Source organism: Callorhinchus milii, unplaced genomic scaffold (assembly GCF_018977255.1).
Source record: "Callorhinchus milii isolate IMCB2004 unplaced genomic scaffold, IMCB_Cmil_1.0 Scaffold7, whole genome shotgun sequence".
Classification (NCBI taxonomy): domain Eukaryota; kingdom Metazoa; phylum Chordata; class Chondrichthyes; order Chimaeriformes; family Callorhinchidae; genus Callorhinchus; species Callorhinchus milii.
Genome location: NW_024704748.1, coordinates 1,293,684 through 1,416,183, shown reverse-complemented (window position 1 = coordinate 1,416,183; position 122,500 = coordinate 1,293,684). Strand labels below are relative to the sequence as shown.

Here is a 122,500-nt window from a genome sequence, read left to right as displayed (position 1 = left end):
CGGGGTCATCCAAGGGAAGGCAGGTGGGTAGAGGAATGAGGTGTGAGCGGGTCAGGGAGGTAGGGAGGTGCCAGGGCTTGAAGGGATACCCAAATATTCGTCCAATTCACTTTAAAAAGCTGAAATGAATTCAGCTTCAGACAGTGGTTTTGGTTGGGTGTTCCACATTATAATAAGCCTCTGTAAAAACATTCTAACCTCTCCCTTTAATTTAATTTTGGTGATCTTAAATCAGTGCCTTCTAGTTACTGACCCACCAGCCTTAGCCCTATTTCTCTTATCAAACACCTCTAATCAGGGCTGATCCCAACTCTCTCTGTTCCATTGAAAACTGCAAGTAAAGCCACATATTACTTGCTATCAGCCCAGGCAATCTCTCTCCTCCGTACCCTCTCAGTGGGCTTGCTATTCTTCTGCAGGCTTTGTGGAGTTCTGTAGATTATTGGTTAAGTATTTGCCTCTCAAGTGAGAGGACCCAGGTTCTATACCCTGGCAGGGCAAAACCTTAGGCGAATGCCTCTATTTATCTAGCAGCAAGTAGGAACTCGGTAATTATCCCTTCAAAAAACAATGACAATATGGTCACTCAATCCACGACTGTTTGTGGAACACTGCTGTGCGCAATTTCGCCCACAAAATGTACAGTCAATTCACTTTACAGTATAATCCGTGAAGCGCTTTAAGTTGTCTCGAGAACGTGATAAGGCATGGCTTTTTATTATTATTTTTTTCTCCACAAATATCCACAGTTGTGGTCTGACAACGCAAGCTGGAAACAATGAAAGAAATTGTATTGATGAGGACAAAATATCAGAGAAACCGGGAATGGGCAAACTTGATACAAAAAGACAAGAGTTCTCAACGCCTCCAAAAGAGACGAGGGGAGAGGGGGTGAGGAATAGGATAACAATAATTATTGCATTTGAGACGTCTCAAAGCACATCACAGAATATATTGTAAAGTGGATTGATGATGTATTTTTGGGGTGAACCATGGCAGCCAATTGCGCACAGTAGTGTCCTATAAACAGTCATGAATTAAGTAACCAAATTGTTTTGGGGGAGGGCTTATTACCCTGGAAAGCAATCTGCCAACCGACTAACAACTGAGTTCCTACTTACTGCTGGGTAAGCAGGAGTGTGGAGTAAGGAAACTTGCTAAACTTTCACCCTGTCCGCATTTCAAACCCAGGTCTTCCCGCTTGCGAGACGAGTCTGCTAATCACTACGCTACAGGATGGAGGGAGGTGTGGAGGGCGGTGCAGAGCAGTGTCAACCAAACAAAGGTACATTCTTAATAAAATCTGACATTCCTGATTCCTTCTGGTTCCAATGCTGATGGGAATACCACAAGTATAGACTTTGTTCAGGGAGGTGGGAATGAATGGGAACTACATTTTTCCCCTCGAGCCTTTATAATGTGTTGTTTATATCCAATTAATATTTTTTATGCATGGTAAAATTAATCAGGTAAATTAACTCGCCCAATTAGGGTAATTAACAGTGCCCTGTATAGCTTTGCTGACTGGCTACATTACAGCTGGAGCTGGTTATTCCATCCTTGGGTGAGTTCCGAATGTTTGAAGCTTAAACCGTTTGTTCAAATAAAACTCCTGACAACACACTTTGTCTCAGTGTGGATGGACAGTGTAGAGGGAGCTTTACTGTGTCTCTAACCCTGACCTGGGAGTGTGGAGTGTCCCCTGCAAGCTCTTTTCGAGGCTAACAAAGTGATATCTCCTTGTTGGTCTCCTCTCTACTGCTTCTCGAGCCAGAGTGGCCCCATTGCATTTCAGTGAACTGTATGAAGTACTCCAGGTGTAACTAGAGCTGGACGCAGTAGTCCAGGTGAGGGCTGACCAGAGTCTGGGTGTGATTTGACCAGAGGTGTGCATCGTACTCAGATGGGCAGGGCGGCTATGTGCCATCCATAGAAGCTTCTATGTTCAAAGGGTTAATGAGCCAGGGCTGTGGGTTACTTGATCTCCCTGTGGGACACGGGGTGAAGGTTGGGGACAAATTGGAGGGAGTGAAAATGTTAATCACCCCCTGTACAATGGACCTGAATACCCTCCACTACACCCCCTCCCCCCACCCACAGCAGGTCATAAGCTTTCATGTCTGAGTTGCTGCCTGTAAAACCTGCTGTGATGTGTCCTCAGCACTAATGAAATCAGGCTCCGACAGCGCGCACGCCCTTCCCCATGTCCTTGAAAAACACTTTGGAATTAAATGTGGCCTCGGTAAAAAGCTGATGGAAGGGGCTCCTCCTGAGCTCTGGCAGAAAGCTGGAGTCTTGTAGAGTTGGCGTTAGAGCACTCGCCTCGCAAGCGACAGGACCCAGGTTCCCGGTCAAGGCCAAACCTTAGGCAAGTTTCCTTACTCCACAAGCCTCTGCTTACCAGCAGTAAGTAGGAACTTGGTTGTTTGTCGATTGGCGGTTCGCTTTAACATAAGAACTTGTCGGCAAAAAAAGACTAAGGTCCATCTGGTTCGCCTTCCACCATTCCTGGCAGTCACTTGACATGTCATTTCCCAAACTATACACGGTATCCTGAGGTACTATTTTCAAGCAGAGCTCTATCTAATTTGTTCTGACATAAACAACATTTATGTCACCTGAGGGAGCCTGTTCCATAAGTTTACTACTCGCTTACTGAAGCAGTGTTTCCACAGATCCTTCCAAATTTATCCCTCTTCAATGCTGTGTCCTCTGGTTTTATTGTTCAGTACAAAATAAAACAGCTTATCACGGTCAACATTATCTACTCCCTTCAGAATCTTAAAGGACTTTACAGATAGCCCCTCGACCTTCTCTTCTCGAGTAACAGCTTTCAGCTTTTCGGGGGGTAATAATCCCTTAAAAAAAAATTTGGTCACTCAATCCACGACCGTTTATGGGACGCTGCTGTGCGCAATTGGCTGCCTCGTTTCGCCCACAAAATATACAGTCAATCCACTTTATATTCTGTGATGCGCTTTGAGTCGTCTCAATGACATGATAAGGCGCTGTATCAAATGCAAAGATTATTATTTATTTTATAGACATCCATGCCCAGCAGCTCAGAAGAGGACACGTGAACAGACGGGTTAGATTTAGCTCCTACTGAGGGAGTGTTCCATGGAGGTTAGCCAAATTTGCAGCTGCCGTTGAGAGCTGTTCATGGGCTGAGTGTGAGTCAGGGACCTGCTCCATTTCCACCTGACTTTTGTGTGAGTTGCTGGGTTTAGATTGTAGTAATTGGCCATTTTGGGTCGCTCAGTGTTGGCATTCCGAGACCGGGTATAGCATGATTCTATTCAAAGTATCGCTGCTTTGTCCAAAAGCAAACTCAGAAGACACCAAAACGATAATTTCCATTCCCCAAACTAGACCAGGTCAGACATTCATAGCTCCTTTGCGGGAAACCACCAATTTAATGATGCCTTGGTGGTGAATTAAGGGCAGTTCTGTAAGTCCACAAAACTGCTTTGAAACCTCTTTCATATGGTACCCTAACCCCCATTAGACCATTTCATATCGTACCCTAATCCCCATTAGATAATTTCATATGGTACCCTAATTTACGTCTTGTCCCATCCTTCCCCATCTTCAGATTGTGCCTGAACACCTTCCTCTTTGACCAACCAGTCAACTCCCATGTACAACACAATTACTTAATTGCGTTTAGTAGCCCAGTTTGGCATCGCAGAGAGTAGAGCAAAGGGCAGCCAGATTGATGGCTTGAGCTGGGTACTCGGGTTTACGAGCTGAGTCTGTCACTGATCCACACTGGAGCTGAGAAGACTCGGTTCGGGGAAGGGGGAAATCTTATTGCAGTATTCAAGGGCAGCAAAAACACCTCCAACACCAACACAGCCCGAGTCTGTTATAACACTATAACTGGTTATAGTGCGAGTCTGTTTATAGGATCCGTGGACCCATTACTGTACACTTCCACCGCCACCCATGACTGACCTTGAAGTGACATCAGCGGATTCCTGTCGACTTAAGATGAGAAATTAAACCAAGGTCTCATCTTTGCCTGCTTGTTTTGCGGGACGCTGCTGTGCGCAATTGGCTGCAGCGTTTCTCCCACAAAACATTCAGTATATTCTGTGAAGAACTTTGAGACATCACAACCACGTGATAAGGTATTATATCAAATACAAAGATTATTACTATTGTTATTCAGTTGAATGTTAAAGATCCGTGGCACTACTCGAAAAGAGAAGGGAGTTTCTCTCTCCCAATGTCCTGACCAACAATCCCCAAATACTGACTTCATTGATTTCATTCCATTTGTGGGACCTTGTGTGCGAATTGGCTGCTACACTGAAAGTCACCACAGGTCACGGTAATGAGTTGTGAAGTCCTTTCAGACATTTTGAGACGATAAAGGCACTATTGAATTGCAGGTTCTTTCTTCCCCCTATATGTATGGATGTTTTCTTCCCGTATCAACGTCTCTGCTTCAGTGAGAACCTGACACATGAATATTTAAGAGAAATTTAAAATGCGAGCAGCACTGCTCCGTTTATTCCTGTCGCTGAATATTTTACCCACTGACTCTTGCTCCTGGAGTGCAGGTGGCATTTGCTTGATCACCACCAGCTGTGACATGAACACTGTTATTCCATTGTAACGCTGCAATCTAATACATTCACTGAGTTGCAAGTAACAACAACCCTTCCATTTGATGAAGCCCCCATAATAAAAACGTCTCAAAGAGCTTCACAGAGTTACAAGAATCCAGTGCAGTGACTGTATTTGTTGGGGAAAATATCAGCCGTTTTGCACACGTCAAGATCCCACAAACAGTGGGGTAAAGCAACCAATTCCCCCAAATAAAATTGCTAACTCACTGCATGTCTGTTTGCAGGACATGTTGTGCAGTGTTTGCCAACAAAACACGCAGTCACTGCACTTTACAGTGAATCTGGTAAAGAGCTTTGACATGTACTCCTGATGTGAAAAGCGCTGTACCAAAATGCAAGGATTATTATTACTTTCATTACTATTATCCAGAGGATTGACAGCCAGACACCAGGGCAGTTTTCTTTTACAATACTGTTGGGGGATCTTAAACGTCCACCTAATCAGGCACAGACTCATCAAAAAAGGATGCGTCTCCCACAAAGCAGTGCTGTGCCCCAGGACACGAGGTCCGGTCGCTAATGTGGCCATGTGTAAAGTGCTTTGAATTATTCTCCCAATGTGAAACACACTTCCTATTTGTGATACTGTCTGTCTATTTATCTATCTATATAAACTAATTAAGACGAAATATCTCTGTGTGTGTGTCTGTGTGTGTTCGCCAAGAACGCAATAACCGATTGACGTAGAGACATGATTTATACCTCATTGGAAACGGCTTGAATGGGAGTGTCATGGACATATTTTTTTCGGCGAACTCCTATCATTGCTGAGCTATATTAAAAAAAGTCCCAAAATATGAAGTAAAAAAGCCCCAGAATATGAGGGGCTGTACCTGATGTATGGTATTCTGCAACAAAGCAGCGACAGAGGAAATCACACACCCTTCAAGAGAGATACATCGGGAGAGGGACAATGAGAGGGAAAGAGAGAAGAGAGAGGTGAAAAATAATTCAATGCTACATGAATATTGTCTAGCCTCAGGAGAGGATAAGAAGCTGGGATTATTCTCCTTGGAGCAGAGAAGAGGAAGACTTAATAGAAGTTTTCAAAATTATGAGGGTGAACAAGGAGAAACTATTCCCACTGGCGGGAGGGTCGGTAACCCGAGGACTCCGAGTTAAAATAGTTGTTAAAAGAAACAGAGGGGAGGTGAGGAGAAATGTTTTCACACAGCGAGTTGTTGGGATCTGGAATGCATTGCCTGAAAGGCTGGTGGAAGCCGATTCCATAACAACTTTTAAGAGAACTAGATAATTATTTTGGGAGGACAAGTTTGCAGGGCTGTGGGGAGAGCGCGGGGGAGTGGGATCGGATTGCATAGCTTTTTTCAAAGTGCTGGCATAGGCACGATGGGCCGAATGGCCTCCTTCTGTGCTGCATAATTCTATTATTTTATAATTATTAAAATGTACTCTCCCTGCCCCGAAAAATACGCTGGGTCCAACAATCTCTTCAGGTAACAACAACAAAAAGATTACATTTGTATAGCGCCTTTCACGTTAGGAGGATGTCCCAAGGCGCTGGACAGTGTACAGCATTTCAGACCCGAGCTGAGGTCGGGGGGGCAGGAGGAGAAGCCATTAGAGGCAACAAAGTGGAGATGGTGAGAGAGATAGGATTCGATCCAGGCAAGGGCATCCACAAAGATTAAGTAAAGAGAGGCGGTGTATGTTGGAGTGGTCAACAGTGTTGAAGGCGGCAGAGAGGTCGAGGAGGCAGAGGGAGCCCTGATCACAGATGTTCAGAATGTCATGAGTGACTGTGACCAGGGCTGTTTCCGTTCTGTGGGCAGCGTGGAAGCCGGATTGGAGGGGTTCAAAGAGGGAGTGGCGAGAAAGAAAGGAGCAGAGCTGGGACGCGATGACTCGTTCCAGGACCTTAGAGAGGAATGGGAGGTTAGAGATGGTGCGGTAGCTGGAGAGCAGACATGGGTCCAGGGAAGGTTTTTTCAGAACGGGGTGATGACGGCTGTTTTTTGGGGGAGTGGAAGTGAACCGGTGGACAGGGAGAGGTTGATGACGTCAGACAGGAGAAGGGCCAGAAGGTGGAGCTGGGAGAGGTAAGAGTGAGGAAAGAAAAGAATGTTTTTTGGGGGGAGGGAGTGGGGGGAGAGAGGAAAGTTACATGGGTGAGTGAGTCAGTTGGGAGGGAGGAGAGTGGGTTAAAGTGGAGCCTGTGGCCTGCTCAGACTGAGACTGACCGAGCACCAGGAGCTGAGAGAGATAGAGACAGAGATCTGAGCACAGCTCACACACCGCATATGTGTCTGTCCGTCAATAACGCAATAGCCGATTGACGTTATGTACCTAATTTATACCTCATCAATTTATACCTATCGGAAAGGTCTTGGATGGGCGAGTGTCATGGGCATTTTTTTGTGGGGGTGGAGGGGAATCTCCTATCATTGATGAGCTATGACCTAAACAAGCTCATGACACATGTATGGCAGATTTGCTTGAGGTGTACACACAGGGTTTATGGTTTGTGAGTAGGTATCACTGAAATCTGCATTCCATATTGGATGCTTTGATTGCAAGCATAGCTGCAATGAGTACAGCGAGTACTTATATATATACTTGCAATGGGTAAAGCTTGCAATGGGTTAATTTATTCGGTCTTCTCTCTTTCATCTGCCATTTTTATTTGTCCTTGAAAGGCTTGATCTTCGCTTCTTAGGCATCTTTATCCCTTATAGTTAAGAAGATGTGCTATTGAGCTCATTAGCATCCTTGTTCACATATTCCAAACACATCTCCTTTTGGGAGGATTCCTGTTGGGACGCCTCAATGGGAGGACTCCTGTGGATGACTCCTAATTGGTGTCGGTTAGACAGACAAACAGACAGACATTTTCTCCTTATCAGTATAGTTGTGTAGATCTCTCTAGAAGGGTGTGTGGATTCTGTCTCCGCTTTGCGGCAGAAAACCACGCATACCTTTTTCGGGGCTTAATTAAAGCAATATTTAATATATTTTTTAATATGGCTCATGCTTGACTGGAAAAGAGCTAATTTTGATGGGCTAAAGAGGGACCTGGAGTTGGTGGATTGGCAAGTAAGAATGGCAGGTAAAACGACTCATGAGCAATGGGAAATCTTCAAAGATACGATAGCTCAGGGTCTAAATAGATATATTCCCACAAAAGGGAAATGTGCGAGAACCAAGCCTGCTTGGATGACCAGGGATATTCTGTCTAGGATGAAAAAGAAGAAGATTGCGTACGACAATTGGCGGATGCGACACTGAGGATAGCAAAGCGCATTATAGAGAATGCAGAAGTGATCTTAAAAGAGCGATAAGACAGGCAAAAAGATCGCATGAGAAGAGGTTAGCGGGTAACATGCGGGTAACAGGGTGTGGCTGATGTACTAAACGAGTACTTTGCATCTGTCTTCACAACGGAAACGGATGCCCCAAATGCCACAGTATTGGATGAGAGGGTACAGGACATAGATCAGATTACTATAGACAGAGAGGAAGTTCTGAAAAGATTGACTGGGCTCAAAATTGATAAGTCCCCAGGACCAGATGGGTTTCACCCAAGGTTGCTGTGGGAGATACGGGTTCAAATAGCGGAGGCTTTGGCCATTATATTTCAATCGTCATTGGACACAGGAGTGGTGCCAAGAGACTGGAGAGTGGCTAATGTTACCCCTCTCTACAAAAAGGGGCAGAAAGACAAGCCCGGAAATTACAGGCCAGTCAGCCTAACTTCGGTAATAGGAAAGCTACTGGAGACCGTAATCCGGGACAAAATAAATCTCTACTTAGAGGAACACGAGGTAATTAGAGACCCCCAACATGGATTTGTTAAAGGCAAATCTTGCCTAACAAATCTAATAGAATTTTTTGAAGAGGTGACTGCGAGGGTTGATGAGGGAAATGCGGTGGACATTATTTACATGGATTTTAAAAAGGCTTTTGACACAGTACCGCATAAGAGGTTAATAAAAAAACTGGAGGCCCACGGTATTAAGGGGACAGTAGCCGTTTGGATTAGGAACTGGCTGAGTGACAGAATGCAGAGGGTGGTGGTTAATGGGTGTTTCTCGCAATGGAAGGAGGTGTGCAGCGGTGTCCCCCAGGGATCGGTATTGGGACCACTGCTCTTTCTAATATATATTAATGATCTGGACTTGGGCATAGGGAGCACTATTTCCAGGTTTGCAGATGATACAAAGTTAGGTAGGAAATAGTGACCAAGATTGTGACGGACTGCAGGCAGACATACACAGAATGGTGGAATGGGCTGACATGTGGCAGATGGATTTCAATGTAGATAAGTGTGAGGTGATACACTTAGGTAGGAAAAATGATAGGAGGCAATATAGGCTTGGTAGCTCAATCTTAAGGGGGTGAACGTACAGAGAGATCTGGGTGTTCAAGTAAGCGATTCATTGAAGGTGGCAGAGCAGGTAGATAGGGCAGTAAAAAGGGCATTTGGTGTACTGAGCTTCATTAGTAGGGCATAGAGTATAAGAGTAGGGAGGTTATGCTTAATCTGTACAAAACACTGGTTAGGCCTCAGCTGGAGTACTGCGTCCAGTTCTGGGCACCTTACCTCAGGAAGGATATTAAGGCACTGGAAAGGGTGCAGAGGAGATTCACGAGAATGATACCAGGAATGGGGAACCTTAGCTATGAGGACAGGCTGGAGAAGTTAGGACTTTTCCCATTAGAGCAGAGAAGGTTACGCGGGGACCTGATAGAGGTCTTCAAGATCATGAAAGGTTTCGACAGGCGAGATAGGGAAAAGCTGTTTCCGCTGGTAGGTGTGTCTGTGACCCGTGGTCACAGTCTTAAGATATCTACCAAAAGAAGCAGAGGGGAGGTTAGAAGAAATGTTTTCACTCAGCGAGTTGTTAGAATTTGGAATGATCTGCCCGAAAGGGCAGTGAAGTCCGATTCGATAACAGCTTTTAAGAGAGAACTGGATAGGTATCTGGAGAAGACGGGTTTGCAGGGTTATGGGGAGAAAGCTGGTGAGTGGGGTTAATAAAAGTCAGTTGCTCTGTCAAAGAGCCGCACAGACTCGATGGGCCGAATGGCCTCCTTCTGTGCCGTAACATTCTATGATTCTATGATTCTATCAACCTTAGGAGATCCCCCCCAAAATATACCCATGACACCTCCATGCAAGACCTTTGCGATGAGATAAATCATGTCTATAGGTCAATCGGTTATTGCGTTCTTGGAGGACTCTCAGAGGAGCTTTATTAGTCTTTATTAGTCTTTATTAGTATAGATAATTGCTTTTGAGGCTAGTTTTAGCCCTGCAAACTGCCCTGATGAACTCAGTAACTCGCACGGTTTTGAGAACTTTAACAGAAATGTCTCTGTTTGCTAGAGTGATGGGCTGAGAAAAAGATATTGAAGGCCCAGCAATGCAATATGGGCCCTGCACCGTGCATTAATACCCTTTATTATTAACCCTGACAATTTATGGAAATGTTTTTGAAAGTTAAAACAAAACATTTACTGATGCACTTTTCTGTAATTTCTTTCTCTCTAGGTGTCATCTTCGCTAAGTTGGCAGCAAGAACAACAGCAACAACTATAGCGCCCTTCATGCGGGGTAGCATCCTGGAGTGCTTCATGGTGGTGGAATCAAGTCAACGGGGGAAGGAGGGTGGTGGTGACCGTAAGCACGAACAAAAAGGAAGGTCTTTAGGCTGGATTTGAAGGTGGGGAAGGAGGAGGTCAAGGCAGAGGTTCACACCTCACCTGTGAGTCAGTGGGCTGTGGGTTCAAGTTCATAGTAAGACCAGTGGTGGCCAACCTGTGACCTGCAGGTCGGCAATGGCATCAATCAAGAAATATTCAATTTATTTTGTTTGACAACCATCAAGCTGCTTAATCAGGTGGACATTAAAGATCCCACAACACCACTGGAAAAGAGAAGTGAGTTTCCCTCTCCTGGTTTCCTGGCTAACAATTCCTTCCCCCCCCCACCCAGATAAAATTGGTCACTGACTCCATGGCTCTTTGTGGGACATTGCACAAATTTGGCTGTTGCTATTCGCCAACAAATATACAGTCAGTGCACTTTACAGTAAATACTGGGAAGCGTTTTGGGAGAAACTTTATGAAGACTCCGTATCAGACTCGAGGGTTATTTTTCCATTGAGAGGAAGGTCCCAGCCTCCCTGTCAGTAGCAGCGCTGAGAAACATAACCCTCTCTCTGGAGCTCAGGAAAGCCACCACGCAGTGCCACCAGGTGGGAACATAGGCATGCAGCCCTTTGTAAATAATAATAATAATCCTTGCATTTGATACAGCGCCTTATCAAGTCTTCGAGACAACAACAACAAGATTACATTTGTATAGCGCTTTTCATGTTTGGAGGACGTCCCCGTCTCAAAGCGCTTCACAGACTATGCTGTAAAATGAATTGACTGTATAGTTTGTGGGTGATAATAATTCCTGCATTTGATACAGCACCCATAACATTGAAAATGTCTTAAAGTGCTTCACAAAGTTTCTATAGAGTGAAGTGATTGAGTATTTTGTAGGTGAATGCCAACTGCGAGGCAATGTGGACTTCCTTGAATCCAAAGTCGAGGGGTTTTGCTCAGCTGCCTCTGCCCTTATGTCTACTTCTCCCTCCCCATCTCCCCCTCTCACACCAGCCCCTACCCATCCCTGCCTTCACATCTTCGTCTCCCACTCCTCTCTCGCCACCACCTTAACCGCATGAAACCGACCACCTGCTCCCTCGACCCCATCCCTACACCTCTCCTTACCTCCCAGCTCCACCTCCTTGCCCCTCTGCTCACTACCATCATAAACATCTTCATGTCCATTAGTATTGTTTCGCTCCTTCCTCTCCCGCCACTCCCTTCATGAACCCCTCGAATCAGGTTTCCGTGCCGCCCACAGCACAGAAACAGCCCTGGTCAAAGTGATAAATGACATTCTGTCCATCTGCGACCAGTGCTTCCTCTGCCTCCTCGTCCTCTTTGACCTCTCTGCTGCCTTCGACACTGTTGACTCCTCTATCCTCATCCACCACCTCTCCTCTCACCTCAACCTTCACGGCTCTGTCCTTGAATGGTACAGATCGATTTACCGCCTCCACTTCATCTCCACAAACGGCTTCTCCTCCAGCCCCCGCACAGTCTTGTGTGCGTTCCTCAGGGCTCTGTCCTTGGTCCCCTCCTCTTCAATATCTATATGCTCCCTCTTGGTGACATCATCCGCAGATATGGGGTCAATATCCACTTATATGCGGATGACACCCAACTTTACCTCTCTGCCCCCACCCTTGACTCCTGACAGAATGTCTGTCAGACATCAAGTCCTGGATGAGAACGAACTTTCTTCAGTTGAACGTCAACAAAACCGAGGCTCTCCTGATTGGCTTCCGTCAGCGTCTCCTCACCAGCGCTGACAGCATCACCATCCAAGGCTGCACACTCCACCTTACTAAGCCAGTCCGGAACTTTGGCATTGTGTTTGACCCTCAACTATATTTTCTACCCCAAATCCATGCCATGACCCGTTCTGCCTTCCCCCACCGCCGCAACATCGCCCGGCTCCGCCACTGTCTCACACTGAAGGCCCCCGAGACCCTCATACATTCATTCATAACATCCAGGCTTCACTATGCAAACTCCTTGCTTTACGGCCTCCCCAACTCCTCGCTCCATAGGCTGCAGATCATCCAGAACTCTGGAGCCCGTGTCCTCTCCCGTACCGGGCTCCGTGACCCCATCACCCTCATCCTCGCCCGACTCCACTGGCTTCCCATCACACAGAGGATACAGTTCAGGGTCCTGGTCCTCAACTTCAAAGGCTTCCATGGTCTTGCTCCCCCCTACCTCTGTGACCTCCTAACTCCTTACCATCCAGCTCGCTCCCTCCGCTCAGCGGGCTCCGGCCTGCTTCACGTCCCCCCCCGCCTCTCTCGCCCCACCATTGGTGGAGTGGCCTTCTACCGCTCTGCCCCCATCTTCTGAAACTCCATCCCGTAGTTCCTCCACTTTACCCCTCACGTGCCTCCTTCAATACCCAGCTCAAGACCCTCCTCTTCAACTTTCAAACACCCAGTTTCCCCCCACTGCTCTCCATGTCCCCTGATCCCGACCCCCAGCTCGGGTGCGAAAAATTGACTGTCCAGCGCCTTGGGATATCCTCCCAACGTGAAGGGCGCTATCCAAAAGTAATTTTGTTGTTGTTGTTGTTGTAAATGTAGTAGACAATTTATGCACAGCGATTTCCCACAACCAGAATTATTTGGGGAATTGTTGGCCAGGACACCAGGAGAAACAAAATCCCTCTGTTTTCAAATCAAAATATTATAATGCCATGGGATTTTTAATGTCCACCTGAAATGTCTCATCCAAAGAACAATCCTCTGGTGTGCACTGAATTGAATAATAATCCCTGCATGTGATTGTGTGTTCATTTTGATATCTCAAAGCGCTTCACAGAATATACTGTAAAGTGAATTGACTGTGTATTTTGTGGGTGAAACGTGTGCCCAGTAGTGACCCATGAATATCAGTGTTTGATAGGGAGACTGATGGAAAGAGACAGACATGGACATTGAGCGTGCACAGTGCGTGTGCATGAGTACGTGATTCAAATGTGAATGTGCGTGCGGGCACGAGTATGTGTGTTGGTGTTCTCTCTCAGGATTCCCAGCTCCCGTATACTACACCTTCCTACACACACTGTCAGCCCTAAACACAGGCTGCAGTGTGTTGCGTCCGTGATGCTGTTCTGCTATTTGTTTTCTAAAGGTTTTATCCGGTGCTGTCACAGTTAGCTATAAAACACCCAGAGCAAACAATCGTCATGCCAAGCAACAATTTGAAAGAGATGTTCTGTTCCCTTGTTAAACTGGGTAAATGGAGAACGGTGGGGTGTGTAGATCTCCCCCTCTGTGCCCTCTGACTGTACCTTGGCGCTCAGATTTTAAGCAGGTGCTTTGTGCGGTGTTCACTCTCTCTGCCATTAATAACTGGGTCAAAAGGTGTCTTCCCGAATGCTTAGTTAATGGTAGACTGTTTCCGTGTTGGGATGTACCTCACATTGTATACACACAGTCAGTGTAAAGGAAGAGCGCAGACCTGCAACACGATGTTTGCAACACTGACAAGAATTATTTTCTCAGAACATACACAAACACACAGAGAGACAGAGACACAGAGAGCGCGGGTGGGGGGGGGTCGGGGAGGGTGAACAGAGACACCGAGAGACAGAGAGACGTCTCAAAGCGCTTCACAGACAGAGTGATATTGGGTTGGGGGGTGGAGAGGGAGAAGAGAGGGCATATCGTATCGTGGGACGTCCTCCCGACGTGAAAGGCTATACAAATGTAATTTTGTTGTTGTTATAATTGGCCTCAGTGTCCCTGACCTACAGAAGGGGAGAAGAAAATAAAACAGTCAAGGCTGCTGCTCTATTTGCTATCCAGTTGTATAGGCTGCTGTGGACGGTGAGCGTGAGGACAGGACTGGGGGCTCAAGTCAGATAATCCCCACAGTTGAATACTCGACAGACATTCGCAGATTGGATTCAATGAAGGAAGGATTTGCATTGTTATAATTGCATTGTCGCGCTGTACCATCTCAAAGGCTCCACATTAAGAAGCCCACCCCGTGGGGCGAGAGGCTGGAGGATGTCTGTAACCCTCCTCCTCCCATCCCCATGTGTGAGTCAGCACTCGACAGAGGAGTATGAGGTGGTGAGAGAGATATGTTTTTTAGAAAATCAAAATAGTATATCAGGAATGTAGCTTTAAATTACAGGGCAACCTGATATGATAATTGGCACCTACTTCATTCAGACGTGCCCTTTACAATAGCAGTCTGTTCTTATGACTCCCTGGAGTGGTAGAACAGGAGATTAATGCATTATGATGTTAAATGAATATTAATAAACAAGCAGTGGCACACAGCCAGTTCCCGATACTCAGCCCAGCTGCCCAGGCGCCAGGGCATTAACCGGCACAAGTCAGGCTTCTTGTCAACGTATGGGTAAATGCGAGTCCGATTAGAGCCATCGGCTGTTAATCAGTGACAGCCCGAATTAGAAGCTCCTCTACACTGTCCGTCCACACTCCCAGGTCAGGGTTAGAGACACAGTAAAGCTCCTCTACACTGTGCGTCCACACTCCCAGGTCAGGGTTAGAGACACAGTAAAGCTCCTCTACACTGTCCGTCCACACTCCCGGGTCAGGGTTAGAGACACAGTAAAGCTCCTCTACACTGTCCGTCCACACTCCCGGGTCAGGGTTAGAGACACAGTAACGCTCCTCTACACTGTGTGTCCACACTCCCAGGTCAGGGTTAGAGACACAGTAAAGCTCCTCTACACTGTGTGTCCATCCACACTCCCAGGTCAGGGTTAGAGACACAGTAACGCTCCTCTACACTGGTGTCCACCTCCCAGGTTAGGGTTAGAGACACAGTAACGCTCCCTCCACTGTGTCCACACTCCCAGGTCAGGGTTAGAGACACAGTAACGCTCCCTCTACACTGTGCGTCCACACTCCCAGGTCAGGGTTAGAGACACAGTAACGCTCCTCTACACTGTGTGTCCACACTCCCAGGTCAGGGTTAGAGACACAGTAAAGCTCCTCTACACTGTGAGTCCACACTCCCAGGTCAGGGTTAGAGACACAGTAAAGCTCCTCTACACTGTGTGTCCACACTCCCAGGTCAGGGTTAGAGACACAGTAAAGCTCTACACTGTGCGTCCACACTCCCGGGTGAAGCTCATTTCAGTAACATTTTTTTATTGCCTCCTTCAGTTTTCTTAAAGGTTGTTTATTCCCTTAGTCCTGTGTCCCGCGGTGGGGTTCCATGTCTGCAGTTTGTCTGCAGTCATCGCAGCCCTGCCTGACCCTGTCATCGCCCACACATCGCCCACAGCTCGAGCACACGTGCCTTCTTCCACGTGTGGCACGTAATCTACATAGGGATCGGGATCCCTGGATGATTTCTCGCAATCTCCAAAGCTGCTAAGATTGCATGGGATTTTGTGACGCTCTCAAATTTGGTCTTAATTTTGAACCTGATTCTTTTTATCGCATCCTGTCTGCTCAGAAACATCGTGCATTAACTTCACCCTCACTCCCCTTCCACCTGGAGTCCTGTAGCGCAGTGGGACGTCCTCCCGACGTGAAAGGCGCTATAAAAATGTAATCTTTTTGTTGTTGCTGTTGTTGTTAAGAGCACTCATCTCGCAAGTGGAAGGACCAGAGTTCAACTCCCAGCAGAGTGAAACCTTAGGCAAGTTTCCTTGCCTCTGCTTACCCACCAGTAAGTAGGAACCCGGTTGTTAGTCGATTGATGGATCGCTTTTCCGGGGGTAATAATTCCTTCAAAATAAATGAAAATAATTCGGTCCCTCAACCCACGACTGTCTGTGATACACTGCTGTGCGCAATTGGCTTCTCCTGGCAATTTTGTTGTGTTCCGCCCACAAAATACACAGTCAGTTGACTTTGCAGTCTATTCTGTGAAGCGCTTTGAGGCGTCTCGAAGGTGTGATCAGGCGCTGTGTCAAATACAAGGATTATTATTCTTGTGCTGCAATAACAGCTGTGGAAAAAACTGTGGTCCTCTGCTGCCACCTGCTGTCTGTTGGCAAGAATAACAGCTTCCCCACCCTGGAAAAATAGACCCCAAAGCAAATGCTGGAGATACAGCTGTGTTTAATAATAATAGTAATAATAATAATCCTTGCAGTTGAAATAGCACTTTTCAATTCGAACTACTTAAGGCTTTCTCTCACATTCTCACGCTCACTTGTGGTATAAAGGATGTGCTCTCCTTTGAGGTTGCTCCCACCACGCCAAAGGAAGACGTCCATTGGGCAAGTGATTTGGACCACAGCTGCTGGAAGATGTTACTTGCAGTCCAGGTTCATGAATCCACATTCATATGTCCTGGGCTTGGAATCCACCTTGATTGGCTTCCGGAGACGTAAGCAGTTGCTGCTCAAGCTCCGTACCCCCAACTGATAGAACCATCGTGCAATGGGAAGGAATGGGTCTGAGCTGCGGGCGCTGCGACCGGGGATTCTTCCCACTCAGCTCCTGTTAAGCGCTCCGACCGGCTGCCTTGGGTGAACTGCAAGTTGTTGTTTTGCCTGTTACCCCTGCAAGCCAAAGCCCTAATGGATAGGGTGATTCCAACCGAGTAATAACAACATTAATAATCCTTGCATTTGATACAGTGCCTTATCACAAGCCATGTAGGTACTGTGAAGTGTTGCGACTGTGCGTTTTGTGGGCGAAATGTGACAGCCAATGTCCCACAAACAGCCATGGAGTGAGTGACCGATTTTTGTCTCGGGGATTGCTATCAAGGGAACGCCAGCCCATGTGAAGGGCGCGGCACAAATGCAAGTTGTTGTGGCCGTTGGCCAGGGCACTGGGGGGAGCGAAACCCCCTTCTCTTTCCAAATAGCGCCGCGGAACCTTTAAAGGTCCGCCCGAACAGGCGAACGGGCAGCAGCGGGAAAGCGTTCCGGACGGCGCTCCCCGTGGCAAAGCTGCGCGGCTGTAGCCGGTGAGCGGTGACCCCAACGCACACTCTGGGGACCCCCCCCCCCCCCCCGAGCCTTGGCTCTCGCCAACCTGCGCCTAACGCTCCAGGGAGAGCACGACATTCCGGACACGGGGAATTTTTCCGGGTGTCGGTGCCGCTGCCTCTCCGTCTGGTGTGAAGCCCGTTACGGCAATGGTGATGGGTTCAGTGCAGGTGAGCAGAGGATCACATGCCTCAGCTGGGGGGCACTCGGGGGGGGGGTTTCGAGAACGAGCTCCGGCTTTGGAGGAGGAACGGGTCGAGCACGTGATCCAAAGGGGCCGCCGTCCTCGCCGCATCGATGCGCTCGGCGCTGGATTGCGGCTGCCTGAGCTGAGCTGAGCTGAGCGGAGCGCCGCGGCCTGGACACGGGTGGGGACAGCGGGTGGTGCTGGTGTCCGGGGGCGGGGGGGAGCGGCGAGAGGTGCCGGGGTGTGGTGGGGGGGTCCTCAGGTGGGGGCGGCTATTTGCAACGTAAACTCGGAGAGAGCGAGCGAGAGGCGAGGGCGGAGCTCCGGGAGACGGGAGGGTGAATGGCGGTTGGCAGCCGTTAAGCGGCCGTCTCCTAGCAACGGGGACCCCAGGGACCACGTGACCCTCCACAGGACCCCCGGAGACCACGTGACTCCTCGCAGACCACCAGAGGCCACGTGACTCCTACAGATGCCCCTGAACTTTCCGTGACCCCACGGATAACCCCCCCCCAACTCTCTGTGACCCCACGGATAGCCCCCCCCAACTCTCTGTGACCCCACGGATACCCCCCCCCCAACTCTCTGTACCCCACGGATAGCCCCCCCCAACTCTCTGTGACCCCACGGTTAGCCCCCCCCCAACGCCCACATGCCTCTGTGACCCCACGGATAGCCCCCCCCCCAACTCTGTGACCCCACGGATAGCCCCCCCCCAACTCTGTGACCCCACGGATAGCCCCCCCCCCTGTACCCACGATAACTCTCTGTGACCCCCACGGATCCCCCCCTGAACTCTGTGACCCCCACGGATACCCCCCTGAACTCTCGTCACTCCCGTGCCGTGGCCTACACTTCCCAGAGGCTTAAGCGTTAAGGAGACGAGACCATGCAGCCTCTGCCCAGCCCCGCCGTGCCCTGCGAGTCTCCCGCTGTGGCGGAGAGCGTAGACAAGAGGGAGCCGGGGGCCATCACCGCAGCCACGGCCACCGTGACCGCCAGCCCCGGGCCCCCGGGCAACGGCAGCCCCGAGCTGGAGGTGCACCCTGCGGCGGAGACAGCGTGTGAACCCCGGCCCCAAACCTTCGACATGCTCAGCTTAGTGGTGGCTTCCAAGCGCCTGGAGTTCTTTGCTGAACCGCTGACCGATCTCTGGGAGATGGTGAAGTATTTAATCAGGTACGGAGCTGGCTCGTGTTGTATGTTTGCGGGTGGCTGTCGCTCACCACCACACATTCTCCCCCTTCCCCCACGCAACACCTCAACTTCTCAGTGCAGTCCTGTAGCTTAGTGGTTACAACACTCGCTTCGCAAGCGAGAGGACCCAGGTTGGATTCCCGGGCATTTTTTCTTACTCCACACTACTATCTTTTTGATCTATGTAAATAACCTGGACCAGGTATAGGGAGTACAGATCCGAACACCTCGCTGTGTGAAAATATTTCTCCTCACCTCCCCTCTGTTTCTTTTAACAACTATTTTAAATTGGTGTCTTTGTGTTACCGATCCACTGCCAGTGGGAATAGTTTCTCCTGTTCACCCTATCGAATCCCCTTATCATTTTGAAAACTTCTATTAAATCTCCTCTTAACCTTCTCTGCTCCAAGGAGAATAATCCCGGCTTCTCTACCTCTCCTGATAACTGAAGCCCCTCATTCCTGGTACCATTCTGGTCAATCTCCTTTGCTCCCTCTCCAATGCCTTGACATCCTTCCTAACGTGTGGGGCCCAGAACTGAACACTGTCTCTCGCTGAGGCCTAACCAGTGTTTTATATAGAAGTTCATTATAACTTCCTGACTTTTGTATTCTGTGCCCCTATCTATGAAGCCTTGTATCCCGTATTCTTTTTTAACAGCTTTATCTGCCTGTCCGGCCACCTTCAAAGATTTAATCATATGAATCCCCCGGTCCCTCTGTTCCTTCACCCCCTTTAAGATTGTAGCCTCTAATTTATATGTAATTGGGTGATGTGTAAAGTCAGCGCAGTGGGAGAGATGAGGTGCAGTGTTTAGATGCGGTGCATTTAAGTGCAGATCAGCAAGAGCCAAGGCTTAGAGACAGTAGAGCGTGTGTTGGGGTAACGAGCCACTGTACCACCTGCCACAGAGCAGCAAGTACTGGGAAACTACCCACTGATGTTGAGAATCCCGGCCTCCAGCACCTTTCCTGGTAACCGTTTCCAGGCCACTGGCTTTTCCAGATGAATTATCCAGGCACTCTTGGAAATGTCCTCAGAATTTATGGCTTGCTTGCGTGTGCTGGTATACACCAAGCAGTGATTCACTCTGTGTATCGAGGGAAGTGAGTGTCAGCTGAGAGCAGAATGAGGATGGATGAGGGTGATGTGTGAGGTTGGTACCTGTGTTTAAATTTCTCTACGTTAAACTTCATCTGCCACGTGTCTGCCCATTTCACCAGTCTGTCCTCTTGCAGTCTGCTATAATACTCCTCACTGTTTACTACTTTTCCTCGCTTAGTATCATCTGCAAACTTGGAAATTGTACTCCCTATATCCAAGTCCAAGTCATTATATAGATCAAAAACTGCAGTGGTCCCAACACTGACCCCTGAGGGACACCACTGTATACTTCCCTCCAGTCAGAAAAACAACCGTTCACCACCACTCTCTGCTCAGATCTTGGAAACTACACCTGGTGTGTCGGGTTATGTCTGTCAGCGTCGTCAGGTGAGGAGGAGCAGGAGACATGAAAAACATGGTTCCTGAAAGCGTTACGACAGTATCTAACAGCAAATGGGAAACACATTCTACAGAAGTGAAATCATTATAGAATCATAGAAGCTTATAGCGCAGAAGGAGGCCATTTGGTCCATTCTGCCTGTGCTCTGTGTTTGAAAGAGCTACCAACTAGTCCCACTCCCCCGCTCTTACACAATTTTTTCCTTTTCAATTCCTTTTTGAAAAGTAGTATCAAATCTGTTTCCACCGCCCTTTCGGGCAGTATATTCCAGACCATAACAACTCTCGGTTTAAAAAAAAATTCTCCTGTCTGCCCTCTGGTTCGTTTGCCAATTATCTTACAAATTAAATGATGTTGGGAAACAGGAGCAAGAGGTGGCCCTCAGGCCTGTTCTACCTGTTTAATAGAACTTGGCAAACAAAGATTTTACCCTCCTGCCCTTTTGCCACATCCTTTAATACCTCTAGTACTTCCAGCCAAGTAATAAAAATAATAATAATCCTTGCCTTTGCTATAGGGCCTTATCACATTGGTGAGATGTCTAAAAACACTGCACAGAATATACTGTAAAGTGGATTGATTGTGTATTTTGTGAGTGAAACTTGACAGCCAGTAGCCCACAAACATTCATGGATTGAGTGACCACATTTTTTTTTAAGGGAACAGTCTATTGCTCTTGTAAACGTTCCCTATTGATTCTATCCCTACAGTTTTCTGGCCAGAACATTCCACACCTTCACAACCCCTCGTGTGAGGAAATGCTTCCTGATGACCTCAGTTCTAACTGTCTTGTTTCGTATGTTAAGGCTATATTCCCATTCTAGCCCTAATCAGTCTCATACCATTGAAGTCTCGCTCTAAAGTTGACCCCATTCCCTTGTCACTGTACTGTGTTCTCCTGCTATTTTGCCAAATACTTTGACTTCCTTGTGTCATATTATTTCAATGGAGTGGATTCCTGTTGTGGTCCCTTTTGAATGCACCCGACAATAAGTGGAAACGGGAACGGAAATTTGCAGTAGTCATAGACATCTAAATAAAGAGGCTGACCAGTTCGTAGAAACATCCACATTTTGAAGGAACTGTCTACTTTTTCATACTCCCCACAGTTAGAAATCCATTGTGCTGTGTGGTATAGGCCTTAATAATAATAATAATCCTGTAAAATAATCCTTGCATTTGATATAACGCCTTAGCGCGAGACATTTCAAAGCGCTTCACGGAAGATACTGTTAGAATTGACTGTATATTTTGTGGGCGAAACGCAGTAGCCAATTGCACACAACAGTGCCCAACAAACACTCATGGATTGAGTGGCCAAATCATGATTGATCGACTCCAGTTTAAATCCCTGATCTGTATTGAATGATTCTTTCAGGATTGGAATATTCAGTACAGGATTGGGTAATGTTATAGATAATCCTGAGGAGGGGGAAGGTTTTTTTTATAGGCTGGACAGTGCAGTGAGGGGAGCGATGGCGGGTCAGAAATTGGATCAAACATGAGCGAAGGTTATGCACCATAGAACAGATGGGTCCCTAAACGAGTGGTGGCCAACCGTTATGGTCAGCCAACAAAATTAATTTCCTTGATTAAATATTTCTTGATTTATGCCATTAACCAATAAATAAAAAACCTGGAAAAGCATTGATTAATTGGGCATGGAGTTGTCTATTTGAAAAGAGAAGGGAGTTGTTCTCTCTCTCTCTCTCTCTCCCGATGTTCTGGCCAACAATCCCCCAAACAATTTGGTGACTCGCTCCATGGCTGTGTGTGGGACACTGCTGCTCACAAACGCGCTGCCGTTTTCACCCACACAGTCACTGCAATTCAAAGTAATTCCTTTAAGACAGACATCCTCTTGTCATGAAAGGCGCTATATTGAATGTAAGGGTTATTATTATTGTGATATTTTGCCTGATCCACACATTGGTATTGAGCACAACCAGTGATGTTTTGGGGGTTGCTAATTGGATAGATTTCAATTTCTTTTCCCCAGGAGCCTCTGTCACATATTATCTGTTCCATTGTGCATAACCTTAGTTTCACATTTGATCCAATTAATGTCCAACAGATAACCCCACTCCTCCCCGATTATTGTTTTCATTACTTTTTGTGTGGGTAAATTGGACTCCTGAGGTAACTTAAGTGAATACCTATCTGCTTTATGGTCATTGAGAGTACAATTTTGAGTCCTGGAATGCTATCAGCAATAGATTTCTCCTCCCTCGCGCTTTTCTGGTGGTATTTAAACTTTGCAGCAACCTCGACGTGTGTTTTTTATGGCGCTGTATAAATTTTAATGACCTATATTCTGCAATAAAGCTGGGAGATAATTAAGAGTTTGTGAAGCAGTTTGTAGATTGCAGTAAGATGTGCTGGGTAATTGTGCTTCCCTTTGTAGAAGCTCTATGTGATACACAGAATGTCAAGAAGTAAGTTTCTTCTCATCTCACTAATAGCACGAATACAACAACAAATTACATTTGTATAGCAGCTTTCACTTTAGAGGTGCTGGACATATCTAGACACCTTTAGAGGCGCTAGAGACATCTTAAGGCGCTGGACAGTCAAAGATTTGCACCCGAGTTGGGGTTTGGGATCAGGAGGGGTAGAGGGTGGAAGGGTGACTGAAGGCACGGTCAAAGAGGAGTGTCTTGAAACCCATCTCAAGGTTGTACCTGAAGACCTTCCTCTTCGATCGTCCTTCCTGCTACCCACTGCCCCCCCACCCCCTGGCTCGGTGACATTCACTGTCAAGCGCTCTGAGACACTATCTGCATGAGGGGCGCTATACAAATGCAACTTCTTGTTGTCTCTAATTTGAAGAATGAGGATGACTGTTAGATAATACTATTTTTTGGCAGTGAGTATGTAGTAAACAGTCATGGTTAAGAGGATGTGCCCTTGTTCTACAATACTCAATGATTGCATTGTTTTGCAGGTGGAAGTCACCAGTCTTCTCCTTGTCATGTTGCGTCACTCTCAATGTGCTCTTTCTTGCACTGAGTGAAGGTAAGAAGAATTTCACCCGAGTTGGGGGTTGGTACTCGTGATAATTTTCCTGTGAATTGTTTCTCCATCAAATATGATCGTTGGTTTAGGAATTGTGTATGTTATTGTATGTGAGTATCAGTGATCAGTTGCTGGCATGGTCGAGTGTGACTGACTGTATCTGATAACTCAATGTCTTCAATTACTCTGCTTCTTGTTCTATTTCATTAATATCCAGGATTTGAAAATCTCACCTTGGTTTAGTCAGTAACACTCTCCCTCTCTGAGCCAGAAGGTTGTAGCTTCAATCCACTGAGTTGGAACTGAATTAGTTCATTCTCCTTTGAGAATTTGTTCAGGGAGTTTGGCATTTGCAAAGCATTCACGACATTTAACAATAGCTGTTGTAAAGTACTTTGAGACATTTTGGCATTTAAGGTACTATAAAATGCAAGCTCTTACTTTCCACTGCCTTTCGGTTGAAGAAACATATCTAATGCCACTTTTAATGTGTAGGGGTTTTGGCAATCCTCTCATTTTCTCTGTCCAAACCAGTCAGGATTTATATTGAACTGTTTGAGACTGACTACTAATAATAATAATTAATAATAATTCTTGCATTTGATATAGTGCCTTATCAAGTCAATGAAATGGCTCGAAGCACTTCACAGAATATCCCTAAAAGTGAATTAACTATGTTTTGTGGGCAAAACACAGCAGCCAATTGTGCACAGCAGTGTCCCACAAACAGTTGTAGATTGAGTGAGCAATTTATTATTATTATTTTTTAAGGACCTGGAAAAGCGGGCCACCAATCGTCTAATTACCGGGTTCCGATTTACTGCTAGGTAAACAGAGATGTGTGGAGTAAGGAAACTTGCCTAAGGTTTCACCCTGCCTGAGAATTTAACCCAGGTCCTCTTGCTTGCAAGGTGAGCGCTCTAACTAATATGCTATGGAACTGCGTGCAACTGAAACCTCTTATCTGCTGAATGTCTCTTGCGAATGCTCCGGTTAGATACAGAGAAACCCCTCTGGTCGGGGAATCCAGAACAAGGGGGCATTATCTTAAAATTAGAGCTAGGCCATTTAAGAGTGAAATTAGGAGGCAGTTTTTCACCCAAAGTGTAGAGGAAATCTGGAACTCTCTGACCGCAAAAGACTTGTGAATCCATTCAAGTTTTCAAGACTAAGTAGATAGATATCTGTTAGGTCAGGTTATCAAGCAATATGAGGCAAGGGCAGGTAATTGGACTTGAGGTACAGATCAGCCATGATCTTATAAAATGGTGGAACAGGCTCGAGGGGCTGAACAGCCTACTCCTGTTTCTATGTTAGCTGAATGCTAGTTCTTTCTTTCTTCAGTTGGCAAAGTGTTTCACAGTTCTGTTTTCCTCTTTCATGTTTTGCAGCCGGTTGGTTTACTTTGTTGGCACTGGTTATCTCAGTGCCAGCAGCATTGGGTTACCTGCAGGACTGTTGCCGAGAGCAGCTGACAGAACAGGCTGTCATGAGGAGGCGAAATCACACTGTCCGGAGAGAGGATCTTCAGAAGGTCAAAATCACCAGACAAGAAGCTCTGGTAGAAATCAAAAGTTTGTAAGTTTTTGTAGTGCTGTGTTTCCTCTCCTGTTTTTCCAATTAACTTTTTTCCAATCCTCTGTGGTCCAGTTAATAATAATAATCCTTGCAATTGATATAGTGCTTTATCACATTGTCGAGACGTCTCAATCACTTCACAGGATACGCTGTAAAGTGAATTGACTTGTGTATTTTTTGAGCAAAACATGACAGCCAATTACGCACAGCAGTCATGGATTGAGTGACCAAATTATAATTTTTTTTGAAGAGATTAGTACCCCCGGGAAAACGATCCGCCAATCAACCTAATAACTAGGTTCCTATTTACTGCTGGGTATACTAAGGAGTGCGGAGTAAGAAACTTGCCTAAGGTTTCATTCTGCCTGGGAATCAAATCAGGTCCTCTCGCTTGTGAGGCAAGCGCTCTAACCACTGAGCTACAGGACTCCACAATTCCATCAGACACAAGCTGCTCTCCAGTACCTTTCCCAAGTGGCTATTATTTATGTGAGCGTGCTATTTGACTTGAGTGGGGGCAAGTGGGAAGAAATGTCCTTTTACTGGCTCCCTGGTTGAGATCAGCTAACTCAGCACAGACTGCGATTTGAACCTGTGACCTTCTGGTCTGGGTGGCTTAATGCTTCAGTGCCTTTACCATCTAGGAGTTGTTTAGTAATTATAATAAATAATCAGGCATGTGGATTGAGGAAACTTGCCCAAGGTTTCACTCTGCCGGGAATCAAACCCAGGTCTCTCGCTTGCGAGGCGAGTGCTTTAACCACTGATCTACAGGACTCCTGTAATAATAATTATGATTATTAATTTGGCGGGGGGGTCATGACTGGTCTACCCTTTCAAGTGCTGCCGACTGCTATCATCAGCAATGCCCTGGAGTACTGCAGACCCTCCTGGCTCAGGAACTGGACTGGAGACCGTCACCAAGGATGGCCTCGATTGTGAGATTCTGTTGCTAAACATGTCACCATGGAGCCAGTTCAGCTCCAAGGAGACCCGGTTTACCTCCCCGCAAGGAGAATAGCCACTACTTGGTCATTTGACATCCAACAAGCTGTCAAATTTGAGCCCTCACTAGGTGGATGTTAGGTACCAGGAACTCCCTGCGAGCTTCCTAAAGGCAACACAGCTCAGCATGAAATGCGAGAGAGTACTGCCATCATCTTGGACACACTTCCGTTCCCATTTAGCGATGGTGCCACCAGTTGAAAGTGTGGAACTAAAGCTTAAGGGAAAGAAAGACTCGCGTTTAGCATTTGATCATCTCTCTTAGCAGCCTTTCTGAGATGTCTCTTTCTGAGGCTATAGAACTGGAAACACTGGTTGATCAGCATTTGAAAGAGAAACATAAGTGATTGTTCTGGGTGTGACACATAAACAGATTGAAGTGCAGGAATAGCTGGTGACAATGTCTGTATTAATTATTGATGTTATTGGTCTGCTGTTGCCATGGCCTATGGGCCATTTTGCTGTTAATAATCCTTGTATCTGATATAGCACCTCATCGCGTCGTCAAGATATCTCAAAGCGCTTCACAGGATATATTGTGAAATGGTTTTGACTGTGTTTTGTGGGCGAAATGCGGCAGCCAGTTTGTGCACAGCGATGTGTCACAAATAGCCAGGGAGTGAGTGATCATTTATATAAAAAAATATTTGGATGATTGTTGGCCAGAACACTGGGAGAAACTCCCGTCTCTTTTTGAATAGTGCCACGGGTTCTTTAACAACAACGTCAGTGAATTCTGTGAAGCGCTTTGAGACGTCTTGAAGACGTGATAAGGCGCTATTTCAAATGCAAGGATTATTATTTACATATTTATTTATTCACGCAGGGTAGCGTCCCAGAGTGTAACATTAACCTGAAAAGGGAGGCGGGATTTTGGTTTAATGTCTAATTCGAAGAGGAATCCTGTGGGGGTCACTGTGCTGTTGCTATAGTCTGGAGGAAAGGCGGTCTGAAAACCATAAAGATACCCAAGGCATTAGCCTCGTTGCCTCAATAGCTATAGCTCTGCCACAAGAGGAAGTGGTGGCCGGCATGTTGTGGGTAAACAATGTGAGATTTTGTGATACGTAAGGGAAGTAGAATGCGAGACCTGTTGTGTATTTGTCAGCCTGGTTGACGCTTTTACAGAAAGTTAAGGCTGCATAAAACATATATTCCTCTTCCACCCAATATTCTCCCCTCAAGCTGACCATTGCAGTACATCTCACCCACAGTAAAGAGTTTATTCCCATGCTGCTCTATTGCTTATCTACTGATTTCATCTCCGAATAACTATTATTTACACTCAAATATACTGAGATAATGCTGTCCTGTGATGATCGGTGCAACAAACCTCCGTAACTCACTCAAGTGGCACTTGCAGTCTGCTGTTTGCCTACAAATATACAGTCAGTGCTTAACAGCAATTTCCCATGAAACACTTTCAGTATTGTGAAGTTACAGGCACTGTGTCAAATGTAAGGATCATTATTAACTGTAAGCAGCATAATAATAATAATAATCCTTGCATTTGATATAGCGCTTTTCACGTCGGGAGGACGTCCCAAAGTGCTTCACAGAACACACTGTAAAGTGAATTGACTGTATATTTGTGGGTGAACGCGGCAGCCAATTGCGCACAGCAATGTCCCACAAACAGTCGTAGATTGAAAATGACCAATTTATTATTGTTTTGGGTTTTTGGAGGGATTATTAGACTGTGGAGTAAGGAAACTTGCCCAAGGTTTCGCCCTCTGCCTGGAATTGAACTCAGGTCTCTCGCTTACAAAGCGAGTGCTCTAACCACTGAGATACAGGACTCCACTTCAATTGTGCAAAAAAGAAATAAATTAGATGTACAGTTTTTTTAAAAAAAAGATTGGATGCACATAGTGGCTTGCAAATTTTCATATTTTTCACAAAGCAACAGTAAAGACACAATTTCACAAAGTTGATATATATGCATTTACTATATTGTCTTGATTGTTACGACATCCATTGAAATAAATTTTTACTGATTACGGATTTTAAAAAAATTTACCGTAACACTTCTGCATAAAATCTTCTTTCAAAAGCGTCAATGCTTCTAAAATGATTTAAATTTTGATTCAAATACAATAAATTTCTTGCTCAAGATAGTGAAAATTAGAGCTTTGAGGGCAAGGAAGAAATCACTTCCAATGCAAAAGTGTGAACATTGTTTGCACATTTGGTAATTTGTGGAGGATTTTTTTTTAAGTTAAGCTTTGAGTCTGGGTTGAGATGCTCCCTTCATATGGAAAATTTAAAGACAGTAGACGGAGGACCCTTCATTGCAGGCAGGCAGGCAGTCTGGACCAGATGTGAACTCCACTCCTTGAGATAAGAGAACGGTGTTCCAACCCAAAGCTGCAGCAGTATCTCTTCATCCTTGCCTCCCTCCCTCGCTCCCTATTTTTCCCAGAATTGTCATCAGATCCCACTTGAAATTTCTTGAAATCCATTTTTTTAGTTGGAGTGTTGGCCAGGTTTCTGTCCAGTGGTGTTTTTCTAACTCTCTGTGCTTTCTTCTTGTGGCATTTCAACTGCTTATTTTGAACACATTCCATCGCCTTCGTTCCAACCTCCCACCTTTCGGAGTTGCTCACAATTCTTCTTCAACCCAGCATTGTCTTTTCTTGTCCAAACCAATGTTATGCAGGAGATAATGTGCCAAAGAAAATTGAACAATTTTTCTGTTTGTGTCTCTCCCTTTCCTTAAAGAATGCCACTAAGAGTAAGTGGGAGAGTCGTTCTGTCAAAGGAGATAAGCGTGCTGTGTTGTGACCGCTTCATCCAAATTTACAACTTTGTTATAATTTTCCTTATTTTTTNAAAAAAAACTAACTGGTTGAGATCTGGTGAAAGGCTGGTGGAAATCTATGCGATGTGCTATCTCCATTTTATTAATAATAATCCTTGCATTTGATATAGCACTTTTCCCGTCTTCTAGACGTCGCAAAGCATTTCACAGAATAGGCTATAATATTTGTGGGTGAAACACGGCAGGCAATTGTGCACAGCAGCGTCCCACAAACAGTCGTGGATTGAAGTGACCAATTTATTATTATTTTTATTTTCTTGAGGGATTATTATCAGGCGTGTGGAGTAAGGAAACTTGCCCAAGGTCTCACCCTGCTGGGAATTGAACCCAGGTCTCTCGCTTGCAAAGCAAGTGCTCTAACCACTGAGCTACAAGACTCCACTTTGAGAGGCTGATTGTGGGATCGCTACAATTTTGAATGAACTGCCCTTCAGAATGAGATGTTCAATCAAGGTCCCGTCTGCTGTTCGCTCTGATGTTGTTGGAAAAGAGAAAGAACATTTTTATGGCGTCCTGGTCAATAATCCTCCAGATTAGCCTGGACAGGGTTGGTAGCACTCTCACCTCTTGTTCAGAAGATTGTTTCAAGCTCTATGACATGCCTTGGAGCTTCTAGTCTAGACTCCCATTTCAGCACAATGCTACATTGTCAGAGGTGTTCACTGGGAGTCATCTCCACTCAGCTCCTGTTAAACCTGCAAGTCAAGCCCTGATGGTCCTAGCTGAACAAGCAATGGGAAAGCTTGCCACGGCAATATCAATGGCAAACTATGAGGTTTTAGCTGGTTAGACTCCAGCAGTTACCCCAACATGGGGTCCCAAAGCCTTGGTTCTTGTCAGCCTGTGCCTAATACTTTCTGGAATTAAGTAGGCAGTATGCGTCCCTCCAGTGAGAGAGTAAGCATTCCATTCTAACAATATATCTCTGGGATTTCCATTTGTAGGTGGGATGCAAGGAATTGTCAGCTTGGTTTGGATACTCCTCAGTATGGTGTTGAGTTTCCGCGTGGACCAGACACCGAGCTTGGGAGGAAAAAAAATCTTTCAGATGAAATCCAGTCTCTGACTGTTCAACTGCTGTTCCAAGACCTTTAAATCCCATTTCCCATTCAATTGCATTGCCCAACCATGAAGAAATACCTGCTTTTACTGCCTGATCAGATGAAGGTGTAAGATTCTGTGATTCTTTTTTAGTTAAGAAAACGGGAATTTCTTCTGGTGTCCCCAGCCAACAATCCTCCCAATTAACCGTCTGTGTGAGGGAACTTTGATGGTGGAAATGCCCTCCATCTGTGCCTAGAAAAACACAATGGCAATAATCACCTGTGAAGAGCTTTGAGAGATTTCAATGGGATCGGGAGCTATAAACATGCAAGTTCTTTCTCTCTCGTAGTCTATCAATGGAAGAGTGAAGGAACAGTGAAAAAAAGGTTTAGAACACTTCTTCCCCCACTGATTAACCTTTTGTACTGTTAGTGTAGAAGTTGGATGTTGCCTGGGGCAGGACATCACTTTCTTTTGTAACTATTTGATCTGGTTCCTCAGTTTTGTCAATGCATTCCGACCTTGAATAAATCAGCTTGAACCAAAGACACTGTAGCACACAACAGTGGGGTTTGATGAGGGTGAATTCCTGGCCAGGCCTGTACTGGTTCCTTGTGCCTCTGCCATACCCTCGACCACAAAAAGTACATCTCGATCAATCTGTTCCTATACTGTGCACGTTACCAGTCAGGAATGTGCTGATCAGATCTGTGTGTGCATTCTAGTCAAATCCACACAGAAACTATTGTGTAGAGGTTGCTCCACTGAAGGTCAGTTTGAACCTTTTAATTTCACAAATGAAACAATTACAAAAGGAAAAATATTCCATGTTGCACAATTATTTGTTCCATTGTCTCTTCTGTCTTATTCTTGCTACGTTTCTACAGGCAGCTGAGAACTGTTGCTGATTTTGCAGTAATGGTTACTCTAATAATAAAATAATAATATTACTTGCATTTGATATAGCGCTTTTCACGTCTCTAGACCTCTCAAAGCGCTTCACAGAATATGCTGTAAAGTGAATTGACCGTATATTTGTGGGCGAAACGCGGCAGCCAATTGCGTACAGCAGTGTCCCACAAACAGTCGTGGATTGAAAATGACCAATTTATTATTGTTTTTATTTTGGAGGGATTATTATTACAAGGATGTTAAGATGAGATGACAAAACCACCACGTTCAATGGTTTCCTCTTGGCTAAGCCATCGTTTCCAGGTCTCAGTGAGAGACAGACACAACAGAGGAAGTCAAAAAGTGAGCAAGGAGCACTGTAACTCATTGTGTGTCCAATCAATAACATTTTACCACCTCTCCCACCAACCCTATCCGATTAATATCTGTATAGACATAAACAGCAACGAGCAGACAACAAGAAACAACAACAAATAGTGAGGGGAATAGTGAGGGGAATTAACCAGCTAGACAGGGGCCGACTCTTCCCTCTAATAGAGGAGTTTCAACATATCTCTTTACCCAGGGGCCAGTTAACGACAGGTTGCCAGGCAGGGTAATTGTGTCCTGGATGCTGGATTCATATTAAAAAAGGAAGACAGTAGGGTTGGTAGTTTGGAAGATGAGATAGGATGGATAGAAGTGCCTTCTTCATCCAAACCAATCTTTTGATCTTGCCCAAAAGATGGGACACTCCTACAATTAGAACTGAGACTTTTCTAGATGTCCCAAGACTTTCCTCTTTGATCGTGCTTTCGGCCTCCCTCTCACCTCCCCTACCCCTCTTGCTCGGGTGCAAACCCTTAACTATGCGGCACCTTGGGACGTCCTTCTAATGTGAAAGGTAGATGTAATTTTGTTGTTGTTGAGACGGTTAGAAGTGAAATCAGAAAACATTTCTGAACACGAAATACTGCGAGGATATGGAATGCACTGCCTCAGTTGGCTGTACAGGCAGAGTCAATTGAGATGCTTGAAGGAGGGATAGCTAAAGACTTGGGAATAAAGGTGTTGCATTGAGGGATACTGTATGGAAAAGGTGGGAAAATGGATTAAAATTTCTGCAGAGATCTAATAACCTGGTGAAAATCCACTATATCAAATACAACGATTATTATTATTGTTGTTGCAGTCGCAGTCAATCTGAGTCTGTTTTTCACTTCTAAACAAGTGAGTGAAGGACATGAGCTATGCTGGTCAGAGGGCACTCAAGATCTGGCAACTGTGAAACCAATGAGTTCCCTAGAGCCTGGAGGGTTGTGGTATCTTCTGATCTCAGTACTATGAGAGTTTGCTCCACATCCCCTGAATTTTGCTCCCAGTGATTTTAAAAGCTTGGATTCCATCTGCCCTTAAAGGGCTGTATCCTGCGAGTTACTGACTAGGTGTGAGCTGTGTCTTAGCACAATAGTTTCACTCACACCAGCCTTTCACTTCTTCTCCCACAGTCTAATTCAGCTGGGCGAGATGCTGAACCGAACCTGCAACCGCTGTGAGGCTGCGTACCGTGTGCTCTACTGGGAAGATCACTCCATATCCTTCCTGTAAGTGAATGACTGTCAACAACACGTTTATAAAGCGCAGTTGTGCAAAATGAGCACCTCACAGCACTTGATAAAATGAGATGAATTTCGCCATGAAGTGAGTGTTTTTTTGGGGAGGTAAATGTGCCACCAGTGGAGGGGGGTGGGAGTCTCTTGGGTCCACGTGAATCATAAACCAAAGATTCAATTAACTTCAGGAGAGTTGGGAGTGAAATTGGGGATTGGGTGAGAAGGTCAGAAGTAGCCCACGTCAGTGTTTCACCATGAGATTTGAATTGAGTGATTCACAAAAGGATGGATTGTGGCCAGTCCTCTGGAACTCTGCTTGTACGCTGACCTTGGATCTCTGTGAACCAAGTGCCTCCTCGGAGTTCTAGACTGTGACACACCTGAGATTTTCTAATTACAAAACCTTTTGTAAACCTTGTAATTTAGAATCATACGAGTATTACAGCACAGAGGAGGCCATTCGGCCTATCATGCCTGAACCGACTGTTTGAAAGAGCTACCAACTAGTCCCACTCCCCCACTCTTATCCCAAACCCCTGTAAATGTTTCCTTTTTAAGGAATCCAATTCCCTTTTGAAACCTATTATCAAATCTATTTCCACCACCCTTTCACGCAGTGCATTCCACACCATAACACCTCTCTGGGTAAACAAATTCTTCTCATCTCCCCTCTGGTTCTTAGACCAGAATTAGTTTCAAAAACAAATTTCAAAGCGGAACAATGTACCTGGTCCAATTGGGGGTCCATGTAATCCCGACCACCTATAGTGGGCGCCGTTGCAGATTAACACTTTCTCACTGCGCGAGAAAGATGGTTGGTTCCATCAGCGCTTCAGTACACCAGCCGCTGGCACGCAGGAAGCCAAATGGATGACTTCTGGGTCACTGGGTCCCCATTGACAACACTTCCTGTGTGCTGCGAACAGATGCCTCAGAAGTCGGCTATTTGGGCTTCCTGCATGCCAGCCAACTTTTTGATGGAGTACATTTTGGGTGAACATTTTGGGGAGAGCTTTCAGCCACTCTGCCCCCAATCTCTGGAATTCCATCCCCCAGTCACTCCGCCTCGCCCCCTTCCTTAGCCTCCTTCAAGTCCCACCTCAAGACCCTACTCTTCAACCATGCCATTGGCCACCCTCCCCTCCCTCCTCCCCCCCCCAACCCTAGCTCGGGTCTGAAATGCTGTACTCTGTCCAGTGCCTTGGGACGTCCTCCTGACATGAAAGGCGCTATACAAATGTCATCTTGTTGTTGTTTGGTTAAGTAAATGTCACAGTCCAGAACCCAATAAGCAAAATCACATTATAATGAAGCGTGTGATAAGAGGTTCTGCTGGATTCATGATTCTAGTACTTGTCTGTGTTATACAGTGTTGGGGGTGTAACTCAGGATATTTGCTGTACTTTTGTTTTCAGGTTTTATGGATCTCTGCTGGGAGCACTCTCTGTTTTTTACTTACTGCCGCTCTGCTGGGTCCTAGCGTTGCTGAACAGTGCGTTATTTCTGGGAAACAGAGATTTTCACAGGGGTAAGTGAGCCAAACATTCTGCAGCATAGGCAGCGGACACATGGGGCAGACTCCCCATCATTAATGCCTGATGCTGTGTTAATTAGCCTTTCAAAAACAAAGCTGGCTGACCCATCAAAGGGAACCATCTCCGTGCAGTGTTTAGTTAAACTTTCAGCGTTTGTATTATTTACATTAACGTTTGAATTGGTGTAAATTGCACTGAAACTCATTGTAATATTACGCCATGTAATCAACGCACGGCATTTTTAGGCCCTTCTTGAAGAAAAAAATTGGACCAGTTTTTTTTCATGACTGGAGTGAAAAATGAATGCCCCATTATATAATTTATACATTGTGGCAGAAGGATATGGGTTCAAGCCTCACTTTGGGACTCTGAGCTCACAGTCTAGCATAGTATTCTATTAAGAGTGCTGGAGGGAGCACTGCATTGTTGGAGATGCCGTCCTTCGGGTGAGGTGTTAAACCAAGGTTTGGTCTGAAGCTCACACGGACGTTAAAGATCCATGGCACCACTCAAAAAGAGAAAGGAGTTTCTCCTGGGGTCCTGGCCAACAGTCCCCCAAATAAAGAAGCTTTAGACGTCTCAATGACGTGATAAGGGTCTATATCAAACGCAAGGATTATTATTAATTCTAAGTAAATGCTGTGCTTGTGACATCAAAACACACAGGTAATTGGCGTCAGATGTAGTTACTGTGTGAGATCCAACGCTCTATTAACACGGCTCGTTTATAGTGCCGGAGGTTGTGCGTTGGACAAATGCATAAGAAGCCACTTACAGTGCGGTAAGTGACATCAGGCACCTAGATGTGGGGGTGTTATAATCTGCAATAAATAAAGGTGAAAGTTTATTTGAATTTATTCTAGGAATGTGATTGTTATCACTATATTCATACATTGTTATCACTAAATGTGGAGTCCTGTAGCTCAGTGGTTAGAGCACTCGCTTTGCAAGTGAGAGACCTGAGTTCAATTCCAGGCAGAGGGCGAAACCTTGGGCAAGTTTCCTTACTCCGCACACCTAATAATAATCCCTCCAAAACCAAAAACAATAATAAAATTGGTCATTTTCAATCTACGACTGTTTGTGGGACATTGCTGTGCGCAATTGGCTGCCGCGTTCGCCCACAAATATAGTCAGTTTACTTTACAGTGTGTTCTGTGAAGCGCTTTGAGACATCCTCCCGACGTGAAAAGCGCTATATCAAATGCAAGGATTATTATTATTAAATTCAGCAGTGCATTCGCTGAGCAAACGGGCATGGTCAGTTTATGGCCTTGAACACCATTTTTGTTTTGTTACATTTCTGGGTGAAGTATGTGAACGCTGATGGACTCTGAACGTAAAAAATGATAGAAAATAGGAAAAAAAAATTGCTCTTTGTGAAACAGCTCAAAAAAAATCTAACCGCAGCACATACAATCCTCATTGAAGCAATTCCCAGTGTGAGGTGTCAGTTCCATGGAAAGTTGTAGTTCAAGTTTCCACCCTGTGGATCTGATCCAGGGCTGAACGACAACTTTCTTTCTCTCTCTCACTCTCACTCTTACTCGCTTGCTCTCTCTCTCAAGACTGAGGTCGGTCAAAAAATGTTTGTTAGGTTAGGGCATCAAGGCATATGGAGTAAAGGAGGGTAAATGGACTTCAATGGACTTGTGGAGTCCTGTAGCTCAGTGGTTGGAGCACTCGCTTTGCAAGCGAGAGACCTGAGTTCAATTCCAGGCAGAGGGCGAAACCTTGGGCAAGTTTCGTTACTCCACACACCTAATAATAATCCCTCCAAAACCAAAAACAATAATAAAATTGGTCATTTTCAATCTACGACTGTTTGTGGGGCATTGCTGTGTGCAATTGGCTGCCGCGTTCGCCCACAAATATACAGTCAATTCACTTTACAGTGTGTTCTGTGAAGCACTTTGGGACGTCCTCCCGACGTGAAAAGCGCTATATCAAATGCAAGGATTATTTTTCAGGTACCGATTAGCCATGGTCTACTAGAATGTTGTAACAGGCTCAAGGGGCTGAATGGCCTCCTCCTGTTCCTGTGTTCTTTTGCTCCTGGCTTTATCCTCTGTGTGTTTCTCTTTGCCTCTTTCTCTTTGCATCTTCCTCAATTGTATCAACGTACAGACAAGATGCTCTTGCAGGACAGAAAACAAGCGCAGAGCTATACTGTCAGATGGGCGATGATCAGCCAATGTTCTGTATAAAGGGAGGTAGGATCAACATCCAACTCAGAAGAATTCGTGTGATGTTATTTGGCTGTACTTAACAGGAACAAACTCAGCAAAGGGTTATGGCATTTTTTGATGATAGGTTTGCACGGGCAGCAAAGAAGGACTGGGAGAGGAATTGGGTCAGACATTCAGCCAAAGATAACAGGCCCCAGTTCTTAATGAGTATCATTAGGAACTGGGGCCTTTCTCAGTGCTGTTAGTGTAAATAAGGTGCAGTCTGGTTTAACGTTTCTTAAGGGTTATTAAAGCTCCTAATGTTTATACTGTGGTGCCAGACAGACAGATGGGGGGGGGGGGGGGGAGACTGGCAATGGTCTGGACCTATTGCCCTAGTTGTTCAATGAACAGCCTTGTTTCACACATTCTGTGCCATGTCTCATTTATGATCAGTGTTTAGTGTTGGTTGACCATGTGACATAATAATCTGCACCCTCAAGTGTGTTCCAAACCACCCTCGTTTCAGATTGAGGGAATGGCACTTCACTGTCCATGTAGAATGAAGTATTTTGCAGTCCTGCAATGGGAAGCCCTTTCCTCATGCTGGGGGGGAGATGAATACAACTGAATAGAGGACTTTTTTTGGTCAGCCGTGTGACCTGACACACGCGGAAACCCATCACCGTGCTTTAGAGTATCCAAACCAAATTGAGATTTCCATGCATCCCACCCACACATAGAAATCCCAGACATAGATTGTGGGAATGGAATGCGCTCTCTCTCCCTGGAGGGACGCTTCCTGCTTACCTAATTCCAGAAAGTACAAGGCGCAGGTTGACAACAGCCAGAGAGGATTTGAATTAGATGAACTCGCTATTTGCCCACCACTCTGTCAGCGAGACAGATGTAGCACCAAACTGACGAGATGCAAAGTGAGTTGATATTGCTGGTCCTTGGCTTTCACTGAGGACTGATGAGGTGGGCACAGAAGGGAGAGTCAATGCTCCTCTGTGGAGTCCTGTAGCATAGTAGTTAGCACGCTCGCCTTGCAAGTGAGAGGACCCGAGCAGAGCGAAACCTTAGCCAAGTTTCATTACCCCACTTGCCTCTGTTTAACTAGCAGTAAGTAGGAATCCGGTTGTTAGTCGATTGGTGGATTGCTTTTCAGGGGTAATAACCTTTATCCCCCGCCCATCCCCTCCCCCCAAAAAATGTAGTCACTCACACCTCGACTGTTTGTGGGCACTGCTGTGTACAATTGGCTGCAACATTCCGCCACAAAATATACAGTCAATTCACTTTACAGTATATTCTGTGAAACACTTTGAGACGTCTCAACAACGCGATCAGGCGCTATATCAAATGCAAGGATTGTTATTATTTGCGGCTCACGTTCCACCAGCTTTTTAATGCAGGGCAGGTCTTCATATGAGACATTAAATGAGGGCGTATCTGCCCGTTCATGTGCACGGCAAAGATCCATGATGCTACATGAAAAGAAAGGAGTTTCTTCTGATGTCCTGGACAACAATCCTCCAGATAAATGTTCACCTCATTGTTAGTGCACAAAACACAGAATTACTCTACATTATGTCCTAAGACGCACTTTGAGATGTTCTCCTGATGTGAACAGTGCTGTATCAAATGTAATGATTATTATTATTGCTGCTGTTTTTGGGACCTGGGTAAAATGGCTGTGGTGTTTACCTATGAATACACAGTCCCTATATTTGACCATAGCTATTGTAAATTGCTTTGAAACATTTCAATGAAATAATACAATAGAAATCTACATTTCTATGGCGGCTTTCCCGTCGGGAGGATGTCCCAAAGCTATTAATCAGGCGTTTTTCTTTCATGCTTTGATTTATTAGACCACTAGTTTGGTTAGTGATGTAATGCTTTCAGAGAAATAAATCCTCCAAAATTCCTGGGCAGAAATATAATCGGAACAAAAGTTAGAGCTGGACGGGGGAAGAATGAGGGATGGGAACTGGCACGGCGATCTTGGTTTTCAGTGAGATTGCAGACAGGCTGATGGCCAGTGTTAGAGGGATGAGCTGAGAGGAATGCATGCATAAGCTTCGGGCTTGTCAGCTTCGACAAGCTCAGACTTTGAGAAGTCTCAGAGGATTTTCCAAAGTGAAGTCAATTGCCCATTCTGTTAACACAATAAAGCCACTGGGGGGCGACATTTGCTCATATCTGCTGCAAAGGGATATTAATCCCTATTGGATTATAGAGCACAGTCGGGCGTAGCTTTGTCTTTCACTGAGCAGCCAAAGATTAATTGCGTACTCTGAGAGTTCACCTATTGATCGCCTGCAAGTGGACACTCACAGCATATTAAAGCCAATCCTGTGAAGCACTTTGTGATGTTAGTATTTTTATTGTTTGCATGATTTTTCTTTCTCCAATCGGTGAGAACCCTACCTGCCACACTCCTTAAATGAGACGTGAATATTAATAATAATCCTTACATTTGATCGAGAGCCTTGTCAAGTCACAGAAAAGTCTCAGCCCTTCACAGGATTTTACTGTAAAGTGTGTATTTGCCAATCCCTAACTCTGAGATTCCCACGCCTTGGCTCTTGCCAACCTGTGCCTAATACTTTCTAAAATGGATGCGTCCCTCAAGGGAGAGAGTGCGCATTCCAGTCCAACAATTTATCTCTGGAATTCCCATGTCTAGGGTGGGATGCATGGAATCATCAGTTTGGTTTAGATACCCTTAAGCACGGTGATGGGTTTTTGCATGTGTCAAGACACCCAGCTGCCCTCCCATATATATATATATATATTATACATATATATATTTGCAGTAGAACATGACAGCCAATTTGCACAGAGTAAGTGAACCACAAACAGCCACAAGTGACCTGGGGCAATTAGCTGGAGGATTGTCGGCCAGGACAGCAGGAGAAACTTATGCTTGGAAGTTTGTTTACCCATTAACCTCAGGGTCAGGTTGGGCGCTATAAGGATAGCACCCAGTCATCTTGTTCCCTCCTCTGGAACCTCTCCTGCTGAGTTGAAGGCAGGTGAATGTGAGAGATCATCTCACAGTGGGGTATAAATGAACCCCTAACCGTGGGCTGCCTCGGCTCCACATCTGGTACTGGTTCCAGCGTGGCTTGCTTTTCCCTCAGGGAGGCCGTCAAGTGCAGATAGTATGAGTAGGGCATTAACACAATGAAAAATATCCTGCTGCCGGACAATCACGAACTCCTGACTGGAACGGCTGAGAGCAAATGCAGGCTAATCTCATTAGAAGCAGTGGAAGCTAGCCCCTGTGCCCCCCGCTTCCATTTGAAGTTCTGTTAACAGTCAGCAGCGGAGCTCAGACTTCAATAAGATGAACCCTGATTAGAACAGGGTTCCTGGATTAAGAGTTTACAATAACCAGGTCTGACAGGGCTCCATAGTGCCTCAAAGCAGCCAGGGAAAGGTCCATCAGTTTTACGGTTGTGTAAAGGATATGGCGAAAAAGGCAGGAGAATGTGACTGAAGAGGAATCCCTTAGCATAGTGGTTAGTGGGCTCGCCTCGCAACGAAAGGACTCGGGTTGGATTCCGGCGGGGCAGAACCTTAGACATGTTTGCTTACACCACACACCTCTGTTTACCTAGCAGTAAGTAGAAACCTGGTTTTTAGTTGATTGGTGGATTGCTTTCCGGGGGTAATAATCCCTCCAGATAACTCTTATTCTCTTTTGAATTTACTCCTGATCGCTAGGATTTATCTCCAAACTATGACAGTCACAACACCCACATTTTGCATTTATACACCTCCTTTTGTGCAAGATAGAATCTCAGAGCGCTGCGCAGTGCGGGGTTAGATAACGAAGAAGGAAGAAGGGGAGGGGGGAGGTGACCATAGGGATGGTGACAGAGGCATGTCTATACTTTACAGTAAATAATGTGAAGCACTTTATTAAAATAATACTTTCCATTTGATATAACACCTTACAGAATATACTGCAAAGTGAATTGACTGTATATTTTGTGGGTGAAACGCGGCAGGCAATTGCACACCGCAGTGATCCACAAACAGTCATGGATTGAGTGACCAAATGATAANTTTTTTGGAGGGTTTATTTCCTCCCCCGAAAACAATGAGTCAATTGACTAACAACCAGGTTCCTATTTACTGCTTTGTAAACAGAGGCGGATGGAGTAAGGAAACTTCCTATGGTTTCGCCCTGCCTGGGAATCAAACCCACGTCCTCCCTCTTGTGAGGCGAGCACACTAACTATTACGCTACTGGAGTCCACTTTGAGGTGTCCTTGAGGTGAAAGGCACTATAACAAATGTAAGGATAGAGGATTCATTTACCGCAGTATGTAATTATTATTGGGCCACACTTGGTAGCACGTTAATCTCCCGCTACCTTTCTCTTGGGAGTAATGGATAAGTTCCTACTCCTTTTCCCCTCTTATATGTGTCTGATGTTGTAACTTTAGTAAGGTTGTCCTTTATGGATTGCATCATTCTAAAACATTTGTGTTTCATCCAAATGCATTTCATAGTGTTCCATTCAAATCATTCGCTAAACGGATAATAATAAATACTTGGGAGCAATTATAAAACTGTAATCTAATCAAATGGTTTAGACAGTTTCAATATAAAATAACAAATAGCTTGGGAGCGGTTATAAAACTATAATCTAATTGAGGCATTCTGAAAGTTTGGAGGCTGAATAATAGATACTTGGAAGTGTGGTAGGACTTTAATCTAATTGACTGCTCAGATGGTTTGTGTATATAATGGAGTGATTGCAAGGAAGCAATCTAATCAAGAATTTCAGACATCACAAACCATGAGAACAATACTCAAATTCCTTCTATCCCTCATCTGAACCTAGAGATTAAGTTACTGCCTACAAATCATTGTGAGTTGTTTTCATAGTCACAGAATGGTACAGCACAGAGTCAGGCCATTTGGCCCATCAAGCCTGCGTTGGTTTGCTTTCTCAGCGTGAAACACCCACTCCCCTGTTCCCCCCTCAAGCATCCAGTGCCTTGAGACATCCTCCCGACATGAAAGGCGCTATATAAATTTTGTAATTTTGAATTTATTGTATATATTTCCCCCTTGAAAGAATCCTTGGAGAATTCATGTAGAGAATTCCAGATTCCAACTAACCTCCATGTAAGGAAATGTTCTCTAAACATCCCCTTTAATTCCTTGTTGTGATTATCTTAAATTTCTGCCCTCTCGTTACTGACTCACAGGCCAAAGAATGTGGAATTTAATGTCTCCACGCACTACACGGTAATTGCTGTAAGTGTAGTGACCGTTTTTGTAGGCAAATGTCTGTCTAACCACAAGAGTGAAGTAGGAAGAAAGAATTGCATGTTACCCCCTCGAGACTTGTTAAAACCTCTACTGCTGATTTGTCATTGTGCCGACAAATAGTAATGAAAAGTTCATGAATCTCACGAAATACAGGCAATCGCCTCCTCACACAAGGGGGCTGAATGTGGAACTTACTGCCTGAACCTGCGGTTGAAGAAAAAAAGCGCCCATAATAATAATATTAACGATTCTTGCATTTGATTTAGCGCCTTTCACGTCAGGAGGATGACCCAAAGTGCTTCACAGAATATATTGTAAAGTGACTGGGTGTTGGTAGGCAAGTGTTGATTCAGCCCAAATCAGACCTGTGTAATTCTGTAGGCATCACACCACCGAGTGCACTGGTCTATTGAACCAATGAGGAAAGGGGGTGATGATGGGTGTGGGGGGGGGGGTATAGTCTGCTCTGACCTCCTAACTCCTTACCAACCTATCCGCTCCCTCCGCTTCACGTCCCCTGCCTTGCCCACCTTACCATTGGGGGGAGTGGGCCTTCAGTCTCTTTGCCCCCACCCTCGAACTCCATCCCGCAGTCCCTCCTCCTCATGCCCTACCTTGCCTCCTTCAAGGGCCGTCTCAAGACCCTCCTCTTTGACCGTGCCTCCAGTCACCCGCCTCCCCCTGCCCTCCACCCCTCCTGATCCCAACCACCAGCTTGGGTGTGGTTCCCTGACTGTCCAGCGCCTTGGGATGTCCGCTTGAATGAAAGGCGCTGTACAAATGTAATTTCTTGCTGCTGCTGTTTAAGATGCTGGTTTGAGCAGCTCGTGGCTCACTTAGAGTTGCTTGGTTTTCTCATCATCGCCTTTTCCCTTCTTGTGCCTATGTTCCCGCAGTTATAACTGATTACAAGGGAGCGTTATTCCAGAATATTAAATGTAACGCTCAGGGGGTGGTGGCACTCACCGAACCAGACGGAACCTTGAACCTGGACCCGACCCTGACATCAGGCACCCCTGAGGTAAGAAGCATTGTACAATCCTGCCCCTCAAAACCCTTACCAAAACCGCAGCTCATGCCCCCCCCTGCATGCTTCCCTGGTGAAGGGTGCTATATAAATTCAAGTTGGTGTTCTGTGTCGTCTTTACGAGGGCGAAAGTCAGGACAAAGATCTGAAAGTTGATATGTTGTAAGCTGCGTACACATTATAAAACAGTATAAATTTACACGTGTATAGTACAGAAGGATGTCCCAAAGCATTTAGCAATGCTGGGCACCCGAGCACATACAGACTGCTCACTAAATCCTGTTACCCCCCTCCCCTGTTACCAAACAGCGACGTGAGACTACGGAGGAGCTGAAACAAGCTGTCGGAGATGCATTTCCCCTCCTCACTCCATCCATTTCAGGCAATGTGGCACTGAACATGGCAATGGATCAGGGGTACCAGGAGACCTAATAGAGGTCTTCAAAATCATGAGGGGATTTGATAGGTTAGAAAGGGAAAAACTGTTTCCACTGGTGGTTGTGTCGGTGATTCGAGGTCACAGATTCAAAATAGTCTCTAAAAGAAGCCGAGGGGAGGTGAGAAGAAATTTTTTCACGCAGCGAGTTGTTGGAATCTGGAATGCATTGCCTGAAAGGGCGGTCGAGGCCGATTCGATAACTACTTTTAAAAACGCGGCGGACGGGTATTTGAGGAGCATGGGTTTGCAGGCGCTACACACCCATCCTCTGGTCATCTAACTATAATTAAACACTTGTGCTGAATACTTGTAAATACAATTATCATTCTTCTACATGTTTCAGTTGTTGGCCAGTGGACTATTAGAAACAACAATCAACAATGCAGTGACAGGACTTTGTGGGCACCCTGTACAGTAATAGAGATTGCACTCACAAGCGGAAGGTTTGACAGGGATAGTTCCTTCAGCAGATCACAGTGGCATGATTGACTTTCTGTGTGCTGAATGTAGTATCTGAGCGAGGAATAGAAGTTGAAGGCGTTAATCTGGTAGACGTCAGATATCATTCAGGTGATGAAGTGGAGTGAGAATGAGAGAGAGATTCTACTCTTTGTTGTCTACCTGCTTCCCTTCCAGAAAATGGGTGGGAATGGGGGTGGGAGGGCATTGCCAAAGATGCTGTCCTTCACATGAAGCAATAAACTGGGGGTTTCAGGTGAGCAAGGATCTCACAATTGGAAGCAAGAAGGAAGTCAATGATCCTCCAGATTGATTTGCATCTTGTGCTTAGATAGAGTGATACAGCTCGGAAACAGGCCATTCAACACAACTAGTCTGTGTCAGTTGTTTTGTGGGATCTTGATGTGTGCAAAGTAGTTGCTGAATTTACCTGCAAAAACAGTTACTACACTTGACTGTAGTTATTGTGGAGTGCTTTGAAACCGAGCAATGAGATAAGGAGCTACACAAGTGCAAGTTCTTTCTTTGTTTCCGAGCTGGGGTTTGCGAAATGTTTTATATCGGGTTGAGTCTGAGGACAATGCGTTAGGAGACTTTAATCTCGTCTGATGACAGGTGCCAGTGCTGGAGTCTTTCGCTCTCGCTCACCGTTAAATGTGTTCATTTTTCGCACTTGATTCGCTTCATGGCTGTTTGTGAGACGTTGCTGTGCGTCTATGGCGTTCGCCTACAAAATACAGAGTCGCTACACTTTACAGTAAATCCTGTAAAGCACTTTGAGACATCTCGATGATGTGGAAGGCGCTACATTAAATGCAAGGACTATTATTATTTTATTGTTAGAATGGAGTCACACAGTTGCTGTGTAAATGGTGATTTACTGCACTTTCTTACTAACTTTAAAATGCTCACCTCACTCACTCTCACAGCACCGAAGCTCCATCGCAATCAGTGATCTAATTACACGTCACTCACAGAAACTACACTGGCACGGATGGTTTCTGAGAGGGTTTGAGATCGGGTTCAGGCTGAATGGTTAATGCCTTGCCCCCACTAAGCGCTGTCTCTCGCTAACAAATTTATTTAATTAGCTAAGCTTTCCAATGACCTCATATTATTTTTAGAGTCAGACAAAATAGACATAAGTGACTGAATCAACAGGCTGCATCCAGTGGGGCCTGGGGTCTGCACGGAGCTGGTGTAAATGAGAGCCAGCTGCATTACCCTGCTCTCACTGCACCAGGTGACTGGGCTCTGCTGCAGGCACAGTCCAGCCAGTTTAGAAAGGGCGTCTGTTGTGTGTCAGTAGGGATAGCGTTCTCGTTACTGAGTCAGAAAGTTGTGGATTCAAGCCCCCATGTCGGGACTTGGAATCACATAGTCTAAGGTGATGCCCCAAAGCAGCGCTGGGAAGGGGATGTCACATTGTCAGAGGTGCTGTCCTTCAGCCATCCCAATCCTCTGTGTTTTCTTGCAGCCCTTCACACTGGCTCTCTCCGCTTCCTTTGCCAATTCCCTTTCAATATTGTCATGACCTCAGGTTACCAGTGACTAGCTCTCCAAATGTCTAAAATTATGTGAAAAAAACACCTCCCCAAGTGGCTTCTCTCGTTTGTGTCACACTTGTGGAGTCCTGTAGCATAGTGATTAGCATGCTCGCTACGCAAGGGAGAGGACCTGGGTTTGACATGAACGAAACCTTAGCTAAGTTTCCTTACTCCACATGTTTACCTAGCAATAAGTAGGAACCCGGTTGTTAATCGATTGGCGGATCGCTTTCCGGGGGTAATAATCGCTTCAAATCAATAAATAAATAATAATTGGGTCAGTCAATCCACAACTGTTTGTGGGACACTGCTGCACAATTGGCTGCTACGTTTCACCCACAAAATATATGGTCAATTCACTTTACAGTATATTCTCTGAAGCACTTTGCGATACCCGTGATAAGGCACTGTGTCAAATGCAAGGATTATTATTATTATTGTCAGCAACCAATGGAGTAAGCTTGTGAATACAGATCCTCTCCAAACCTTTCATAGAGCCCAGGGCCTCAATTCAATCTCCTTTCCACCTTCCCAGCTCCAGTGAATATGCAGAAATATATCTGATCTCAAAGAAACCAAAGCAGTACTCAGCAGCTGCTTCCAAATTTTGTGTATTTGTTTGATCTAAGCCAGAAATCAAAGTGCTGATTACCCTGAAGGCTGCCCAAAAGCATTAATTCCACCAGATCTGGAACAACCCACTTTCCTACATGTTGCCACTAGTTCAGGTGATTGGTTTTACTAATCAAATAATAACCAGGTTCCTATTTACTGCTAGGTAAACAAAATCCGGGTTGTCTTGCTTGTGAGGCGAGTGCTCTAACCAATACGTAACAGGACTCCACCGAGTTACTTTTAATGGAGTATTCCTGGATACGTTGGATGCCATTCTTGGCATCATAAGATCCATCATGATCTAATAAAGTAGCAGATCAGGTTCAGCAGACAGTGTTCCTGCATTGTTAACTATCCAGTGTGCATTATAAACAGACCAGATATCCTTCGCACAGCTTGGTGTGTTACATGAGGATATGGTGTGTATGTTGGAACAGCTGGAAATGCACAGTAAGAGGTACAAAGCAGTCATAAGTGCCAATCCTTAACAAGCTTGCTCTGAATAAACCCTGACTGAGCAATAGCCTAATCTAAGGAATTGCAGGTGTCCAAACAGTGTGTCAGTCTCTGCCCGTCTCTATTTCGCTCCCCCCACTCCATAATTACCCCCGATTAAAAGACCCGTCTCCAGTACGTGCTGCTTGATTACCGCTCTTGTCAATTTAAACGAGTTGTTAGATGTTGGAGTTGACTTGTATGCTGTAGGGTTAGGCTGGCCATGTAAAAATAATCCTTATTATTAATAATAATTCTGACATTTAATACATCGCCTTTTCATCTCACTGAGATGTCTCAAAGCGCTACCCAGAATATACTATAAAGTGAATTGACTATTTTGTGGGCAAAATGCAGCAGCTAATTGCACACAGTAGTGTCCCACAAACAGTCATGGATTGAGTGACTGACTTTATTTATTTATTTACTATTTATTTATTTATTTAGAGGGATCCACTAATCGACTAACAACCAGGTTTCTACTAACTGATAGGTAAACAGAGGCGTGTGGAGTAAGGAAACTTGCCTAAGGTTTCACCCAGCCCCGCAATCGAGCCTAGGTCCTCTCGCTTGCAAGGCGAGTGCACTATCCACTACATTACAGGACTCCACACAGGATCAATACACAGTGATGTTAGAAACAATCATCCCACCCCAACCACTACGCTACGGTACGCCCTTTTCTGGTTTGTTAGTCATTCATCTCATTGCTGCGTGTGGGGGGGCATTGTTGGCACAGGTTAACTGTTGTCATTGTCTACATAATAAGTCGCTGCACATCCAAATAACTGAGAGGTTTCAGTTCTATAACAAAAGCACGTCTTATTTATTATTGCTGGTGATCAGCTGGGAATGCTGAAGAGGGGAGGCCACGATTCTGGCGAGAGCGCTATCTTGTTTATTTTCCTTGTCCCCGAGTTCAATCTTTACAAATGATTACAGAAAGTAACGCTGAATTATTTTCTTTTCCAAGGAAATCAGCGCTGGGAACCTGGAGGAGAGTGAGGAGCAGGAGCCAGAGGATGAGTTCAAAGATGCAATAGAGGTGGGTTTGATAGCTTCTCAACAACTTGCTTTTGTATAGCGCCCCTCACGCAGGGTCATGTCCTAGAGCGCTTGACAGTAGTGGAGCACAAGCTGGGGAGGGGGGAGGTGACCGTAAGCACGGTCACAAAAGGAAGGTCTTCAAACGCGACCTGAAGATGGTGAAGGAAGGGGTAAGACGGAGGGATTCTCAGTGAGGATGGCAACTTTCTCTACTTGCGTGTGTGGCAAGGTGCTTTTGAGAGTCTGTGCAGTGCTGTGACCACCCACACAAGATGGTGCCAGAGTGGGATTATGACCTTGTCATGGATTTACGTTAACGAATACACAAATGATAAAAGCCATTAACACATTACCAGCATTTTTGTTCCCTCCGCCAATTTTCTTTCTTCCTCTCCCGAAGGCCATTGTACATTTTTAATAATAATAATAATCCTTATATATGCCAAGGCGCTGATACAGTCAGGGATTTGGACCCGAGCTGGTGGTTGAGATCGGGAGGGGTAGAGGGCAGGGGTAGGTAGGTGATCGAAGGCGCAGTCGAAGAGAAGGGCCTTGAGACATGCCTGGAAGGAGACGAGGGAAGGGGCAAGGCGAAAGGACTGTGGGATGGAGTTCCAATGGGTGGGGTCAGAGAGGCTATAGGTCCGACCGCCGATGATGTGGGGTTCCCAGTGGGGGACACGTGTTAGTTACGTCCTTGAATCACTCTGGTTTCATTCTTCAGTGAACGGCAGAATCCAGTCCTTCATCTTGTTTATCCTGATGGAGATTGTGGGAAGATTGTTGTGACTGAGTAACTGCAGTGCTGTATTTCTGGATCACAGCGTGAACCGCTAGAGAACTCTTGTGAATAAAATGTTACTTCGCAGCTTTGTTATTGCGCTGACGTTTCCATGTTTATACCAAACTCACCAGGTGAAACATACCATTGACACAGAATAATAATAAAAATAATCTGTGCATTTGATATAGTGCCTGATCACGTCGTTGAGACGTCTCAAAGCGCTTCACAGAATACACTGTAAATTGAATTGTTTGTGTATTTTGTGGGTAGCCAATTCCGCACAGCAGCGTCCCACAAACAGTCGTGAATTGAGTGACTAAATTATTATTATTTTATATATTTTTTGGAGGAATCGTTCCCCCAGATAGCAATCCACTGATTGACTAATAACCAGGTTCCTACTTACTACTAAGTAAACAGAGACGTATGGATTCACGAAACCTACCTAACGTTTTGCCCTGCCCGGGACTCAAAACGGATGCTCTCGCTTGCGAGGCAAATACCCTAACCACTGAGCTACATAATGTGCGGGGAGCGATCAATACTGTTGATACACAATAAGGGGTTGACTAAAGGTCCATGATGCTGGTGAGCGGCTGTTGGAATATTGGTGAAAGATGGATGTTTCGTGATAGATTTGATGCATATAAATACTATAAATTTATAGAACATTTCAACTAGTATCAGGCTTCAGAACGTTTTGTCTTAAACTTTAAGATGGAGTAGAATTGTGGCAAATTCTCAACTTCTTAGTTTAACTCTTTTTAAAAAGCTTCCAGGTTAGCACTTGAGGGTTAGAATTCTCCACAATGTTGCACAAAAATAAATTTGAAGGTAAAATGGTCTCATAGGCAAAGGCCAAGTGGAATTTCCGACACTGCATTTTTCTAATGACTTGTGTTCCTCAAGACTGGCTTTTTGACAGTGGTAGGATGTGAAAAAATACAAGTTCTTTTTCTCTCTTCCCTTTCAGTCTCCTTCTCTCCTTTTCTCTCCCTCTTTCTATCTTTTTCTCTCTCTTTCTATCTTTTTCTCTCTCTTTTCCCCTATTTCTCTCTCTCTCTCTCCCCCCTTCCTGTGGGAGAGATGCTGGTGCCCGAGAGACTATAGCCTGGCATGTATCACTGGCTTCAGGAGGGAGGGTGTACAAGGCGGCAGGGGGGTGGGGGCAGGAGAGAAAATAAATTTATAGAAAATCACTTCTGCAGGTGTTGTGTGAAAGACAAGCTGTACAGGAAAAAAAAGTTCTCCATTCAATCGAGAAACTATGCCAAAAATGCACACTGAAAATAAACAGGACCTTATTAAAAATATCTATCTGTGAATGAAGACTTGCTTGCCATTCCTGCAGACTTTCTGCTAAGGGAGTGGCAGGATTGTGACCATGTTCAAACAGACATGGTTTAGGAGTGGGCGACAAATTCGGGAGCGTTAATTTGTGATGCAGCATTAATCATTTTTGTTTCGCCTACAAAATATACAGTCACTACACTTTACAGTAGTAGTACACTTTACTGAGAAGATCTTTGAGACATCTCAAAGATGTGAAAAGGCCGTATATCAATACTAATAATCCTTGCATTTGATATAGCACCTTATCACATCTTTGAGATGTCTCAAAGCGCTTCACGGAATATACTGTAGTGACTGTGTATTTTGTGGGTGAAACGCGGCAGTCAATTGCACACAGCAGTGTCCCACAAACAGTCATGGATTGAGTAACCAATTTTTTTGGAGGGATTATTACCCCGGGAAAGCGATCCGCCAATTGACTAACGAACAGGTTTCTATTTATTGCTGGGTAAACAGGCATATGGAGTATGGGAACTTACCTAAGGTTTTGCCCCACCCGGGAATCAACTGGCCTCAGTTCTCGCTACCCTTGTTTGTGTCTTCGTGTCTTGCTTTTACTTAATGCTCCACTCCGCTCTCATTTTCCCTCTCTTTTAAATATATAATATATATATATTCACATATATTATGTATAATTAGACTTGGAAAAGGTTCTGCTTCAGGGAGTTGAACTTCCGAAGCAAATTCTCCAGCGAGTTGAGCACATGTTTCCATTCGGCAAGTGCCCAGAACCATTTGTGTATCCAACACGTGGTCTTATTGTACCTGGGAGAGTTTTGTGTGTATGGGAGGGGGCGTGGGGAGGCGCCTGGATTGAGGCTTCTCTTTTACTGGAAACATATTGAATTTTAGCACATGATCCATTTAGCCCAATGTGCCTGTGCACAGCTGCCTATAGAATCCCCTTTATTATTACCAGGTATATTTGTATATTGCCTTTCACGTTGAGAGGACATCCCAAGGTGCTGGACAGTCAAGAGTTTGCACCCTATTCAAATTTACATAGTTGGAAAGGTGTTATAGTCCTCTTGGGAATCCTGTACAGGAGTGGTTAGCGTGCTCACCTCGCAAGCGAGATGACTTGTGTCGATTCCCGGGCAGAGCAAGTTTCCTTACTCCACACGCCTCAGTTTACATAGCAGTAAGTAGGGATCCGGTTGTTAGTCGATTGGCGAATCGCTTTCCGGGAGTAGTAATCCCTCGAAGTAGGAAAGGTGACCTAAAGCACTGTCGTACAGACAGACGTTGAACAAGTTGGGCGACCTCCTTCCCTTGGACCTTAGTCCCACTCTCTAGCTCTTTCCCCGATCCTTTTATGTTGTTACTGTTCTGGGAGCCTCTCCAGTTCTCTTTTAGATGATTGTCAATCTTGGTAATGAATTTCACACTCATTGTCCTCACTCCCTGAGTGGAGAAATTCACACTTGCGAGGCGACCAAAATCTTTGCATTTGATATTGCGCCTTTTCTGTCGAGCAGGACATCCCAAAGCGCTTCACAGAATTTACTGTAAAATGTAGTGAGTTCTTATAAACAGGCTCAGCAGCCAATTTCCACAAACAGCCGCGAGGTGAAAGTTGTGTAAGCCTCTGTCTTTAATGGACCTGCATACAGCAGAGCTTCTGTATTTGTTAGCAAACCTGATTCTTTAACCTCTTATTTGAAAGCATTCCTAAACCAATATTCTGCCTGTGCATTGCTAATTGCAAACACTCTAATACAATCTAGAGATCCCAAATCCTGACTTGTTTTAGCCTGTAAAACCATTTTATCACAAACAACAATAACTTGCATTTACACAGCGAGGAGCCTGACGCCAAGCTGGGGAGGGTGGTTTGGGGGGAGGGGTTGATAAAATCTGAAATAGCACAGAAAAGTGCAAAATCCTTCATTTCAGTTTTAGTTTGCAGGCAGATTTATTTTTTTGGAGAACTGCGGGGAAAAAAAATCTTCCAAATCAATACTAGGTTTAAGAATTTTTCACCGTTCTGAGAGAAAAGTCATAAATTTGGGAACAGAACTGGTCTGAGCGGGAGTGAGACAAGCAGATAAATTCAGGCCTCCGGTAAAGGACATTCTCATTGCAAATTGTGTTTGATTTCCTGCTGTTTTTTTGGGGGGTAGAGGGATAATAATAATAATCCTTGCATTAATACACCTTATCATGTCTTCGAGACATCTCAAAGCACTTCATATACTGTAAATTGACTGTAAATTGACTGTATAATTTCTGGGTGAAAGGTGGAATGAGTCAGTGGAATGAAAGTTCATTAGTATTACTCTACCCATGTGGTCCAACGTACCACCTGATGTTGCCAGAGATTGAGGGGGTCGAACCCACGGCCTGGATCTTACAGGGCAAACATTCCTCCTTTCCTTGCTTGGATGCGCTGTACACAAAATGTGCTCATCCCTTGCGTCAGCTGTGACCCAGTTTTAATGTTGAGCAAGCCCTCTTCCTCCCACTCAGAACGCCTGTTTCAGACAAATGTTGTTAAGCACTATAAGGTCAAACAAAAGTAGTGAGTGGAGCCAAGACATACAGATTGTAATGTTGAATAAGTGATCCATTGGGATATCTCTGAGAATCGGATTCATATTGTTTTTTGCCCAATACTGATTTTATTTCTTTCTCCTGCCCATCTCCTTGAGATATCTGACTCTTTTTTTCTATGTAACAGAGTTTCACTACGGCGCTCTTCACCCAACAGCCTATTCCTGCACCTGTTTATACACACCCACACACACATGCTTCTGTCCACTTTCCAGCCCTACTGGCTATCTCCTGCTTAACAACAACAACTTGCTTTTACATAGCGCCCCACGTGCAGGGCAGCGTCCCAGAGGGCTTGACAGTGGCGGAGCACGATGGCAGGAGAGGGGAGGTGATCATAAGCATGGTCAAAGAGGAAGGTCTTCAGACGCGATCTGAAGATGGGGAAGGAGCGGGGGGGAGCAAGGCAGAGGGATAGAGGAAGAGTGTTCCTAACCCAGTGACGTAGGTGAAACGTCTCATCTCCTGGCTTCTGAGCTGCCTCATAACTTAACACAGAGCAATGCTGAGTTTTCTATCCTTGATGATTGTAAGGTTCATCAGAATTCATGTGCTCTAAGCCCACTGTGCCATCACATCAGCGTTAATGCACTCTGGAGATCAGGGGGATTTCTTCACTAATATGAAACAGCAACAATAAGTAGAAGGCAGATGTTTGCAGGTTCATCTTATCCGCAATTTATGGTTGTTAAGGCCTCCAGGGATATGATGCTCAATATTGGCTCTCACTCAGGGTAAAACCAGTGCTGGCATGTATTTTATTTACTGCTGCATTATCTTCTACAAAGGAGTATCTTACACAACACAGGATCAGGAGGAGGCCATTCAGTCCTTTGAGCCTGCTCCACTATTCCATAAGGTAATGGCTAATCTGTACCTCGACTCCAATTACCCCTGCCCCTTATCCCTTGATACCCTGATCTAGCAAATATTTATCCACTCAGTCTTGAGAATGTGAATCCAGCCTTTTGGGGGAGTGAGTTCCAGATTTCCACGAGCCTTTGGGTGAAAAACGTTCTCCTGATTTCACTCCTAAATGACCTAGCTCTAATTTTAACATTATTAGGCATTTCTTTTCAAATATTTTATTTTTATGCCAATTTTTCTGCAGTTTTTTTTCTTCTCCTTTTATGACCTCCTTTGATCCATTACCTCCACTGAGGTTCAGCTCCTTGTGTGTGTGTGCCAGCCACCCTCACGTGCCGTGAGCATCACTTTACGTGTAAGGGAGCTTGTGAAGCCCATCCTATCCGAATACGCCATGGACAAACACGCATACACACCTAATAAATAATAATCCTTACATTAGATGTAGCGCCTCATCACTTTGTTGAAAAGTCACACGGTGCTTTGCAGGATTTTTGTTTCCATTGTAAAAGTGTAGTGACTGTTATTTGGGGCAGAGGCCTGGGTAGTGATGTGGCTGTCTGCTCCTGCCCCAGGAGGCGTGGAGGGTCATTGTAAGTCGAACTGCTGCCTCGACCGAGATCAGGCACTCAGTACAAGGTGGGGATTCGTACATGCAACCCTGCAGTGACGGGTGGTGCGTTTCCCCTGTAGACCACGAGGGACGCTGTAGCTACATGTTCTAGTCCACAACTAGCAAAGTATGTTAATTGAGTCTTATACACTAGAACTTCATTTATTGCTGTGGTGTCTGATCCCTCCTAAAGGAACGGCTTATTTACGATGCCTCTCTTTAAACAATTACTTACAAATCAACTGCACACATCTGCTATGAATAAAAATCATAATAATCTTTGCATTCTAAAAAAAGGGCCTATAACATCTCGACGTTTGAACGGCCTCAAACGCTTCACTTCTCTTTGCACCTTCCCCCTCTCCCCCCTCTCTAAATAAACATTAGATTTCCTTTTGTCCTTCCTACATACGGGCGGGGGGGCTATAAACCTCTGTATTGCTGCTGCCAATTCCTGCCATTAGATAGGGAGTCCAGGCACATCGAATAGAGAGCGAAGCGGAAATGGGTTTAAATGAGGTGTTTAATATTTGATGGTGTGAAATGGTGTTTTACTGCTCAGCAAGGATAGACTAAACACCCCGAGGCACAGTGCATTAGGGAGGGCTTTGTTGTAAAACTCCAGCCCGTGGCTTATGGTTACCATAAGATCCTGTTCACTAGCTGAGTCATAGCGTAGGCTTTCAATCTGCTGAGAGTGACTTGTGAATGTGCAAGTTTGCTTGTAAATGGGTATAAAATAAGGGCTTTTCGCACCTTTGTTTTACAATACAGTAAAACTCACACAAGTCTGATCTGTGTAAATGCTATAATCACCTAAGTCGTACATAATAATAATTATCCTTGCATTTTATATAGCTCCTTATCATGTCTGTGAGACGTCTCAAAGCACTTCATGGAATATATTGTAAAGTGTAGTGACTGAGTATTTTGTGGACGAAATGCAGTAGCAAATTGCACACAGCAGTGTCCTGGGGAACATCTGCCCAATTCCCGTTCAAGAGTTTATACGCTATGCAAGTTTGACATAACTCATACAGTAATTTGAACAAGTCTTATTAAATGTATGGTCCCAACTGAAGTGACTTATGTGTGGTTGACTGTACAGTGCAATGCTGGTGCTGATGAGCTGCCAACTTGCGTTTGTTTCATAAGAACATAAGAATTTGCTGGCAAAAAAAGACCACAGTCCATTCAGTTTGCCTTCGACCATTCTGGCAGTCGCTAGCACATGTCGTGTCCTAAACTATAGACCGTATCTCAAGAGATTATTTCTGAACAGAAATCTATCTAATTTGTTCTTGAAAGAATCCACGCTTTCTGCTTCCATCATCTCCCTTGGGAGCTTGTTCTATAAGTTTGTTACTCGCTCACTGAAATAGTGTTTCTGCTGATTTGTTTGGAATTTATCTGCCGGGGGGATGGGGGAGGTGACTGTAGGTCGAAGAGGAAGATATTCAGGTGTGATCTGAAGATGGGGAAGCAAGGGACAAGGTGGAGGGATACAGGAAGAGTGTTTCGGGGCACAAGTACAAGATAAAACAGCTTATCATGGTCTACATTATCTTGTCTCGTCTTGAGTTGGCAAAGTACATACACAACCTTGACTGGTAACGATTTCCGGTTCCTGGGCTCTTCCTGGGTCTTATGAACGGTGTGTGTGTGTATGTGTGTGGTTCACCCACCCTCGGCATCTAAAAGTGGAATTTGGCAATGAAGGCTGGGCCTTTGAATATTTGAACAAAATAAGAGTCTGCGATGCTGAATAACCTTTGTTTCTAGAGGCACGCATTTCTAATTTGAATTAAATTCTGCATGACAGCGGAGAATAATCAGCGACCTTTTGAAGTCGACAGTTTTTGATCTGTGGAATTAGTGTTGTATCTCATTTAATCTGGAGTAACTCCTTCACCGGAATTTCATTTCAATCCTCTTTTTTTTCCTCCTCATTCTCCTCCTTCTTGTTCTCCTCCTCCTCCCCCTTTTTCTGCTTCCCTCCATTCTTTTCCTCCTCATTGGAGGTCTGAGTATATTGGTTAGACCACTTGCTTCACAAGCAACAGGATCCGGGTTCAATTCCTGGGCGGGACGAAATCGTAGGCAAGCTTTCTTATTCAAGAGGCCTCTGTTTACCTAACAGTAAGTGGGAAGCAGGTTGGTAGTCAATTGGCTGTTTGATTTCTAGAGGTAATAATCCCTGCAAAAATAAATAAATAATTTTATCTCTCAATCCACGGCTGTTTGTGGGACACTGCTGTGCGTAATTGGCTGCTGCGTTTCTCCCACAAAATATATAGTCAATTCACTTTACAGTATATTTTGTGAAGCGTATTGAGACATCTCATCGAAACGAGGCAGGCAATTGCACACAGCAACGTCACATAAACAGTCGTGGATTGAGTGACCACAACTCTTGGAGGGAAATCAATCCGCCAATCAACTAACAACCAGGTTCCTGTTTACTGCTAGGTAAATAGAGGCGTGTGGAGTAAGGAAACTTGCCTAAGGTTTCGCCCTACTCGGGAATCGAACCCAGGTCCTCTCGCTTGCCAGGCGAGCATGCTAAATCACGACACTACAGGACTCTAAATGTGCTGGTAATGGCCACATTCTTCTGAAAAGTTCTGAGTGCCATCAACTGAGTATTCTGCTTAGTGGGGACAGTTTTGGAGACTCTGAGCTCAATCAGAGGCCACTGGCTGAACTCTTATCTGAGTTGTAAGGAATCTCCTGTGAATAAGACCAGAGAGGCTGCGTTCCATACTCGCAAGTGGCAACCGAGGCCAGCAGATTCCATCACTCCCGTAAATCTGCCTTATGTATTGTATTGTCTGTTGCTGTAATCTCTTGTACCTCATGTAACACATGTGTCCCTCTTCTCTCCTTCGCTATTCATTCTAAAAGGAGCATCGGCTGCTGGTCACAGTGAGTAGCACTTCATACAGTTGCATTCTGTAACTGCAGATGTTTAGTAAGGCTATTAAGTTCCTTTCAAGCAAAGCGTTGTATTGCCTTAAACGTTACCAGAACTATCAGTTGTACAGGAACTGTTCATTTCACTGATTAATTGCTGTAACAGTACTTTCATGAGAATAAGGTATGGGAGCAGTCCAGAGAAAAGTAGGAATTCTGCTAGCTTCTCTGCGGTGAGAGGAGAGGAGGGAAATGAAGGAATCTGTAACAACATTGAAAGAAAATTGTTGAAAGCTCTTGAACGGTTTATCAACCACAGGGGAGTGAAACTGGCATAGATTTGCACCTGGTATATTTGTAATATATTAACTGTGAAGTCCTGTAGTATAGTGGTTAGCACACTCACCTCGCAAACGAAAGGACCCGGGTTTGATTCCCTGACAGGGCAAAACCTTAGGCAAGTTTCTTTACTCCACCTAGCAGTTTTACCTAGCAATAAGTTGGAACCTGGTTGTTAGTCGATTGGCGGATCGCTTTCTGGGGATAATAATCCCTCCCCCCCAAAATTGGTCAATCACTCCACAACTGTTTGTGGGACACTGCTGTGTGCAATTGGGTGCTGCATTTCGCTCATAAAGTATTCAATCAATCCACTTTACAAATACACAGTCACTATACTCTCAAGCACATCTGCAGTAAAACTGGCTTTGAGACGCCTTGTCGATGTGATAAGACGCTTTATCAAATGCAAGGATTATTATATTTCCTGCCATCATACTGAATCTGCCACCTTTTGGCCCAGTCGGGCAAAAATCCTTCTGAATCTGGCTGGCATTGCTCATTGTCCCTTCTTGCTATAACCAGCAGGCTTTGCTCATACTGCCTGATGACCACACGTTTCAAGACTCCCCAGATTTGAATCACTGCCGGACGGACGCCTCTTTGGTGAAGTGCTTTGTAAATGAGCCTAGGTCTGAATATTTTTTACCTTAGATTTGCTATTTTAAGGAATCATTTAATCCATGGTGCATTATTTGAGTGTCCTGGCCTAAACACTAGTAAAATGAACTGCTTTTTGAAGGGGAACAAATTGTGTGGGCAAAGTGGCATTCTTGGTGAACACATCTCAGCGTTCTGCCTTGGCTCTTAAATCATGTTTCATATTTAATTGCTCAATAGGATTCCTTAGCTGAGCCCTATAAATATCTGTTATACGCATGGCTTCAGCTAGTATGGACTGTTTCCAGTGTAATCACGCTACAGAACGAGGATTGGTTAGCCATTACCTCAGTTTGGGATCAGGTAGTTCTTACCCTCAACCTTCGAGAGTAGCAAGTCTATGCTTGCCCATTTGTGAAAGAATGAGAGACTTGGGCTCTGTTCCTTAGAGCTGAGTAGGTTAAGGGATGATCTGATTGAGATTTTAAAACAATGACAGGATTGATAAAATAAATAATAATTTGGTCACTCAATCCAGGGCTGTTTGTGGGACACTGCTGTGCACAATTGGCTGCCGCGTTTCACCCACAAAATACACAGTCAATTCACTTTACTGTATATTTTGTGAAGTGCGTTAAGGCACCTGAATAACATGATAAGGCGCTATATCAAATGTAAGGATTATTATTGTTCTAAGGGATGAATGACTCTTCACCTCTGGTAGAGGGATCCAAAACAAGGGATTTTTTTTGTAAATTAGAGTTAGCATAGAAGTGAAATAGGAAAATATCTCTTGAAACGACCGATTGTGAGAATGTGGTACCCCAGAAGGCTGTGGGGCTAAAATCAATTGTGATATATACTTGGGCATTTAGGGGATTAAAGGTTCCTTGACTGTCCAACTTTTTGGGACATCCTCGCGACATGAAAGGGGCTATACAAATGTATATACAAATATAATTTGGTATTGGTGCATGAGGAAGAGGTGGGGAAAGGACTTAAAATTTCTGCCATGATTCGATAAAATGGCAGAACAACCTTAACAAGTTTAATGGCCCCCTCCTCTGGCTATGATCTTAAAGTGTCGAACAACAACTTATTTATTTATCACCCTTCACACAGGGTAGCGTCTTGGAGCAAGAAAGACCGGATCTGCCTTTAGACAATGAGTTCCAGTTGTGATACTGATTCCCCAGAATGGCAGCTGAGCCCTCCACCCCTCTTCTCCCCACATTGAGACTTTATCTCACAATCACAACGCTTCTGTGTAGTTCTGGACTGGGATGGGCGCTGCATTAGTGGAGGTGCCATCCTTCAGATGAGACGTTTACCCAAGGTCTAATCTGCTTGTCCTCAGATGGATGTTGCGGTTTCCTGGCACTATTATATGACAGCTATCACATTCTCTGATCTTGCTGAAAATCTTGTTGTGGCGTCTACGTTCGATCAGCAATTATGAAGATTTAAGCATCCCAACACACGCTGGAGTCCTATAAGCAGTGGTTAGAGCACTCGCCTCACAAGTGAGAGGACCTGGGTTTGATTCCCTAGCAGGGTGAAACCTTAGGCAAGTTTCCTTACTCCACACGCCTCTGTTTAGCAGTAAGTAGGAACCCGGTTATTAGTCGATTGGTGAATCCTTTTCCGGGGGTAATAATTCCTTCAAAGAAAAGTAATAATGATAATAAATTGGTCACTCAATCCACGACTGTTTTGACACTACTGTGTGCAATTGGCTGCCGTGAAAGTTAAGGTTAGGGTTAATTTAGGCTAATTTGCCCAGAAAATATAGAGTCAGTTTGCTTTACAGTATATTCTGTAAAGCGCTTCGAGACACCTTGGAGATGTCAAATGCAAGGATTATGTTTATTATATTTAATAAATTTTTATTATATTTATTATGATATATTATTAATAGTAAATGCAAGGATTATTACATTCTCCACCTGCCGCTATTGCTGTTTTGTGCCCGGTATTTTACGGCTGAAATTGTGGAAAATGTGAGCAGTCTCATCTAGAATGCTGCACAGATCCTGCCAATGCTCTGTCATGAATCACCCGTTACTCTTGGATCACACAGATCATGGCCACCTCCCAAGGAGGAGAATGGAGAGCCCGCGGATTATCCAATAGCCCAGAGGCACACAGCTTTTGATCAGCTTCCAGTTGGGACACAACCATTTGCACATTTTGCGAGATTTCCCTTTCACTGTAGGCAATAACTAAACTCTTTCCATTATGGGATTTGAATGTCTATTCATAAAATATTGAACACCCACCACATCCTCTTGACCTAGAGCAATGGTCGATGAAACATTTTTTCATGAAAGATCTCTCTGTTGGTTATAATTATCCTTACATTTGATAATAATCCTTGAATTTGATATGAGCCTTATCATTGTCTCTGAGATGTCTCAAAGTGCTTCGCATACACTGTAAAGTGGATTAATTATATATTTTGTGGGCGAAACACGGGAACCAATTGTGCGCAACAGTGCCCCACAAACAGTCCTGGATTGAGTGACCAAATTATTATTTTTTTAAAACTTTTTTTTAAAGGATATTTACGCCCGGAAAAGCGATCCATCGATCGACTAACAACTGGGTTCCCACTTACTGCTAGGTAAACAGGTGTGTGGAGTAAAGAAACTTGCCTAAGGTTTTGCCCTGCCTGAGAATAAAACCCAGGTCCTGTCCCTTGCGAGGCAAGTGCGCTAACCAGTACACTACAGGTTCCAGCTGCAGCATCACTTAGTTATATAAGGAATGTTTGCACGAGAGCTGAGCTGCGAAGGTTGAGCGTTGGCCTGATAGAGGACTTCAAAATTGTGAAAGGTGAAAGATCTTCAAGATACATAAACGTCCCAATGCGCATCCTGCACTTGCCGCTCCTGCTGTTAGGGTGAAATAGGTTATTTCCACTGCTTGGCAAGTCCATTAGGAGACACACATTTAAGATGTTGTAGCTCAAGATACCCTGTTCTGAAGATGCCTGCTGTACATAGACACTTCCAGGCCTTCTCATCCTCCTCTGAACCTTCGCAGCTCAGCTGTAGTGAAACAATCTTTATATAACTAAGCAGTTGGAGAGCCACCAGCTGTAGTTGGGAGTATGTTGTCCCAACATCTACTTTACCTTCTGAGATGCGATGGTTTGCATTGGAGTGTCACCTTAAACACCACTTTGACGGCCAACAAAACTTTAAAAAAACGATAATTTGGTCATTCAATCCATGACTGTTTGTGGTACGCCGCTGTGCGTAATTGGCTATCGCGTTTTGCCCACAAAATCAATCAATCAATCCACTTTACAGTATTTACAGGGTAGTGCTCTGAGATGCTACTCTGCGTTGAGGGCGCTATATAAGAGCAAGTTGTTGTATTTTCACCCACAAAACACGTAGTCATTATTTTACAGTAAATCCTGTGAAGCGCTTTGAGATATCTTGACGACGTGATAAGGCCCTATACCAAATGCAAGGATTATTATTATCATTATTACAAATGTTTCTTGATTGAACATTTCTTGATTCATGGCAAAAATCTATGCTATCTTGTTATTTCTGTAATTATTTTATTGGTCAACCAGAATGGGTGGCCAATATATATATATATACATTTGGTATAACGCCTTCAAAAATATATGTAATATATACTGTCTATCTCCCTTTTATACTCCCCACTTCTTTCCGCGATCACTGCCTTCTGGGGTAATTCTTGGGCAAGTTTCTTTACTCCACAATTGTGAATTATTATCTTCTGATCTCACTTCGAAGAATTTAGCTGTAATTTGAAGACTAGGTCCCCTTGTTTTACCAGTGGGAAGAGACACTATTTGTGGAGTCCTGTAGCTTAGTGATCAGTGAGCTCGCCTCACAAGCAAGAGGACCCGGTTTCGATTTCAGGCAGGGCAAAATCTTGGGCATAAGAACCTAAGAAATGCTAGACGAAAGAAGACCAAGGTCCATCTAGTTTGCCTTCCACCTTGCTGGTGGTGGCATGCACATATGTTACAAACCACCTGTGTACTATATCCCGTAATGTTATTTCCTACAAGAAAACTATCTAATCTGTATTTGAAACTATATAATCTTCCTGCTTCAACAGGGAGCCTGTTCAACAGGTTCATTATTCGCTCACTGAAATATTGTTTGCGTCGATTCGTTCTGAATTTTTCCTTCAATCAGTTGCAGGCTGTGTTCTCTGATTTTACTATTCTGGACAAGTTGAAACAGCCTGTCATGATCTATATTGTTTTGCCCTTTTAGAATCCTAAAGACAGCAATCACATCATCTCTCAATCTTCTCTTTTCCAGGGTGAACATGCGCAATTTACTGAGTCACTCATAGTCTCGTCCCTCCATTCCCTCAATCATTTTGGTTGCCCTCCTCTGTATCTTCTTGATTTCTTGAATATCCTTTTTGTACTATGGAGACCAGAACTGTACACCGTACTCTAAGTATAGTCACACCAATAATTTATACAGTGGCAGGATTACCCCATTATTTCGGATTGCTATTGATCTTTTGATACATCCCAACATCTGGTTTGCTTTACTCACTGCCACAGAGCATGGTTGGGAGAACTTCAATTTATTGTCAATTAGGACCCCCACGATCTTTTCATTTTCCACACATATCATTTTCCTTCCGTTCAAATAATAATCCTTTCCAGGATTTTTTGTCCCCATGTGAAGTAGTTTACATTTCTTCACATTGAATTTCATTTGCCACCAATCTGCCTAATCCCCAAGTATTTTCAAATCGTTCTGTAACCTATCCTGTTCAGTTTTGCAATCTACCACCTTTATTAGCTTGGTATCATCTGCAAACTTAGCCACTGTGCTGGCGATTCCCAGTTCCAGATCATTTATAAAAATATTAAACAAGAGAGGTCCCAAAACAGACCCTTGTGAAACTCCTCTGGTAACATTTTCCCAGTCTGATGACATTCCCTATACCACCACCCTCTTGAGTTCTTGTAGTCAACCAGTTCCATATCCCTTGTTATCTACCTCCACTGATTCCCACTTTCTTTACTTTCAGTACCAGCCTCTCAAGAGGAACTGTGTCAAAGGCCTTATTGAAAACCAGATATATAACAGCCACAGCCTCACCCTTATCAACCTCCCTTCACATCGTCAAAGAAAAGCAGTGAATTAGATTGGCAAGACCTCCCCTTCATGGACCTATATTGGCTATCATTTATGATTTTATTTCTGTCCAGATACTGCATGATTTTATCCTTAATAAGTCTCCACAATTTTACCCACAATGGACATCAAACTTCTGTAGTTTCCTGGGTCACTTTTGTTATCTTTCTTAAAAATAGGAGTAATATCTGCCTTTCTCTGGTCCCCAGCCACCTCTCCAGTATTCAGTGAATTTTGAAAGATTTGTGCCAGCATTTCTGCGACTTCCTCCCTTAGTTCCTTAAGGATGCAATTTATCCGACCCCTGAGATTAATTTAACTTAAGTTTGCACAGTTGTTAGGCAGCCATACTGGTAGTAATATGAATATTGTCGCAACTTTCCTCTGCAACATCTTTGAGTTCTCTTTCCAGATCAGATAGGTTACCCATCTCCTCCTTGGCAAAGACTGATGCAAAAAACATATTTAGCACTATTGCAGCCTATCATCATTTGTCATGTTTTCTCCCAAACACAGCTTCAGTGGCCCTATTCCATTGCTTGTTTTTCTTTCACTCTTACTGTAATTTTTTTTGTTATTATCCTTCACATCTCTTGCCATGTTCAATTCAAAGCTTTTCTTTGCCATTCTGATGCCTTTTTTGCAGTCCTCACATGCCTTCTGGTATTGAATCCGATTTAATTCTGTGCCATTTTTCTTCATGACCTTAAATGCCTTGTTTTTCCATATTATGATTTGCTTTGTAGCCCCATCCAACCAGGCAGGAATGCCTTTAAGCTTGGTACCTTTCTTTGCATGTACATGTTCTTCCATTGCCTTCATAATTACCTCCTTGAAGGAATTCCATAGGTCCTCAACTCCCATTCATATTTATGCTGCCAGGCCCACTCCGACTAGACTTCTCAAGTGCACAAGACTTGCACTAGACTTCTCAGTCCTCTTGAAATTTGGCAGTTTTGTTTGGGTTTTTATAACCTCACCAATTCTTGTGATGTCAAATGTGACTGCATTGTGATCGCTGTTGCTTATTGCTTCTCCCACCTTTATGTTGGAGATTTGGTCGTCCCTGTTACTCATTATCAAATCCAAGATGTTATCTCTGCTCGTTGGCTCTGTTACAATGAGTCATAAAACAGTCTTCCTTTAACTCCGGAAACCTCTTCCCTATCTTAACGTAATCCCAATCAATTTCGGATAATTTAAAATCTTCAACTACTATGGTTGGTCCCTTACTAGTGCTTTCCTTATCCCACAGTTCCAGTAATATCTTACCACTGTTACCAACTTTTAATTATACCTAAAATGATTCTTGTCTGCCCTTTCCTTTTTTATATCTTCTCTCACAAGGATCTGAATAATGGAACTTATATATAGTGCTACACCACCTCCTCTTCTCCTAATACGGTCCCTTCTAAACAGTTTGTAACCTTCCAGATGCGTATCTCATTGAATGGATTCATTCCACCATGTCTCTGATGCTAATGATGTCCAATCTGTCACTCCCTAGAAGAACAATAACAACTTGCATTTATATAACGCCCTCCACGCTGAGCGGCATCACAAAGCCAGGGAGAGGTGACCGTAGGTGTGGTCGAAGAGTAAAGTCTTCAGGCGCAGATGGGGAAGGAGGGGGCTAGACGAAGGGGTCGAGGGAGGGCATTCCAAAGTTTTGTGGCGTAGTGGCTGAAAGCACGGCTGCCGACAGTGGAGCAGAGGATTTGGGGGTACCCACTTGTTAGTCGATTGGAGGATTACGTGCGGGGTCTAATAATCCCTCCCCTACCCCCCCCACCCCCCAAAAATTTTTGTCACTCAATCCACAAGTGTTTGTGGGGCACTGCTGTGCACAATTGGTTGCTGCGTTTCACCCACAAAATGAGCAGTCAAAATGAACAATTCATTTTACAGCATATTCTGTGAAGGGCTTGGCGAAGTCTCAACAACGTGATGAGGCGCTATATCAAATGCAAGCTATGTTACTTCTAACAAAGTTTGCAAAGAGAGCTGCTTTCTCTTTCCTCTCCATACACATGTCTAAATCCATTTTTTGTATATGCGTATTTGCGGTTATCAAAACAAAGACAACTATGTAGAGAAAAGCCAATATTGTTGTAAATTTCACACAAGTCATAGTATCAAACTTTACAAGGTCAGGCACAGCAAGCACGGTTGATACTTAACTTGGTCACATACAATGTGATTCTGCCTAACTTAGCCTGATAACATGCCGAGGCCTCCAGAGCACAAGCATGACTTGTCGGTTTCCCAGACTCGTGCGTTTGAACGAATGCCAACTTTGGGCCACAGATTCTTACCCACCCTTGATCAGAACCGGCCCACCCAACACAGCCATCCTAATGAGAAGTTTATTCAGCGCAGTGGGGGTGAGACGAGGGGGTCTTTACCCAGCAATCACATAGCGCTGCACTGAATCAACATTGTGGCGAAAGTACTGACAAAAGGGTCTCCTCTCTCCTTCCTCCCCTGTGGGGGATGAAATAGAGTATTTGATGAATAAGAGTAGAAGTGTTAGTCTGCAATCTTTAGGACAATACTGGCTTTGTCTCACCCCCCACCACCCCCTCCCCCAACCCGTGAGAAATCCTACTATCCTTTCTGTACTTTCAATGTATTTTTAATGATAAAAATGTTATTTTGCAAGGGTTGAGTGACCCAATAATAGCTTTTCCCTACTCGAATCCCTCCCCCTCTCCCACCCTCCCCCCAGCCCTCAACGGAACAAAGGAAATCATATACCGTATGAATAATAGATTTAGTTTTGAGATCCAAATTATAAATTAGATTGATTCCATACATTGTAAGTTGTGTTCGTGACAGATTCAGAGCAACATTGAGAGAAATGTATGAGTGTAGTTTAATTTACTCAAACTGATAACTATTCACCAGGGGAGGCTCTATTGTCAGAGTCTTTTGAGGTGCTGTTTAGAAGAGAAGCAACAATTGAAAGAAGAATAGAGATTATTTGATGATCAGTGACAGAAATTTTGAAAAGGAGAGAAGAAATTTAACAGAAGCCGCTATTTAGGTAGACCCTGAACAATTCCAGGGCACTCGTGGAAAGCAGAAGGGAGTGTCAGTGCTTGGATGAATTATTAATGGGTATTTGTGGGGCCTTGAGATACTCAAGATGGCTGCCACATGTTGCCTAACAAATAGTCATTACACTTGTGTTTTGAGGTGTTTTGACTTTGTAGTGGTGGATCAAATGTAAGGGCAATTGCTTTAGATTATTACTTGGGCAGGTCAGACCCGATGGCGGTACCCACTGTCAGCACGAACTACAGTGCACATGTCACAGATGTCACAGAGCTAATTGTAAATGTGGAATGAGGGTGTGAGTGGGAGGGGAAGAGATTAGACAGGCCACTTAGTAACAGTAGTAAGTGCTTTACGATGGAATTTGGAAATATAGAGTGGAACATTGCTGTGACCATTTTGCGTTGTGCAACATGCGGTATTCAGCTGGGGAAAATCAAAGGAAACACATGGCAATGAATATACACAAAAGACAATTGTTACAAATTGGCCGGTGATAAACAGATGATATACACTGGGCAACGGCAGCAATCCTCATCTTCGTGGGAGATGGTAATACCATTGTCGACCGAGATTGGGAGCTAAATACTAAATGAGATTGATCATTAATTGTAGATTAATCCAGCGGTGATGGATTCAGGACTTGCGAGGCTGGGGCTCTATCGCAGCATTGTGAAGCAAGGGTGTGCTTGTGACTGGAGCATAATAATAATAATAATCCTTGCATTTGATATAGCACCATATCACGTCACTGAGAATCTCAAAACGCTTCGCAGAGCTGTTCTGTTACAAAACTGCTTGACAAAATGAGATGGGGTGCGGGTGGGGGGATAAATCCTCTAACCAGTGTTTATTCACTCTCCCGCTCCCCCTTCCTCTCTTCCTCCCCCCACCGCCCCACCAGTGTTTATTCACTCTCCCCCTTCCTCTCTATCCTCTTCCCCCACTCCCCCCAAGAGTTCCCAATGCATCCTAGAGCAACAAAAAGACTTGCATAGTTATTACAATGAAATGGTTAGCAGAAGCAATGCTAATGTTAATGTATTTGACAGGCATATGTAAACACTTAACCAAGGCACATGCCTGGAATGTGCGTTATTCACATGAACATATATTTTGTTTTGGAGGCCATGGGAATAGTTTTTAAGTTTAAAATTACAGGATAGCACCGCTTTACACCAAGCCCACCCAAAGAGAGCTAGCCCCTTGGACTTGAATTCAAAGGGTCGATATCAAATTTCCCCTTCTGTAAGTACTTGTACACAGTGATGGTTTATCATTTTTGTTCTTCAAAACATCTGATATTGTACAAATATTGGTTGGAGTTGAAGGGCTGTGGGGGCAGGCTGCCAAGTCAATGGTTACACAAGTGACCATCGTGTGTTTCAGTGAGCGGGCTGGGAAGAGAAAGGGGGATCAGGGTTTGTATGCAGTACAACAACAACTTGCATTTATATAGCGTCCTTCATCTGGGTAGCATCCTGGAGCACTTAACAGTGGTGGAGTCTGACCTCGAGCCAGCGGGTCAGGGAGCGGGGAGGTGACCATAAGCACGATCAAAATGGAAGGTCTTTAGGCGGGATTTTATAGTGGGGAAGGAGGGGGCAAGGTTGAGGGATTGGGGACAGAGTTCAAGAGTTTTGGGACGAAGTGACTGAAAACACAGCCGGCAATGGTGGAGCGGAGGGGGCGAGGAACGAACAGGAGGCCGGAGCTGGCCGAGCAGAGGCAGCAGGTGATGGAGTGGGGGGCCAGCAGGTCGGATAGGTAGGGAGTTGCGAGCGCATGAAGAGATTTGAAGATGAGAGAGGATCTTGAAGTCGATCCGTTTGGAAATTTGGAGCCGGTGGAACCTGGCAAGGACTGGTGTGAAGGGGTACGGAGTTTTGTGCGGATTAGTATCCAGGTGGCGGAGTTCTGAATTTATTGTATTTTAAGTATGGTGGAACTGGAGAGGCCAGCGTGGAGGGCATTTGAATAGTCCAGCGGGAAGTAACAAAGGCGCGGATGAGGATTTCGGCTGCTGTGGGTGTGAAGTACGAATGGAGGCGGACAATATGGCAGAGGTGGAAAAAGGCGGTCCTGGTCGGAGAACGGATGTGGGGGAGAAAGGAAAGCCGTGGATCGAACCTGATGCCTTCTGAGTGAGAGCACGGGGAGGTTAAGGAGTTTGACCTACATGAAAGAAGATGTTGACGAGAATCAAAGACTATTGCTTTTGTCTTGCTGATGTTCAGCTGCAGGAAATTTGCGTTTATCCAGGCCTTGACGTCCGTCAGACAAACTGACAGGTCGTCAGCCGACTGGGAGACGCAGCTGGAGGAGAAGTAGATTCGAGTGTCATCCGCCTCCATGTGGAAGTTGACCCCTTGTTTGCGGATGATATCGCCGAGAGGGAGTGTGTAAATGATGAAAAGCAGGGGGCCAAGGGGTACACCACAGGTGACCAGGTGGGGGTGGGAGGAGAAACCGTTTCCTGAGATAAATTGTTGGCGGTTAGTCAAGTAGGACTCAAAACATGCAAATGCAGTCCCACGAAGGTGAATGAACAGAACTTCAGAAATGCAAGACGAAAAAGACGAAGGTCCATTTAGTTCGCCTTCCACCTTCCTGGCGATCGCATGCACATATGTCCAAACTCCCTATGTCTATATCCCATAAGAACATAAGAAATGCTAGACGATAAAAGAGGGAAGCGAGGCGGTGGAAGAGGATGGTGTGATTGACTGTGTCGAATATAACGGAGAGGTCGAGGATGCAGCGGGAGTTCTGGTCACACACAGAGAATCGTAATTTATTACTTTGATAGGCGCTGTCTCTATGATGTGGGCAGGTTAAATATCGGACTGGAGGGCTTCAAATAGGGAGTGGTGGGAGAGGTGTGAGCAAAGTTGATTGGCAACCACACATTCCAAGACTTAGGCCACGAAGGGCAGGTTTGAGATTGGTCTAAATAACAACTTGCATTTACATAGCAGCCCTCATGCAAGGTAGCGTCTCAGAGCACTTGACAGTGGCGGAGCACAAAGTTAATCCAGGGGGAGGGGGGAGGTGACCGTAAACCCTGTCAAAGAGAAAGGTGTTCAGGTGCAATCTGAAGATGGGGAAAGATGGGACAAGACGTAGGTTAGGGTATCATACAAAATGGTCTAATGGGGGTTAGGGTACCATATGAAATGGGTTTCAAAGCAGTTTTGTGGGCTCACAGGTTGAAACTGCCCTTAATTCACCACAAAGTCATCACTAAATTGGTGATTTCCCACAAAAGGAGCCATGAATGTCTGACCTGGTCTAGTTTGGGGAATGGAAATTATACTTTTGGTATCAAAGAGAGGTCTTCTGAGGTTGCTTTTGGTTCATAGCACAGGGACAAAGCAGAGATACTTTGGATACAATCATGCTATACCCGGTCTCGGAATGCCAACACTGAGCGACCCAAAATGGCCAAGTACCACAAACTAAACTCCCAGCAATTCACCCAAAAGTCAGGTGGAAATGGAGCAGGTGCCTGTCTCACACTCAGCCAATGAACAGCTCCCAAAGGCAGCTGCAAAATAACCTCCATGGAACGCTCCCTCAGTAGGAGCTAAATCTAACCCGTCTGTTCACTTGTCCTCTTCTGAGCTGCTGGGCATGGATGTCTATAAAATAAATAATAATCCTTGCATTTGATATAGCGCCTTGTCATTGAGACGTCTCAAAGCGCTTCACAGAATATACTGTAAAGTGGATGGACTGTATATTTTGTGGGCGAAACGCAGCATCCAATTTAGCACAGCAGTGGATTGAGAGACCTTTTTTTTAATCTGAGGGATTATTACTCCCGGAAAGCGATCAGTTCCCACGTTTCTACTCATTGGTTTTGGGATCGATTTGCCCAAATCATGTTCCAATTTGGCTGCCGAACTGTGTATCCTCCCAATGCCAGTCAATATTTCACAATGTTCCACGATGACAGTAATGTAGAACGGAGAGCAGGTCTGTATGCAACTCAATGCCGAGAGAGCATTGGGTGGTCTGTAGCCTTGCTGGTTAATAATTTTCGTATTGCTTGAATTTCCTCTGACTTGGGAAACTATTTTACATCAAGTTCTAATAATTCCATTTGGTTATATTTCTAAAGAATGATGTGTTGGTTGGAAACACATTTCTATGTGTGCGAGATACATAGAGTGATACAGCACAGAAATAGTCCAGTTAATCCATGATCTAGTATGTGACTACTGCACACCAACATCTGTATGAGTGACTACCCATTTCTGTTGTTTGGCAAGCTTTCCCACTGCTTGTCCAACTAGGACTGCCCTATCGTTAGGGTTTTGACTTGCAAGGTTAACAGGAGCTGAGTGGGAGGATTCCCTGCCCCCATTGACTGGTCTGCCCTTCCGGATCCTGCCAATGAACCAGGTTGAGCTGTGCTGTCATCAGCAGTGAGTGCCCTGGGATACTGTAGATTTGTCTGGCTCAGTAACCAGACTAGAGACTGTCACAGAGAGCTGGCTCGATTAAAGCATTCCGTTGGCAGGTATATCACCCTTGGAGCCAGTTCAGCTCCAAGGAGACCACGATTACCTCCCCCCAGAAGGAGGATAAACACTAGTTATTGATGTTCATCATTTCTGAGGCCGTGCTCTGCACATTCTCACACTCCTCTCGGTGAAGACATGTTTTCTGATCCTTCACCATCTCAGATACTGACCAGCAGCAGGTTTTCAGGATGGTCTCTGGGAACAGGTTAATCTTGGTGCTAGTGGATCAAAAGGTCTTTTCCTCCTCTGGAGTTTGAGATTGATTTCAGCACAGGCTGATCAGAGAAAATTCTGACCTGGAATCACTGTATGCATTGCCCTACAACAACCTCCAGCCATCCAGTCAGATCCAGTTATGCTGACCCATTTGGTTTGTATTGGGGGTATCTCCATACTGTAGCTCAGAGAAGCCCAGAGGTGATGCTACTGGCCCTTTGGTAGTGTGACACGATACGCAACAATAACAAGAAAATTACATTTGTATAGGGCCTCAAAACTCTAGAACATCTACTCTCCCTCATTCTCTCCGCTGTGCCCCCTCTCCCTTTTTTCAAGTCCTGCCTGAAAACCCTCTTCTTCGACCGTGCTTACAGCCACTCCCCTCCGCCCCCGCCCCCCCCATAACTCCGAGTCAGGCCCGCCACTGTTAAGCGCTCTAAGACGCTACCCTGCATGGAGGGCACTATACAAGTGCAAGTTGTTGTGCCTAAGGTTTCAGACCGCTCGGGAATCAAACCTGGGTCCTCTCGCTTGCGCTACAGGACTCTCCAAATACGTGGTGGTGGGCGGGGGTGGGAAGGAAAGAGATGGGGCAAGTAAACTGGTTGTGCGGGCAGCTTGTTGACTGCTTTGCCTTTGTGTTTTTTTCCCTGGCGAAGGAGGATGACGACGGCCCACAGTGCAGTGTGGATTATGAGCTCATCGCACAGGACAACGGCTTTTTCAACAAGAACGAACCTATCAGAAGCAAAGTCTCCAAGCTGACGGAGAAGCTGAGGAAACGTTACCCTGTAAATAACTCCGGTAGGTGTGGCAAGGTCCTCCCTCCCTCCCTGTGTCTGGAAGGGAATGCGCCACTCTCTTCCTGGAAGGGCACACCCTGCTTCCCCAATTCCGCATAGTATTAGGCGCAGGTTGGCAAGAGCCAAGGCTTGAGCAAATCGGAGCATGCGTTGGCAGTGCTGGAGTCTGGCCAGCTAAAACCACACAACTTGCCATGGAGAGCGCTGTCTGACAAGGTTTCCCACTGCTTGGCCGGGTACAACCACAGTAAAGGCTGCAGCAAAACTTCACCGAATTGAGACCAATCAGCGAGACCAATGGCTTCACCTGCATTCCTGACTGTGACCAGTAAGCTCAGCGCAGGGTTTGTGACTCCCACCGCAGTCCAGTAGCTGCTGACACCCACTCTTTGGGATCGTACTTAGTAATACTTTCTGTGAAGCGCTTTGAGATGTCTCAACAACATGATTCCAAATACAAGGATTATTATTGCACACAATCAACAGGCATTTGAGCAACGTACCAGTGGAGCAACTTCTCTTTCCAAGTCTCAGATCTCCGGGTCTTTAATGCCCACCTGAACAGGCAGATAGGACCTTGGTTTAACTTCTCGACTGAGGGCTGGCACTGTGCATGGATTAAGTGTCAGTTTGGACTGTGAGCTCAGATCTTGACACATAGTTTAAAGTTGATTTTGAACCATTTACCCTTCTCGATTCCCAGAAGTGATTGTTACCAACTTGGCTCCAAGATGCTGTCCAGCGTGAAGGGAGCAAGTTGTTGTTGTTCAGCCAAGCTGTCAAATAACACTGCAGCATTGCATTTTTATGGTTATTTATCTCCATTCTATATGAGATTTGTTTTGGGGGGAGGGTCAGCCAGGTGTCTGACACATGCGGAAACCCATCACCGTTGCTTAAGAATATCTAAACCAAGCTGAGAATTATGCATCCCATCTACACATGGAAATCCCAGAGATAGATTGATGGAAAGCTCTCTCTCCATGGAGGGACCCATCCTGTTTACCTGATTCCAAAAAGTATTAGGCACAGGTTGGCAAGAGCCAAGGCTTGGGGACTCCAGAGTGTGTGTTGGGGTAACTGCTGGAGTCTAGCCAGCTAAAATCGCATCGCTTACTATTGAGATCATTGTCTGGCAAGCTTTCTCACTACTTATCCAGCTAGAACCACAAGCAGGGTTAACAGGAGCTGAGTGGGAGGATTCCCTGTCCCCAGTGACTGGTCTGTCCTCCCAGGTCCTGCCGATGAGCCAGGGTTGGGATCTATGTGAGAGATGAGCTTAGTGCTTCAGAGCTGGGCTCCTGGCCATTGCGGAGCACTAAAAATGGACACTGAGGACTCTTTGTTTGGCCCACCCTCTCCGCTACCCTTAATGAATTGCAGCTTTGTGGCATTGACTGTTTCAGGCAATATCAGAGTTGAAAGCTTTAAACAAACTGACCTACGCAAAATTGCAGCCACGTCTAAAGTTACATTGAGGTAGACAGAGGTGGCTTACCTCTTGTGGCATTCTCTGCCGAGTGTTGATTAGGTTTGGCACCTGCGTTTAGTGTTGGCTAATTCTTTGGCTGGACCAGAGGGATGGTACTGTACAGCTAAACCCTGGGCATGGTGTGTCGCGAGGTGATAGGACTTGCGTTTGTCACCACTGCTCTCGTTCGGGGGGTCAGTGCTAGCTTTGTTTCATCAAAACTGCTCCCAATTATCAGGAAATGGCAGGAAGCTGTTAGATTGAGGCATTTTTGCTTCCTGCCATTAGGGGCTTGAGGTGGAAAAGAGGAGCTTCTGTGTGGGTTTACTGCGTGTTCGTCCTCTGCATTTCAGTCCCATACATCACTAGGAGGATTGCTCTGTGAAAGAGCCAGCAGAGACACGATGGGCCATAGAAAGGAACATAGGAACATGAGTAGGACATTCAGGCTGTTCCGGCATTCTATAAGATCATGGTGATCTGTACCTCAACTCCAATTACCTGGCCTTTCCCCGTATCCCTTGATACCTTGACCTAACAAATATCTATCCATCTCAGTCTAGACAATGTGAATGGATCCAGCATCCACAGTCTTTTGTGGGAGAGAGTTCCAGATTTCTACTAACCTTTTAGTAAAAAACTGCCTCCTGATTTCACTCCTAAATGGCCTGGCTCTAATTTTAAGACTATGCCTCCCTGTTCTGGATTTCCCACCAGAGGAAATAGCTTCTCTGTATCTACCCTATCAAATCCCTTTATTTTAAAAACCTCAATTCTATAATTGAATGAATGAAACCTTGGTGTTTCTGTCCCTTGCCTGAGACATGCAGCAATATGGCTGAGATTTCCACAAACATTCCTTAAATAAGGAGAGGAATGTGTTTAGGAATACTTAGTTTTGACCACAGTAACTTTGGTCTCATTTATTAATTGTTTGACAGGAATGAGGAATACAACCTTGGTACTGTAGAAAGCTTACAAGCCTCTTTCTCCCCCTTCCCACACTCACCCCTGTAATAATAATCCCAAAGCACAATGCACAGATCAGGAATCAGCAGAGGGAACACGGGATATTAAAATGCGCTTCATTACAATTAATTGTAGTATTGGGACCACTTCTGTTTTTGATCTATATAAATGACCTGGGCTTGGGTACAGGGAGTACAATTTTCAAGTTTGCAGATGATACTAAGCGAGGAAAAGTAGTAAACAGTGAGGAGGATAGCAGCAGACTGCAAATGGACATAGACAGACTGGTAAAATGGCAGGTGAAGTTTAATGTGGAGAAATGTGAAGTGATGAATTTTGGGAGGAAGAATGAGGAGAGGTAATATAAGCTGATGGTACAATCTTAAATGGGGTGAAGGAACAGAGAGACCTGGGGTTCATATAAGTAAATTTTTGAAGGTGGCCAGACAGGTAGATATAGCTGTTAATAAAGCACACGGGATACTAAATGGGGCATAGAATACAAAAGTCAGGAAGTTATGATGAACCTTTAGAAAACACTGGTTAGGCCTCAGCGAGAGACAGTGTTCAGTTCTGGGCCCCACACTTTAGGAAAGATGTCAAGGCATTGGAGAGGGTGCAAAGAAGATTGACCAGAATGGTAACAGGAATGAGGGACTTCAGTGATCAGGAGAGGCGAGAGAAGCTGGGATTATTCTCCTTGGAGCAGAGAAGATTTAATAGAAGTTTTCAAAATGATGAGGGGATTCGATAGGATGAACAAGGAGAAACTATTCCCACTGCGGGTGGGTCGGTAACCCGAGGATTTAAAACAGTTGTTAAAAGAAACAGAGGGGAGGGGAGGAGAAATGTTTTCACACAGTGAGTTGTTGAGATTTGGAATGCATCGCCTGAAAGGCTGGGGGAAGCTGATTCAATAACAACTTTTAAGAGAGAAGTAGATAATTATTTGGGGAGGACAAATTTGCAGGGCTATGGGGAGAGAGCGGGGGGAATGCGGTTGTTTTGGATAGCTCTTTTCAAAAAGCCGGCACAGACACGATGGGCTGAGTGCCCTCCTTTTGTACTATATAAATTCTATGATTTTAATTATTAATCGCCGTGTGTTTAAAAGCTGACTGAAAAACTGGAAATGGGCAGCAATTAAAGCTTTCCTCAGCCAACTAAACAACCAACAAATACTTCACGGGTCCAATATGGATAAGAGCTGTGAAGTTGCAAACTTGTTTATTTGCGGGAAATTTTTTTGAACTGCTGTTGTTCACTTCAAGCGCCTGTTCAGTTGCGGTGCTGCTGTTGGTCAGATTCCCGACACACTATCAGAATAGAGCAGGGAGTTTCTCTCCGTGTCCTGGCCGACAAACCTCCAGATTAATAATAATAATTCTTCCATTTGATGTGGAGTCTTATCACGTCGTTGAGACGTCTCAAAGCATTTTACAGAATGTACGTACAGTGAATTGACTGTATAGTTTGTGAGAGAAACACGTCGGACAATTGATCAATTGACAATTAACAAGTTTCCTTACTCCACACGCCTCTGTTTACCTTGCAGTAAGTAGGAACCCGGTTGTTAGTCGATTGATGGATTGCTTTCCGGGGTTTATAATCCCTCCCCCCACCCAAAAATGTTGTCACTCAATCCACGACTGTTTGTGGGACGCTGCCGCGTTTCACCCACAAAATACTCAGCCAATTCACTCTATAATATATTCTGTGAAGCTCTTTGAGACAACAATGTAATTAGGCACTATAATAATAATACTTGCATTTGATATAGCGCCTTATCACAGCTATATCAAATCCAAGGGTTATTATCAAGAAGGCTGAGAGCAAAGTGGCTTTAGAATGAGGTTCAGAGACCAGGGGCGTGGAACGGTGGCTCAAAGCTGAGTCACTGGCAGTGGAGCAAAGGGAACAAGCAGTTAAAAAAGAATGTGAACCCATTGGTTTAACAATACAGTACAAATGTACATTTATATAGCATGGGAGGGTGTTCCAAGGCACTTAAGAGTCCTGGTATCCAAGTTAATAATAATAATCATTGCATTTGATATAGCGCCTTATCACTTCTTCGTGACATCTCAAAGCATTTCACAGAACATACTGTTTAGTGAAAACAAAAATAGAAGTCGCTGGGGACACTCAGCAGGTCGGCCGCATCTATGGAAAAAGGAAAGTGAGTCAACGTTTCGAGTCCACGACCCTTCATCAGAACTGAGCTGTGCTCTACCCACTGAGCTACGGGACTGCACGTTGGGAGTGTTGGGGTGGGGGTGGAAAAGATGACCAAAAGCGAGGGCAAAGTGAGGGAGGGAGGAAGGGAACAAGTCAGAGGGACTCCAGATGGACTAGGGTGGCAGAAAGGTTGAAAGGCTGACCGGCGATTAACAACTAAAGCTGGTATTTATCTAGGGTCCTTCACGGTGGGGCAGCTTCTCCGAGTGCTTGGAGCGCCTCACACTAATGAGGTGTATGAGCTCATAGAGGCCTTTGAATTTGCCCTTTATTTCCCCTTCACTTCCCCGAAAAAAGCAGTCGGGTGAGTGGGGGGAGGTGGGGGTGTATCTAAAGGCAATGTGTCCGTGTATATTGAAGCTTCTACTTGCATTGATCACCTTGTCCAGGGTCAGCAAGCTGGGAGAAATTCCACCGATCGTATCCTCTGCATTTGTGTTAAGCCCGGACTGTCTCCAGTAACTTATCAGTGAGAGCTCATTGTAAACATGCCTTATACAAGCCTAACTGGGATATCCTGTGTAAATATCTTTCAGATAGATAAATAAATGTTGCTTTTTGAAACAGACACTGGTGCGTTGATGAGGTTAGCGTCTCGGGCTTTGACAGGAAGGGCAGAGTTTTTGGCTACAAATCCCTGTCTGTGAATGCAGGCAAAGTAATCCAGTATCAGAAAATAATTCAAAACATTCAGCAATATTAAAACGCCTGGCCTGACATCAAGTTAATTCAAAGAGTCTGGAGAAGGATTGGAGTGGCATCGGGCAAGGTTTGATTTCACCAGAGGAAAGCAGAGGCTTTCGCTGTGTTAACAGGCAAACCTTGTGAGATAAGCAAGGCCAATATCGCAGATAATACTATGAAAGCAACAGGTTTTTGGGGCTTTAATTTAAGATCAGAGCCCACTCTCCTTTTAATCCAGAGGATAAATAATTAAATGCTCTGCAATTCCTAACATCCTGACTGATAAAGGGTGGTGTGCAGGTGACATGCCACAGAGTTTTCATGGTCATGTGGAGGCCAAGTTTCTTTGAGGAGGAGGAATCTGATTTGATTCTCTCTCTCTCTTTCCCTTCTCTCTCTCTCTTCCCCCCCCCCCCCCCCCCCCGTGCACGCTCTCTCTCTCTCTCTCTCTCTCTCCCTTTGGCTGGATGGGTGGCTGTTTCTCTCTGTCTTGTCATCTCTATTTTTCGCTTTGTCTGTATGTATATCCTGACTGACTGTCCAGCACCTTTGGGATGTACTCCTGACTATTGCATTTTTCTACCGTCTGACTCTCTGTTTCTCCCGGTATCGCTACACCTCTCTGTTTCTCAGTGTTTCTCCACCTCTCCCTCATGTAATGTCTTGTCTTTGTCAGGAATGGGAGAGTGTCAGCTGTAGAGTGAAAAGAATTCTCCTAATCTTTCTTTCGCTCTTCTTGTTATATGACTTTCGTCCATAAAATACCACACTTCAATATGCGCAATTGGCTGTCGGTTTCGCCCACAACATACAGTCAATTCACTTTACAGTGAAGCGCTTTGAGATGTCTCGAAGACGTGATAAGGCGCGATATCAAATGCAAAATTTTAGTAAGGATTATTATTATTATGACTTGATATCTTCAATCTGGGTTCCCGTTTGCGCTCATCAAGATGAGGATCTTTTCCCATTTCATATCATGGCTGCCACTCGAGTAATGTACAGTAATGATAATATTAATAATAATCCTTGTATTGGATATAACGACTTATCACATCTTGTATGTGTGGGCGCCGCTGTCAGAGTGAGATGCTGTCATTCAAACAAGATTTTAAACTGAGATTCTGTCTACCTGTACAGGTGGATGTTGAAGATATCTATTGAAAAAGAGAAGGGACAGTCTGGAGGGGGAGTGGGAAGTGCTGACTGTTCCTGGGTAAACTGGCCTTTATCTCTTGGCTATTACCACTACCCTCCTGTATGTTTAGTGTTAAATAAAGGCTGCTTTTCAGCTGTTGTATGACAAACTGGGTTCCACTGAATAATCCATATTACATGGTCAGTGAAAACATTAAGGGATGTGAGGAAAGAGCTGGAAAGAGGGATTAATATTAAAAGCACGACTTAGAAAAACAGGAGCTATGAGCTGAATAGCACATTCTGTGCTGAAATGTTCAATGTTCTAATAATATCAGAGATCAAAGCCATCATGTCTGTGTCATTTCTAGCTGTCACCTGGACTCTTGGACTTGATTTTAGGCTTGAAATGGCCTCTGGTGTCTGTGGCGGTGGATAAAACACGTGTTTTATTCAGTTTGCAATCTGTTTGCTGTGCGTTGGTTGATGTGTATTGTCAGTGGTAGTAGTGTGTGACTGTGTTCACACAAGATGAATACAGTACTGGGGTTTGTGTGGTGTGCGTATGTGCATGTGTGTGTATGTGTGTGCGTGTGTGTCTCAGTGATATTTCAAAAAGTGTTTGTTTTCAGATGTAAATTAGAGTCTAACAAGTGCCTACGATTACGCAGGCACTGTGCTTAATATAAAACACTGTGAAGTGCTTTGAAATGTTTGACGTTGACAAGGTGCTGTATCGCAGCGGATCTAACACTCACTGGGATAGTAATATTTGCCCCACAGAAGGAATACTGAGTGAGGCTGAGACTTTGCCAACATCTGCAGGCTGAACGGACAATATTATCCAAACTGACACGCTTGCTCTTGCTCCCCGTCTCTCCCTCCCACCCACACTCTCCCTCTCTCTCCCTCTGTTTCCCCTACATGCACCCCATCTCTCCTGGCACCATCTAATCATAACTTGAGAGGCAAAGAACCGTTTTGCCAGTTACCGAAACAAATTCCATCTCCCCCTAATCACGTAGATAATTGCAAGTCCACAGCATTCAGAAAATTGCCGATGATTATTGCAGATGGGATCACGCCTTTCTTCTTTGCTGCGTGTGTTTTGAAAGCTGCATAGCAAATCCTGCTCAAGCATTGGCAGTGACTCATTCCTGTCCAGGTCTCTAATATGGAAGGACTGGAAATGGAGAACTCTTAGCAGAGCGGAGTTAGCGGAGAGGTGGAAATTCTGTAAGGGGTTGAATAATGGGTTGCAGACCGCTTTAATTGTTCCAATACTGTATTTTTTTGGGGGGGCCTGTCCGCTCCCTCCACTCAGCGGGCTCCAGCCTGTTCCATGTCACACCGACCATCCCACCCCACCATCTTCGGCCTCTCTGCCCCCCCCCCCCACCACCTTTGGAACTCCACCCCACAGCCCCTTTAGCCCCTCTCCCTCATTTGCCTCCTTCAAGGCCTATCTCAAGATCCTCTTTAATTGGGCCTTCTGCCACCATCCTACCCCCCCCCATATGTAAATGTAAATTTGTTGGTGCTTTTAATGAAAAAAGATTGAAAGACAGGTGCTGATGCCCTGTTGCTCCTGTATCAGTCTGATGCTGCCACCACTGCTGGACAGACAGAGAGAGAGGCAGAGAGAGCAGCGTGCTCAGGCACTTCTTGGACTCCAATATACATTGGAAAACAAACACTTTTTCAAATATCGCTGCGACACACACACCACACACTCGCAAAAACCGCACACACACGCACCACACACATACGCGCGCGTACACAGGCACACACCACTGCTACTAACAATACACATCAATCAACGCACAGTTGCAAAACAAGAGTGTATTCTGGGCTCTTTCCTGACAACTTGAAGGCAGTGACTTGCATTGTGTTGCAGCCATAACGACAACAAATTCCATTTATTTTGTACCTTTCACGTCAGGAGGAAATTCCAAGGTGCTGAATAATAATCTTTGATTTGATATAGCGCCTATAAGGTGAATAACAATGCAAGGATTATTATTATTGTCAATGATTAATTTATCTGGAGGATTGTCAGCCTTTTTGCATCAGTGTCACGGGGTCTTTAACGTCCACCTGAAAAGCAGACGGCAATTGTGATTTAACATCTTATTAATATTAATTGCATTTGATACCTTATCGCTTCATACAATTGTCTAAAAGCGCTTCACAGGGTTTACTGTAAAGTGTAGTGACTATGTTTTGTATTTTGAAAAGACAATTTGTACCTAGCAATTTCCGTCAAAAAGCCATGAACAATAACAACTTTATCTGAGATTGTCAGGACACTAGGAGAAAGAAACTCCTTTCTATTTTCCAGTAGTGCCTTAGGATCTATAATGCGCACCTGAACAAGCTGTCAGGACTTCGGTTTAATATCTTATCCAAAGGCAGAAACTTCTATCAATACGGCACTCCCCTTTCACTGAACTAAAGTGTCAGCCTAGACTGTGAGCTCAAAGTTTTGATGTGGGGCTTGAATCCACAACCTTCTGACTCAGAGTAAAGAGTGCTCCTGACTGAGCCAGCCTGACACCTTACCCAATGTGGTGCCTCTGACATTGCAGGACTCCCTGATACTGGCCTGAAACATTAACCTGAGCAATGAGCTCAAAGTGGAGGTTGAAGGATAAGATAGATCGAATGGGCTGAAGAACCTTCTTCATCCTGACCTCCCTTGTGATTTTGTGACTGTCTACTCAGGCGAGGTATCAGAAGGCTTTTGTCACCCAGGAACCCGGGGATGGACGTGAAGCCCTGCCTTCAGGGTGGGATGCAGGGAAAGATAAACAGAACAGCGGGGGCGGGCAGATCAAAAGAAAACGGACGCCATTCAATCATCGCTGTCCGTCACGTCAGCTTTGTTCTTTTATATAAAGGGCCAAACGATGAGAGTCTCTGTTAGATTTACTGTGAGTGAAGTTGTGTGGTTTGATAGTCAGCATTAGTGGTTGACAGAAGAAAGGAAGAGAGATACTTTAATATTCAATCCAGATCCAGGTTTCAGACCGGATATGAAACTGTCTGTTTTCAATCCATAGGCCCTTGGTAAGCACCAGAAAGCAGCGAATTGGAGGATTCGCAGGGGCAGAACAGAAGTTTTCTTCAACTAAACGGCAGAAATAATTGACGTACAACAAACTGTTTGACAAACGTGGGGTCCTATAGCGTAGTGGTTAGAGCATTCGCCTCGCAAGCGAGAGGACTCGGGATTGATTCCGGGCGAGGTGAAACCTTAGGCATGTTTCCTTACCAAACACTTAGTAGCAAGTAGGAACCCTGTTGTTAGTCTATTGGCAGATCACTTTCCAAGTCACATAGCTTCCTTTATACTAAAAGCTCATGGTTTGGTGTGTGTTTGTGTATATGTATGCGTGCATGTATACACGCACACACATGAAAGACCATTGGAATGCTTAGTTTTAATAAGACAGTGACTAAATCAGTAAAAGATTTGGGGAAACTGATCTGTCGGGATGATGGAGAGATAATGAAGTTTCACATCCTTTGATAAATAAAACTCGACATAGCAAGAAGATATTTGGTGCTCACTCGCAGTCGAGGACGAAACTCCACTGGAATGCTCTACTCTAACCTCATTCCCTGCTCTCGTGTCTGTGCTGGGGCTCGCTTCCCCACTGGAACTCTCTACTCTAACCCCATTCCCTGCTCTCTCTCTCTCCCCATCGTGAAAGGTACTATACAAATGTAATCTTGTTGTTGTTGTGTCTGTGCTGGGGCTCACTCCCTCACTGGAGCTCTCTACTCTAACCCTATGCCCTGCTCTCTCTCTCTCTCTTTCTCCCCATCATGTCTGTGCTGGTGCTCGCTCCCCCACTGGAGCGCTCTACTCTAATCCCATTCCTTTGCTCTTTTCCCTGTATCTTTTAACATTATTTTTCCTCAAGTATTTATCCAATTCCCTTTTAAATGCTGCTTTGGACTCAGTTTCAACAGCCTTTTGAGGAGCGTACACTGGCAAAGCGTGCAACACACACTATTCTTTTCATTACATTTCCCCGGCCAGTCTTTAAACTCTGGCTCACTTTGCCACTGCTCATTAAATTCGCAATTTTGTAGACGTGTTATTTTTGGCTGGTTCGACTGGGAATCTTGCACAGGGCTTTGAGCTCACAGTCCAGGCTGACACTCCAGCACAGTACTGTGGAAGTGCCGCGTTATCAGAGGTGCTAACCTTCGGGGTGAGACTTTGAAACAAGGTCTCGTGTGCGTCTGTCCAGGTGGACGTTAAAGATCTCATGGCCTGACATAGAGAGAGAGATGAGTTTCTCCCAGTGTCACTGGCCGACATTCGCCCACATTGTGGTCAGCAAGACTGGACCGGAGTTCGATTACGATATGCTAAGTGATTTCTCTCTACTACAAATATACAATGCATTCCACACAAAGTTTGCAGAAATGTTAGATTAGTGCCACACAGTCTGCTCTGCCTTTTCTCTTTCATCTCTCATCAGAAAAAGTATTTCAATTCCCCTTCCATCCTTCAGGCAGTTTGAGTGCAGAGATTTGGGTGAGTGATGTGGGGGGTTGGGGGTGCTGGAGAGAGAATGTGTTGTCTCAGATGGCTGTGCTGGCCAAATCAATAGTAACGTTTAAAGAGCAATAGGCACAATACTGGGCAGTAAATAATAACTAGCAGAACTAGGCAGCCATGTCAACAACAGTTCACGTCAGTTTATGTTTCATGGTGGGGAGGATGTCTCAATGTGTTTCACATACTTAACTATTAATCGCAAAATGATTGTCTAGGGTCCCATCTCCCTGTTCAGGCGGGTGTTTAAAGACCATTGGCAAAGAACATGGACTTTCTTTTGGTGTCCACTAAAGTGTAGTGACTGTATATTTGTAGGTTGCAAGCTGCTTTAAAAATGCAAGTTTGTTCCCTCTCCTTTCTGGTGCAGTCTGGTCCCACTATGTTGTTTTATATTCTGCCCGATCACTAATATTTCCCCAGCGATATTTCCCTACATGTGTGCAGCATTCCTGCAGTGTGCAAGCTACGGTGTGACCATGGGGAGAACGTGGGCCTGAGTCCGTATCGTTAGACGTGTGATAACCTTGCAGTGTTTCCCTCCCATGTGTTATGGCAATCGCTCCACTTTAACACCCAGTTAAGAGAGCTACATGTGCATGGAATGTCTGGCTGAGGCAGAATTGCTAAACAAGTGGTTTCCACTGGAGATAATACTACATCGATCATACAGTGAATGCCAAAAGCACAAGTAATTAATGCATTTTTGTCTCCTGCTCAATGTTTGTGAGAGTGTGCTGGCACAAATGGCTGCCACTTTTGCCTAGAAAAACAGAGGCGGCACTTGACAGTAATGACCTGTGAAGCGTTTTGAGACACTTAGAAAAACACAAGTTCTTTCTTAGCTCCTTTGTCCTCAGAATTAATTTTAATTCCGATTCAAAACATGTTTTAACCATTAAATTTGACTGAGTCGTCAAGGAGGCTTCACTCCCCGAACACAACTTCTTTGATTGCCATTTTGGTTCTTGTGTGCATAAAAGGGGCTTTACGGTATTGCTATTTCAGTGAGCGAATAGTAAATGAATGGAATAGGCTCCCTAGGGAGACGGTGGAAGCAGAAAGTGTGGATTCTTTCAAAACAAAATTAGATAGATTTCTGTTAGAAACATAGACTCTTACAGCAAAGAAGGAGGCCATTCGACCCATCGTGCCTGTCCTAGCTCTTTGAAAGAGCTACCAACTAGTCCCACTCCTCTACTCCTACCCGATAGCCCTGCACATGTTTTCCTTTTTAAGTATCTATGGTTAAGAGATAATATCTTGGGATACAGTATATAGTTTGGGACGTGACATGTGCATGCGACTGCCAGGATGGTAGAAGTTGAACTGGATGGACTTTGGTCTTCTTTCATCTAGCAATCCTTATGTTCTTATGTAATATTCTGGCTAGTGTAAACTTGTAACTATTTTTGTACTAATTCTGGCTCAGGAATGAGAATGTTGCCCACTGAGCCAGGGAGCAGGGAATCGAGGGGATGAGGAGGCTCATTTGTAATATAAACACCGGCACAGACTAGTTGGAGTATGGCCTGTTTTTACCTTGTAATGTTCTATGTGTTTCTATGTCATTTTGATTTGTGCGAGAATGTTTGTTTGCACTGTTCACTTACATCTGATACGAATAGAACTGGGATCATCTCAAAGTGCTCTGGACAATTCCCAGAGAGCAGGATCTATCAATCTATCCATCTGCTGGACTGATCCTATTGTGTCTCTCGGTCTTCCTCATTGTGTCTCTCTTATCTGAAGGACGGCACTGCTGACAACACAGTGCTCCTCCAGTACTAGAATACCGGCTTCAATCATGTACTTCATGTTGTGGGACCCCAATAGCAACCTTTGAGCTTCCAGCCACTAAGTCCTGACTCTGGAACTCTTCCGCAAATCCACTTTGCCTTGTCCTTCTTTCTTTGTCTTCAAAAGCGCTATATCAAATGCAAGGATTATTATTATTATTATTATTATTATTATTATTATAAAATCCTCTTACACATATCTTTGACCTGGTTTTGATTAACGCCCTTCCTCTCCTCCCTCGTAGATTCCCACCATCTTTGTGATACACTTTGTGACGTTTAGTCTATGTGGAGATTGCTGTATGAGTACAAGTTGTTGTGGTTGGTTAAGGCGGGCAGCGTGAGTGTAGACTATCATTGGGTGATTGATTGGGATTGGTGCGTGCTGTTACATACATCCAACAACCACAACATTGACAAGAGCTCCAAAGGCACAAGACTGCTGGTGTTACTTTACTCCCAGTCCGGGGAGTACGATCAGAAAGGAAATGAAGTGATATGCAGGATGAACCCAGTGGGGAACATACTCAAATTAAAGGGCAGCCTAAAAGGGGGAAGGAAGAAAAACATCTGGTTTAAAGTGGTTGTTCTGAATCGTGTGTGTACTAAGAACATAAGAAATGCTAGATGAAAAAAGATCAAGGTCCATCTAGTTTGCCTTCCACCTTCCTGGTGGTCACATGCACATATTCCCCGAACTATCTATGTACTACATCCCATCATGTTATTTCCTAAAAGAAAACTATCTAATCCGTGTTTGAAAGAATCAACACTTCCTGCTTCAACCATCTCCCCAGGGAGCCTGATCCACAGGTTGACTATTCGCTCACTGAAATAGTGGTTGCGTAGATTTGTTCTGAATTTACCTGACTTCAATCGTAGGCCTTGTCCTGAAACAGCCTGTTATTGTCTTGCCCCTTTAGAATCTTAAAGACAGCAATCATGTCACCTCTCAATCTTCTCTTTTCCAGCGTGAACCTGCCCAATTTACTGAGTCCAGTCCCTCCATCCCCTCAATCATTTTGGTTGCCCTCCTCTGCATCTTCTCAATTTCTCAATATCCTTTTTGTACTGCGGTTACCAGAACTGTACACAGTATGCTCTCCCAATGATTTATACAGTGGCAGGATTACCCCACTATTTCGGATTGCTATTGATCTTTTGATACATCCCAACATCTGGTTTGCTTTACTCACTGCCACAAAGCGTTGTTGGGAGAGCTTCAATTTATTGTCAATTAGGACCCCAGGACCATTTCATTTTCCATACATATCATTTTCCTTCCGTTCAAATAATAGTCCCTTCCAGGACTTTTTGTCCCCATGTGAAGTACTTTACATTTCTCCACATTGAATTTCATTTGCCACTGATCTGCCCTATTCCCAAGCATGTTCAAATACTTGTTTAACCTATCTTGTTCATTTTCGCAATCTGCAACTTTCATTAGCTTGGTATCATCTGCAAACTTAGCCACTGTGCTGGCGACTCCTAGTTCCAGATAATTTATAAAAATATTAAATAAAAGAGGTCCCAAAACAGACCCTTCTGGAATTCCACTAGTAACATTTTCCCAGTCTGATGAGATTCCCTGTACCACCACCCTCTAGTTTCTTGAGTTCAACCTGTTGCATATCCCTTGTAATATTACCTCTACTGAGTCCCGCTTTCTTTACTTTCAGTATCAGCTTCTCAAGAGGAACTGTGTCAAAGGACCTTATTGAAAACCAGATATACAACATCCACAGCCTTACCCTTATCAACCTCCCTTTCACACTGTCAAAGGAAACCAGTGAATTAGATTGGCAAGACCTCCCCTTCATAAATTGGCTAACATTTATGATTTTATTTCTGTTCAGAAACTCCCATGATTTTATCCTTAATAAGTCTCCATAATTTTACCCATAAGGGACATCAAACTTACTGGTCTGTAGTTTTCTGAGTCACTTTTGTTACCTTTCTTAAAAATAGGAGTAACATCTGCCTTTCTCCAGTCCCCCGCCACCTCTCCAGTATTCAGTGATTTTTGAAAGATTTGTGCCAGCATTTCTGCGACTTCCTCCCTTAGTTCCTTAATGATCTTCGGATGAAATTTATCCGACCCCTGAGATTTATTTATCTTAAGTTTGCACAGCTGTTTGGCAACCATATTGGTAGTGATATGAATAGTGTTGCAACTTTACTCTGTGACATCCTTGAGTTCTCTTTCCAGATCAAATAGGTTACCCATCTCCTCCTTGGTAAAGACTGACGCAAAAAAATTATTTAGCACTATTGCAGTCTGGGGATATATCATGTCTCTCCCAAACCCACCTTCAGTGGCCCCATTCCATTGCTTGTTTTTCTTTTACTCTTAATGTAACTAAAAACTTTTTGTTATTATCCTTCACATCTCTTGCCATGTCCAATTCAAAGCTTTTCTTTGCCATTCTGATGCCTTTTTTGCAGTCCTCGCATGCCTTCTGGTATTGAATCTGACTTAATTCTGTGCCATTTTCCTTCATGTCATTAAATGCTATTATTTTCCCTCATTATGATTTGCTTTGTAGCCCCGTCCAACCAGGCAGGAATGCCTTTAAGCTTGGTACCTTTGCTTTGCATGTACACGTTGTTCCATTGCCTGCCTTCATAATTACCTCCTTGAAGGATTTCATAGGTCCTCCACTCCCGTTGCCATATTTATGCTGCCAGGCCCACTCCAACTAGACTTCTCAAGTGCACAAAGTCAGTCCTCTTGAAATTTGGCAGCTTTGTTTGGGTTTTTATAACCTCACCAATTCTTGTGATGTCAAATGTGACTGCATTGTGATCGCTGTTGCTTATTGCTTCTCCCACCTTTATGTTGGAGATTTGGTCGTCCCTGTTGCTCATTATCAAATCCAAGATGTTATCTCCGCTCGTTGGCTCTGTTACAAACTGAGTCATAAAACAGTCTTCCTTTAACTCCGGAAACTTCTTCCCTATCTTAACGTAATCCCAATCAATTTCGGATAATTTAAAATCTTCAACTACTATGGTTGGTCCCTTACTAGTGCCTTCCTTATCTCATCTCACAGTTCCAGATCAAGGCTTTGACCCTGGCCTGGGTATCTATAGCAACCCCCCCCAGTAATATCTTACCTCTGTTACCAACTTTTAATTATACCCAAAGTGATACTGTGTCTGCCCTTTCCTTTTTTAGATCTTCTCTCACAAGGGTCTGAATAATGGAGCTTATGTATGTATAGTGCCACGACACCTCCTCTTCTCCCGATACAGTTACTCCTAAATAGTTTATAACCTTCCGGGTGTGATCCCATTAGAATCATAGAATTATACAGCACAGAAGGAGGCCATTGGCCCATCGTATCTTTGCTCTTTGAGAGCTTTCCAAATCAACCCCACTCCCCCGCTCTCTCCCCATAGCCCTGCAAATTTGAATTCCCCAAATAATTATCTACTTCTCTCTTAGAAGTTGTTATCGAATTGGCTTCCACCAGCTTTTCAGGAAATGCATTCCAGATCCCAAAGCTCGCTGTGTGAAAACATTTCTCCCCACCTCCTCTGTTTCTTTTAACAATTATTTTAAATCGGTGTTCTCGAGTTATCGACCCACCCGCCAATGGGAATAGTTTCTCCTTTTTCACCCTATCACATCCCCTCATAATTTTGAAAACTTCTATTAAGTCTCTTCTTAACCTTCTCTGCTCCAAGGAGAATAATCCCGGCTTCTCTACCTCTCCTGATCACTGAAGTCCCTCATTCCTGGTACCATCCTGGTCAATCTTCTTTGCACCCTCTCCAATGCCTTGACATCTTTCCTAAAATGTGGGGCCCAGAACTGAACACAGTCTCTCGCTGAGGCCTAACCAGTGTTTTATAAAGGTTAATCATAACTTACTGACTTTTGTATTCTATGCCCCTATTTATAAAGCCTAGTATCCCGTATGTTTTTTTAACAGCTTTATCTGCCTGTCCGGCCACCTTCAAAGATTTACTTATATGACCAGGTCTCTCTGTTCCTTCACCCCCTTTAAGATTGTTCCATTGCCTCTCCTCATTCTTCCTCTCAAAATGCATCACTTCACATTTCTCCACATTAAACTTTATCTGCCACGTGTCTGCCCATTTTACCAATCTATGTCCATTTGCAGTCTGCTGCTATTCTCCTCACTGTTTACTACTTTTCTTAACTTAGTATCATCTGCAAACGTGGAAATTATACTCCCTATACCCAAGTCCAGGTCATTTATATAGATCAAAAACAGCAGTGGTCCCAATACTGACTACCTGGGGGACACCACTGTACACTTTCCCCAATCAGAAAAACAACTGATCACCACCACTCTTTGCTTTCTGTCTCCCAGCCAGTTCTGTATCTGCTGCCACTGACCCTCCAATACCGTGGGCTCCTATTTTGCTGACAAGTTTCTTATGTGATACTTTATTAAACACCTTTTGAAAATCCATATAAACTACACCAACTGCACTACCTTCATCCACCCTCTCCATTACTTCATCAAAAAACTCTATCAGGTTTGTTAGACATGACTTTTAACAAACCCGTGTTGGCTGTCCTTTATTAACCCATATTTTTCTAAGTGAAAATTTATTTTGTCCCAGATTATAGTCTCTAGGAGTTTCCCCACTACTGATGTTAGGCTGTAGTTCCCAGGTTTATCCTTCTTCCCCTTTTTGTAGGGGAATAACATTTGCAACCCTCCAGTCCTCTTGCACCACCTTGGTCCAAGGAGGAGTGAAAGATTGTGGCCAGAGCCTTCCATTATTTCCACCCTGACTTCCCTCAGTAACTTAGGATGCATCCCGTGCGGACCGGGTGACTTATCTACCTTGAGCACCGACAACCTTTTTAGTACCTCCTCTTGGTTTATTCTTATCTTATCCAATTTCTCTCCCCTCTCCTCCAATACTGTGGCATTGGCTGCATCCACTTCTTTTGTGAAGACAGATACAAAGTACTCATTCAATTTGTCAGCTTCTCTGTCAGTATCTCTGCCTCCACAAGAAGATTTCCTCTTTGGTCCCTAATTGGGCCCACCCTACCTTTGACTAACCTTTCATTCTCTATATGCTTATAAAATACCTTATGGTTCCCTTTTATGTTACCCGCTAATCCTTTCTCATACAATCTGTTTGCCCCTCTTATTTCCTTTTTCAGTTCTCCTCTGTACTTTCTATATTCTATTTGATTATCTTCTATATTTTGGACATTACATTTAATAAACCTCCTTTTTCTTGTTTCATTTTAATCCCAATAAAATAATATAGATCAAAAACAGCAGTGGTCCCAATACTGACCCCTGGGGGACACCACTGTACACTTCCCTCCAGTCAGACAAACAACTGTTCACCACCACTCTCTGCTTTCTGTCTCCCAGCCAGTTCTGTATCCGCTGCCACTGACCCTTTAATACCGTGGACTTCTATTTTGCTTACAAGTTTTTTTTGGTCATCCAGGTAGGTTTGGATGCCCTACCTTTCCCCTTTGTGGGAATGTATTTGTTCTGTCCCTGAACTATCTCCTCCTTGAAGACAGTTGCTCGTTAGCTGTTTTTCCTGCCAATCTTTCTTTCCAGTCCACCTTGGCCAGATCCCTTTTTAACTCATTGAAAGTATCCCTCTTCCAGTTGAGTATCTTCACCTTTGATTGTTCCTTGTCCCTTTCCATAAGTACTCTAAACGTAATGAAGTGGTGATCACTGATCAGATGCTCTCCTATTGAAACCTACTCCACTTGCCCCACTTCATTCCCCAGAACTAGATCCAGCACTGCTTCCTTCCTCTTTGGGCTGGAAACGTACTGATCCAGAAAGTTATCCTGCGCATATTTCAGGAATCCTTCCCCGTCCTTGCCATTTACAGTATTATTTTGTCAATCTATGTTAGGGTAATTGGAGTCCGCCATATTCTATTGGTTTTGCATCTTTCTGAAGTCTGCTTGCAGATTTGCTCATCTATCTCCTTCCCACTATTTGGTGGTCTATAATATACACCTAACAGAGTAACAGTTCCTTTTCTCCTCCTTTAACCAAATAGATTCTGTTTTTGGACGCTCTAGCACATTTTCCCATTCCAGGGCCATAACCATGTCTTTAATCAATATTGCCACCCCCCCTTGCTTGTTTTCCTTCCCTATCCCTCCTGAATACATTGTAGCCAGGAATATTCAGCTTGCACTCCTGCCCTTGTTTGAGCCAGGTCTCCATATTGCCACAACATCATAACCCCATGTGGCAAGTTGAGCTACAGCTCTCACCAATCTTATTTATCACACTCCGTGCATTTATACACATGCACTCCAAGACCGACTGAGGCTGTTCTGCATTCCTCTCCTGTCTAATCCCTCCTTTTTTTGGATTGCTCCTTATTACATTACTATTCGTCTCTCCCAGCCCTCTATGTAACTTGTTTGTCCTCTCTGATGCTATATCCTGATTCCCTTCCCCCCTCAAAATTAGTTTAAAGCCTTCCCCACATCACTAGTTAACCTCCCTGTGAGGAGATTGGTCCCAGCCCTGTTTAGGTGTAACCCATCCACCTTGTACAGGTCCCACCTGCCCCAGAACTGGTCACAATGTTCCAGGAAGCTGAAGCCCTCCTTTCTGCACCATTTCTCCAGCTATGCATTCATGTGTTGGATCTTGGTGTTTTGATACTCACTTGCACGAGACACTGGGAGTAATGCAGAGATCACCTTTGAGGTCCTACTCTTTTGCTTCTTCCCTAGCTTCTGATACTCTCCCTGTAGAATCTCAGCCCTTTTTTTTCCCTAAGTCATGGATTCCAACATGGACCATGACTTCTGGATGTTCCCTTCCCCCTGTTGAAAGTTTTGCACCTGTTTGTAATGTCTTCAACGCTGGCACCAGGGAGGCAACATACCATGTGAGAGTCATGTCTTTGGTTGCAAAAACACCTGTCTACTGCATTCACCATTGTGTCGACAATGACAATTGCATTGACACTCTTCCCTGTGTCCCCCTGTGCATACATTTGCTTTTGACTCCCCTCCCCAGAGGTGTCATCACCCTGACCAGCATTCATTACAGAGAATTGGTTTGTGAGTGCCACACTCTCAGGGGATTTCTGCACTGCCCGTCCCCTCTTCCTAACATGCCGGGTGGACACCCACTCACTCTCCTTCTGAAACCTCTGTGGCTGTGGGGTGACCATCTCCTGAAACGTTCGATCCATGAACTCTTCAGCCTCCCATATGCTATGTAGTGATACCAGCCTCTCCTCCAGCTCAGAAACCCTGAGTTCAAGCTCGAGCAGCCGAAGGCACTTCCTGCACACATGTCTGTTCAGGGCACACAAAGCATCCTGGAGTTCCCACATGGCACACATTGTGCATGTATCACAGTCTCAGCTGCCCCGCCATATTCCCAGTCAGGTTTTATATTATTTTAATATAACACCTCTTTCCCCCTTTGCACCGAATACCCACTCTCACCAAATTCCTTAACAGAATTCTCACTCTGTTCCACTTCACTCAGTTCCCTCTCTCTTCACACTGCTGGGCTTTCTGCTCCACCACATCTTTGTGATGTTAATGATGTCCAATCTATCACCCGCTACAAGACCTTCCAAATCACACATCTTGTTTGTCAGACTTCTTGTGTTAATGCAAGTACAACTCCATATTTTTTTGGCTTTCCCATTTACTTTATCAGCATTTTTTGTTTCTTTTTCATCAACCTTTGGAGATAGACCCATTATACTGGTATATATATTTAAGTTTTCCCTAATCGGTTCGGGTGCTCTCTTATACCTATCACAACCACCCTTACACCTATTTTAAACACTCCCTAACTAAACTATCTATCCTGCCTGCTAACACCGCCACCACCTTTTTGTTTAGGTAGAGCCCATCCGTTCTGTATAGCTGTGCCATATTCCAAAAGGTGCCCCATTGTTTGAGGAAACGAAAACCTGACTCCCTACACTAATCCCTAATTACCCCGTCTCTCCTCACTAGCATGTGGAATGGGTAGTATTTCAGAAAATACTACACTTGAAGTCTTACCCTTAAGCTTCTTTCCTAATGCTCTAAATTTAGCATGAAGGACCTCTGGTCTACTTCTATCTGTTATTTCTTCCCAAACGAACAACTTTCCTCACCTGCTCCCTGTAGCATTTGGTCAACCCGGGGCATCAGATCCTCAACCAGTACACCCAGTAGGCAACTTACCATTCTATTTTCTGGGTCTGGTTTGCACAGAATGCGATCTGTGAACCGAAAAGTCGAACCCCTAATATCACAACTTGTCTGCTACTCTCTCTTCTTCCCTCCTTCCTGGCAAGCTGCTGGATTGCCTCAGTGTACTCACCTCGCAAGCTAGAGGTCAAAACCTTAGGCAAGTCTCCTTACTCCTCTGTTTACCTAGCACTAGCAATAAGTAGAAACCCAGTTGTTAGCGAATTGGGAATCACTCTCTGGGGATAATGATCGCTCAAAAAAAAATTGGGGAGGACACTGCTGTGTGCAATTGGTTGCCGTGTTTCGCCCACAAAATACAGTCAATTCACTGCAGTATATCCTGTGAAGCGCTTTGAGAAGGCGTGATAAGGAGCTGTATCAAATGCAAGGATTATTATTATTAACCAGAAGCCCTACTGTGTGGCAGATTGCTCTGTATTACAGGTGAGCTTCAGCAAGACCGGAATGTAATTGCTCCTCGGTGTGGACACACGACAGGGTGTACTCTGAGGGGACAGGGGACAGGCTGAACTCTGTGTGGACAGGGGACAGGGTATACTCTGTGTGGACACGCAACAGGGTATACACTGTGTGCACAGGGGACAGGGTGTACTCTGCTTCTCTTCTGTAGACGGTTTGTTGTTGGCCTTGAAAAGCTGAATTAGGCTATTTTAGTGTGATTGATGGCCGCTTGTGATATGTCCATCTTCTGTAAGAGACTAGAAATAGTTTACCTTTCCCTCTACCATTGCCCACCTTCCAGTTTCTCCACTTGCTCATACCTCCGCCTGGCCCCTAAAGTGACAGGTCAGTGACAGCACTGGTTAGAGACACTGTAAAGCTCCCTCTACACTGTCCATCCACTCCCAGGTCACGGACAGTATGAGCTATTACTGAATCCAGAGCTGTCTGTGACTTCCAAAAGTGATTTCCAATCTGGTATTTTCCTCACGTCCGATGTGAAAACATGCCAGAAGATCAGCAACATTTACTAGTTCAAGATTTTTCTTAAAGCTGATTTTTTCTCCTGTGTGTGTTTCAATGTGGAAGGAATTATCGGTGAGGCTATCGTTCTGTTAGAGTCTCAGATCCAGCCCAGGAGATGCAAAAAATGCAAATCAATATCAGCCACGTTTAGTGGCGTTTTATCCAGATTTTATATAAACCACAGATCACATTGCCTTTATGTCCCCAAAGAACGAGCTACAGTAATGATTTTACACTGCATTTGTAAATCCTCAGATTCGTTTTCAAATCGCTTCACTCTCCGACCTACTTACTCCCTAAACCACTATTCGCTGCCTCCGCTTGACTGGCTCCGGCCTCTTCCATGTCCCTTATGTCCTCGGTCCACAATCGGTGGCCACGCTTTCAGCTACTTCCTCAATCCCTCCGCCTTGCCCCTTCCTTCCCATCTTCCGGTCGCACCTGAAAACCTTCCTGTTTGTCCATGCTTACGGTCACCTCTCCCTCCCCCCCGGCTCGGTGTCGTGCTCCGCCACTGTCAGCCGCTCTGGGACACTACCCTGCATGAGGAGCGCTGTGTAAATGTTTTTGTTATACGTTGCAATAGGTGAAATCAAACTTAAAGCCGACGTAGATTCATTATTCTGGAATCATAACAGGGTTATCATAACAATACAACACTGAAGGTGGCCATTTGGCTCATCATGTCTATGCTGGTGCTTATTCCAATGCTGGAGCTGTCAACGCTAGTCTCATTCTCCTGCTCTTTCCACCCCCATCATTCAATAACCTTTCTCTTCAGGTATTTGTCCAGATCACTGTTAAATGCTAATACTCACTTGGTTTCAGCAGCTATGTGTGGTGAAGCATTTGACATTCAAACTATTGTTTGTGTGGGAAGGATGGTTTTCTGACTCACTGTCTTCTGGTGATATTGTAATAATTATAATAATAATTCTTGCATTTCATATAGCACTTTATCAACAGCAACTTGTATTTAGGAGTCCTGTAGTGTATTGGAGCACTCACCTCTACTGTCTCCAGAGGTGAGAGTGCGACATGTGAGGCATACTGACCTCTCACCAAAAGGTTTGTGTTCTGATCACTGGAGGCTAGACTGTGTCAGGTTTGTCAGTCTACAAGGGTGAGGGGATAACCCAACTGGAACTCCCATTTGCCAACTCAACCACTGCTGCTATTGGCAATAAAATACACCTGCAGTAGCGTTTCGGAGCCGGGGAGCGAGGAGAGGTGCCCATAGGGATGGTAGAAGAGGACAGCCTTCGGGTGTGATCTGAAGACTGGGATGTAGGCGGCAAGGTGGAGGGATTGAAGCAGAGAGTTCCATAGTTTGGGGCGTGGTGGCTGAAAACACGGCCTCCAATGGTGGAGCGGAGGGGATGAGGGACAAGCAGGAGGCTGGAGGCAGCTGAGCGAAGGCAGCCAAAGCACTCTGTTAAGAGTGTACAAATCTTGAAATCGATCCATTCTGTAACTAGGAAGCCTATAGAGCCTGGCAAGGATTGGGGGGGTGGGGGTCTAGAGATTGGTGCAGGTGAGGATACGAGCGGCGGAGTTTTTAAATTAATTGCAGTATACGAATTGATGATGCTGGGGAGATCGGCGAGGAGGGAGTTGGAATAATCGAGGCAGGAGGTGACAATTGTATGGATAAGGGACCCCCTTTAAGAAAAAATGTTGGATCCTTTAAGGAACACTATACTGGATCTATAAATAATAATAATCTTGCATTTGATATAGTGCTTTACACGACTTCCAAACGTCTCAAAGAACTACACAGCATACACTGTAAAGTGAATTGACTGTATATTTGTGGATCTCTAATTGTTTTGGTGGCCTGTTGGTTATATCGCTGTCTATGATCCAGATACCCCCCACTGACTCCTTGCCTTTCAATAACCAACACGTGGCTTCATACCAAGGTTTTATTAAATTGGCTCTGGCCACAGTATGCGCTGGAGCCAGTTGCCGCCAGGCAGTGTTTCAAAAATTCATGAATACATTTGTTTCCAATCACATGTGCCTTCGAAGCCGGCTTTGAAACTCCCCGCGTCTCTGGAGGGAGCCCGCCATCCAAAACAAACATGTTCCTGGCCAAGGAGCGCCAACTGGCCTCCGTCGCAGCTGTCTTACAGAAAAAATCCTCAGCCGCTCGGGACTTTAATACCGTGGTTGAATTGCCAGAGAGAGAAATAGACCCGTCGCATGACTTCCATCTGGCTCCACACGTCGATCACATGAGAGCAGAGTCCCTGTGGGATACAGTGTCAGGCTTCCCATTAGCGGGAGGAGTTCCCTCTCTGTTCCTTATTAAGAAATCACACAAACTAGACAGCAGCAACTTGTATTTACACAGTGCACCTCACGGAGGGAGAGTCCTGGAGGGCTTGACAGTGGCGGAGCACGACACCAAGGGCGTAGTGGCTGAAAGCGCGGCCACTGATGGTGGAACAGAGGGCACGAGGGACAAACAGCAGGCCGGAGCCAGTCGATTGGCAGCAACGGGTGGTGGAGTGGGGAGAGGTTGGAGAGCTAGGGAGACCATCAGGGCACCAAAGGATTTGAAGACAAGTGAGGGGACCTTGAAATCGATCCATTCGATGATAGGGAGCTAGTGGAGCATGGCGAGACCGGCGTGATAGACTTCCCCTACTCCCCTCCGCACCGCATCCCGAGTTCTGAGAATCCGCGTGTGCCAGACAGACACGATATAGAGGAGGTTGTCTGGATCCCCAAGAGGAAGGGTAAAGTCAGTGAATTAATCGGTAAGCAGTTGATTCTGCATTCCCAGCAGGAGTCAGTCTATGTGTGTGTGGGAGAGGGTTCAAAGTCAACTTCGAATACATTTCTAATTAGAAACAAATGTATTCATCATCATAATAATCCTTGCATTTGCTATAGCGTCTTATCATAGCATCTGAAAATGCTTCACAGAATATACTGTAAAGAGAATTGGCTGTGCATTTTGTGGGTGAAACGTGACAGGCAACAGCACATAGCAGTTTCCCACAAACAGTCGTGGCTTGAGTGCCCAAATTTTTTAGATTTTTTTTAAGGAATTATTACCCCCGGAAAGCGATCCATCAATCGACTAACAACCAGATTCCAACTTACAACTATTTAAACAAAGGCATGTGGCATAAGGTAACTTGCCTAAGGTTTGCCCCTGCCCGGGAATCGATCCAGATCCTCTCGCTTGCAAGGCGAGCGTTCTCACCACTCCGCTACAGGATTCCAAATGAGCAGAAGGCAGTGATAAGGCGCTATATCAAATGCAGAGATTATATTATCGTTAACAGGAGTGGAGAAAACACTCAAGCGCACAGCCACTACACTTGGCTTCATTGCTGTACAGCGCTTTGAGACGTTTTGATGTTGTTGGCATTACAGTTTTTTTCTGTTTCTTTTTCCCCTCTGGGTTTCCAAATTACACATCTGCGCTTGATTCACACCCAGAGGTTAATGGAGCAAAAGTGTAAGCAAGCCACCCAGAGACTCTTCCCACCCGCCCCTTGGGAAAATCTAGTCGTCTGCAAAATAAATGTAAATTTGTACCATATTGTGTTCTATAAGGTCACGTTTCCAAACACGGCAGAAATCAATAAAGCCTGGTAAAGTGATCAGCACTTGTGCAGTGGGACGTGTTCAGCGTTTGAGAACATGAGTACTCATATTAAGCCAAGTGTTGGGGTTTGTGACTTAACTCATCACCAGCATGCGTTTGGCGTTTTAATAACCTCAGCCCTTTTTTTGTGCGATCAGCAGAATTTGTGGGGAATTCTGTGAATGAAGTCATGTAAAACAGATGGAGTTTTAGATATGAGGAGTGTGTGTCTCTGCCTTGGCTTTCCAAATGCACATGTTTTCTGCACTTCTTCCTGTGCAAGAGACAATTATGACCAATAATGATAAGAATAATAATTGTACGTGCAGTAATATTGAATGTGGCCATTCCAAGTAATAATAATAATCTTTTTTGATTTGATACAGGCCTTATCATGTCGTCAAGACATCTCAAAGGGCTTCACAGAAAATATTGTAAAGTGGAGTGACTGTGCATTTTATGGTGAAATGAGGCACAGCAATATCCCACAATCAGTCAACAACAACTTACATTTATATATTGTCCTTCACGCAGTGCAGAGACCCGTGTGAAGTTTTTTTTTGAGGGAAAGTGATCTGCCAATCGACTAACAACCGGATTCCTACTTACTGCTGGGTAAACAGAGGTGTGTGGAGTAAGGAAACCTGTCTAAGGAGGCGCCCGGTTTTGCCCCGCCCAGGAATCAAACTTGGGTCCTCTCGCTCACGAGGCGAGAGCGCTAACCACTCGGCTATGGGACTCCCAGGGTTTTGCAGGTGTGCTCTGTACACGGAGGAGCCTTTGTTTTACCATCTACCTCTTTTACTGATATATTTTCTGCTCATCTCTTTTGATTCCAGGAAACTGTAACAGCTGCACTACCACCTTCTCAGTTCTGAAGAAGCGAGTGAGTATAAAAGAATTCATTCCTTTGCTAAGCAAGTGAATCCACAGTCGCAACCACTTCCCCTTGTGGACAACCACACGGCGGGGGTTTAAAGGGGAAATATTAGTGAGCTTGTTAAAGGCACAGTCAATCGCTCCTGTGGAACGCTTCCAATGCTGTGTAAACTCCATTCACAATTGATAGCCTCAGAGTGGGGCAGATTGCAGTGGTCGTCCAGAGATAAATTCAGCCTCGTGCCTACCCCCCCAACCACTCCATTGCCAGTTTTTCTCCTCCAATTCCTTGGCCTGTGATCTGTTGACCTTTTATAGGTCCTCCAATTCCCAGTGGGGGAGGGGAGGGAATAGATGAGAAACCAGTTACCCCCACTCCTCTCCGTCGCTCTAATCCACCCACTACGGGGAATTATACAGAGGATACAATCTGCAGGAGTCTAAATACCAGTGTACATCTTTCAGATGTTCTGTTCTATCCTGATTTGGAGTCCCGTAGCGAAGTGGTTACCACGCTCTCCTCACAAGCAAAAGGCCCCAGGTTCGATTCCTGGGTGGGGAGAAACCTTAAGCAAGTTTCCTTACTCCACAAGCCTCTGTTTACCTAGCAGTAAGTAGGAACCCGGTTATTAGTCGATTTTCCAGGGGTAATAATGCCTTAAAAAAATAATAATTTGTTCACTCAGTCCACCACGGTTTGTGCGAAACTGCCAAGTTTCGCCCACAAATTCACTTTACAGTATATTCTGTAAGTGCATTGAGACGTCTCAACAATGTGATAAGGAGTTATATCAATTGCTACGATTATTATTGTTAAGATTCTGCTTTTGTTCTGAAGGCTGGTCTCAAAATTCACCACGGCTCAGAATTTTGGAAGGTTCTTAATTCCGGTTTTATCGTTGGAAACCATTTTTGTAAATTAAGGCTAAATGTAAGAATTTTCCACAAATCTGCAGTGACGTTCTTAGACCGTGGTATTATGCCTAAAACCGTGTGAACTCTCGGGGCTTCGGGTATCACGTTAATATCCCAGCTCTGTTTTTTCCCTTTTTCAGCGTAACTGCAGCAACTGTGGAAACAGCTATTGCTCGCGATGTTGTTCATCCAAAGTTCCGAAGTCATCAATGGGAGCAACAGGTAATTGATTGCTTTCCTTGTGTTCCCCATAACAACAACAATAATAAATTACATTTACAAGCGCCTTTCACGATGGGAGGACGTCCTAAAGCCCTGGACGGTCAGGGATTTGGACTCGAGCTGATGGTTGGGATCAGGAGAGCTGAAGGGCAGTTGGGGTAAGAGGGTGACCGAAGGCGCGGTCGAAGAGGAGGGTCTTGAGACAGGTCTTGAAGGGATGGAGTTCCAAAGGGTGGGGGCGGAGAGGCTGAAGGCCTACCCGCCGATGGGGGGGCAGATTGGGTGGGGGATGTGGAGCAGGCCGGAGGCCCTCTGAGCGGAGGGAGCGATCAGCTTAGGTCGATGTAATAGTGTGAGGAATGCTGTTCAGGTCTCAGCCCGGCTCCCATTGGTGGAACCAAATTTAAGTGCTTCCGAGACGCTAACCCGCATGGAGGGCACTGTACAAATGCAAGTTGTTGCTGTTGTTATTTATAGCACGCTCGCCTCTGTGTCAGGAGCTTCGGAGTTCAAGCTGCATTCACGTCTTGAGCTCACAGCTCCCCACTAAAAACAAGAACAACAGCTTGTATGTATACGGCGCCCTTCATGTCGAGTAACATCCCGGGCACGGTCCACAAACTACACAGTCACTACACTTCATAGTATATTCTGTGAAGCGCTTTGAGACGTCTCAAAGAGGTGATCAGGTGCTACATTAAATGCAAGGATTATTATTAATATTATTTGTGGGACTTTGCTGTGTGTGAACAATTCACACTGATGGGATTGGTATTGCAGGACTTCCGATCGAAGGAGGTTGATCTGCCCTCACTCAGAGGACCAGGAGACACTGGAATACAGAGCTCACTCGAGCACTTGGTCACTAGGCTCAGACCGGGCTTGCCCTGCCATCCCATCACTTGACCTGTTCGCATGGTCGTGAAGACACATTTCAGGTCCACATTGTCCTTTTGACCATTTGGGGCCTGGAAGTTGGGGGGTATTCGGGCTTTCCCCCAGTACAGCACCGGTATTCCAGTAGTAATAATAATAATAATTCTTGCATTTTAAATAGCACCTTATATCATCGAGGGACAACCCTGGGTCCCTAAGTGGAACACATTCGGTTTAATAAACAAAAGTTAAAACCTCACACTGAAATGCTTTTGAACATTGTAGGCACTAAAATAATACAAGCTCACAATAATCTCTCTCTCTCTCTCTCTTTTACTTCCAGCCCCAGATGCCCAGAGAGAGATGGTGTTTGTGTGCGCTCAGTGCCACCAGATTTTGAGCAAATAGAAAGACGAGAGCTTTTCTTTTCCTCGCAAAAAAAATTTAGATTTGTTTTCCATTAAATCTGCTGCACCATCGCACGGGAGAGGAAAGAAGAGACGGATGGATGCGGAGAAGAGAATGTGAGAGAGTCGGGCTGCTCTGCTCTGAGAAAGGAATCAGGGGTACGGACTTGCAATGCTGTCCGTTATCTATTTGAGGCAAACACTGTATTCATCAAAAATCTGCAGCATATTATATAGAATAATAGTGTGTCCTGGGCTCCAGCGACTACTGTGTTTAGTGTGGTTCTAGGGATTTGATGTCCGCAAAGTCCTGTTACCCCCCCCCCCCCCAACTTTTACAGTGCACTGACCAACAACTGAAACATGGAAGAATGATGATAATTCTATATACAAGTGTTCAGTACAAGTGTGTAACTGTATTTAGACTTCCAAAGGATTGGTGTGAGTGTGAGTTCCATCATTTTCATGGCAGATAATCATTCGTCGCCAGGTTCAGTAACACATCTTCAGTAACAGGGATGAAGTGAGGCCAAATGCATCTCTGACAGCAGGTGCTCCACAGTCTCACATCGCTGTTTTTGGGTAACAGGACTTTGTCAGCCATTCCTGACGGGATACTTTAGCAACAGGAGTGGCAATACATCAGTCTGACTCGCAAACACGAACTCCGACACCAGTTACTCCCGGCGTGCCGTACCCCCATTCCTGGAGGGAGAGAGAGAGAGAGGGACTCCCCGCTTGGCTTTCCTAAGAAATGTTTATTTCCCAACTTCAATCCCGGTTTCAGATCCTAGCTGCAGAGTCAGACACCTTTGGGTTATTGCAATGGGCTATAGGTGAGAGCTTTGTCACGACATTCGGTGGAACTTCGCTCTGAACCCTGTAAAACTGCGAACCCTGAATCCCGACATCGCTCCTCGTTTGCCTGATTCACCCACACCCTGATCCCGGATTTTGGGAAATTCACGGCATTAGCAAAGATCCTAAAGGTTGCCACTGTCAGAGCTGAAACACCTTTAGTTTTACCGTTATTCTCAGCTGCCCTGGCTGTAACCTGTAAATCCTTTACTGTACACAACACACTTTGCTCCCAATGTTCGCTGTTCCCTCTCTGCCTCTCAGTGTTCGTACCACATTGCCTCAGGAGGCTGTGAACAAAGAGTCCACTGGGATAGTTAAGAGCGGAGACAGGCACTCGGCAATTGAGGCTTGGGATTTGGGATTGGGGAAAAAGCAGGTAAATGGGATTTCAAGTATCTGTGCGATGCATTTCAGGGTTCAGTCACACCTGCTCCTTCATAAATATTTGCTGTGCACAATTGGCTGCCGCGTTTCACCCACAAAATACAGTCAATTCACAGTACATTCTGTGAAGCACTTTGAGACGTCTCGAAGACATGATAAGGCGCTATATTAAATGCAAGGATTATTATTATTATCTGATTATGGCCGCAACACCTCGGTTGCACAGAATTGATTTTGCATTTGGTGGTTTCCCCCTTCTCTCCTCCCCCATTGATATTGACTTGAACCTGACCAGAGAAAAGGCTGATTTGACACAACATCCCGAGGGTGCTGAGAGGGGAGACATTGACCTGCGCCCTCAGCTTTGTCCTCAACCCTTTATAGTGTATTATACATTTTTCATTGCCAGTCAATTGTGTGTGGAGATTTTGCTGCTCTTATGATGTACACAGCTTTGTCGGTTGTGACCAGGATTTTCTTTGATGTCTTTATCTTGTTAACGATGTATATCTATCTGCCACTTAGTCACTGCGAATGTACAATTTTACTGAATATCTTTAGAGTTTTTAATTAAAGGCGCTGGATATTTGATTCCCTGTGGCCAGAGAGGGTCATCAACACTGACCTGGGTTTGTGTGTGTGTCTGGGGAGTGGGGGGAGTTTGGGAAGGTTGTGTATTTGTGTGTGTGTTTTTGGGGGGTTGTGTCTTGGGAGGTGCGTTTGGAGTTTGCATGTTTGGGGGTTTGTGTGTTGGAGGTTGTGTGTTTGAGGGGTTGTGTCTTTTGGGGGGGTTGTGTCTTTGGGGGGTGCATGTTTGGGGGGTTGCGTTTGAGAGGTTGTGTGCTTGGGGGTGGGTTGTGGGTTTGTGAATGTTGTGTGTTTAGGGGGTTGTGTCTGTGGGGAGGGTGTTTGGGGGTTGTGTGTTTGTGGGGTTGTGTTTTTGGGGGGTGTTTGGGGGGCTTTTGTGATTGAGGGTTGTGTGTTTGTGGAGGGTTGTGGTTTGAGGTAGTGTTTGAAGGGGGTAGGTTACAGGTTGTTTGAGGGGGTTTGTGTGTTCGGGGAGGTTGTGTGTTTGGGGGTTGTGTGTTTGGGGGAGTTGTGTGGTTAGGGGGTTGGGTATTTAGGGGTTTTGTGTGTTTGTGGAGGTTGTGTGATTGGGAGGGTTATGTGTTTGGGAGGTTGTGTGTTTGGCGGCGGGTTTTGTGTGTGTGTTTGGAAACGTTGTGTGTTGGAGGCGTTGTGTGTTTGTGGGGTTGTGTGTTTGGGGGTTTTGTATTTGGGGAGGGTTGTGGTTTGGGGGGTGGTTGGAGGGGGGTTTGTGTGTTTGGGGAAGTGTGTGTTGGGGGGTTGTGTGTTTGTGGGGTTGTGTGTTTGGTGGGTTTGTGTGTTTGGCGGGTTTGTGTGTTTGGGGGGGTTGTTGGGGCTTGTGTGTTTGGGGGGGTTTGTATTGGGAGGGTTGTGGTTTGGGGGGTGTTTGGAGGGGGGGTGTTTCAGGGATTGTGGGGTTGTTAGTTTTCGGGGTGTGCATTGGGGGGTTGTGGGTTTGGGAGGTTTTTGTGTTTGGGGTAGTTGGGGGTGATGTTTGGGGGGTGTTGTGTTTGGGGTAGGGTTATGTGTTGGGGTAGGTGGTTGGGGGGTGTTGTGTGGTTGGGGGTTGTGTTTGGGGGGTGTTGTGTTTGGGGGAGGGTTATGTGTTGGGGTGGGTGGTTGGGGACTGTTGTGTTTGGGGGAGGGTTATGTGTTGGGGTGGGTGGTTGGGGGGTGTTGTGTTTGGGGGAGGGTTATGTGTTTGGGTGGGTGGTTGGGGGGTGTTGTGTGGTTGGGGTTTGTGTTTGGGGGGTGTTATGTTTGGGGGAGGGTTATGTGTTGGGGTGGGTGTTTGGGGGTGTTGTGTTTGGGGGAGGTTATGTGTGGGGTGGGTGGTTTGGGGGTGTGTTGTGGTTGGTTGTGTTTGGGGGGTGTTGTGTTTGGGGGGGTTTGTGTTGGGGGTTGTGTGGGGGGTGTGTTGGGGGGTGTGTGGGGTGGTGTTGGGGGGGGGTGTTGTGTTGGGGTGTGTTTGGGGGTGTGTTGGGGTGTGTGTGGGGGGGGTTTGTGTTGGGGTGTGTGTTTGGGGGGTGTTTGTGGTTGGGGTGTGTTGGGGGTGTGTGTTGGGGGGGTTTGTGTTGGGTGGGTGTTTGGGGGGTGTTGTGTTTGGGGGGGGTTTGTGTTGGGGTGGGTGTTGGAGGGGGTGTTGGGGGGGTTTGTGTTGGGGTGGGGTGTTTGGGGGGGTTTGGTGTTGGGGTGTTGGGGTGTTTGGGGGGTGTGTTGGGGGGGGTTTGTGTTGGGGTGGGTGTTTGGGGGGGGGTGTTTGGGGGGTGGGTTTGGGGGGGGGTTTGTGTTGGGTGGGTGTTTGGGGGGGGGTGTTGGGGGTTTGTGTTGGGGTGGGTTTTGGGGGGGGTGTGGGGGTTTGTGTTGGGGTGGGTTTGGGGGTGTGTGTTTGGGGGGGGTTTGTGTTGGGGTGGGTGTTTGGGGTGGGGGGTGTTTGGGGGGGTTGTGTTGGGGTGGGGTGTTTGGGGTGGGGGGTGTTTGGGGTGGGGGTTTGTGTTGGGTGGGGTGTTGGGGGGGTGTTTGGGGGGGTTTGTGTTGGGGTGGGTGTTTGGGGGGGGGTGTTTGGGGGGGTTTGTGTTGGGGTGGGTGTTTGGGGGGGGTGTTTGGTGGGGGGGGTTTGGGGGGGTTTGTGTTGGGGGGTGGTGTTGGGGGTGTTTGGGGTGGGTGTTTTGGGGTGGGGGTGTTTGGGGGGGGGGGTGTTTGGGTGGGTGGTGTTTGGGGGGGGTGTGTTGGGGGGGGTGTGGGGGGTGGTGTTTGGGGGGGGGGGTTTGGGGGGGTTTGTTTGGGGGTGGGGTGTTTGGGGTGGGGGTGTTTGGGGGTGTTTGGGGGGGGTTTGTGTTGGGGTGGGTGTTTGGGGGGGGTGTTGGGGGGGTTTATATGTTGGGGTGGGTGTTTGGGGGGGGTGTTTGGGGGGGTTATGTTTGGGGTGGGTGTTTGGGGGGGTGTTTGGGGGGGGTTATGTGTTGGGGTGGGTGTTTGGGGGGGGTGTTTGGGGAGGGTTATGTGTTGGGGTGGGTGTTTGGGGGGGTGTTTGGGGGGGTGTTTGGGGGGTGTTTGGGGGGTGTGTTGGGGGGGGGTGTTTGGGGGGGTTTGGTGTGTTGGGGGGGGGTGTTTGGGGGGGGTTTGGGGGGTTGTTTGGGGGGGGTGTTTGGGGGGGGTAATGTGTTGGGGGGGTTTGGGGGGGGTTTTGGGGGGGGGGTGTTTGGGGGGGGTTTGTGTTGGGGTGGTGTTTGGGGGGGGGTGTTTGGGGGGGGTGTTTGGGGGGGGTTGTGGGGGGGTGTTTGGGGAGGGGTGTTTGGGGGGGGGGGGTTTGGGGGGGTTATGTGTTGCATATGTTTCCTCTTTGATGTCTGACTCTATGAAACAAGTGTCGGTACTTCCACACTGTGGGTGTATGTGAATGAGTGTGTGAGAGAGAGAGGGAGAGAGTGTGCGAGAGAGAGTGTGTGTGAGTGTGTGAATGTCCCTCTCCTGGATCTGTTCTTCCACTGTTTATTTGTCCACATCTGGAACAAACTCCTCTCCTCTCCAGTCTCCAGAGGTGGGGGGTGGTGGGAGGGTTTTTTTCCCCGCCGGGTGTCTGACACATGGGGAAACCCATCACTGTTGCTTAAGAGTTTCCAAACCAAACTGAGAATTCCATACATCCCACCAACACATGGAAATCCCAGAGAGAGATTGTTGGAATGGAATGCGCTCTCTATCCCTGGAAAGCATTAGGCGCAGGTTGGCAAGAGCCAAGGCTTGGGGGGACCCCAGAGTGTGCGTTGGGGTAACTGCTGGAGCTAAAACCACATCGCTTGCCATTGAGATCACTGTCTGACCAGCAGCGTTAATGAGTAAAATCAAACCCCAGCTACAACACACATCAAACAGTGACACAGTGCCTTTCACATCAGGGGGATGTCTCAAGGCATTTTGTGAACTTGGGGGTAGTGGGATGACCAAAAAGCATCATTGAGAAGAAAGGACTTCAAAGGTGTGGAGTGAGGGGAGAACCAGAGGGATTCTGGGCAGGAACTGAATGGCTGAAAGCCCGTCCAGCGACAGTGGGGAGGGTCAGAAAGCAGTGCCGAGTGGGGTGGGGATCAGGCAAAGGCAGGGGGAGAGTTGCAGTCAGTGTCGGAGCTAGGGTGGGGATGGCCATGGAGGGATGTGAGCGGGGCCACGGTGGGAGTTGTCTCACCGTGCCGAAAGGGTTAGCTCTAAGCGATGTTGGTGTTAGAAGCCGAGTCTGTCCTGAGTTTTTGTGTGTGCGGTTTTATTTTCTGAGGTTTGGCTTCTCTCCAGATGCTGGTGGTATGTTTTAAGTACCAGTAACGAGATGTTATGTCACAGGCATTTAAACTCATGGGACCTTCGGTCATTTAAAAGATTAATGAAGGATGTAATAGAATTAAATCCAGATAAACACAAACCTAGTTTGCCAAGAAATGCTTTATGGTCTCGCCTGTGCCCAATACCTATTCTAATCCTGCAGTGCTACAGCACAGAAACACTGGTCTACAATACATAGTCACTACACCTCAGGACTTTCAGTACAACACAATACGGTCTCCATTTATACAGCGCCTTTCATGTCAGGAGGATGTCTTAAAGCATTTCACAGTGCTGGAAGGACACCTTAACAGGGGCCGGGAGCCGAGGATGGGGGGGAGAGGAGAAAGATGACTGACATCGTGGTCAAGGAGGTACGTTTGAGACGTGACTTTGAACTCGTCTAATCTAAGCTGACTCTCCAATTCAGTGCTGGGGATGTACTGCATTGTCGGAGATGCTGCCCTTCGGATAAACCGAGCTTCCCGTCTGTGGATGTTAATGATCCTGTGGCTCTGCCAGGAAAAGAGAAGAAAATTTCTCTCTCCTGGTGTTCTGGCCAGCAATCTGCCAGATAAAATCAATCGTTCATTTCATGGCTGTTTGTGGGTTGCTGGTGCGTTCACCTGCAAATGCAGAGTCACTGCACTTTACAGTACACCCTGTGAAGCACTTTGAGATATCCTCATGATGTGAAAGGCGCTGTATCAAATGCAAGGATTATTATAAATTTGTGAATGGTTGGTTAATTCCGCTGGTGTCAGAGGCAGTTTAAAGATAATCGCAAGAAGATAATGAGAGGAACCGGGTTCGATTCCTTAGGCAAGTTTCCTTACTCCACACTCCTTTGTTTCCCTAGCAGTAAGTAGGAACGGTTGTTAGTTCGATTGGCGGATCGCTTTCTGGGGGCAATAATCCCTCAAAAAGAAATTACTCACTAAATCCATGATTGTTTGTGGGGACACTGCTGTGCGCAATTGGCTGCCTCATTTCACCCACAAATACACAGTTAATTCACTTTATATACTGTGAAGCTCCCTGAGACGTCTCAACGACGCGATAAGGTGCTGTATCAAATGCAAGATGATGATTATTATGTTATTATAGGGATGTTAGACGGGGGCGAGCGAGTTGAACGAGAGAGTGGGATCAGACTGGGAGTCTTGTGTGGAGACAAACGCCAGCACGGAGCAAGTGTCAAGAGTGTTTTCCCAACGGCTCCGTCTCTGCGCTGATTCCAGGACGAGTGGATTTCATTCACATGCCCTCAAACCAGGGAACTTTCATCTGTTTTTTATGTGTTGTAAATCTCTGAAGGATTACCCGCTGGAGAGAGTAGCCGGAGGGGAAGCGCTGTGTGAACCGAGCGATCTCACCATTCCGATCCATTGCTTTAGACCTTGAGTCGAAACGGTTCAGAGGCAACAATTTCATACGGGAACAAGTTGGGCGGACGTGCTCCGCTGAAGTCAGCTCGGGTGGGGGGTGTGTGTGTGTGTGTGTCCCCGACGAGACCAGCCAACACCTGGCATTGCTGTCGGCTGGTGTCTCTCGGCAGCCAGGAAGCAGGTACGTGCTGGATATTCTCCCTCTCTTCCCCCACGCCCTGACTCTCTCTCTCGCTCTCTCCCCCTCCCCCTCCCCCTCTTTCTCTCTCTCCCCCTCTCTCTCTCTCTCTCTCTCCGGGAATTAAAGGGAAAGGTTTTTCAGCATGTCACAAAAAAGGCAATTTGTAAAAGAAAAAATAATCGTCCAAAGAGTCAAAGCAAAAGCATGTGGCGGATTATTATAACAACAACAACAAATGACACGTGTACAGCGCCTCACATTCCAAAGCGCTGGGAGGGTTGAGAGGATGAAGCGTGGACGGTGGAGTGAGAGGGGAAGGGGGTGGGGGGTGGGGGGGTGGGAAACATGCTTTTATTCTGGGTATTTAAGCAGGGTTGCTCCCCCGCGCTGTTGATAAGCAGCACCTGCAGCCCTGGGTGGTCTCCTGTCGGGGCTGTGACTGACGTTAAGTATAAACGAGGTGGCCTTAAAGAGAGGGTTCAGCACTGAGGGCACCCACACAGCGAGATCCCAGCCTGGCTCAGCCGCCAGCGATCTCGCCCTCGCCTCCAGGGTCAGCAGCTTGAGGGTATGAGTGGTCCCCCCCCCAAACCCCCCCCCACCCACTCTCCCTCCCACCCACTCACACACGTCAGGGATTTGGAGCTCACAGGCCAGGCTGCTGCTCCAGCCAGTGGGTCTTCTCACCACTCCCCAGCTTCCTAATTATTATTATAATAATAATAACAGTACTTGCATTTGGAACAGCTCCTTATCACCTCGTCTCAAAGCGCTTCACAGAATATACTGTAAAGTGGATTGACTGTATTTTGTGGGCGAAAGGCGGCGGCCGATTGCGCACAGCAGCGTCCCCCCCACAAACCGTCGTGGATTGAGTGACCACATTTTTTTTTTTGGAGCGATTATTATCCCAGAAAGCATTCCGCCAATCGACCAACAACCAGGTTCCTACTTATTGTTGGATAAACAGCGCCGTATGGAGTAAGGAATAGTGGTACAGGTGCGACTTTGGCTTAAATGTTTCAGTGCGAGTGTTAGCCCAGACTGTGAGCATAAAGGTCTGAATGTGAGGCTTGAACCCACGACATTCTGACTCGGAGATGAGAGACAGTTCTACCACTGAGCCAGAAGACACCACTCCAATATTTTTGTGTTCAAACTTTACCATTGGCTTCAGCAGCCATTTCTAGTTGGAAATCCTTTCACTTTCCAATAACCCTCTGTAACAAAAATGTTCTCGTCCTATCGTCCTATTTTATTTTCCTCTAGTGATTAACCGAGAGAGAGGGCGAGCGAGGGGGATGGGAGAGAGCAAGAGAGAGAAAGGAGAAGGGAGAGACGGAGAGAGCGGGAAGGTGAAAGCAAAAGAGTTAGAAAGAAAGCAAGAGTGGTTGGGGGGGTGTGGTGTGTGGGGAGAGAAGTGAATGAGTGAGTGAGAAAGAACGCGATTGAGAGCGGGGAGGAGAAAGCAAAAGAAAGGGCAAGAAAGAGTCAGAAAGAGAGAGAGAAACACCGACAGACAGGGAAAGAGAGGGAGGGAGAAAAGCTGTGCTACAACAACAAAAACATTTATATAGCAGCGTCTCGGAACGCTTCACAGGGGAGAGATCAGAAAATGACGTCCAATGGGAGCTGTGAGCGAGAAGGCTCAGGCCCTGGGAAGTTTGGCAAAGATGCCGTCAGGGAGACGACAGGCATTCATGCGCGTAACAGGCATCAGGGCAGTCGTCTCTGATGAAGCTTCTTAAGTTGAAAGAATTTCAGTTATCCCAGGCCCAGGCGAGGTCAAGTGACAAGGCCAGCGCAGGGTCTTAATTAGATTAAAATGGCAGATTTGTTTCTTCCTCGTTTAAAATGAAGTTGAAAGAAGCCTTTCAAAATGGATGGCATTCTAATTATTTGGCTGCCTGTCCACTGCTTGACCGTGTGGTGAGTCTTGTGAGCAGGAGCGAGACCCGAAGGATTAAGTGACAGGTACTAGTCTCTCCTTTTATATATAGAGTGTCTCTCCCCCCCCAGCGCCCACCCACCTCCCTGCTTCACTTGCTTCTAACGTGACGGCTTAAGTTGAGTTCAGCCAGGGTTGAAACTGAACTTGCTCATTAATAATATAATAATACTGTAATAATCCTCTCATTTGATATCGCGCCTGATCACGTCATTGAGACGTCTCAATGCATTTCATAGGATATACTTTAAAGTGAATTGACCTCGTGTTCTGTGAGCGAAACACGGCATTTAATTGCGCACAGCAGCGTCCCACAGACAGTCATGGATTGAGGGACCACATTTTTTTTGGAGGGATTATTACAACAACAACAAACAACAACTTATAGAGCGCCCTCCACGCCGGGCGGCGTCTCAGAGCGCTTTAGAGTAACGGATCCCGGGACCGAGCCAGGGGGAGCCAGGGGGAGGGGTGGGAAGGTGACCAAAGGTGCGGTCGAAAAGAAAAGAAAGGTCTTCAGCAGAGACCTGAAAATAGGAAAAGAGGGAGTGAGACGATGGGAGTGAGGAAGGGAGTTCAGGCATAGTGGCTGAAGGCACAGCCGCCGACGGTGGAGCGGAGGACTCGGGGGACGAGGAGGAGGCCAGACCCAGAGGAACGAAGGCAACGGGTACTGTTTTGAGGAGAGAGGAGGTCAGAGAGGTCGGGGGGTGCAGAGGAGTGCAGGGACTTGAATACAAGGCTGAGGATCTTGAAATCAATCCTCTCTTTGATAGGCAGCCGGTGCAGTCTGGCCAGGACTGGGGGGACCGGGGAGCGGAGGTTCGTGCCGGTGAGAATACGGGCGGCAGAGTTTTGAATGATTTGGATTGTATGGATGGTAGTGGAGGGGAGGCCGGCGAGCAGGGCGTTAGAGTAGTCCAGCCGAGAAGTGACAAAGGCATGGACCTGGACGCGACCTAATCTGCCCATCGACTAACAAAGCCAGGTTCCTACTTATTGCCAGGTAAACAGCAGACTGGCTGTCCTGGAATGCTCCATGCATTTCACCCACTCAACTTCCAGCTCAGGAACTCCACCTTCCCACTGCTCCCTACGTCTCACAAATGGGGGGTGGTGGTGGGGGAGGCAGGGAGTCCCAGAGTAGTGGTTAGAGCACCCGCCTCGCTAGCAAGAGGACCTGGTTCAATTCCCAGGCGGGGCGAAACCTTAGACAAGTTTCCTTACTCCACACGCTTCTGTTTACTTAGCGGTAAGTAGGAATCTGGTTGTTTGCTGATTGATGGATTGTTTTCCTGGGTAATAATCCTAACCCTTCAAAAAAGAATTGGTCACTCATTCCACAAGTGTTTGTGGGACGCTGCTGTGCTCAACTTGCTGATGCATTTCGCCCACAAAATACAGTCAGTTCACTTTACAGTATATTCTGTGAAGCGCTTTGGGACGTCTCAACAAGATAATAAAGCGCTGTATCAAAAGCAAGGATTATTATCATAATTAGGAAGATGGGGACTGGTGAGAACTCCTTAATGTTATCTCGTCATTACTAATATTGCTTTGGTGTATTAGTTTGGCTTAGTTAGTGGCACACTCGCCTCTCAGTCAGAAGTTTGTGGGTTCAAGACCCACATCAGGATGTGGAGCCAATTAGTCTAATCTGACATCCAGCTCAGAGCTGGGGGAAGCACTACATCGTCAGAGATCCTGTCCTTCAGATGAGACTACATCGTCAGAGATCCTGTCTGTCTGTTCACTGTTCAGGAGGATGTTAAAGATCATGGTACTATTCGAAAACAGAAGGGAGTTTCTCTCTCCCGGTGTCCAGACCAACAATCCCCCAAATAAAATTGGTCACTCTCTTCATGGCTGTTTGCAGGACAAATAGCTGTGCGCAAAACGGCTGCTGTGTTGTTCACTGACAAATGACATGTTTCTACACTTTATAGTATATCCAGTGGAGCGTCTTGAGATGTCCTCTTGGTATGAAAGGCTGTATCAAATGTAAGGATTATTTTGATTTTGATTATTGTTATTATATCTCTCGCCTGAAGCTTGTTGCTCTCCTGGCAACAGGTAACCTGCAGGTTAGTGTCAGAACCACACAGACCTTGACTGTCTCTGGGATCGAATCCCAATTCTGCGCTGGGTTAGCTGAGGCTTGGCATTGGGTGTTAGCCTGACTGCCCTGGATTTTTGGGTGGGGGGAAGTGAGTGGTGAGGGGAATCAGTCAAGACTCCTCCAAGGACCACAGTCCAGTGATAGCTTGCTCCCCTTCCCCCTTCTCCCCGCCCCCATTTTAGGCAATAGGAGAAGTCGTCTTTGGGGGAGAGGAGAAAAGTTAGCGAAATGAAAGAACAAAATGCTTTGTTTGTTTTTGCTGTAGATTTTTTTATGTATGAAAAAAAGATTAATATATAATAATTTCCATGTGGGGCTGCAGATTGGAAACATGTGTGGCAGCACTCTCCTCAGACACTGTGATTCATGAATGTCTTACTATCATTGTCACAGAGCAAGGACCTCTCACACTCTGCGTGTTAGATCATTCGCCCGCGACAGTGATTGTGTTTAACATCCACAAGTAAACGTTTCATTCGTGTTTCAAGGATAAGTATGTAGACGCTGAGCTCACAGTCCAGGCTGACACCCCAGAGGAGTATTGGCGGGGGGTGGGGGGGGGCTGGCGTGTGAGTGTGTGTGTGTGTGTGTGTTGTGTGTGGTGAGGTGGGGGAACGAGCTCTACATTGTCGACCTGTCCGTCAGGTGAAACGTTAAACCTTGGTCCTGGCCACCCCTGTTCAGGCGCATGTTAAAGATCCCGTGACACAAAGGGGAGGGAGTTTCTCCCGGGGTCCTGGCCAACAATATGACAGATTGATTGATCATTCACTTCACGGCTGTTTGCGAGACGTTGCTGTAACGCTTTTGATTTGCCAGTGGGGTCTCTGACACACACCCAAACCCATCACCATGCTCAGGAACTTCCAAACCAAACTGAGAAGCTCATGCCTCCCACCTGCACTTAAAACATACGACGAGCAGTGTTGAAAGGAAGATTGATGATGGATGGGGACAAGGAAAGGGAACGGTGTGTGTGTGTGGGTGGGGGGGGGTTGCGGGACGTGTGTGGGGTGCAGCGGTTGAGAGGGTGGGGCTGTGAGGATATTTTTCAAGCTAAACTAACCTACGAAGGATCGTATGACCCGTCACTGGGTGACCCTGATAAGCAGAGGGTGTTGTATGTGGATATGGCAGCATTGAGATTGGAGGAAGGTCACACTGTGAGGGACACAAGCCAGTGACCTGTGGTAGGAATCGAGAGAGAGTTTGGTTCAATAAGGATCATCTTTTTCACTTATTATTATAATAATCCTTGCATTTGACATAGTGCCGTACCATGTTGTTCGTATCACATCTCAAAGGCTTCACAGGACTTACCGTATTAGTATAATATAATGTAACCTTAAGACTGTGTGATCTCTCTCTCCCAAGATCTTCTCAACAGATAAATATCTGTGCTGGTCTCTCACTAACCACTAAAGTACAGTGTAGGTTTGATACATTCCTAGAACTGAATGAAGCTGTCAAGTGATAAAGATTGTGTATTTTGTAGGAGATCGTAGCGGCCAATTTGCACACTGCAACATCCCGCAGAAGTGAATATTTATTTGGGGGATTGTCGGCCAGACGACAGCGGGAGAGAGAAACTCCCTTCTCTTTTCCAATAGCGTCGCGGGATCTTTAACATCCTCCGGAACAGGGCACAGACGAGAGCTCAGGTTAACATCTCATCCCAAAAGGTCACCGTCACTGGATCGTTAGTCACCAGAGGCAATAATCCTTGCATTTGATACAGCGCCTTATCACGTCTTCGAGACGTGTCAAAGCGCTTCACAGGATACCCTGTAAAGTGAATTGACTGTATAGTTTGTGAATAAAACGCGGCAGCCAATTGCCACAGTAGCGTCTCACAGTCGTGGATTGAAGTGATCAAATTATTATTTTTTGAGGGATTATTAACCCCAATCGACTAACAACTGGGTTCGTACTTACTGGTGGGTAAACAAAGGCGTGTGGAGTAAGGCCTTGGCTAAGGCTTTGCCCCGCCTGGGAATTGAACCCGGGTCCTGTCGCTTGCGAGGTGATGGCGCTAACCACCTCGCTACGGGACTCCACACACATGCGTTATCGTGGGTAGTCAACCCAGCGACAGCTCTGAGCTGCCAACCAGGCAGCAATGACTGAGGGTAAAGGTGATGAATGTGGGGTGGGGTGTGGCTATGTATCTCCCCACGCAAGGCCCTGTTGAGTTTCCGGATTAACCTCACATGATCGTTGATGCCAATGTTGGTTTAAAGGGTTAAAAGATTGATCTCAATTAGTGATTCCACGTGGACAAAGTTTCACTATCTGTGCTGGGGCTCACTCCCCCACTGGAGCTCTCTACTCCAACCCCATTCCCTGCTCTCTCTCTCTCCCCATCGTGTCTGTGCTGGTTCTCGCTCCCCCACTGGAGCTCTCTACTCCAACCCCATTCCCTGCTCTCTCTCTCTCTCTCGATCGTGTCTGTACTGGGGCTCGCTCCCCCACTGGAGCACTCTACTCTAATCCCCCATTCCCTGCTCTCTCTCTCTCGATCGTGTCTGTACTGGGGCTCGCTCCCCCACTGGAGCTCTCTACTCTAATCCCCCCATTCCCTGCTCTCTCTCTCTCTCTCGATCGTGTCTGTACTGGGGCTCGCTCCCCCACTGTATCAGATGTCTGATTCAACCATTCAGGCAGCCAGTTCCACAATCTTACTGCCCTCTGCCCCCTCTTGACTCCAGCCCATAGCTTGGGTGCAAACCCTCGACTGTCCAGACCTTGGAACGTCCTCCCGATGTGATGCGAAAGGCGTTGTGTAATTGTAATTTGTTGTAGTTGTTTCCTGCTCCTCACTGCAGTCTCTTCTCCAGACTCCTCACAGCAAGTCAGCCTTAACTAAACAATAATCTACGAATGACATTCCACAGATTGACCACCCGGCCCCCACACCCCCCGCCCCCCAAAACCACACACACCAGCTCCAGCCAGTCTCCCCGCATTTTACCCAGTTCTGAATTCTAGGTAATTAGCCACAAAACTTTTCAAAATTAAACACACAAGTTTTGAAGAGAGGCGGAAATTATATTTCTTAAAACCTTCCACGACGAGGCATTTTGTGCATTTTATTTACTTTTGCTGTTGCTTTGCTCCGGCTCTGGCTCGAAACTATGAGTTCAAGTCAGGACTTGGAATCACACAGTCTAAGCTAATGCTCCATTGCAGCGCTGGGAGAGTGTCGCGTCACCCAACCTTAGCTTTTTCCGGGAATAATAGTCGCTCAGCGAAAAATAATAATCATAATTTGGTCACAAACATACAGTCAATTCACTTTACAGTATATTCTGTGAAGCGCTTTGAGATGCCTTGACGACTTGATAAGGCGCTGTATCAAATGCAATTATTATTATTATTATTAAGACCGAGGTCCCGTTTGCCTGTTCAAGTGGACGTTAGAGATCCTGTGGCCATATTTGAAAAGAGGAGAGTTTCTCTCTCTCTCGCCCGATGTCTTGGCCGACAATCCCCAAAATAAAATTGGTCACTTGCTGCGTGGCTGTTTGTGGGACATTGATGTGTGCATTGGCTGCTCTGTTTCGAGCATAAAATACAGTTACTACACTTTACAGTATACTCCTGTGAAACGCTTTGAGACGTCTCGACAACGTGATAAGGCGCCATCAAATGTGAGTATTATTATTATGGGTCGTCTCTTCACTTCACAGGGCACTTGCTGTCAAGTGAAGTGACTGTGTGCTTGTGGCAGAGAGAACTCTAATTCAGGCAAAATCAAGCCCCCCCCCCCCCCCCCAATCATTACGTGGGTGTGCATGTGCGTGAGTGTGTGGAGGGGAAACTGTTGCAATCCTTCTGAGACGTTCTACGTGCTTCAAGTTTGGAGCCCAAGGTGACAGGTTTGGTGGGGTTGTGTCTCGTTAACCCGGAGGTGTCGGTGCCCTGAGCTATGTGTGGACCCTCTCTGACTGACCTGACAGTGCCTGTTCACAGGTGAGTGGGTATCACCAGGCCACCTCCTGCCCGTGGCTCCAGTGGCTGTCATCGCTCACTAACATCTGGCAAATACCTGCAGCTGTCAGTGGATTGTGATAGTGATATCCTCTGTACACAAACCACCACGTCCTGCCCCGTCCCATCCCGCCCGGACCCATCCCGTCTAACTCACTCCCAAGCTTGTGTTATTCTGTATAAGCCCCGGCCCCCTCCTGTCTCTCAAGATTTACCTCCAGCCTGGCACCCACTCCCCAGGGTATATTAACCCCCTGAAACATTATTGTTCATATAATCCACATCGACCCGTCCGCTCCCTCCGCTCAGCGGGCTCCAGCCTGCTCCACATCCCCTGTGGCGATCAAGCCTTCAACCTCTCTGTCCCCACCCTTTGGAACTCCATCCCACAGTCCCTCCGTCTCACTCCCTCCCTCGCCTCCTCCAAGGCCTGTCTCAAGACCCTCCTCTTCGACCGCGCCTTCGGTCACCCTCCTATCCCCACTTTCCCCTTCTCTCCACCCCTCCTGATCCCGACCCCCCCCCAGCTCGGGTCCAAATCCCTGACTGTCCAGCGCCTTGGGACATCCTCCCGACTTTGGAAGGTGCTGTGTAAATGTCTTTTGTTGTTGTTGTTGATCCCCGGAGTAGATTCCAGCCCGTCTCGCTCTCTCTCTCTCTCTCTCTCTGTAACACACAGCGCATTACAGACATGGAACAGACATGTTTGGGATACACGAGGTGTCGTGGTTCTGATTACGTTTCTCGGTTTATTCTTTTCTGTAACTATTAAAAATGGAAGAAAAAACAAACGTTCCTGTTCAGTGCGACCTGCGCTCAGTGGTTTCAGCGTCGCAAATAGCACAGGCCATCGGGGGGAGAGAGAGAGAGAGCGAGAGTGAGAGGGAGAGAGAGAGGAAACCGGTCAGTGTGAATCAATTGCTTTTTGAATACATGAAAATCAGACTTTGTTACATAGGTGTACATTGACATCAGTCTCCGTTGTTAACAAGTTGCGGAGTACAGTATAGTGATCACCCTGGGGTTAATCCATGTAATGGATTAGGGGGGGCAGTGGGTTGTGGAGGTGGGAGGGTTGGGGGGGGGGGGTTGCGTGCTGCTAGCAGTGAAGGGGTTAATCGCAGTTAAACCCCCGAGATTACAAAAGTGTTTTCTTTCTGTGTATCACCAGATTATTTTCCTCTAACCTCCCTCTCCACCGCCCCACCCATCCCTCTCTTCTCTCCCCATCCCTCTCTTCTCTCCCCATCGCTCTCTCTCCTCCTTCCCCTTCTCCCCTCACTCCCCCTCCCTCTCTCCCCTGCTACCCCCTCCCCTGCCCCCTTGTCCCCCTTCCCCCACTGCTGTAACCACAAAGCCCACAAAGCATCATCTCTCTCACAGTTCTCACCAAACCGTTGTGCCAAAGTTATTTACGGTACAGAAGGAGGCCATTCGGCCAATTGTGTCCGCCGGGTCTTTTACGAGCAACCCGTTCACCGCCCTCATACTCTTGGAGTTGACCCTGAGAGGGTGTAGTTCACTAGCCCGAGAGCGGGCAGTTCACTAAACCTCTTGAGCTGATCAACACTCCTTCGGTTCGGGTCGGTCAGACCCGCTTTGGCCACAGGAACATCCGAGGCAAACTGGTGCCCATTGTGGTGTGGCATTCCGCTCTCTCTCTCTCTCTCTCTCTCTCTCTCTCACTCTGTCACACGACTGTCTTCTGGCGGGGTGGTGATGGGGGGTGGCGGGTATGGGTAAGCGGGGTGTCTCCTCGGAGCTGAACTGGCCTGGCTACAGAATGTTGGAGTCGAGCCACAATCTTCTGTGACGGTCTCTAGTCCAGTTCCTGAGCCAGGAGCGTCCACAGTATCCCAGGGCACTCACTGCTGATGACAGCACAGCCCGGCCTGGCTCATCAGCAGGACTTGGAAGGACAGACCAGTCACGGGGGCAGGGAATCCTCCCCTCAGCTCCTGTAAACCCTGCAGCCAAGGTGGTACCCTAACAGGTAGTTGGACAAGCGGTGGGAAAGCTTGCTCTGTCACAGTACATCTCCCTCACGTCAGGTTAACCTTGTGTCACGATTATTTGGAAAGGGAGCGACGAGAGAGAGAAATAAAAGCCTCATCTCATTCACTGCCCTATTGTCCATGCACCTCTGTTCACCTGTCACTCCACCCGGCCATTTCTGATGATTTTCCACCAATCACTACAAGAAGAAAAGTTCACTCAGTAAGATTGGGGGAGGGGGGAGGGGATGGAGAATGAGGGGCGGGGAGGGAGGAGAGGAAACGGCGAGAGGGGAGGGAAGGAGAGGAAATGGGGGATGTGGATGGGGTGGGTAAATAGGAGAGCGCGCAGCACTGCTTGAAGGCCACGAGTATAAAAAGCTTATTAGGAGGCCGGGGCCTCAGTCCATCTTGTCCCCAGATGTTGGGGGTGGGAGTCACTGGAAGACATGGTGGTAGGTGGGACATTGGTAGCTCTTCATCATCTTGACGGCATACCTCAGCTCCTTGTTACGCTTGTCCCACTTGTGGATGACAGTGAGCAGGAGCTGGTTGTCCCACTTGCGCCCCATGATCAGGAAGTTGCTGCTGGGGTTGTCCAGCTGGGTACAGGGGCAACTCGCCCCGTTCTTGATGAACAGAACCAGTTTTTTCAAGTCCTTCTTCTTCAGCGGCCCCGCCTTCAGCACCTTCTTCTTCCTCTGAGACAGGATCTTGCGATCGCCTTTCTCCCGCTTGATCTCCTTGATCTTCATTTTGAGCGCTGCGTAGGGTGGGGGGGGGGGGAGGAGTGGGGAACAAGACACACAAGGAAGTGTGGGTGGAGTGAGACGGCATCAACAACAACAACTTGCACTTAGGTTTGGATTTAGATCGACGAATAAAATATAATTTTTATATTTCTGATAAACAACAATAATTTGGTCACTCAATCCACGACTGTTTGTGGGACACTGCTGTGCGCAATTGGCTGCTGCATTTCGCCTACAAAATATACAGTCAATTCACTTTACAGTATATTCTGTGAAGCGCTTTGAGAATTCTCGAAGACGTGATAAGGCCCTATATCAAAAGGATTATTATTATTATGCAGTATTATAATATAGCGTCACTTGCGCAGAGCAGTGTCTCAGAGCAGATTGATTGCAGGGAATACCAACTCCCTTTAAAAGGTTGAGAAACGTAAGGCTTACTACAAATCAAAGGTCAAAACCTTCTTAAATCAACCCTCACTGATTCATGGAAGCCATCCCCACCATTATTGACTCTCATAATAATAACCTTGCAATTGATACAGCCCCCTATCACATTGTCGAGACGGCTCAAAGCACTTCACGGGTAAAGTGAATTGACTGTATATTTTGTGGGCGATGCCAATTGCACACAGCAGCGACACACAAAACTGTCCTGGATTGAGTGACCGTTTTCTGATGGGATTATTACCCCCAGAAAGTGATCCACCAATTGACCAACAATCAGGTTCCGACTTACTGCTAAGTAAACAGGTGTGTGGAGTAAGGAAACTTGCCCAAAATTCACTCCGCCAGCAGTGAACCTTACTCTTGAAAATAAGAGCAGTGTTTACTGGTGAGTTGGCATACAAGTGGATAAAACCTGCACTTACTTACCAGTTGATGTGTTTTGAAATGTCTGTGTAATTGCCTCAACATTCATTTACATTTCAAACAGATGTTACATTGGTTGGAATCCACCAGCTTCCCTTTACTGGGATCCCACCGGAGCTCTCTAACCCCATTCCCTGCTCTCTCTCTCTCTCTCTCCCCATCGTGTCTGTGCTGGGGCTCACTCCCCCACTAGAGCTCTCTACTCTAATCCCCCCATTTCCTGCTCTCTCTCTCTCCATCGTGACTGTGCTGGGGCTCGCTCCCCCACTGGAGCTCTCTACTCTAATCCCCCATTCCTCGCTCTCTCTCTCTCCCCATCGTGACTGTGCTGGGGCTCGCTCCCGCATTGGAGCTCTCTACTCTAATCCCATTCCTTGCTCTCTCTCTCCCCATCGTGTCTGTGCTGGGGCTCGCTCCCCACTGGAGCTCTCTACTCTAATCCCATTCCTTGCTCTCTCTCTCCCCATCGTATCCTTGTGCTGGCTCACTCCCCCACTGGAGCTCTCTATTCTAACCCCATCCCTTACTCTCTCTCTCCCCCCATCGTGTCTGTGCTGGGGCTCGCTCCTCACTGGAGCTCTCTACTCAACCCATTCTGCTCTCTCTCTCCCCCCATCGTGTCTGTGCTGGGGCTCGCTCCCCCACTGGAGCTCTCTACTCTAACCCCATTCCCTGCTCTTTTCCGTCCCTTCAATTTAATTATTCCTCACAGATTAATATGGTTTTAGTCAACCAGTGGCATTTGCTAACGAGGAGATTTTACAGCTTTGTTAGGATTATCTCAAACTAAATATAAAATGACGAAACAAGCAATCAAATGAGTTGTGACAGTAAAATCCTTACAGTTTGCCTCTCCGTAAGTGAGTCTGTCTCATAACCCTCCGTTGTCTGAAAGGGATTACTTGATGTTCACCGGCTGGCTGCCAGTTTGACGGCTGACGCTGTAGGTGACCCTCTTCTCTCCTCTCCCCCCCCCTCACCTCATGCCATCCCCACCGAAAACCACTCCGGCCCAAATCATCTAATCTGAGCAGCTGAACCATCGAGTGTGTGAGTATCGATCAAATCACAACGGACGGAAATCCCCAGATAATATCGCTCGCTCACTCTTTCTCTTGCTCGCTCGCTTCACACCTGTTTGTGGGGACGAACCCCAGCTAGTTTGTGCGCAAAATTAGCTGCTGCCTTCACCCCCAAAACACACACAGTCACTGCACGTTCCAGCATAATCCTTTTTAACGCTTTTGGTTAAGGCTGTGATCGAAGGTGAGGATTCTTATTATTATGTTTGCATTTTAAATAAGAATAATATTCCTTGCATTCGATGCAGTGTCTTTCACATCAGAGGATGTCCCAAAGCGCTTCGCACGATAAACTGTTAACAGGATATAACAGGATGTGACTATGGGTTGTTGTTGGCCAGACACCGGGCGAGAAGAGAGAGAGAGAGAGAGGAACTCCCTTCTCTTTTGGGATAGCGCCTGCATCCTGGGAATCTTTCCCAGAATAGCGGAGACTTACCAAACTCACTGGCACAGAAGTGCTCCAGGATGACGTCAGCTTTCATCTCGTTGTCACATGGGGGCAGATCTTGGACTCTGCGGGCAAGTCAAACAGAGAGAAAAAAAAAACACTTAGTTCTCATTCTTTCCCCCTCTCCTCACCCCTCCCTGCCATCTCTCTGTGGAACGAGGCATCGATGGACGTGCCTTCAGTCACTACGCCCCGAAACTCTGGAACTCTCTCCCTCCGCCTTGCCTCCTGTCTCTCTCCCCACCTTCAAATCCCACCAAAAGACCTTCCTTTTTGATTGTGCTTAAGGTCCGCTTCCCCCCTCCCTCTCTCCCTCGGCTCGTGGTCAGACTGTGACACTCTGAAGCGCTCCGGGACGCTATCCTGCACGAAGGGCGCTGTATACAATCAAGTTGCTGTTGTTGTTTATATGTCGGGACAAATAGCCGAGTGTTTCACCACGGAACCATAACAAGTCCCGGAGCTCAATGGGCACTGCGCTCGGCTCGCAAGCGAGAGGACCTGGGTACGATTCCTGGGCAGCGCAGATCCTTGGGCAGGTTTCCTCACTCCACACCCCTCTGCAGTGAGTGGGAACTCGGTTGTTAGTGGATTGACGGATCACTTTCCGAGAGTAATAATCCCCCCGAAAAATTGGTCAACTCAATAGTAGGACGCTGCTGTGCACAATTGGCTGCCACGTTTCACCCACAAAGTACACAGTCATGGAGAGGGTAGTTTTCAGGGGGAAATGAGGGAAACAACGGCCACTCGGCCCCAATGCAGGGAATCTGCCCGGCCCGAGCCCAGGGTCCCAACAGCAAAAGCCAAACACACTGTTGGGTTACTCCGGCACAGACTAATACTGACAACCACATCAGTCACCCAGCGCCTCATCACATCTCAAAGCGCTCCCCGGGATTCACTGTAAAGTGCGGTGACTGCGTGCTCTGTTGGCGAACGCGGCAGCCAATTTGCGTCCCACAAAGAAACAGCTGTTGAAGTGAGCGAGGGATTGTATCTGGGGGATGGTCAGCCAGGACACTGGGGGAGAGAGAGAGAGAGGGAGAGACACAGTGACAGTAAAGTGATCTGATGTCCACAACTTTCTGATGTAGAGTGAGCCCCAGCACAGACACGATGGGGAGAGAGAAAGAGAGCAGGGAATGGGGTTAGAGTAGAGAGCTCCAGTGGGGAGAGGTGGGGTTGGGGAGTGAGCACCAGCAAAGACACAAACGGCCCCCTCCTGTGTGGTGAATTCTCTGATGGAGTTCCAGTGTCATTCACCTTGTGAGTCAGTCTCTCCGGTTGGTTTAACAGGGAACTAGAGAACCTGAGGACTCACTTTGTGAAGTGAGCATCAATCAGGGCGGCGTCTCTAATCCAGTATAAAATGTTTCGTTATAAACACAGCGACACACAAGACGGGTTCTTAATCATCCTTTTATACAAAGGTACACAGTTCACTCCACTGAAGTGAAGACAGTGTAAGCAGAGGGCGGATTTATTGGGCGCAGCCTAACAATTTCATTTAACTCTCTGCTTCGAGGCTCCAGCACTGAGAACCAGTCACTGGGGACAGGGAATCCTCCCCCTCAGCTCCTGTGAACCCTGCAGCCAAAGCCCTAACGGGGAGGGTGGTCCTCGCTGGACAAGCAGCGGAAAAGCTGGCCAGACAGTGATACAAATGGCAAACTGTGTGGGTTTAGGGGGTTACACTCCAGCAGTTACCCCAACACACACTCTGGGGTCCCCAAGCCTTGGCTCTTGCCAACCTGCGCCTAATACTTTCTGGAATTAGGTAAACAGGATGCGTTCCTCTGGGGGGAGAGAGAGAGAGAGTGTATTCCATCCCCACAATCTCTCTCTGGGATTTCCATGTGGTGGAGGGATGTGTGGCATTCTCAGTTTGGTTTGGAGACTCTTGAGCAACGGTGATGGGTTTCCGCGCGTGTCAGACACCCGGCGGGGGAGAAACAAATAATTCCAATTCAGGAACACCAGTGAAATTAAACGGGTTAAATTACCACGGAAGAAATGTCGTTTCGTTTGTTCTGTCAATCAACACAGTCACTGCACGTGACGGGGACTACCCTTCGAAGTGCTTCAAGATGTTGTTCTCGGTGAGGCGAGGTGTTATAATAATAATCTTGTTGATACAGCGTCACGAGGACGTCTCAAAGCACTTCACGGGATTTTACTGCAAAGTGTAATGACTGGGCACAAATTGGCTGGTGCGCTCCCCACAAAATACACCCTTGTCCATAAAGGCTCGAAAGCGTTTTGAGGCATTTTGACAACAACAGAAGTGCTGGAAAGTGTGCGTTTCGCTTATAATGTGCGTTCTCGCTTGGCAGCCCAGCTCAGGTGCTTAGACAGAACCTGTTAAACACTTTGGGACATCCTCCCGATGTGAACGGCGCTGTGTAAATGTAAATTTGTGTAGATCGTGTTTTTTTTCCCGCAACTGGGTGTATGAGACATGCCATCACTGTGGAGGTTTGTGTGTGTACATGTTTGTGTATATGCGTGTGGGTACACGTGTGTGTACTGTCTAGTCATGCTTTCCTCTCCCTCTATCCCATCCAACAACAACAGCAAGATTACATTTGTATAGCGCCTTTCATGTCGGGAGGATGTCCCAAGGCGCTGGACAGTGACAGCATTTTCCATCCCGAGTT

At 45.9% G+C, this 122,500-nt stretch overlaps 2 protein-coding genes across 3 annotated transcripts in view; one reads left to right on the top strand and one right to left on the bottom strand.

Moving 5' to 3' along the window:
* The first annotated feature begins 18,259 nt into the window (after window positions 1–18,259).
* Window positions 18,260–101,282, top strand: zfyve27 (zinc finger, FYVE domain containing 27). 2 transcript variants are annotated; one of them, XM_007911033.2, is made up of 12 exons: window positions 18,260–18,550; window positions 23,017–23,087; window positions 24,479–24,665; window positions 31,935–32,030; window positions 33,455–33,567; window positions 41,940–42,064; window positions 46,599–46,670; window positions 55,747–55,767; window positions 70,312–70,456; window positions 96,954–97,000; window positions 98,049–98,130; window positions 99,350–101,282. In XM_007911033.2, the coding sequence occupies exons 1-12, from the start codon at window positions 18,261–18,263 to the stop codon at window positions 99,412–99,414; spliced, it is 1,314 nt and encodes a 437-aa protein (XP_007909224.1). In that variant the 5' UTR covers window position 18,260; the 3' UTR covers window positions 99,415–101,282. The 2 variants fall into 2 exon arrangements, with proteins under 2 accessions (XP_007909224.1, XP_007909225.1); XM_007911034.2 differs by lacking the exon at window positions 55,747–55,767.
* A 15,703-nt stretch (window positions 101,283–116,985) lies between these two features.
* Window positions 116,986–122,500, bottom strand: part of LOC121849469 (secreted frizzled-related protein 1-like) — a 12,238-nt gene continuing 6,723 nt past the window's right edge. The window contains exons 4-5 of the mRNA XM_042336790.1: window positions 119,829–119,905; window positions 116,986–117,445 (exon numbers count right to left, since the gene is read on the bottom strand). Coding sequence (XP_042192724.1) covers window positions 117,120–117,445; window positions 119,829–119,905 — 403 coding nt within the window. The 3' untranslated portion in view covers window positions 116,986–117,119. The remainder of the gene's footprint in view (window positions 117,446–119,828; window positions 119,906–122,500) is intronic.

What these genes read in the sequence shown, in the direction of transcription:
- zfyve27 (XM_007911033.2), top strand. Translation starts at nt 18,261, where the DNA reads ATGCAGCCTCTGCCCAGCCCCGCCGTGCCCTGCGAGTCTCCCGCTGTG. An exon ending in AAACAGAGATTTTCACAGGG is followed by an intron (nt 33,568 to 41,939) that starts GTAAGTGAGCCA and finishes ATGTTCCCGCAG; the next exon opens with TTATAACTGATTACAAGGGA. An exon ending in TGACATCAGGCACCCCTGAG is followed by an intron (nt 42,065 to 46,598) that starts GTAAGAAGCATT and finishes TTCTTTTCCAAG; the next exon opens with GAAATCAGCGCTGGGAACCT.